A 144,179-nucleotide genomic window follows, 5' to 3' on the forward strand; every position below is an offset into this window, starting at 1 on the left:
TCGGTAGTATGGGCTCTATAATTGTTAAATAAATAAATGAATGAGTAAGGACCTACTAACCAGAGTGAGCCTGTCTACCAATATACAATGACTTTCCTAAAACATCCCTCCCTAACAAATTGTTTAATCTGAGTCTCACAGGACTAAAAGCATCCTCCTGTCCGATTGTACTATGTAAAGTGTAAGAGGGATAGAACAATCTCTTCTTCATTGAGATTACAACAGGGCTGGCTGCAAACTAAACCTGGCCAGAAAACATACTTGGTTTGGCCCACACATTTTAATTAATGTGCTATAATTAGATACTAGAAATTCTCTCATAAAAACTCAGTTTGTCTAAAAAGATTGTAAGATCTGGCAACACCAGGTCTACAATTGGCTGAAGCTGGGACAGCCAATTTATTTAGATGGGTTACGTGTGTAAATCTTTCCTTTTTGTTTATCTCACTTACTAGATTGTGAGGTCCCATAATCCTCCTATCACGTTTATTATTCAGGACTCAACATGTATGTGTGGGATGAATACATAAATTATGAATGGGCCAGGTGCCTAAGGTCAATTTTGAAGATTGCTTAAATAACTGTAGGGGTCAGTCTGCTTTTCTCTTCCTCATGCATCTAGAGTTTGTCCCACTGAAACCTTATCTAAGCTTATGGACTCAGCTCTCATCTCTATCATAAAGCAAAATCTGCAACCCTGGCCTGTCTCCTGGATTCTAATCAGATATCTCTAACTGTGCCTCAACTCAGACTCTTTGTGTCAAAAGCTTAATCTGTCATCTAGCCAACACACACTTTCCAACTGACTGCCCGGTACTTTTTCTAATGCTAACACCATCCTCCCATGCATGCAACACTGAAGCCTCAGCAGTTCTAAATTCCTCTTTACATTCCACACCAGCCACCTTCAGTGAGTTATCAAGACTAGTTTATTCATTCTTCAAAATACTGAATGTCCCTTTTTTACTCTTCTCCTTTCTCCACCCAAGGTCAAGTTTTATCATCTTGATAAATACTAAATTGGTCTCCTTGCCTCAAGGTTCTTATCTTTCAATATAGATTTATTTATAATATTAACAAATATTTATCAAAAGTCCACCATTTATTATCAAATGTTCCATTTTTAGGAGTTAGAGATACAGCAGTAAACAATAGCAACAGAATCCTTACCCTGGTGGAATTTGTAGCAAGTGAGTGAAAACAAGCAAACACACTGAGGTGTAATAACATAATGTCAGATAGTAATACATCATATGAAAAAAAGCACAATAAAAAAATGGGGAATTGATGGATTAGAGAAGTACAACTTTTTTTTTATAATTGCACCTCTTTTAACATTTAAATTCCCATACACTCAAGGGAAATTCATTGCATACAGTTTCCTAGATTAAATTTCCTGAAACATTTCACTATATGCCACTTCTCTATTCAAAAATATCCATCAATTATTCATGTATAAAATAAATAGGATAAAATACAAAGCACTCAGCTCAGGTTGCTTAATCTGGCCCCGAATACTCTTTCTTGCCTTTAGTGTATAAAGACCAAACTCTCACACTGTTGGGTAACTTCCTATCCTTTTTGCTTTTATACTTGATTGATTGATTCCACACCTATCTGAAGCACCCCCCTGCCTTTGAGGAGTCAGTGCACAATCCCCTCTCCTTTGGGGATTCTTCCCTAACCACAATAATCTTCCTTCTGTAGGTCATCTAGTGTGACACAGAATCTACACCTTGTAATTAACTGTTTCCAGGTGGTTCGATTTTATCTTCCCAGTTGAAGGGCACACTGTTGAAAGATGGCTGCCTTGTATTACTTTGCACAAGTCTCAGTACTTTACAGTCTTCTCAGCCTTACAAAATGATTGGCATACACATGTTTGATAAGTGTTGACTGACCAGTTACAAGGAGTCTTTAACAAGTTCATGGAAAGACTCACGTTATCTTTTTTATTCCTTTTTTCCACAAATTTCTTGAAATATCCTTGAATATGAGGTGACCACAGTCATCCTTTCTGGCTGTTTAGTGACAAACTAACATCACTTACCTAAGCCCTTTCTCTTGGTGACATCAGCCTATACATGAGATAAAATCATCACTTGAATTTTCCGCATATGCCTTTTATTTCCATACTGACCACAAGAGGGAGCAGCAGTTCTTTTCCAGTAATCACGACTCCACAGTTTCATTAACTTAAAATTGCTACCCCAGTATTTTGTTCTCCTCCATACTTATTTCCATGATTTTTTTCAATTTTTGTTTATCTCCTGCATGCATTTCCCACAACTAGAGGAAAATTTCCCTTAAACAAAATTTTTATTTTAGTTTTCTTGGTTTTATTTCTCTAACCACAAATAATTTAATTTCTACCCAGATTCTTAATTTCCCATTTTTAAGCAAGTGGATATCTAAAATGGCACCACCACCTTTTGGAAAATTATTTATTGCTGAAAATACTAATTCGAGAGGAAACCAGAAATAATCTTTCAATGAATATCTGACATGCACAGCAGGTAACATATTTTTGTCCTTCAGTATGCCTATAGTAGTAAGTGCAGATAGCGATTCAGTATTTGGCAAATAGAAAACATTCTTAAGAAAAACTAGGAATTTCAATACTGTACACATATATAATTCTAGAGATAGCAGGAATATTAGAAATAGTCTGGACCAACATCTTCCAGTCTACAAAGAAAGACATTAAATTACAGAGAGGTCAAATGACTAGCTGAGTTAGCTCAAGGGCTCAATCTGGTCCAATGCTCTTTCTACGAAACTCTCCTGTGACCTTAACATAAAAAACAGGCCTATAGTCTGAACATGCAGCTAAAATACTGCTTTCACAAGTCTGCCAGTATTATGCTAAGAATTATAAAAATGTTTCCTTGGGTTCTGAATCCTACAAAACACCTACACTTAGACACAGTACAAAGTGTTATACTGCAGTTAAAGTTAATCAAGCAGATCTATCTGTGCCAATTTGGAGGCTCATGTTGAATGAGGAAGGCAAGATAAATAATAATAACAGAAAAAGAAATAATCACAATAATAATACCATATGGTATAATTTCCTTGGTTATATGTGTAAATGCCTGGACAAAGTCCTGTAAAGGTTTACAGGGAAATTGCTAATCATGATGCTCTGGAGAGACAGGGAGAAAGGAACAGGCAGAGCCCCTCTGGAGGGGCTTTCACTTTATGCTATGTCTACTTCCATAACATTTGAGTTTTTTAACAACAAACATTCATAATTTTTGAGTTTACAAATAATTAAAAGGTAAAAATTAAAATTATAAAAGGAAATTCTCCATTAGCCTTACTGTGGGAAGAGAATGTCACTTTCATGAAGCCATTGAACTTTATAACACCAAAGACATCTGTTATTTTCCCAGTAAAAATATAGTCAATGTTCAACCAGCGTAATAATAAAATCTTAAAATTTAGTTCTCTTAGTAGTTTCATATTGAATGATGGCTAACAAAAAATAGACTTGTTTTACAGGACTAATTTAAAAAACTTCTCAAGAGATACTTCCTAGTACATCACTTACATAAAATCTGCTCTTCACCACAGTGAATTTCTTGAAGAGACAATAGATCTAGGCTTTATTATTGCTCATGAAGTTCAAGTTCAGAAGATTTTCCCTTTCCACTAATTCTCAGCACATGAAAATGGCCAGGACTTGGAAAGCTACTGTGGGCAACCCTCTCTAGACTTCCTACTAGTGTCTCCTTATGTACACTAATTCCCCATCAGCTTTGCTTATTAAAATGTAATTATGTTAATTATTTTATTGTATTTCAATTTAACTCCATAAATTTTTCCTTCTAAAATTAGAATACAGCAAAATAATTTTAAAGTCATATACCTGTTCTTTGTCCTCTTTATAATTTGGGTATCTTTTATGAAAGGCACCCCGTGCCTCACAATGTCATAAAGGAAATGATACTTCAGTTTCCACTCCCCAATACAGAACACTATCAGAACAAACACTTTTAGTCTCTTTCTCTACCTGGCAGTGTCTCCCTTGGATGAAGAAATAGCTTACTGTTAAGTTCAGAGTGAATCTGGCATTCACCTATGCTAGGTGTCTCTATTGGTAAGATGATTGGTGTTGAAGATCTTGTTTATGAACAGCCCTGCCTCTTATCTATTTCTTTTTCTCTTGGAGTGGTCTATCCTTATGCAGACTTTCCTCCTCCAGTGCTTCTTTGTGCATTTGGTGCCTAGCTGTAGGAGATGTTTGCCATTCTCTAGTTTCTCTACCTTAGGTCAGAATGACCAAATCCCAGTGAGCAGAGGTACTGCTGGGTACTCAAATACAATATTTTCAAAATAATCCTGATTCTGGACTTCAGTCTTCATTTATCTCTTTGGGTTGGTTCTAAATTGTTTATAACCCATAGGAGAAGATGTGTAACTAGAATTTTTCTTTAAGCTCCAGCACTGTATATCCAAGTGCCTAATGTATATCTTCTCCTTGGCATCTCAAAGTGGCCTTAAAACTGACATATCCCAACTTAACACATAATCTCTTCTCCTGGGTTAAAATAAATGAGCAAAACACTGTTCCTCCTTCAAGCATCCCCTGTCTCAGGGAAAGTCATTGCTTTCTCTCTAATTGTGCAAGTCAGAAGCCAGAGTCTTCCCTGACCTTTCTTCATCTTCATTTCCATATCAGATTTCTCACTAAAAAATATTACTGTATTATTTTGTCTCCTAAACAAACATACCTGAAATCAGCCACTGGTTGGTGTGGATTCCATGGGGCCCAGGCAAGGCAGGAGTCACTGGCCTGACTGTGATGTACAAGAAACTGGACATCCAAGGGCTCAAGAATTTTAAAATCAAAGATCATGAGTTAGAGAAAAAAACTACTGCAAAAGTATGTGAATGACTTGTATACTAACAAATTGGATAATCTAGATAAAATGGATAAATTCTAGAAACACACTACCTATCAAGACTGATTTAAGAAGAAACAGAAAATCTCAACAGACCTGTTTTACTGAATCGGTAATCAAAAATATTCCAACAAAGAACCATATGACTTCACTGGTGAATCCTACCAAACATTTAAAAAATAATTAACACAAGTTCTTCTCAAACTCTTCCAAAACCGAAGAGAAAGAAATACTTCCAAACCCATTCTATGAAGCCAGCATTATCCTGACACTAAAGCCAGACAAAGACACTACAAGAAAACTACAGGCCAATATCCTTGATGAATATTGATACAAAAATTCTCAACAAAATATTAGCAAACTGAATTCAACAACACATTAAAAAGAATCATAGACTATGACCAATTAGAATTTATTCCTGGAATGCAGAGATGTTTCAACACACAAAAACCAATCAATGTAATAGACCACCTTAAAAGATTAGAGGACAAAAATTGCATGATCATCTCAATTGATATAGAAAAGGCATTTGACAAGATTTAACATCCTTTCATGTTGAAAACACTCATGAACTAGGAATATAGGAAATCTACCTCAACAAAATAAAGGTCATATATGAAAAACCCATACCTAACATATACTCACTGATGGAAGACTAAAAGCTTTCTCTCCCAGATCAGAAATAAGACAAGAATGCATGTTTTTCTACTTCTACTTAACATAGTATTGGAAGTCCTAGCCAGAGCAATTAGGTAAAACAGAAAAAAGAAAAAAGGAAGAAAGAAGTAAAATGATCTCTTTTGATAAATGACAATGATCTTCTATGTAGAAAATCCTAAATATTCCATATAAAAAACTGTTAGAACCAATAAATGAATTCAGCTCAGTTGCAGAATACAAAACCAACATGTAAAAATCAGTTGTGTTCCTATATATGCTAACAAGAAACAACCTGAAAAGGAAATTAAGAAAACAATTCCATTTAAAATAGCATCAAAAAGAACAAAATACTTAGGAATAAACCTAACTAACAAATTAAAGACTTTTGCATGCTGAAAACTACAAAATGTAGCTGAAAGAAATTAAGTAAGACACAAATAAGTGGAAAGATAGCCTACATTTAAGGATAGTAAGATTTAATTTTGTTAAGATGTCAATACTTACCAAAATGATCTATAGACTTAATGCAATCTCTATCAAAACTCCAATGGTATTATTTGCAGAAATAGAAAAATTCATTCTGAAATTCATTTGGTATCTCTAGGCACCTAAGCAGGCGAAGTAATTTTGAAAAAGAAGAACAAAGTTAGAGATCTCACACTTCCTTCTTTTAAAACTTATTACAAAACTACAATAATCAGAACAGTGTGGTGTTGGCATAAAGACAGATATATAGACCAGTGGAATAGAATAGAGATCCCAGTAATAAACTCTCACATATATAGTCAAATGATTTCAAACAAGGTTGTCAAGACCTTTCGATGAGGGAAAGGACAGTTTTCAACAAATGGTGCTGGGAAAACTAGGTACTGCATGCAAAAGAATGAAGTTGGACCCTTATTTACCTTATACCATATAAAAAGTTAATTCAAAATGAATCAAAGACCTAAGTGTAAGAGTTAAGGATATAAAATTCTTAGAAGAAAACATAGTGGGAAAACTTTATGAGAATAAATTTAGCAATGATTTCTTGAGTATGACATCAAAAATTCATGGTATAAGAGAAAAAATAGATAACTTGGACTACATCAAACTTGACAACTACTGTGCATCAAGGGCACTATCAACTGAGTGAAAATGTGGCCTACAAAATGGGAGAAAATATTTTCAAATCATACGTTTGATAAGGAGCTAATATCCAAAATATATAATGAACTTCTAAAACTCCACAGCAACAACAACAAAAAACAAACAACCCAGTTACTAAATGGGCAGAACTTGAAGAGACATTTCTTCAAAGAAGAGATAAAAATGGCCAGTGAATGCATGAAAACATATTGTCCATCACTAATCATTAAGGAAATGCATATCAAAACCACAATGAGATATCACCTAAAACATCTTCATCTCTCATTTGAATCTACTGCCTCATTACCTCATAACTGGTCTACCCACATGTTCTCTAGACCCTGTTCAATGAGTTCACCATGTTGTAGCCAGAAGCCTCTTTCCACATCATTTTCTTAAGACAAAACTCAGCATAGCCTATAACGAGGTCAGCAAACTTTTCCCCTAAAGATGGTAAATTAGGATATGTGGGCCATACAGTCTTTCTTGCAAGTGTTCAACACTGCTACTGTAGTGAAAAAGCAGCCACAGGCAATATGTAAACAAACAGGTGGCTTTATTCCAATAAAACTTTGTATGTACACACAAACTATGGGCCAGGTTTAACTCATGTGCCAACCCCTGTCCTATAACATCCTGCATAACATAGTACTACTTACCTCTCCACTCTCTTCTGCAGAATATCCCCATTGCCACAGCCATTCCAATGTCACCTTTTCATGTTTTTGTACACATCATATTTATTCCCACCATAGAATCTTCCCAAATGTCCATCTCTCTCCCTTGGATTCTCTTTGTCTCCTCACCTGTGTAGTGGATTTAATTGTGTCCCTCCAAAGTTCAGTGTGTTGGAGGCTGGATCTCCACTGTGACTGTTAAAAGTATGGGAAGTCCTATATTGATAATTGAAAGGTGGGGCCTTGAAGAGGTAATTACGTTGATGATTTAATTGTGGCCATGAGCATGGTTCTGCGGCCTTTAAAAGGAGAAGGCATGAGGAACGATCACTCTCTCTGCTCTGCCATTTTCTGCCAAGTGATACCCCTGCATTGCTATAAAGCTACCACCCTAGACTGTGGACTTCTCAGCCTCTGAAACTGTAAGCAATAAATTTCATTTTTTTACAAATTACTCAGTTCTAGGTATTTTGTTATAAGCAATAGAAGTGGACTAACACAACCTGATTAGCCCTTACTAGTTCTTTAGGTCTTAGCCCAAAGCTGCTTACTCAGGGAAGTCATCTGTGGCCTCCTCTCTTTAAAATAGTCTTTCGTAGCCTCATGGAAACTTCCGTCAGAGCACCAGTCACAGTGACAATTCTTAACTTTGCAATTATTTGAGTACGTTTGTTCCCTTTACCTGCTACAATTAAAATGTGTGAGCCATGACGGAAGGAGCAGTATGTTTCTTCAGTTTATCATTCATCGCCAGGACCCAGTGCCCAGCACATAGTTGGCACTCAGTAAATTTTTGTTGACTGACTGAATAAATGAATGAAGGCATGGGTGATTATCCCTCCTTCCACCATCATCAGCCTCCAATGTCCCATTGTGACATGTGACTGGTTTCTCAAGTCCTGACTTCACAGATTGTTTCTGATGATGATTCTTTCTCCTTCTTTTCATATCACTCTTCCTTTTTGCAGTTGGTGAAATTTCTGTTACTAACTTACTTTCTCGTCCTTTGCATGTGTCTGTCTTTTCTGGTTCATGCTCTCGCTTTTTGGTCCCCAAATGCTTGTGCCATAGATTTGTCAAATCTCTCCAGACAAAGATCTCCAGGAACACCCTTGTAGTGGAACACATGGCTTTTCTTGACTTACTGCAGAGAGGGAGACCACACACTATGGGAAACCATGGGGCATCTCAGTAGAAAGGTGATTATAAAAAGGGCTTAGAGGATTTGGAATTATGTTTGGTCATTAGGGGGAGAGTTCAAAGAAGCAGGGCTTTTGCTCTGGATGGGCTCGAACTGGAATTGTTAAAAAGGCAGCAGTTCCTCATATCATTTGGTCTTTTGTGTGGTTTGGACAGTGTCCTCATTTTTGTGTGTTAGGACATGATTACAGAAAGTTCTTGTTTTTGCCCTGATCCATCAAAGTCACAGAGTGGCCTTGTCTGGTTTTGTCATTCTCCAAAATTGTTTGTGTTCATTGGGGGAATACCATTGCTAGATGTGAATGGCAGGCCAGCTTCTAGCAGCACCAAGGACTTGCAGTAGTGCCAGGTAGCTCCTGGCTTTCAGAAGCTGCTTTCCTTTTTCTCAGAGTGAGTCTTCCCAGTGAGAGTGGTGCATGTGAAGGGGACCACATGAGGGCTCTCTGTGCCTGTTTCTTTGTCTGAGCAGGCAGATTTTAGCCAGCATGTAATAGAACTTCAAGAGTAAACACTTTTGTTTATCATTTTTGCATTCTTTCTTAGGTTAAAAGTCATATTTAGTTATGAAGTTAGATAAATAACATTCTTTACTTATTAAAGAATGCATGGCATTCCTTGGACTGAGCTCCCTGTTATAATTACAGATAAGAATTTGAAAGTGCAACAGCCCTCAAAAATCTCTCCCGCATACATAATCTTTGGAAAAATCTCTTGAGTAATTTTTATCAAGATTATATGTCTATATGTTGTCAACCGAGAAGATAAACCAATGAATATTGGAAAAAAGCCAATCCACCAGCATCAATTATTAGCCGTAGCTGTCGCCCAAGGGAGTGTTTGACATGTAAAAAGGATTTATGAGAAGAAACTGAGTAGAGATTGCAGCCTGAAGACTGTGATAAGGCAAGATCTGTATCTTATGTGTGGTTTGAGGTTTCGTATTAACATTAGATGGTTCAGTGATACCGGAGTTGCATAAACTTGTACTGGCAAATAGGAGCAGAAAGCACCTGATTCACCCAAATCCATCTGGGATCAGTGAAGCACAAGTTCTGGAGGTTTTCAGAAGACTCTGTTCAGTACAAGTTTCTGGGAGAAGAGTTTGGTTCCTTTCTGAGGCTATGCAAAGGCTGTGATTGCACTACGTCAAGGCTGAGCAGAAACAAAACACCAAGCCATTGATTGGACATATACCTTTTTGGCTGGGGGAGGTGGCATTGAATTTGAAGTAACTTTCAATTTCAAGTACCACACCCTTAGAATGAGTTTTTATTAATTTCACTATTATTTATAACTTAACTAAATACAGCATGCGTGTGATTACCTGGAAGAGAGAACATCAGAAATATGGGTCCTGAGGGAAAAGCACTCAGAAATAAAAGGGACTCTCTAACCTTCAGCACTATTTTTAATCTCCTTACCTGTCCCTAACAAGTTCCTTATCTCATGCCCCCAAATGTTTACCAATTTCTTGAATTCTATAACTTCTTTTTGTTAGCAAACATGCTTACCTTGAATCACCAGGGCTGACTACATAGCTCACCTACCAACAAACAGGTCCTGCAACTAGAAACACTTGACCTCAATTGGTGAGGAATCCCCTCTATCCATGGTTAATGCTTCAACTGTGCAATAAACTCCCCATGTCTTCACCTTCTCAGGGGACACTTTTTATAAATAATTTCTCTCTTTCCCACTCTCTCTCACTCTCTCAATCTCTGTCTGTCTGTCTCTCTCGCATATACACACACCTTCAACATTTCCCCATCTTCATTAGCTCTTTCCTTTCAACACTTAACATGATCAAGTTTCTCCTATTGAAAAAGAAATGCTCCCCAAGATCCATGCTCCTTAACAGCTACTCTCTATTTAGGAAATGAGAAGTAGAGCTATCTCGTCTCCCCACAAATAAATTTCTTGAAAGAGTTACCCAAACTCACTGCTTCTCCTGTCTGAACTCTTATTTATTTGTCAGTCTCCTGGAACTGTTCATGTCTTTCAATCATACCCAGGAAACTGCTTTTTCCCAAATCACTGACCAGTTGAGATCCCATTCCAAGTCTGGATTGCAAATTGCAAAGAAAATTACTCCAAAACTCAGGGGCTCATGAAAACAACAATAATAATTTATTATCTCTCTTGGTGTTTGGTTGTCAGAAAGTTGGTCGGGGTACAATAGGGACAGCTTGTCTCTGTTCCACAGTGTCTGAGGAACCAGCAGGAATACTTGAAGGCTGAGGGTTGGGATTATCTGAAGTCTTGTTTACCCACATGTCTGGAGATTGATGATGGCTGTGAGCTGGGGATCTCAAATGGACACTTATATGTGGCCTCCCCATGTGGTCTGGGCTTCTTCCCAACATAGTGATGGTATTCCAATGGCAAGTGTCCTGAGAAAGAGAACTGGGGGAAGCTTTCATGACCTAGCCTTGGAAGTCACAGAGTGTCACTTCTGCCATACTCTTACTGGTCAACAGTCACAGATCCCCTCCCAAATTCATTTGTACCACTCTGCTTTCCATGTATTTCATGTCTTATACAATAGAGCATTGAAAAACTTGGTGATATCAAATGTTTGGAAATTTCCAGTGTATATTTCTTTCCTCATAGAAGTAGTTTTAGTCTGTTCCTTCTGCTGTTACAAAATACCTTAGACTGGGCAATTTATAAAACAACAAATCGGTTTCTCACACTTCTGGAGGCTGGGAAGTCCAAGCTCAAGGCACTGGCAAATTTGGTGTTTGGTGAGTGTTTGCTCTGCTTCAAAAATGGTGCTTTCTTGCCACATCCTCACATGGTGGAAGGAGCAAACCAGTTCCCTCAACCCCTTTTATAGGGGCATTAATCCCACTCATGAGGGTGGAGTCTTCATGACATAATCACCTCCCAAAGGCCCCACCTCCTATTAATACAACTATCATAGGTTTTCAACATATATACCGTGAAGAAACAAACATTCAGGCCATTACAGAAGTCCTGTATGAGCCTCTTTTTTTCTTTCCTTTTTTTTTTTTGTTTTTTTGTTTAACTTAATTTTATTTTGTCAATATACAATGTGGCTGATTATTTTGTATGAGCCTCTTAAAAAGATTAGAATGGATCTTAACTTGGTGTTATTACCAGTCTGTACCCACCATAAATGCAGTTCCAGACCTATTCATGTTTTCTTTCTAATTAATGTTCCAGAATAACAAGTTATATATATTTACCATTGATGCACAAACAGGTCTTTTCTTTTACTCAATTTCAGAAGAATATACTTCATAGTTCTCAAATCTGAAATCTGTTTATGTTGAAATCATAAATCTGAAATCATTTATGTTGTTCCTCTATACTCTTAATAATGATAGGTCTTTATTATATCCCTCCCCAAGCTGTATTTTTGCCTAAGGTGAATTTACTATTTATATTAATCTATATTCAATATGAAAATATTAAATATTTTGAACATTTTAGTACTTCTTCTCTGGATCTTTCCATTTTCTATAGAAAGAAAATCCCTAGAACTGCTCTGAATAGTCCACTAATTGTATTTATTAGTCATATGGACTTCAGCTGCATGTTTTTCTTTAAAAGCTAATATATGTTGTTTGATACTACTTCCTTAAAAAAATTAGTATAACACCAAAACAATTTTAAAGAAAAGTCTGACATTCAGCATTCCAAATGAATAAGTGGCTCATTAACTAAGAGAGGAAAGGAGGAATGAAAGAGCAAGCAGAATCCCAAGAAAATAGCATGTTAGAATGTAAATCAGTATATCCATATGAAAAACAGTATGGAGGGTCTCAAAAAAAAAAACCTAAAAATAAAATTACCATATGATCCAACAATCCCATGTCTGAGTATATATCCAAAAGAATCAAAATCAGTATGTTGAAGAGACATTTGTATTTTCATGTTCATTGCTGCATTAGTCACAACAGGCAAAATATAAAATCAGCCTAAGTGCCCATCGATGGATTAATGGATACAGGAAAAGTGATATATAGGTTTGTATATATGTATATAATAGAATACTATTCAGCCTGAAAAAAAGAAGGGAATTCTGTCATTTGTGACAATGTGGATACCTGGAGGACATTAGGCAAAGTGATATAATCCAGGCACAGGAAGACAAAAACTGTACAATTTCACTTACACGTGGAATTTGAAAAGGTTGAACTTCTAGAAGTAGAGAGTAGAACAGTGGTTACCAAACGCTGGCAGTGGGAGGGTGGGGGGAGGATTGTGGAGAAGTTGACCAAATGGTACAAAGTTCTAGTTAGGCAGTAGGAATAAGTTTTCAAGATCTATTGCACAGCAGGGTGATTATACTTAACAATAATGAATTGCATATTTCAAAATTGTTAAAAGAATAGATGTTTAATGTCCTCACTACTAAAAATGATAAGTATATGAGGTGATAAATATGTTAATTAAGGGCCAGCTCTTGGCTCACTTGGGAGAGTGCGGTGCTGATAGCACCAAGGCCACAAGTTCGGATCCTATATAGGGATGGCCGGTTAGCTCACTTGGGAGAGCGTGGTGCTGACAACACCAAGTCAAGGGTTAAGAGAAAAAAAAAAGTTAATTACTTTGATATAATTATTCCACAATGTATAATATATCAGAACATTGCATTGTCCCCCATAGATATATACAATCATTTGTCAATCAAAAATAAAAATTTAAATTAAAAAAAAGAGAAGAGACCCAGCTTCCTTGAAGACTTGTAGGATTGCTTGGATATATTTGCTTGCCCATCTCTACCATTAGAGTAAGCACCAAACCCTGCCTGGAGTAGGGAGAAAAGATAACTCCTCTGTGACAGAGTATCCTTATTTTTTTCCCCTCACTGGATCTCTGAAGGGCAGAAGGTGGCAATAAAGTTTGTTTGTACATATACCCCCCCCCCCAAAAAAACACAGCATGTTAAAAAAAAAAACCATAAAAAGAGAACTATACATTAAATCAAATTCAAACTTTTGAGATAGTAAATCTAATGGCCAACTTACAAAATTTACTGTCACTTTGATGTTCGAAATGGATGACAGTGATGAAGAAAAGATATCCAATATAAAAAATCAAATTGGCACATTCAAGCCCAATAACATGGACCACAGTTCTTAGTAATTTTCCGTGGGGGATGAGAGTCTGGATAAATAGAAGATAAATGGAGAGACATAGATCAATGTAAAAGTCTAAGGCAATTTAAACAATTAAAGTGAAGAAAATAAGGGAAAATTCATTCATTTTTAGAATATTGGTAAATAATATATATCCAAACTATCTGTTTTTCTTCCTTTCTTCTCCTCTCCTCCCCAGAGCAATGCACTCCTCTTGGCTCCAAATTTAGCTGAACTGGAGACAGAAAACATCACCACCTATTTTCCTGCATCCTGGAACAGCACTCATGCCTCTTTGGTGAGCTATATTCATTTGTCAAATGGATGAATGAATGTGGAGGATTAGAATGGTTGTGCACATGTTAGAGAAGCAAACAAAAGTGTCTCAATCATTTCGTGTTTCTCTCAAAGGGGACAGAACTTGCTCCATCAGTGCCTAAATCTATGTCTGGAATAGTTGGCAATTCTAGACACTTCCTGTTAGCTGTATCTACAAGGCAAGGAATATTCATGAGCATTTTAATTCATTATTTTCACTTTATTTTACTTCAGAAATCAAAAGAGTCTTTGAATTTAGGAAAAAAAGATAACTTTAACTTGGTGTCTGCATTGATAAATTAGAGAAGGCAAGAAACTACAGTGAAAGAACTCATGGTTGGAAATTAGGAGTTCTAGGTTCTCAGGCACACGTGCTACATAATACTATGTGTAAAAGTCAGCAGGTCATTCTGCTCAATAATATTTTGATGGCTTAAATGATGTAAAGATTTCCAAAGTAAAAATACAAAACAAAACATGAGTTTCTTGGAATAAAGATAAATTATGCTTTTTTTAAAAAAAATTTATTTTATCAATATACAATGTAGTTGATTTTCGTGTCCCTTTACTGATTCCTTCCTCTCCCCCTAATTCCCCCGTCCAACCCATCAACATCAAATCTGTTCACTTATTTTAACAAGTTCAAAGAATTGTGATTGTTGTCTTCTTCCCTGTTCCCCCACCGTTTGTTTGTGTATTTATTTATTTTTAGCTCCCACAAATAAGTACGAACATGGTATTTCTCTTTCTGTGCCTGACTTATTTCACTTAATATAATTTTCTCTAAGTCCATCCATGTTGCTGCAAATGGTAGTACTTCATTCTTTTTTATAGCAGAGTAGTATTCCATTGTGTAGATATGCCACATTTTCCATATCCATTCATCTGACGATGGACATTTGGGCTGGTTCCAAATTATGCTCTTAAATATAGAAAGTCAATTTAATTAACTGAATACCTGACTTAAAATTTAAAATGATTTTTAAAAGTTAGGACATGTTTCCTAGGTATACCAGTTCTTCTAGAGATAGAATCTATGGCAGTATTTAATTATGGATGATTACTTGGCTAGTTAAGGTTTTACTACACATAAAAAGATGCCATAACAACTTAGGGATAAAGTTACATTTCCTTTAAAGAAGAGTAATTGGGGCATGTTTTCTATGTATATCAGCTCTTCCAGAGATAGAACTTATTGCGGTGTTGAATTATGGATAATTACTTTGCTAGTTAAGGTTTTACTAGACATAAAAGATGCCGTAACAACTTAGTGATAAAGTCGAATTTCCTTTAAAGAAGAGTAATTCAAACAGAGCACATATATGACAGATTTATGGACCCCTTGAATGAAGCCAACATTTGAATTCTGTTTTTTCTTGGCAAAACACAAATTTCTACCTCAAAGAGTGTTGATAAAAGCTTATTAAAAAAATAAAAAGAGTTACAAGATTTCCTTAAACATCAAATGTCTCTAACAAAACATTTTGAATGGTAAAGTGTAAATTAGTCAAACAACCTAATATTGAATTTCTCTTTGGAAAATATATACAAGGTCTGAAAAATGAAGAACTGAACTCAACAGTTTAAAAGAAAAAAAAATAGCATTGTAGATTGTTACTGTATTGCATTGTACTGTATTCTATTGTAGTCTAGTGTAGTCTAATCTAGTCTATTCTGTCCCTCTGGAGAGCATTGCTGCTTATGGTCCATCAGGAAATTAGCTTGATTACATCCCCACTAAGAACTCTGTCTTGACCTTGTTGGGCAGCAGCTCAGATGTCACTTTGATCTCTGTCAGTCTGCCCCATGTGTGAATATTTCAAGGAGTCAGAGGCTTGGGCAGAGTTGCTATTCAGAATTTGGGATTCTTCTCTGGCTGTTTTCCTGGTATTCCCGTCTCACTCTGGCAAGCCTGGTTGATCTGGTCTCTTCCTTGCTCCTCTAGGAAGTAAAATGGCATGCTTTCTATTGGTGTGTCAGCTGGCCCTTTCCCCTGCTGCTGCCACCAAGGTGGCATACAACATGGGGATTCCCCCAGGTCGATTGCATCCTCCACTCCCCTCCAGAACCTGCCTGATTTTGTTCATTCTCTAGAGCCCTCTGGTAGTTGTTTTTATATTTTATTGAGAGTTTCGAGCTGTTACATGTAGAAGGTTCAGTTTCTTAAAGTTTATGCCACCTTACTGGAAGCAGAACTCCATTTTTGTCCTGCATGTGGAGGGGGAAGGGGACATGGGGTGAGAGAGTGCTTACACATTTCTCTCAGGGCAGCTTGCGTGAGTAATTCTTTAACATTCCTAGCATCTGCAGTTATATGGCATGTAATCTCCCTTTTCAGCTCCAAAGTCCAAAACTCAGTACTAACTGTGTGTTGACAAAGGCCTCTGGCCTGTTCTTTCATAAAACAGGCTCAGAAAATGCCTGCACTGGGGACAGCAGAGGGTCACAGGGGAAGAATTCAGCTGGCCCAGGTTCATGAACATTTTCTCCCGAAGTAAATAGACTGTCAAATAGGTAGTTTAAGACCCACTAGAGGTTTTGGAATCTTTTTATTCTTTTCATTTTTTTTTTCTTTCCAGATTTCTATAAGCAAATATTTAAAATAAATTAGATAACATGAAATCCCCAAACATAAGTTCTTCAGGATTCACTTTACGTAAATATTTCCTCCACACAAAATTTTTTTTCACATTTAACAAAATTAGTAACATATCCATAATATTATCTAATATCCAATTCATACTCAAATTTCCACAGTTGTCTCAAAAATGGCCTTTACCATTTCATTGCCCAAACCAGGATCCTGGTGAGGGCCATACATAGCTTTTCTTGTAATCTGTACTATTCTCTCTGTGTGGCAATTGTCTGTTGAAGGAACCAGGAGACTTGTCCCGTAAAATACCCATGTTCTGAATTTGCCTGTCACTTTCCTGTGATTCTATTTAACTTCCTGCTCTTACCCCTGTATTTCTTGTGTGTAAGTCTGCGAGGACTGCCATGACAGAAAACAAGAGAGAGTTTATTTTCTCACAGTTCTGGAGGCTGGAAGTCCAAGCTCTAGGTGCCCACAGGGTTGGTTTCCGGTGAGGTCTCGCTCCTCCCAGACAGCCTTGCCCTGTCCTCACGTGGATTTCCTCTGCGCCTGCTCACTCCCTGTGTCTCTTCCTCTTCTTATAAGGACACCAGCCTTATTGGATCAGGGCCCACCTCTTTGACCTTATTTAACCTTAATTATCTCCTTTTGGCCCTGTCTCCAGGGGTTAAAGCTTCAACATATAAATTTGGGGGGAACAAAATTAAGTTCATAATATCTTGTAAACAAAAAGCTAAATCTAAAAGCTTGATGGATCTTAAATTAATCATTTGGGTGCTATAAAATAATATAGGAAATATTATGTGACTTGTGGTATAAAGTTTACACATGCATATGCATATGTATATTATTGAAGGTTCCTGTTTGGTTAGAAATGAGTGTTTAATTTTGTCAAATGCCTTTAGACATGATTATGTAATTGCTCTCCTTATATTTATTGATACTTATCCTAATGTTGAAGCATTCTTGCACTCCAAGAATGAATCTCCTCTGATTGTGGTACATTATTCTTTTAATATTCATTGCAGAATTCTAATTGTATATTTTATTTACAATTTTAGTATCAATATTTATGTATAATATTATCTGTAGTTTCTTTTTAAGTTCAATCATTAATTTTGAAAATCATTGCTATTCTTTTTTCATAAAATAAATTTGGAAAGTTTTATTCCTTTCCTGTATTGGTATTACCTTTGTTTAAAGTTAGGGAAATTTTCCTGTAAGCATTATATTTAGCTGTATCTCATATGTCCTGATATACAAGGTCTTAATTTTCATTGTTTTTAGCAATGCTGCAATTCTGTTTACATTTCTTCCTTGACTCAATAATTATCTAACAGAAATTCTTATTATTTCCCAGTGGAGAGATTTTTGATCCTCTTTAGTTTGTTGATTTATGTTCGGAGAATGCTGTTAACATTGTGTCTACTTTTTTGAATATAATGAGTTCTTTTCTGTGACCTAACAGAATACCAATTTGGGCGAACGTTTTCATAAACACTTCAAAATCATATGTATTTGTTATTACTGAGGCACCCATTTCATCTTCATCAGGAATTGTAGCCTTTAGCATTAGAATGTTTTCCTCTCAATCTCATTAAATGCTTTTTGGACTGAATTACACCTTGTGTGTTATCAACAATATGCCTTTTTGTTATATTTTCCTGCCAATATATTGCCTAGTTCATTTTAAACTTTCTGAATTACTTTTTAAATGATATATCTCAGGTATACAATATGGGTTTTACTTTCTGTTTTGTGAATCACTCTAAATATTTGCCTATAGTAGGTTTTAAAAAGTCCATTTTTATATTGCCACAGTTGATATATTTTGCCTGAGTTCTACTACTTTATATTATGTAGACTGTATACAAATACTCATATACGATCTGTTTCCTTTGCTAATTTTTAGCTGTTCTTATATTTTAGAAGATTTATATTTTCTTCTAGTCTTTAGGTCTCAATTCAACTGTCACTTTCTCAGAAAGAATGTGTTTAAACTCTCTGAGACCTTCTATGCCATGACTCTCAATCTTTCATTTCCTTTAAGTTTCTCCATATTATGATCAGTAACTGAAGTTACTTTATTGGTTATTAATTTAATAATTTATTAGTTCCTCTGCACAAAAACATGAGTTCCTTTATACAAGGATCTCTCTTTCTCAATACGTATCTATCTTTATTTCTCTTTCTCACTCACTCTCACTCTCTTACTTTTTCTTCATGGTATAATTAAAGCCCACAATAGTATACATTGGTTAATAAAAGGTTCTTAATTAATAAATATTATGACTGTTATTTGAAGCTGATTTTTTTTTTCATTTTAACTTATACTCTTCCTAAAAAGGTCTCACTCATTTTAGGCACTCAGTAAGTGTTTGTTATCACTGAATCGAAACTCTGAAGACTATATCCTTACACAAAATGTAAAATACAGATGATAATAATGATAGCTGATACTCATGGAAAATTTACCATATGCCAGCACTGCTCTAAGCCCAACACATTTATTAATTCATTTAATTCTCACAATAATCCTATAATAGGTACCATTTATATCACTTACTATTGCCAGAGCCTGTTCTGAATGCTTTAAATATATTAATTCATTTAATTCTTACAGCAGTAGGTAATGTTATTATTCTTATTTTGTACATGAGAAATTAAAGCACAAAGAGATTTAGTAATTTTTCTAAGGCCATACAACTTGTAAATGGCAAAAGCAGAAATCAGACCCAGTCAGTGGTCCAAGGTCAGTGCTTTTAACCATCACACTGTTCTATTTACTGAGTGCTTGTGATTGATTAAAGCCTCTAATGAGCTACATATTTCATTATAGGGTAATATGATTCTACGCATGATTTCTCCATATGCTTTTCTATCCAAGTCCCAGATTTATACTCTTGGATGAACCACATAAGAACAAAGTCTAGGTTTTAGTGAATCATACTGTACGCATTAGGAAGTACATTTGTAAAAATATACAATTCTCAACAGCTGTAATTTCTTCATTAATAACATTGATCATTTAACAAAGGTCCAATTTTAAATGATTTTTGAGAATCACAGTAATGTTTTGCACTCATTCAATATTGTTCTTTAGCTGTTCTCCTTTAGATAATACTAAACGTTAGTAAAAACAACCATGAATCATTAACATTTTTAAAGCATAATTGCCAGAATAAACTTCCAAACCAGGAATGACTATTTTATCAGAAAAGATAATGATTCCTCTCTAGACATATTATTTTGAAAACTAACATGAATTTCCTTTATATCCTCCAGAGTAGTAATTTCATATTCCAAAAGAAAATAAAATAAGAGATGATTAAGAGCATATTTTATCAAAACAAACCTCGGAATTTTGCTCATATTCTTGAGTACAACTACATTATGAAAACAAAATAATATTTTCCCAAAAAAGGAAACGAGGTTTAAAAACAATAACTACAATTACAAACTGCTGTTGAACCAAGTACGAGCATGCATCACTAAGAGTTATATTTAGTTCTCTTTTTCAGATGCATCCATAATGAGAAAAAAAGGCATTAGCTACCAAAATACATACTTAACTGTGTAAGACTTACTGAACCATCACAAACAGATCTATTAATAAGGTGTTGGAATTGCATATGGAAATGAATCATTACTTCTTTAAATTTAAAAAGATTAGTTTCTTATTCAAATATATATATATATTTGTATTATTATATACAGTATTTTACATACAAATATTTTATATGTAGTTTCTACATAGAAATATATAGTAATCACAGGGTATAAAGTAGGGAGAATGTAAAAAATTGTTGCTAGAGACAAAAAGATAGTCTAAAAATGATAAAAATGCCAAAAACTGGAAGGAAATTAACCATTTATATCCTTGAATGTTAAAACTGCAAAAGGATTTCCTCCTTTTTTTCAAGTGTTTTTAATGTTTTCATATTTTCTAGAATCAACTAGTATTACTTATAAAACATTAAAAAGTGTTACAAAATTATGCTATAAAAATAGGGGAAGTAATTTATTTAAGAAGATTAGCAATTTTCAATAGTAAACACATCTTCTAAAAAACCTGAAAACCATATATATATATATATATATATATATATATATATCCCTTATAATTCCAAGTTTAGTAGTCAGTTTAGCATTAAATAAGTTTCAGCATCTCAGTAACATAAATAATAAATTCATGGTACCTCTGCTGAGACATTCCCATAAAATTCAAAAAATTATATCAGTGTTCTCCAATAGCATACTAAAGAATTACTAGAGTATTGTACCATTTCTATATTTTGACGTAGCAATAACAATTAACAGTAACAGGTTAATAACATTGTCCTAACATATGAAGCAATGCACATACCCATGTTTATAACAGCTAACCCAAATAACATAATTTATCCAGATGCAAAACAATTATAGATGTCCTAACAGGAGAAGAATAATAAAAATTAGAGGGTCCTACCTTCTTAAAGACTAAAACCCAAACCTGTTTTTCCACATTTAATTAAATTCTTTAGGTACATAACAGACCTTTTCTAACGGGTCTAAATCCAATCACAACTTTTCGAGGCAACAATGAACAGATTCTGATCTCTTCATTCAAGGACAGCTAGGAAAGGTATATGCATTCCAAACAATAAAAACAGAGAAATCAATGTGCAGATGTGAATATCATCATCCATGCTAGTCTTCTCGTTCTTGTCAGGTCCTACGTCAGGGAAAAGGACTTTCTTCTGGGTCATTTGTCTCTATGAATCCTCCTTTTTAACCCCATAAGAAATCAAGGCTTAAAGTTCTTTGGCTTTTAAATAAATGTAGGTCTTCATGGGGGGGGCAAGATGTTCAATTAACAACTTTGACTCATTTCTTTAAAAGTCCCAGAAGTTCCAGTTTGTCCAGACTCATTCATAGAGAATGACAAAATCTTATCTTCAACAAATTCAATCTCAAAGCAGTTCTTCAATGGGAAAAACAAAATAACAGCTGGAACCCTCATTTGCACAAGAAGGAAACGAGACATATATGAATTTAAACAGAACATTTCCATGAACAAGAGCACAGGCACACTTTCTCATCCTCTTCTTTCTCGTCAATCTGATAAGAAGATCCAGATGGGACACCTACTTCCCAGTTAGTCGACTCTAGCCATAGGCTTCTCTCGTCTGAATAAAGGGTATGGGCTCCTGGTCTCTGCATATTGAGATGATCCTCTCATTTCATTGCTAGTACCTTCACAGGATGGAACGTGATACATTATAGCACCCTATGTCTGATTTGGGGACCAGCTAGTTGATAGATAAGAGTTTGCATTGCAAAAGAAAGGCAAATAGCCTGAAGATAATTTCATTTCCATTGGGGACTTTTGGGCTCCCTACAAACTCTTCCTGAAATAGCTGATGCTGACTCACTCGCTTGGGGACACATTTATTATAGCCAAATTTCTTATGGCACTTGATTGTGAGATCTTAGATTAGCAATGTTGCTTGGCAACACAACAGCATACCCTAGATTTTTTTTTTTTTATTTTGACTTACCTAAATTGGAATTTCAAACTTTCAAAAAGAGCACATATGGTTTTAAGATTTAGCATTTTATATTTGTGAGGAAAAAGTATATTTGATTTAAATTTATTCTCTTAGCACAAGAAATTCTAAGTTTTTGTACAAAACAATTCCATTTATATCTATGTTAAGTATCCTTGCCATTTCCTTCAGTCTCTATCCCAGCTGTTCTCATCACCACCCACACTCAAAAAATCTCTCCCCATGTGCATTTTTAGTCATAATTACTACTCCAGAAAGGAATGTGTAAAAATCCAAATAACGCCCTCAGCTTAACACCATACAACATGAGACAGAGAGAAAGAGAGAAAGACAGAAGGAAGGAACGAACGAAGGAACGAAGGGAGTTTACATCTAAACTGTCATTCAAAAAATTGCTTTTCTTTATGTGGCAAATATTACTTTTAAAAAAACTTATGTAGAGAGAAAATATCTCTAAGATTCAAACACAATGTAATAAGAGTACGGTGAGCATTTCTCCAAAATTTAGCATACCAGAAGGTGTTTGTAAAGAATTTCCAACAGAGGTATTTATCATAGTATTCTTGTAAAGACAAGTTATGTAAAACTTTTAAAACATTCCAAAATAAGGGAATAATTAATAACATATTAGTATATCCATGTATTAGAATCTTATGTGGACATTAACATTGATGCTGTGGATTATTTAACAACAAGTAAAGACGTTAACAGTATATTAAATTATTAAGTATAAAAACTGTTTACAAAAATTGCATGTAGAATAGGATCTGAATTTGTTTGCAAATATGAAGATGTGTGTTTGTGTTGTATGTTGCAATAAGGGCAGTAGAAGAAAGAGAATTAGAAAATAGTGGAATTATGTGCGATTTCTGTTTTATTCTTTTTTCTAAAGTTTCTACAATAAATACACACTACTTTTTTTTTTTTTTTTTTTTTTGTCTTTTTGTGACCGGTAAGGGGATCGCAACCCTTGACTTGGTGTCGCCCGCACCGGCCATTCCTATATAGGATCCGAACCCATGGCGGGAGCGCCGCTGCGCTCCCAAGTGCTGCACTCTTCCGAGTGCGCCATGGGGCCGGCCCCACACTACTTTTATAGTATGAAAAATAAACCAGTTCAAGGTACTTACATAAATTTTGTGCACTTGAGTAAGTTGATTATCAGTTCCAAACTGTGCTGGTTATGAAGCTGCTACATGTCATCTCCAATCTCATTCTTCTCCTCTTAGTTTTGTGATGCTTTATGGAAATTAAAAAATGTGTAGAGGAGTAGCTGAGACTCTGCAATCTGCATTCGCCCTTTGCAGGATTGTGTCTTTCTAGGTTCTGTCGGTAGGGGGCACTAGATGGAGAATGGGCATCAGAGGGAGGAAGGGAGGAAGGCTCCACCCTATTTGCTTACTATTCCTTCTGCATCTCCCTAGCAGTGGTCCTTCCCCACTCTACCCCCCCCCCCCCCCCCCCCGCAGCAGCAGAAACAAACCCGTAGACAATGGGACGAGACGAGCAGAACCTCCCCTCAGCAGCCTGGATCTCGGCTCTGGGGGCCCCTCGTCCCAGCTTTTGGACTCTGATAACCCACTTCAACACCTTCCTGTTTTCTCTCAGCCTTATCGGTATAGCTGCTTTCTGTGGTTAATTTCTCTGCTCCCTCAATGTCCCTATTTACCTGTCTAGTCAGTTCCCATGCTGAATTCTCTCTGTTATGATAATTAGTATGGTTTCTGATTTCCTGACTGGACTTCAACTGGTACAAGTACTTATCACACAGGCCAGATACTGCATTTTCCAGATATCGTTTTGTTTAATCTTCACAACAATCCCGTCAAGTCAATAATGTGTGTGTGTGTGTGTGTGTGTGTGTATTCCAGTGTATTGGATATATAATGTCCAAAGACAGACAGATAAAAGGGTACTTCAAAAGTTCATGGAAAGATTCGTATTATCTTTTCCTTCTATTTTTCCACAAATTTTTTGAAATACCCTCATATACTCCAGTCTGTTGGGGCTGGGGAAACTGATTTTAAGCTTTTTCTTTTAACTTTCCCATGGTCACAAAGGAAATAAATTATCAAAGTCTGGATTTGAACCCAAATCAGATTGACCCAAAAGCCTGTCGAATGGATAAACAAATGTGGCATATCCATTTATACAATGGGATATTATTCAGCAACAAAAAGAAATGAAGTAGTTCTACATCCTACAACATGAAAGAATCTTGAAATTATTCTAAGAAAAAAGTCAGACACAAAAAGCAACATATTGTATGATTCCATTCATATAAAAGGTACAAAACAGGCAAATCTACAGTCAGAAAATAGATCTGAGTTTGCCATAGGCGTGAGGCGGAAGGCCTGGGGAGGGACTGCTGATGAGTATGGGGTCTCTTTTCGGAGTGATCAAAATCTTCTAATAGTAAATATGGTGATGGTGGTACAACTCTGTGCATATACTAAAAACTACTGAACTGTACACTTTCAAAGGATGGGTTTTACAGAGTGTAAATTTTATTTGAAGAAAAAGTTCTAAAACTAATAATTAAAACCAAATAATGAAACATTGAATAGAGATGAATAATTCCTTATTTTTTACTCTAGAAATAGGGTTATTTTATCTTTATTAATCAACCTAAAATCAATTCAGAGAATGCTGTGCATTTTTGAGTAAACCACTATTTTGTATATGTTTGTATTTCTCCCAAAAGGCTGTCCTACAGAGAGCACTTTAATTTTCTATGATATTGCTATGTTGATCTCTGAGACCTTGCAAAGAAAAGTATTAGAGATTTTGGACTAAAATATGGGGCGGGGGATACATTTCACAGAAGAAGTATGAATGGCTATTAACAACAAAAAAAAGATGCTCAGCTTCAGTAAGAGAATGTAAATGAATGTAACAACAGGATGTCACCCCGCCTCCTCAAACATTAGAGCAGTAACAAGTGAGAAAGGGAACTCTCGTCCGTTACTGGTGAAAGCATAAATAGCTGCTGCCTTTTAGGAAAGCATTCTGGTACTGTATATTAAAATTAATCACCCACATGTCTTTGTATTCAGGAATCCCACTCGTAGTATTCTCTCTCTTAGAAATAAAAGTTCCGTGCATATGGATATAGTCCCAAGGATATATTTGACAATTTTGGAAACAAAGTGAATGTCTACCAAGTGAGGAATAATTTAATATATTGTCCTAATTTTATTCATTATTTCTTAGCCATTAAAAGAAATGAACTATATCTACATATATTTGTCTGGAGATATGTTCATGATATACAGCTATAGGACAGAAGCAAGATGCAGAAAAATATATACGATAGTCCATGTATGTGAAACAAAATTGCAAAATGTGTTTTATACGTATCATGTTTATCTGTATGTATGTGTGTATGAATCTATAAGCATGTAGGAAGGTATAGAAAGACAGGTAGTGAACTTTTGGCTATGTGGTCAGTAAGTAAGGGAGAAGTTGGAGAGGGGATGTGGAGTACAGGAAGAGGAGATTTCAGTTCACAAAAATAACTGTATTTGTTAAATACATGTTCAAGCATGTATGTTATTTTATTTATGTTATTTTGTATATGAATGTGCATGATTACATAAAGATGCATAAATGAATTTAATCAAAATGCTACAAATGGCTATATAAGCATCACAGGATTTCAGATGATTTTTTAAATCCTTTTATGTAATTTGATGTACTTTTTGAAGTTTTGCAAAGATAATGCATTGCTTATATAATTATATAATCAGTGGGGGATATAAATAATAATATATGCAATATTTTGTTATTGTTACATTCTAAAGCCATTGAACTTGGGCTACCTGTGTTATTTTTTAGTTTTTGAAATTATGATACTTTGGAGAATGGCTGGGATTGAAGATGAACTTTACTAAACCAGAAATAAAAGTTTCAAGTTAATGAATAGTATAAATCCCACATGGGGAAAGGATGTGTTTAACTCAATATCAAACAATGGATTTCAAAATCTCTAAGCCCCACCAAGTCAAGGGTGTGATGTGGTGAAAATGGAAAATCACTACAATCTTTATGTAGTTCTCGCTCTAACATTAATGTTTTATGTGGTCTTAGCACCTTCTCTTTTCTGGGCCTGGGGTTTCTGACCTATAAATTTGCTTGGACTTGATTAGATGGTTCTTCAACCTGATGGTCAACAGACTTCCCTAGCGTGAGACCCATACCAAACAAAATGAATCAGAATTTCTGGAGCTGAAGCTTAGAATTCTATATTTTTCAAAACCGTTCATGCCTGGAAGGTTTGGGAACCACACAAAACCCCATGTTGTATCTGGCTATAATTTTTTTTAAATCACTGCTGCCTCTTTTACTGCTGCTACCTTGCCCTTTAGTATGAAGGACAAATTATTGCATTCATTTGCAGTGATGGTCACATAAACAAAAAACTGATAAAATGTGATGAAATGACCACAATAAAGGCATATAAAAACTTTCACCTCATGTGTATCTTCCCATTTTTTCAATTCCTCTTAAGATAATCAAGTACAATGATATATTTAAGTGTTTTGATATGTTTGTAGTCAACAAATAAAATGTATTTTAATGTTACTACCTATACTGTTTTTCATTTTAAGAAAAGGTGGTTTCTAAAAGTGACATAAGTTAAATAATTGCCTGTTTATTTCTAAATACTATTTTAAAGTGGAGACTAACATGCAGAATTATATGTATGTATTATATTTAATAAAATAATTAAAGAATTATATATCTAGTAACGTATTATATCTAATAATATGTTATATTTAATAGTGTAGTTATAAATGCCTAATTGCATTTTTTTTCTGTTGGAAAAGCTTTCTAAAAAAATGCTCTGTGGAATTTTCTGTTCTCTCCTTACTATTCTTTTATTTTTCCCTTTTCTTAGAATTACAGTGTCAAAGAAATTTTAAAAAAAATAATAATAACAACAATAACAAAAAAGGAAAGAAAAGAAAGTCAGAAACACAACCTTAATAGAATGCATATTTAACCAAGTCTGGGAGATCAAGCCAGAGAGCACTTGGTAAATACTCTTTGGAGACAGTAATGCTCAAAGGTTGTGTTTGCTGTTGTGCTTGACGTTTGCTTTGCGTGTGATCTAAGACACCAGATGACCAGTAATCTCACTTGCCCTTTCTTTTTCTACTCTCTGTGGGCTCTGTGTACACCTCCTTCCCCCTGCAACCTTGCCTGCTCCCGGCTGGCCATCGCCCAGCTCACCTTTTCTAAAGCTGTCCGGGATGGTTAGGATTCAGCAGGTCACACCTAGGCCTGTCAGGACCTGGCGCCTCCTGTGCCCAGCATTAGTCCATCGCTTCATTTCACATCCAAAGAGCCCAACGACAAGTCTGCCTTGTTAGACACAGATCTCAGTGAGCCCAAGGCAGCCAGCAGCTTCCCGTTTGATTTTCTGTCATATCTTCTTATGTTTTGGCAGTCTGAGATATCCACAGTTCTTCTAAATCTCAGCAGAGGCCAGGCCAAGGAGGGTGAATTGCTAGCATAGATGACTTCACTCAAGTGCTTTTAGATTTAGTCTGTGCAAGGTCAGCATTTACAAATTGCATATGGTTGGGTCCAAATTCATGATAAATATTTTAAGTTTTAGTTTAGTTTAATTTAAATTCCCAATCATTTCCTAAAGCTATGCAAGCTAAGGGAAACTGTACGTGACACGTAAGTTTAAAAGGTTTAATTTAACTTACCACACATTACCAGTTCTGATCTTTACAAAAACCCTGCAAGATAGGTGGGTAAATATAATTATCTCATTCCATTGAATTCCATTCCTTTATTATCCATTCATTCACTGAAGAAAAAAAAAAAGTATTTTGAGAATCTCCTCTGTATCTAGCACTGCTCTTGTTGTGTAGCTACAAAGACTCATAGCATATTTTTGTTTATTCTCCAGCCCTATGGGAGAAGAATAGAGTTAGGCAGATACTACACAAAGTAAATGCAATGACAGAGAGAAGCAAAGAGCATAGAAGAGTGTACCAAATAAGGTGGGACAAGAGGGTACATATAAGGCTGGTTGCTTAGAGGAGGTGATGCTTGAGTTGAAACCTCCGGAAGAAACAAGACTTTGCCAGAAAAACAAAAAGCAAAAGACCCTGATGTATTTTAGTTTACCCCTGTTTAGTTCTAACATAAACCCTATGAAATTCTCATGTACATTAATGCCTCTTTTCAGATGTTTCTATCCAGGTTTAATGCAGTTATAGGCACTAGGGAGTCAATTACCAAATAACTGGCAGAAATGGAACAAAAACCTCTTCTGACTCATGTTTAGTGCAGTTTTCATGAATCGATATTATTTAAGAAGAGCCAATTCCATTTTGAAGAAAGCATTGATGGTGGAGAAGAAATGAATCACAAATGGAGATAACTTCAAACTAATTACCTCCAAGAATAAATGTAGAAGTTTTGTCTGTGATATACCAATTTTCTAAATCTTCAATACAAAGTAAATGGGCAAGATTTTCCATTTATATCTTAAATTAGGTTTATTGTGTGGTGAATGTTTTGTAACTTTAGTGAAGCACAAGCTACCACTCCAATTTTGCTAAATAAGAGTAGTGCTCAATTTATAGTTAAATTCCATATTGAAGAACTTTTCCCCCCACCAGGAATCATTAGAGAATATAAAAGCATGGTCTTGACCAGCTAGGCAGAATGTTTTAAAACTGTTTTGTTGAATAATTAGAGGAAGTGAAACAGGTAAAGGAAGATAAATGCATTTTTCTTATAGGCTTTCCTGGAAAAACAGTTGGTGGAAATTTAGAGAAGATCATTAAGAAAAATTACTCAATAAAAAGCCAGGAGGCTAAGAATTCCAGCTTTACCAACATTTGCTGGGTGGCTCTGGACACTTCACTTTACCAGGATGGGCCCTTCTGTCTTCATTTGAATAAAGCAGGTAATAGTCTCTATTGTATTCCAATTTACAAGGTTTCAGTGGATAAATGTAATGATATATGGGAAATCATTTATATCATGAAATTCTATGCATAATAAGGTAGTAAAAAGAAGAATTTTGTATTTATTCTTATAAGTTAAATATCTTGTATGTATTAATAAAGAAGAATGTCTTATTAGCAGATATTTGAGGGAAAGACATCTCAGTAGAGATTCTTTATCAAGTCTTCCTCGAGTCTTCTCATGGGTAGATTATATCAACTCTGGTTATGTTGCTTTCAATTTATTTTAAATACTTGAGCATGAGTGGATAAATTAGCTATACTTTACATGCTAGAGTGGCTATTAGCATTTGAAATATTCTAATCAGAAATCTAGGGTGGTTAAAGCATTCAAAAGACCCTAATCAGTATTACATAACTTAAAGGTAGTTATTCTAAGTTCAATGACTTCTAACATCAGTATCTCCACCTGCAATAGAACAGAGGAGATGTGTGAAATACTTTTTCCCATTATAAAGATGGTATGAGAAACTTATGAGCCAGCACCCTAACATCTTTCAGTGCTGTACCCCAGTCCAAGGAATCCTGTTTTTGCCCATGGCCCCTAGGCATATGTGAAGAAAATAGAGTAGTTTAGTCAGGCCCCCTCACCTCAGGTTTGGTTGGGGGTGGTGCAGCACATTCTTTGTAAACAAGTTGTGTGTGGGTGGAGTTAGTGCACATGTGAGGCAATGTATCTTTTTAGTTTGTTGATACTGTGTGTTCTTGAGTTTGTGGAGCAGTAACCCTGAACTGCTGGACAGCTGGCAGAGCTTGTGTCTAAAAACAGCATGTTTACTTTGCTGGCGGCTGCTCAGTTTTTCTTTGGACTTTGCTGGTAGCAGTTGCATTTCTCTTTGGACTGACTAGCTCTTAGGCATGTGTGTGCTGAATAAAGCTTACTGTTCTTTCAACCAAGGCTCCAAGGGCCTTTTTCCTGTTACCTAGCTCGTAGACCTTCGTGTGAAGGGTTTCTGACCCAGTCTGGACAATGGGCATGAGGGGTCTGTGAGCTCCAGACCCAGCCCTAGCTCTACAGAATAATAGACAACCTCCCTAATTATGACTAGATGATTAGCTCATCCTTCCTCAAGACTATTGCTGTATGAGGTACTAGTAAGTGCCTAAAGGATAGAGAGCTGAAATTTCAACTAGTTTAAAGAACAGATTGTTTGAATGTTTTTGTACCCAGTTGGTAATAAATCTGTGTGTGATGGATTGTATTGGAAACTTGCTTTCATGTAACATATGCTCGTTGTGTTGGAGAGTCCACAGCTACCTTAATTTGGGGAAAGAAGGAGAGAAGGGTGGCAATTCAACTAAAAGAACCTAATAATTGTGAATGGACAAATTGCCTTAACTCCCTTTATGAAAATTCTCTTTTTAGTATTATTTGAAATGTCAATCCAAATTTTCCTTGTGAATATACCAAACAACTACTTATAAACTGCAGATTTTGAGGAGATTCTTAGCATGTCACAAAATGAGTTCCTATTTGAAAGATTTCAAAGAATATATGTTTTGAAAGCATTGCTTCCTTTAAGGAACTAATAGTATTCCACTTTTTTTTAATGATGAGAGTTACGTAGCATACTTTTTCTCCCTTTATACTTCGGCTTTCAGAAAATTCTGAGTTAAGTTTGATGTTCAATTACATATCTGGGCTGATCCAAACAAAATGAAAACAGCTTTCATTCTAGTTCCTTTTCAAATGTGGTTTTATTTTATTTTTTTAATTTGAGCCAAATTTCTCTATATTTATTACTATAATGAGTTTCTATTTTATTCTGAGCTAGCTTAAATCATTTATGTAAGCACAAGGATTAGAATAAAAACATAAATTTACAAATAAGCATATCATGTAACAATGGATTTCAAACAGCAAAACTGCTGTAGAAGAATTTTGCAACACTAAAGAAAAATACCTTTTTTTCTACAAGCCTATTTTTAATAGAAAATAATTCAGAATTCAGAAATGCTAATGAACATTAGAAGCAACAGTATAAAAGTTGAGAGCTCATTGTAAAAGTAACAACTTTTAATGAGTCATGAATTACATGAAAATAAAAACAAAAAGTGTACACATTTTTAATAAGAAATTTTATTAGTGCACATTTATGATTAATAAATGGTTTTCTCAAACAATACAATTAGAATAAAAGTTCTTATTACACATCTTTTACATAGTGTCTTTAATAATGTGTGGTAGTACTCAGTTTTTTCTAAATTTTCTATACTTTAAAGTGAAACTTACTGAGCACAGATTTTTAAATCAATAAATTATTTTCCTATTTCTGCTACACCTACCTTCACATCTCCAAGCTAATGATAAATGCAGAATCAAGTGCAAAAAAGGTTTAATGCCATTATGAAATGTGGGCTGCTCTTCTTTATGTGCTCAATTTCTTCCTGTACAAGTCAGGAACATTCATTCAAATGGACTAAAGCCATTAACCATCTAGCGTTGCTTTCAACATCTATGAAGCAGTGGCCCAATTTGTCTTTTTAACATGTATTTTCTTTGTTCCCAACATCTTTGAGGTTTAAAATAAGGATTAATTTCTTAATCTTTATGTTGTAGTACTCATCATCTCTTCCATTAGTCTAATTTGAGTTAATTAAAATCTGTAGTTAGTTCTCAACCTGTGTCATAGTGGAACAATTGAAAAGAGAGGCACAGACACAATTATGCCATTTTATTGTCTGGAGGAGACAGAAAGCCAGTGGGGCTTCCCTGATTAGGTTAACATCTACCTGACTTCAAAATGTTGCAGTGATATGAATAGCAATGGGAGCCATTGGAATTCCAAATTCCATTCTACATTCCCTTACTCCCCCAACCCTTGCAATCAAATTAATTTCAAAGGTGATGGAAGTTGGGAAAGGTTCTACATGTCAAAATGACAATGTCCATTACATGATTTACAGAATGAGTAGCATGTGTGATAGTTGTGGGTGAATTCATGGTTTTACTTTTAAAATAATTCCCTTCTTGTCATGTTTTCTTAAAATCCCTCTTCAGATCAACATAGATAAAGTGTGTGCTTGAATAATCTCTTCTGATGTCTACTATGGTTTTATAAACAGGAGAATGAAAGAAATATAAAAGCTCTGTGGATCCATTACATCCAAATCCTTGACGATCTGGTAATGGTTTGATACCTCTACAGGAAACTTCTTTTGAGTATAGATTTGGAACTTTTACTATAAAGGTAAGACATTGCATTCTTCAAAATCTATGTGGTTTAGGCCTGGTCTAAATTTCAATGCACAGATATACTATTTATAAAAACAGCAAAAGAGGGATAATATTTGATATAATTAAATATAAATAAACATATTATATACTGTATTTAAATGAATGATAAGCCTCTAATTTAATAGTTAAAAGCTAGTAACTGTTAAGAATATAATCAATATGAATGAGTCATTAATATTTGGCAAATAGAGGTTTTTATAAACATGTAGTTACCAACAATACTCATTGCATATGAAGAAAGATTGTAAAACTTACTCCTTAAGAAAATTCTAATAGAAAATCACTAGGAGCCATTAGAACATGAATAAATGTAAAACAAATGAAAAACAGATTTTAAGGTACCAAGATCAGGTGGTAGGAAACAAAATAAATGTCAGCTACTTAAGAAATCTACATTGAATAAGAAACTACTAATACTCTTCCAAAAGGGATATTAAGGAATTATCTTAAAAATATTCTCCTCAGAGCCCTCTAGAATCATAAGAGCACTAGCTAAGTTGTTTTGCATTATCTTTAAATGAAATATATAGCATGAAATCATTGTTTATCATTAACCAAAAATAGATTTTAATTGACTATAATGCAAAGTTGCTTCTCAAAGGTAGCAGTTATTTTCAGGAACATTTTCAAGGAGAACTTTTCTCATAGGCTTACTTAGATAAGTTATACAAAAATAATTATTACAGTAAGTAAATTAGGTTTGGAGAGACATTATATTACCTTTTTTGGCCCTTTTAAAACATGTAAATTAAATAATAAAACAGGATTACATTTTTTTTTTTATCAGAAACCAAAATCCAAGGAGGCATATGGTTAGGTCTGTGTTCTTAGTCTATAAATGTTATATTCATTTTAGCTGCAATGTTTATTTCCATAGGACTGCATTATGAGCTATAAGAATTCTAATTTTATTTGCAAGGGAAAATGTGATAATTCTGTGTTCTATACCAATCTAGAGAGGAAATTCAATTCCAGTTTTCTGTCTATAAAACACCTGTTTTACTTATCTCCTAGTATTACCATAACACTGATAAAATATATGTGAAAGTTGGGAAAATAATAAAACTCTTGGCAAATGTAAGATAATACCAGAATTCTCACTGCATATCACTTAGAAAGATTAACATGCTTTATCTGGATGATTTGGGCAGGGAACAATATTCCAAGAATGTTTTTTTATTTGCATGTTGTAATACTGCATGTTGATGGAAAGATGCAGAGTTAGCTAGCTTATATACTATTTTTGTGTCAGTTTGGGGAAAAATCCCCTTTCTCCAAACAAACAAAGGCCTTGCCAAGACCAGGTCTTGTTGAGTGTAGTATAAGCTGGGTCTCTTAGTCAGGAGCCCTTGTGCAGTGAATAACCTTTACAACTGTACATTGTGGCCTGGCAAAGGTGCTTGAATATTATAAACTCAAGTTTTCACTAGGAAATATGGGCTGTGAACACTTTACTAACAACTGAAATGGCCTCACAAATAAGGGGAAACTTGTGTCTTGTGCAGTTAGATTAGTTGTGGCTATTCAAAACCCCAATTTTTGGTTGGTTTTAATGGATATGCTCAAAAATGCATAAAATGATAAGTGGCCACAGATTTCATAAACTGCAAAGACTGGTGAATTCTCATTGCTGTTTACAATGTGTATCAAGATTATCTAATTGAAATATAGTGCAAGCCAAGTATGTAATTTTAAATTTTCTAGAAGCCATTTAAAAAAATTTAAAGGTAAATTTTAAAAATTTTAATAATGTATTTGTGCATTACTTAATTTGTCTATTGATCAGCAATGAACAACCCCAAAATCTTTGTAGTTTACAGTAGTAGTAAGTCTGTTTTTAATGTTCTTACAAATTTATTTATTTATTTATTTATTTATTTATATCTTTTTTTCTTTTTTTTATTTTACTTTAACTTCTCAATATACTTTGTAGTTGATTTTCTTGTCCCTTTACCAGTTCCTCTTTCCCCCTTCCCTCTCTCCCCTCCCCCACCCCACTACATCATTTCTGTTCACTTGTTAACAAGTTGTGTCATAAAATGACTTTGATATCTATAATGGTCACATTCATAATTTTCTGTCTAAAATGAGAAAAACTCAACTGTTAACTTCGGGGAAAAAAATCTCCTATAAATCTTCTAAGTTGATTCTATTTTCCATGTTTTTATTTTCAAAAAAAGAAGAGGGAAAAATTCAGTTCATTGCTTTGTTAAGAAGAGTGGCTTTTTGATGTAGAGGAAAGATTTGGAAATGACAAGTTTGATGCTTTATTTTTTTTTTTTTAAGTTGAAACTCGGAAAATGAAATTATGAGCACTTCACACTCCACTACTTACTTTCTTAGTCCCTGGAACAAAGGAGTCGCAAAGATATACAGAGCATTAAAAAAAATAAATCAATGTTTATTGCAAGTTGTACTGAACTATTTTTTCTACTTTTATATCCTTGCCCATGTTCTGAAGAAGATTCACCCTTTAGAGATAAGCTTTATTATTTTGATGGGGAAAAAACCTTGGAGATTTGTTCTATTATATTATTTTATGCTACCTTAGTCACTATTAAATAAAAAGCAAAACTGAATATAGTAACTTTCTCCCTTTCGAGAAAATTCAAAATATCGATGTGCTTCTTGACTGAACTTAAAATTTGCATTAATTCTCTATGTAAAAACATATGTTAACTGTGTGCACCTAATAAATATTTCAGAAATTAAATATTTTTATTATTCATGATTTTATTCATTGAAATGATCTATACCTTATTTTTTAAAAAAATATATTGAAGTAACTTCCTTGTGTTTGGGACTTTGATGAGATTTTAAAAATCAAATATTTTATGACAGAAAATCATGTAAAATTATTTTTCTTCAAAATGATAATGTTTTAAAACTATGTACTGAAAAACTCAGACTACAAGCCTTCATTGTTTAGATGTTTTATATGAATTTCCCTACCCAAGACCAGCCAGTGAGAAAATGTCTCAAGTACCAGGGGCCAATTAATCATTAAAATTGCAAGTCTTCCTTTACAGACTCTTTTCAGTTTGCAAAATCTGTTCAGCTATCCAGACAACTTTGTGTCTACACTTGACTCGGTGTGAACTGGAATGACTTTTACGGGTAAATGACACAAACTGGTTCTAGGTTCACAAACTGTTCTCTCTTCCATTGAAAATTACACAGAGAGCTCATGCAATTTCCTTCAGAGAAAGCAGATGTCTTGTTGTGTTCCTGCTCATGATGTCCTCTGAATAGGGAGGCATTGTAATATTTATTTCAGCAATGTAATTCATGCCACTATAAATATGCTGAACTGTCTGGTAATTCCATGAGGAGGCAGTGAATTGCAGTGACAAAGGACTGTTCTGTGCGGAAAATGATGTGCAAATAAGAAAAGCATGCAGCCTCATCTCTTGAAAAGAAAATAGCTTTTATAAGACAAATCCCTTTGCAGGAAGTCTGTTACTACACCTGACAATTTTTATACCAGCATTTTATTGTGTGTAATGCTGCTTGTAATACATCAAATAAGCATAGAAAAACATCCTTTTCATATGTTTTTACTTAATAGCAATAGTTACAGTGGGATTTGTGCTCTAGAATATAAAATGGGAGCTCCACCTTGATATTCCTTACGAGTTTATGAATTAACTAAATCTTTTTCATATTTTGTTGCTCCTATTGGAAAATGTTTTTCATAAACGTATAATTCCATATTTAGCCATTTAAATATGAGTATTTATACATATCACAAAGAACATGCCTACTCATGTTTAAATTTAAACATGTTCTTGTTAAAGCATAATAGTTCTTCATACTTTTTATTTTAAAAATGCAACCAACTTTGTCATTCTTCTCTTAACACAAAGCTGAGAAGAGTTGTCATTTGGATGTTAGAAAAGACCTTCGTATTTCTACCAGAAGGATAACTGTAGGTCAGCTTTGCCCCTTTACATTTATGTATAATTTGGGATTTTTGAGCTGCGGGAAATAGAATGGGCAAGGTCAGAGATGAGGAGCTAGAGGATGCGCTTGAAATTTTCTGGCACTGTCTTCACACTTCCCTAGACCACTCTAGATTTTTTTTCTTTTTTCCTTGGTTACAATTCATTTCCCATCTCTTTTTTGCTGAAAACATTGGGAGGTGGATCCACATGGGTGCTTCTTCCTCCATGCTCTCCTGCCTCCATTCCCATAAAAGCCCGCAGCCCCACATGGCTGTCCACAGACCATCACATTCTGCCACACAGCACTCCATCCAACGCCCTGTGCTTCCCTCTTAAGTAAAGAGGAGCAGACTGGGAGATGCATGAGAGGTCCTCAAAACATTCATGGAAAGACATGTATTATCTTTTAATTCTACTTTTCTACGAGCTTTTTGAAGTACACACACACACACACACACATTATCCCAGTTCTCACAGCATGTCCCAGAACAGAAGCATTAGCAATATCTGGGAATTTATTAGGAAATCCAGATTCCTGGGCTCCACCGCAACCTGGGAATGGGAAGCCGCAATTTGTATTTTACCAAGTCCTCCAGGTGATTCTGAGTTTGAGAAGCACTGGCATAGTGAAAGGCAATGCAGAATTGCCCGAAGTCACCCTGAGTAGAACCAGCCTAGAACACAAGTCCCCCAACTCTCAGCTCAGATCCAGTCACCGAAGTCCTTACATTTGTGTGAACCTTAGGTTGCTCTTGAGCCTGTACTTAAGGCCTATGTAGGTAATACTTGAAACCCAACTTCTTCAGGACTTTATTTAAATTGAAGAAATTAATGACAGCATGGATATTCAGATTTTAATAATGCAAAAAGTAAATGTGAATGTAATGTGTAATGTTTTAAAATCGTATTGGAGATAATGGCCCTCCAATTACACCCAGTAATTTTAATTTCTACTAACAGGCTCTACGAACAGGAACATCTGAATGTTTAAAAGTGCTCAACAAAATCTTTGTGAAGTCAGCTTCAGTGCTGCTGTTTGGGAAGTAAAGAGTCTCTCTAGTAGGACATTGATGGCTAAACCATACTGATGAGCTCAAATACCATTCTACTTTTCTACAACTTGTTATCAGGAAATGCATCTAAAGCACACCAGTGAAATGGTTTCCAGTGCTCTTGGCCCTTTCACACATAATAATGCATCAATACTCTGTTTTTTATTAGCCTATAAATTTGTGTGCACCTAAGTGAACTATGGGCACCATCATAATTGTTCTATTTTGTGCAACCAAGATTAACTCTGTTTCTGTCTACTCACAGAATAGCTTCTTTCTTAATTTACTTCCAGTAATTTCTATGTATTTTCATTTAATAAATTTTTAAAGTGTTAAAATGGTGGCCTGTCTTATCCTTAGAAATACTTAGAGATCCAACAAGTTTCATCATTTTGAGAAAAAACAATCTAACCATCTTTTTTCTCCAAGTCATTATTTTGCAAATGATCACAGTATGATAGTTTGGCATCACTATAAAGTTTTCAAAGGAGGCTGGCACTGGAACCATTTTATTGCAGTAGATAAGTTTTAAATATCCTGTATATAAATGGATTTCTAAAGTCACAAGTTTTTGAAAGAAGACAGCTAATCAAAAATACTTATACTTAACTGGCTTGATTTCCCTATACCTCAGGTGTCCCTTCCCCCCTATGCACTGTCTCTCGGGAGATTTGGCATTAAGTACAGTGGAATTACCATCCCTTGAGGGTTTGCCCTGCCAGACATAATCCAGGTAAAACATGTTTGTATGATGCAGCCAAGTATATGACTTAGTGTACTCATGATGGGATTCCTTTTGGTTTGTAAATTGATAGGCACAGCCCAAGGGATTATGTAAACAATCAAGGGAATGAAATGCAATGCAGAGGGTGGAACTTGATCCCAGGCTGCCAGCAAGAGACAGCATGTACCTGGCACCATGTTGGACTGAAGCTAGGTGCCTAAAAATGGAAGCACAGTTACTTTTTATAGTCATGCTCCTCACGGGGACTTACTCTCCTCGTCACACTTCCAATGCTACTGCCAGAGAGTTCTAAATCATTTCATATTTTGTTGCCCACAGCTCTCTTGGAACAAACTTTAGGCTTCTAAATCATGGTGGTTACCCATTTAGCGTGCTCTATTTTCATAACAGATTTTTTAAATATCTGTTATGAAACTGGTCCCTAAAAGGAATGTTTTCTTGCATCACCACCTAGGACCATGATACATATTATTCCTATACTTAGTGATTATTTATTGAATTCACCTGCTTTAAGCCATGTGCTGTATGTGTTTCTAGGGATACAATGCTAGCAAGACACAGTCCCATAATAGCTGAGTGGATGTGACAGATTCATAGAGACTATAGCGTGTTAAGTTTCATGGTTGGAAGTCCTGAAGGAAGTACGTTGACCGCGGTCTTAAGGGGTCTGGGAAGTTTTCCTAGAAAAAATGTCCTAACAAGGCTGAGACCTGAAATACTAATTAGCCAAATGAAGAGCGAGAGGGAAGACAGGCAAGAGAAAAAAAAAAAAATAGAAATAAAGAAATAAAGGAAAATAAAGAAATGAAGAGCTTTAAGTTAGAGAAAATAGTATGTTCTAATGCACAAAAGCAAAACAGGGCATTCTGTTCAGGGAAATAAAGTAGCATAATGAAGTTCAACATTTACGGGCAGGGAAGCAGAGAGATGAGGCCGGGAGGTAAGCAAGGTGCAGGACATGAAGCAAATTTAACAGGTCATGCTAACGGGCTTGGATTTTATCATCCAGAGAGCAACGGGGAGCCACTGAACAGACTTTAGCATTAGCAGTGAGGTGGCAACTAGATTTGTGTTTTAGAAGCATTTGCCTAACTCTCTGGAGAAAGAATTAGACAGGCCAAGATTGGCAGAATACTTAGTGATCTGTTCCAGCATTTCCTTACCCTTACAAATAATTCTAAAGCACAGTGCTTGTAGATGCTCAATAAATATCTAATGAAGTATTATTTAAAATAATTAATGTGAATATAAAGAAACAATAGAATTCTAGCAAATGTCTGTGCATATCTTTAGCTTTTTCTTAAAGCTAAAGAGCTTTCCTTAGGAATCTCAGTCTTATCAAGAATATCCTCTCACCAAGCATTCAGGTGGGATGGGGGAGGGAGTCTTTTAAAGAATAACTTTTATCTTATCTATGAACTTCAGCATCGAACTAACTTAACCCCAATCATTACACAATGACTAAGCACTTTGGACATGGCCTTTCTCAGTGTTATACAGGAGAAAGTTTTCACCCCTAAGCAATTGTTCCTTGTTATCATATGTTTCTACATTCATGGAATCAGTCCTCCTCCCTACCTTTCTCGAAATGCAGTCACTAATGTATTGCCTAATTGCAAAAATATTTATCAACAGATTTATTACCCACATATCCAATATGTAAAAATCAAGAGTCCATCTGAATCTTGACTTTGAAAGAAGATGCTGCAGGGAAAGCTGAAAGCTGCTTAACCCCAATTGCTTTTAACAATACAAGCTCATGATTAACAACTTTATCTGCAACCCCCTGTGGGAATGGGGATGAAAACATTTGTTGCATGAAAACAAATTTAATTTTTAAGGTAGAAAACCCCATGTTAGTGTTTAATTTGCTCTCTCTAGATATATGATTTGAGTTAGATTATCATCATCCATGGCAAATAAGTATCTTAATAAGCAGCTCAAAAGTATAAAGTACACATGGAATCATGCATTGCAAAGCTTGGAAGCAGGCCCATCTATTCCAAAGCATTTTTTCCCAATTGGGAACACAGAGAACTTGAGAGTTCAAGTAGCTCCCCATGTCCAGATCCACACTGCTGACTTTTGGAGGGTTGGAACTGAGACCCTGACTCCCGACTGCAATCAGGACTCTCCATTCCATCTCTCATCTTAATTTTCTGTGAGGGCTTTCTGAAAGGGAGCTATTAATATGTTGTTTAAAAAAAAAATCACTTGCAAGGAATATCTTTACATTTTGATCACCAATTGCAGTCACTGATCTCTATGCAAGACAGTTCAGTTTATGATCTCCCTCTTTGCTTTCTACTGCCAGTGGTTAGCTTAAATTTCATAAACATGTGAATTTTGTATATAATTTTGTGTTCCCCAGTAGGTACATAAACTCAGATTAACTCTTTTTTTGGAAAAGCTTTGGGATTAAAGTAATCATTGACTAGTTTTCACAAATGCATTATTGTTTGATTAGTTGGTAACTCCTGTGATATATTAACCTAAGTTGTCTATTAAGCCATTTTCTAGCTCACAGATGATATCTAAATTAGAGATGACTTATTTCTTTCACTCAAAGCCTTTTTTTTTTTTTTTTTTTTTTTAATGAACTGACTTGGTTCAGTATAGCCTCAGGAAATATAGTTTATGTTTCATAGTCTCCTAAAATATAGACCAAATGTAGATCTTCTAATATGACAGAGGAACCTGGGGAAAGATATGTAAAGCAGAACCTCTACACCGTTACTGTGAAGTGAGTAGGGGTAAAGAATTGGAAAGGGCTTGTGATTCTGAACCTGGGACTATTCCTAAGAAATGATGGTATTGATGAGAATTCTCTTTTTTGAGTGCCCTCACTTATAAGACTGGTGGATCCAACGGATCATTATCCAACCATTACCATGAAGGTCAGATTTGAAAAGATACCTGGGCCCAGTGCCCTGCTGAAAACAGAGCCCTGGCATTCCTTCTTAGGAGTTTGTGTTTTTTTGAGTGGGCCATGCTGCTTCTCTTTCAAAAATCTACTCTTAGGATGCCTATACCCATGACAGTTATTCATCAGGGATGATTATTTTCAGCAAGTTTCATTATTTCCAGCAAATACTTATTGAGTTAATGTGTGAGAATTCTCTTTATTGAGTGTTCTCACTCATGTATGATGTGATACAATATTTATCATGTCATATTTACTATAGACTATACATATAATGTCATATATCATATGTCATATTATCATATAAGCATAATTTTTAAAATTTCATGAAATAATACTGACCCTTACTACATACAATACACACTATGTTATATTCTACTGCATTTTGCTTTTTAAAATGCTAGTCTCAGCTCACAAAATTGGTATCATTATACTTTAGTTTCATAGTTATCTGACTGATCATTTTATTTGTCAGTTGAAAAATACTGCTTTAAGCCATATTAAAAATTATTTTTTTAAGTATTTTAAAAATTATAAGCCTTGTTAAGGATTTTGAACTTTATGCTACAATAACAAAGTTGTTGAAGAGTTTTAAGCAAAGGAATGGATCCTTTGAGTATTTTAAAGACGATTCTGCCTGCACCATGGAGCATGGTGTGGAGGAGATGGGGACATCCTAGGTGTCAACCACCAGTTCAAGAGCCTGGAGCCTCACTGAATAGCAGAGAGGGATCCACCTCCTCTTATGATGGCTTGGCCTGCCGATCCTGGAGGCAACAAGAGGGTGAGGGTTTGTGGTGATTTCCACTTTGGCAGAGGTTGGACCTAGGAAATAAGGAAGTGAAGCACAGGGTTTGTGAAGTCAGTCCAGTGTTTTGGGGCTGGAGTTTAGAAACTTCAAAATAAAGCACTTTGTTGCATGTTAGCATGTCATCTAAATGACTCAGGCATTTTAGTCACTCACTTACTCATTTACTCAGGATGTATAAAGTAGCTACTGTGTGTCAAGACTGTTAAGTGTCAGGAATTTAGAGAAATAAGGGTAATTTCTGGCCCGAAGGACATCAACACATCTTTCCCTGAAAGAAAACACATCATGTTTTCTGTATTTATTTCTCTTTTGTTGTTCTTGTGTAAAAGTCTCTGAAAATCTAGCCTGGTTTAGTTGTACTGAGAGGAACTTCTAGTGTCAAAAACAAAACAAAACAAAAGAACCCTCTTTCCTACCACCAGCACCATGGGAAAGGGGAAACTTGAGAGAATAAATCTAGAGTCACTTGGTTCCAAATGGACTTCTCTGTGGAGACCCTGCTTCCAGTGATAAATCTTTTGAGGTTCTGGATTTTGTTTTAGAGAGTTGGCATCCCCTTAATCCTTCATTATAATCTCTTTATATGCCTTTTCAAAACATGTTAGGTTAACTATTAAGAAAATCAGTTGTTTATCATGAAAAACCCAAAGATGAATGAAAGAACTCTCCATTATTCATAAGCACATCTCCCTTAATGAATTTAAGCTATCAGCAAGTAATGCTGGCAACAGCTGAAACGGGTTTACAAAATACTAAGGGACATAAGATAAAGATCTGAGCAGTAACACAGAACAGAAGTAGGGTTATTCAAAGCACAATTTCCCCCAAACCCCAGCATGCACAATAACTCCCTCTGTGAGTAGCAGGCTTCGGTAGAAGATCAAAGAACTTAACACTTGAGACTATATCAAGAAATCTAGTCGTTAAAGAGCCAAAAATGTAGATCAGAATCGTCTTTCAGATTAACTCAGGATATGCAGCAGAAGAAAATGGGCAAAATATCTTTCCAGCGAAGTGAAGAAAAAGAAAATAAAGCAGTAATCTATAGTTTAAAGTGGACCCTTGAAATGTGAGGCATTAAAATATTGTATCTATTTGATATCTGTAGACTGTCTCATCACTCCCCCCACTCACCAAATTGCCAATTATTTTTTCCACATTTCCCCAAATTACAAAACCACTGTAGAAAATTTAAAGTGCTAAATGAAAAACAAGGAATTTTTGAAAACTGTTAAATGATCCTAGTAAATTGTTATGTCAGGGGGTCTGAGTTCAATGGCAAACCATTAATGGGTTTCCACTTGGCCCAGATAATTGTTATTCCATATTTTTGTAAGTAGTTTGTAATATCTAATGAATATTTCTTTACTACTCCTTTAATTTGCAAAACGAAACAGTAAAACCAGATGATTTCTAAGGCACTTCCCAGCCTTGAGACCCTACGTGCTAAAATCTCTGAGAAAAAGATTTTGTCAGTAGAAAACACACCTGAACTGTGACATTTCTGATAGATGGATGGAACCACTATATGGGTCTCATGGAGCTCTGAACACTACTACCATCTTGATGGATAATTTAATATGTTAAATGAAAGCCACAAATGGGCATGTGACTTCATATAGCATTTGTTGACAAAGACCATGTCTTTAATCTGGGGAAAATGCAGTTTTCCCTGGATTTAATCTATAAAATTAGGGTTTGGCCTTTAATTTCTTGCACAGTGAGTCAGCATAATCTGGTGCTCATGAAGGATATAAACTAATTTCCACACTTGCTATTACATAACCCATAAAAGTAAACTCTAAAGCTTTTTTTCTTTCCCCATGGCATTCTCATAACCCTGCACTTCATTGCAACCCAAAAGACTCTTATGTATGGTCTTTTGCAATAGGGCATACACCTTGTGTACACACCTGAAGTCTTGTTTATCTTTGGTTACTGTAGTGGTACCCACAAGAGCATTTTTGTGGTAAGCGTTGCTGTTTACACCAAAACTCTAATTCAAACTTGACTTACAGACACACCAGAATCTAGCAAACACAAGTGAATTCCATGTGACTACATTGTTTTGTATGTGAACAGAGCCTCCTAGAATTCTGTGACTTCTGTGCCCTAGTCTTAGTGAAAATAATAACCTCCTTGGTATGGACTTGAGGGATCAGTGGGGACCTCACTCTAAGAAAGACACCACATAGTAAAACGTTTCTGGATGTGCTTAATCATAATAGTTCAAGTCTTGCTAAAATGGTTGTCTTCTGTTCTCTAATAACCATTTTGCAGATATTCATGAGAGGGAAACATCATGAAGGAGATTAGAATGTTATTTCAGACATATTATTTCATGAACATATAATACCATAGTTTATCTAAAATATGTGAGTCCTGAAGCAACTGTCCGCATGTAAGTAGGTAGAAATATAGAGTACTGGATGGGAGCCAGGGGATCCAAGTCCCAGAAGGAAACACTTCAAATGTACTGCATTATTTAGACCTTTAATCTCGCAGATTGTTATATAACGTTTCACTCCACTATTTGGAAATACTTCCAAACCACAGAATGTCTTCAGCCTTGCAAACAAATTACGGTGCCAACATGTTCCTGCCACTTATCGAGCCACATTATTAGATAAGTTCCCTCAGCACAAATTATTTTTTAGTAAACTAGATTCATTTGGTCGGAAACATCATACTTTCAATAACCTTTTAACACAATAATCTGGGATCTTATTTCATGCATGCATTCAGTCAATCAACATTGTTCAGGCATTAGCTAGGGGCTAGAGTACAGGGTGTAGCTGAGACAGTAAAGACAATTAAGAAATGATTCTTGTCCTCAAGTTGTTCAAAGTCCAGGATAGAAAACAGATTCATTATCACAATTATAGAACAATATGATTAAAATTGTAGGAAGATTGCCAGGCCAGTGCTGAAGAAAGCAGAGCTGAAGGTGGAGAGAGACAGAATCCTGATGGCATGATTTGAACCCCTGTATCCATCTGTGTTGAAAGTCAGCTCTCTTTTTATTACAGTTTTTTGATCCAGTAAATTCTCTCTGTTGAATTTAGTTTTGTTAACAGTTTGAATTGAGTTTCTGTATTTGTAGTTGAAATGTTCTCACTAATACAGAGTAAAAGTCAGATAAGGATGGAAACAGAGAGAGAGAGAGAGCTGCACTAAGAGGAATTAATTGAGATGAATGATGATGATGGAACTAAAGAAAAGAGGATATATCCAAAATGTATGAATCTTAAATGAGCAACCTCAGTGACTTATTACAAGGGTCTTCAAAAAGTCAGTGGAAAGATTTGTATTATCTTTTCTTTTCTCCTTTTCTTTCATGCAAGGTAAAGCTCGCTCTCTCGCTCTCTCGCTCTCTCTTTTTGGCGACTAGCTGGTGCAGGGCTGGAGTCCTAGACCTTGGTGTTGTCAGCACCACACTCTGACCAGCTAAGCAGCCAGCCCTATATTATCTTTTCATTCTATTTTTCCTCAAGCCCTTTGAAGGATCCTCGTAGACGTGCGAGGAAGGCTGAGAGAGAATTGAGAGCCACTGACGTCCTCTATAAATCCCTTCCCATTAGAACAGGCAGACGAGTGAATGGGGCACCTTTGTAACTCAAATGAGCCCATGGAGGAGTGGGTGTCCTTTCCTTCTCCTCAGGGTTCAGTCCAAGGAAAGGTGTACGGTTTGTGCACCCTGGTGAGCAGCCTGTGTGAAGAGGAGGAGGCCGGGCGCACACCTGGTTGCAGGTACTCGAGGAGTTGGGCTTCAAGCATGGTGTGACGAGCTGGGGCAGCACCGATGTCCCTTCGTGTCAAAGCCGAGACACCGAGTGCCCGCGACAGGACGTGCCCGCCGCTGCTGGGAGTGGGATGGAAACGTAAGCCCTCATCTTTGAAGCCAGGCTTTGTGGGTAACTCCAAGCACAGCAGTAATTCAATCTCCAGATCCCAGAGGTATAGGTGACAGTGGTTTCAGAGAGATGATGCCACCTCTGTGCCAAAATGCAGCTTGAAAAAACTCGACTGTCTCTATTCGAAAGCTCAAGATTAATCCTGGGGGATTTGCTCCTTATGATGGAATGAAAAAACAGGCCAGGCAGGGGCTTAAAATAGATGTTAGTTCTTAAAAAAAAAAAAAAAAAGAAAGAAAAATTACGTATCATCTAATGTAAATCTGTAACCTGTAAAGAGCTTGTTCAAATATGCATGTAAACACTTCAATATGAAGGGAATAAGCAGGAAGCCCACTTGTGAAGAGACGTGCACAATAGACAGATTCAAGAAAACCTACCTAGCCTCACAATTTGTAAAACCCACTATTAAATTAAATTAAAACTAAGCTAACATATTATTTCACTACTAACAACTTGGAGGCAGAAAACTAAAACATTAAAGTGAAATCACCATTTGGGAAAGACGTATGGCAGTATTTAATTTATAATATTTAAAACCATATAATATCCTTACCCTTACCCAATATTCCTATTCCTGGGATTATATTCTAAGGATATTATTCAGCAGAAGAAAAAGCCAGATGAACAAAATGTTCACAATGGCATTCTTTATAATATCAAATATATTGGGAAAAGTTTAGCTGGCCAATAATAGGCAAATGGGTACCAAATATGCTGTGAAAATGTGTGTAGTCATAAATATCATAGTTATGAAACTGGAAATATGGGAAGTAGTTATGGCAACTTTTGAAATAAAGAGCCAATATACAAAATTGTATACTGTGTGAACTAAACATATACATTTGGGCAAAGACTAAGTTGAATTAAATAAAGAAAATGGATACAAAGTAATGCATGCATTGAAAGTTAATTTATGACTGAGAAATAAAAGAGAGACAGAAAAGGAACTCTTCAATAAGTAGTGCTAGGACAACAAAAAGGCAAAATCAATTCCAAGTAAATAAAAAACTTAAATATGAATGATAAAAATGTCAAATTTTTAGAAGACAACCTTGGAGTAAGTTTTTCTGGCCTCGTTTAAAAATGCATAAAAAGCATTTACCAAAAAGAAAGGTGATATAATTGTCTCATAAAAATAAAGAACTTCTATTCATCAAAAGACACCCTAAGAAGAGTAGAAATTTAAGCCAAGAATTGGGAGAAGATATTTGTAACACATAAAACTGACAAAGAATTAGTATGCAAACTGCAGAAAGGATTGGAAAATGGGCAAAAGTCATGAAAATATACTTTACAGATGAAGAACTATAAATAGCCATTAAAGAACTGAAAATATTCTTGAACGTATTAGTAACAAAGCAATTTTAAATTAAAACCCCACTGAGACAAGTTTCATACCAGGGTTGCTATATGTAGCTGCATGGGTTGTATATTGCTCAACTCCAGGGAACAGCATTCATATGCATCTAATAGGAGCTGTGCAGGGCATTGCCCTGCTTTACAAACACCAAACTGGCAGAAACTCAAAAGTCTGCAATATCAAGTATCAGCAACGATATGAAACAATGAGAATCTCAGTCGTTGCTTAATGAAGTGTAAATTGATTCAACCACTTTGGAGAACAGTTTGTCATTATCTACTATGACTAAATAACAGGTTTAGGAGAGGAATGGAAAGAGTGTTGACAAGTGATGAATACAGAAATGACCAGTGTTGAGCGCCCAGTGATATTCAAAATAAAAACGCAAAATGGAGCCAATCAGCATAATTTTTTCCAGATGTACTTAGCAGTTGGCAACAAAAATGAAGAAAGCAGATTAATACTGGAAAAACAACAACAACAACAAAAAAAAACTGTCAGAATGATGGCTGGGGTTAAAATTCAAGGGGCTAGAAAATTGAGGGTGCAGGTAGAAGTCAAATTGAAATAATCATTCATGGTATCCATGTTAGTACATAGACTAAGATACGGTTCAGTAAACTACAACCTATGGACCAAATCCAGCCCAGTACCTGCTCTTTTAAATAAAGTTTTAGTAGAACACAGCCACATTCATTTATCTGCATATCATCTGTGGCTGCCTTTGCTCTAAACAGTGCATTTGAGCAACTGTGATAGAGATCACATAACCTACAGAGTCTATAATATTTACTATCTCATCCTTATAGAAAGTTTTCTGTTCCCTAGATTAAGAGATTATGGAAAGCAAAAAAATCAAAAGTCTTGGTGAAATTTTAAAAACACATTTAATGAAACAATAAAAAAAATCTTGGATTACTATCATGAAGAGGAATTAAAGAATTCATGTTTGCTAAATTGAAGAAAAACTGGAAGATAACACGGTCCAGAGTGTGATGATGCCAAACCGATGTCAAGATGTGACTAAATATAGCAAACATTTTGATATCTAGTAAGCAGAGCAGAAAAGCCGGAATAGAAGACCAAATATTTTCTATAAATTGCCAAATGTCCATCATGTGGACATAGATATAATTGACTCAATTAAAAAGATTTTAAAAACAAATAAATAAATGATGAGAGGTTGAGTTTTGCTACTAGAGTCTCTGATCATTCTGTTGCCTTGTATGATTCCTGTAGTTATGACAATAGTCTCCAACAGGGTGTCCACTTGCAGACCTGGCATATTTGTCAGGATAAAACTAAAGTACCATAAATGATGCCTGAAAATCCAGTGGCTTAATGATAAGAAACAGCTCATGTCGTTCTCCTGTAAAGGTCCCTGAAAGTTCACTCCAGGTTTACAGGGATGCCGTACTCTTTGAGATCGTTCATAGACCAGATTCCTCCTGCATCACTGTCCTGCCATCCCTTAGACACTGTCACTGCTTGTATGGTTAGACTGAATTCTCACCTCATCTAGCTTCCTGCTGGGGGGAAAGGGAAAGCAAACATGGAGGAGAGACACTCAGTGTCTGAAGTCCTGAACAAAAGTGGCACACTGAACTTCTGGAAACATGTTGAGCAGTCATGCACTGGCCTCAATATTATTGCAGTGGAAGATGAGAGTAATAGATTTGGGTGGAAAAGTAGCAGTCTCTCCCTCACACGAAGTAATAGTTTTCTATCTAGCAGAAGAAAGTCAGACCAATCCACACTAAATAGAGATGTAAAGAATATGATTCCAAATGTGGAGATGATAAAGTCATGTATTCATTATATTGTAATGGATTAGTGGTATTTATTTGGAAGAAAAGCACATAAAAATTCTTCAGGGTTTTCTACTTTTAAACTGAATTAGGAGAGATATGCAGAGATTTCCCCTCCCTTTCACTAAAGAATGAGAGGAGGAAAGATAATGTTTTTCTAGTCACTGAAACCTCTATATACAGGGGTACTTTAGAAAGTTTCTAGAAAAATAGAATTGAAAGATAATACAAGTCTCTCTATGAACTTTTTGAAGGACTCTTACATTTAGTTATTTTAGTTATTCAGAATATGATAACGAAGTTGGCAGAATGACAATATGGTCACAGAATAAATTAACCTTAATCTAAAAGGAAAAAAAAAAAAAAAAAAAACTAGCAGTGCAAAACTGCCACACAAAAGAATACTGGCAAGGTGATATGGTCATGGTCTCCTTGCCACACAAGGCAAATAAACAGTTTCATGGGAAGTACCCTCACATACTAACCAAAAAGAAACACCAAGTCTCTTATTTTGTTAAGCAGGTTAACCACAGTTTTGCGAATGGAAAACTATGGTGCTAGCAACTTTCTAAAAATTCTTCAGGCCAGGTGTGCTGGTTGGGGATCCGGATTCTTAGCTATAATGTGAGTAATTCTATCTGTGCTAACTCAGGTTGAAACATTGCTCCGGAAACCTGAAAGCAATAAAGCACTACCTATTCATTAAATACATACTGAGTGGCTTATATCCAAATCTAGGTACTTCTCTTTAATATCAGTCAATAATTTTCAAAATTTAAAAATAATTATGGAAGATTCTATTATTTGCATGTCTCCTCTCTCTGTACCACATCTGGTGCAAAGCTGAGTGAGACAGGCTATTCCTTCTATTCACAGGCAGCTGGAAGGATGAGCAAGGGTATGTGTGTGTGTGCCAGACTAAGAGATTTATCGAGATAAGATTAATAAATTTCTACAGAGGGTGGGGGACCAAAGGAGGTAAGGACTAAATTGAATTGGAATGGTGGAAAGGCTCAGGAATGCAGTAGGACCCTGAGGATATTGCTGACCTCACCAAACCTTAGTATTCTCATCTGTACAATGGGAAATATAGTAGTAATTTCCACTACTAAACAGAATCTTATTCATAGTAATTAGAAATAACCATCAGTTGTCATTGTTGCTACTTTTGTTTTAGTTAACATAATTCTTTGAAAGTTTGACTTTAAATGATGAACAAGATTCCAACAATTGAAAATGTTGCAGAGTTGAGTGCCAGGCAGATGGGACAGGATCATCAGCTGTTGGGTACTGAATTGGCATGAATCTAGAATGCAACAGGATTTAATACGGATTTACTAAGTGAAATGCCTTTCCTAAGCCTGATGCCTAAAAAGGACTCTAGGGCACCAAGTTTTTCCTGACCTCGGTTGCATATTTAGAAAGAATGATTTAATTTACCCAATCTTATGAATTTCCTGTATCATGCTTTGAAGGGAGAACTCCACCAGTCTCTTTCTACATATGAAAGAATTTGTTCATGCACATATCAAGGACAGCCCAGATATGGAGGCGCATCAAAAACATTTCTATAGGGTCAGTCCTCAGATTGACTCAAATGGTAATTGAAATAAGGATAGTTATATAAAGTCAATTTCAATTCCCCGGAAGAGGAATACTTAAGTCAAGTGATGAGGAATGAATGATTCACAATTCTATGAAGCAGAGTAGAATCTATGTACATGGGTGCTTCTTAAAATCCAAAGAAACTGTTTTTGGCATTGGTTGGGTGCTTCTTAGAATTTTGAAGTTTGGCAGGATTAAATTGGAAACCTACTTCACATTAAAAAAAAAAAATCTTACAGAAAGTCAACTTGTTAATGCTAACTGAACTTTCCAAAGCCCTTCTGGGATTCTGAACTGTTGAAGTCCATTTTCTTGGAGAAACAGATGGATCGCCTCCAGATAATTTTAGGAGATTACATATATGTGTTTATGGAATTTATGACACATCTGTATAAGAAATCAGTTTGCATGCAGGAATATGAGGGAAATAAATGTGCCATTGCTGTTCAGGCTAGGAGAGTTATATCCTAGGAGAACTATCTCCCAATGGTTTAGAGGGAGGCTTTGAAATCCAGGTCCAGGACAAACCATGATACTATCACCTGACAGAAACTATTTCCTATGTTCACACACCATTTGTTTTTAAAATGCTTAAACTCTGCATTCTAAATTGCTGTTGCATGCTTTAAAGCTAAAGCAGTCTGACTTCAGAGAGAAATGAATTTCTGATTCTCAGGATGTTGTTCAGACCTTTTCCGAAACTAATTGGGACTTCTTATGAAAGATTTTGGATTAATACTTACCTTTGTTTTAGTCTTTGAAGGAGGGGGAATGTGAGAGAAATCATCTTTCATCCTTCAGAAAATGATCAGAACTAACAAAAAAAATACACAAAAGTTACCCTTTTAGAATATTCTTGAAGTGCTATCCAATACATGCTAATCATTATTTATGTTGTCACAATATCTGAGAATTGCAACTGAAACAATAGGACATGGGATACAAAATATTTTAAATGGTGTGAAATTCATATTTCCCCAGGGCATACATTCCTAGTTCAGATTGAAAGTCACAAAAACTGTGTTTCTCAGGCTTTTAATATCCACAGTGTTGCAAGGTCTCTATCTCCCATCAAAGTGTCATCCATTATTTGGGGTAGGCCTTGGGTTGTTACAGGAGGTGATGAGTGAGCTTCTTTCCGCTTCCCCTTTATATTTTAAAAATAACTTTTTGAGGTGAGATTCATGTAACATAAAATTGGCCATTTTAAAGCGAATGGTTCAGTGGCATTTAGTATGTTCACATTATGGTACGGCCACCACACTTACCTAGTTCTAAAACTAAAAGCAGTTTCTCTCCACACCCTTCTCCCCAGGCCCTGGCCAATCTGCATTATGTCTCCTCAGCTTCCTCTTTCTGGATCCATTCTTTTTAGTGAGGGTTCTTACCAGGGCTTTTGCTGTCCATAAAGTCATCTGACAGCACCTTGCTGCTGCCACTTACAACCTAAGAAAGCTTATATCAAAGCCAAAGTCACAATCTCTCTCTTGGTGGTTACTAAACTGCCAATATCCCTCTGCTGCCTGGCTCCCATCTTATCTCCCCAACCATTCTATCTCCTGGGCATTGCTGTGGCCCCTACATCTTTGTGGCCATGGGTGACATAAAGATTCTTCAAAAATGCCAGTGATAATGTATTTTCTGGGTTTATTCATGCCCCTACAACATTGTGGGGAGAATATGTCTCTCCTTTCCCTTTTGCATTTCTCTTTATCATGCGGGTAACAAGGATAAATAGAGTACCCCTGAGATTTCTCTGTGTATGTGGGAGAATGATTTTTCTTTAACTAAGTACTTTTTCGTTAATTAATTTCAGTCCTTACTGTTATGATTAGAGACCATCTTTGGGAGAGGGGGCCCTGAGTCAGAAGCAAATCTTAATAACAAATGGCTCATCGTGATCAGATTCAACCCAAAGCATTATTATAAACACAAATATATTTGTCTGTTGCTATCTTCACTTAGAGTGTTATTCCCAAGAAGATCTTAACTCCTCCTTTAAAAATATTCATGATAAGCCATGTGTAATTATTCCTCCAGACACATCCAAAAATGTCTGACTACACTGCATTTTAACTCAAGTTTCGGCTCAACCTGGAACTCTAATTACAAGTATAAAACTTCATATTAGAGCAGTAACAAACTGAGATGATTTTTTTTAACTTCTAACATTAAATTAACCCAGAGTATATATAAAAGAGAAAAGCTGAAGGGGAACAGACCCAAATCAGAAAAGATATTTCAACCTACATGCATCTATGCATGTAAGTAATAATTAAGCAAAACAAAAACAAAACCAAAAAAAAACCCCCCAAAACTGTAATGTAATAAAGTAAGAACATCTTTTGATATTGATTGCTGTTCATAAGAAAAAACTTCACAAAAATACCTACAAACTGAAAAGGAACAAACAGTAAAATCTAGCAGTAGTATGAACTAATCAGGTTTATTTTTTAAAAAATAACTGTGTTCTTTCTTTTCTGATTGAAAAAATAACTTCCATTTTGCTGTTTAGCAAATGGGAATTTTACATAATGTAAAAATTCTCCCTCTAACACACCACTAAAAATGCAAGATAAAAATACAATAAATAGTTATCAAATGCATAGTTGGTCCAATAAGAAAGGAAGAGAAATCTCCAGAAGTCAAAAGAACAAAGAAGAAACTAAAAATTGGGAGGTAAACAAACCATTCCTGCCCTTGAGAATTTTCTGCCTTGATAGCAAAAGGGTTTAATAGCCAAGTAAGTAGAACAGTCAAGGTTATGTGAAGAGGAGGCAGGAACTGAGATGCAACATCTTTGAACAGCTTATACTCACTAAAGAATTTAGTAGAAAAATATGTTCTCTGAATGACTGGATTGAAAGGCAACACGGCCATAGCTCCTTAGCCTGGGCTGTGGGTGGAAAAAAAAAAATTCTTCTTTCTTTGAGATTTCATAAAAAAAGGCTAATAATCATTGTCAGTGTTCTAGTACTTAGCCTTGAAACTTCAGCTCCTCCCAAATACCAGTGAAAGGAATGTCAGAAATATAAGAATAGAATATTTCTTCTTCCTCCACAGTAATAGAGAAACAGATATAATTATAACATAATATAATATAATAATATAAAATAATAATTGTATTATAATATAATGTTCTGATAAAGTGGTAAATTGAGGACATTTACAGAATCATCTCAATGATTCCCCTTTCCCACAGTGAGATTTCTATAAAAGTGTCTAATCCTGCTCCATTCCCTAACACATTCTTCAAAGTGTTATTTCAACAAGTGAGCCTTTTAAGACATTCAGGTATTGAAGATTGTTGCTGTGTTTTGTGAAACGCATTGTCCTCCCAATGAAGTTGTAGTGTGTTGCCCATGTAATACTATTTAAACTGATAAATTACTTTGAGATTTCATTGTTAGTCCAGAAGAAGTTTAGATTTTTCATTCTATCATTTATGCATAAAGATATATAATACATCCCATAATTCTGTTGAATTCTTTAAAAGATGATTTCAGACTATTTGTCTTATTTAAATCAACAGAGGACAGTACCAAAAAGAACATATTTGTTTTAAAGATCAAAGAAAGCTCTAAAAAAAAAAAAAAAAAAGTCATTGAAATTAAAAACTCAATAGATGATCTAAATAGCAGATTAAAAAGAGCTGAATAGAGAATAAGTAAACTAGAGTATAGATTTGAAGATATTATCTAATATGCAGTACAGGGAGATCGAGATATTGGAATTTTTAAATAGATGTAAGAATACAGTGGTTAGAGTGAGAATGTCCAATATATGTCTAATAGAAATAAAGGCCAGATATCTCTAAAACTGAAAGCCATGAAACCCAGAATTAAATATCAAAATGAATTCCCCCCAAAATAAAAATAAAATGTACATTTAGACATATCATGATAAAAATGAGAATACCATGAAAAAGGCAGAGAGAAGAGGACACTTATAAATGACTGGCAGAAAAAAAAAAATAACATAGAATTATTATTTAACCTAAATTTTTAGTCAAGAAAATTTAAGAAAAAAAATTTTTTTCAATTTCTGATTCTGGTAATAGTGGAACAAATAATTTTGACTGACACATCTTTCAAAGAACAACTAGAATAGCTGGACAAAATATTTATATAAACAAATCTTTTAAAGACATAGAATTGCTAACCAGATAGTGAAGCAGTATCTGGCCAGATTCTAGGGCAAGATGAAAGTTCTGGAAAGGAATCCAGTGTTTGGGCAACATTTACCCTAGGGGCATTTTCTGATTGTGCAAGGTGCACCTGAACATCTGAAAGGCTGTTCCACACATTTGACAACCCCGTAGTACTTAGCGCAGAATGTGCAGAGAAGGGGGTGTGGTACATAGTTTTGATGAAAACCTCTTATTTTGATACCAGAATTTTAGGGCCTGTAGTTGTTTTGGAAGAGCTGAAGACACCAAGAGCCTAGCATTAGCAAATATATATATACTCTTTGGAAAAAGACAACATTGTCATAGTCTCTGATTATTTCTACAAACAAGTCTTTTAACACAATGCCTAAGACATAATGTCTAGCAGAGTCAGAAAAAAAAAGAAATCATGAACAAAATTCTGAAGAAACAACAGACAACATGAAGAGAAATGGAGAGGCTTAGCATATTGGAATTATTAGACACAGACTTTAAAATACCTATGTTTAGATGACAAAATTGAAAATTTAAAAATATACCTGGAAACTAAAAAATAATTACAAGGAAAGTATTCTTGAACTAAAAATGATGTATATCAAAAGTTCACTGGACAAATTGTTTAATAGAAATGTACACAATTAAAGGAAAAATTAATAAATTGGTTAAGGTAGAAGAAAATTTCCATAATGAAGCATAGATAAAATTATACAAAGTAGAGAGAAGAGGATGAATGACTAAAGAGTATATTGACATGATCTAATAAAACATACCTGGAGTCCCTGAAGGAGAGAAGAGAAAGAATAAAACAGAAGTCATATCTGAGAACTTTCCTAAATGGCATAAAAACTCAGATTCGACAAGCCCTATGAACTTGAAGCAGGATTTTAAAAAAAAATCTAATCATAAAAACATGTCAGTAAAGCCGAACAGAAAACACACACACACACACACACAGAGAGAGAGAGAGAGAGAGAGAGAGAGAGAGAGAGAGAAAACTTTAGCAGCAGCAAATTTCCTTTAGAAACCATAGACTGACAGTTGATGGCACAGCAGAAGAAAAGGAAACTAGATTGCACTGGGATGGTATATTTAAAGTGCTAAAATAACTGCCAACCTAGAATTCCTTGTCTAGGCAAATATACTACAAGAATAAAGATAAAATAAAGACATCATTAGACAAAAAAAAATTGAATGTAGTTCATTATAAGCAAACTCTTACTAAGAGATATAAAGAAAAAAAATCACCAAAGAGTATTTTTCAAGTGGAAGTAAACTTATCTCAGGTATATGTTTGGAGATGCAGGAATAAAGAACAACAGAAAAGAAAAATAAGTCAATATATCTAGACAAATATGTCGGAATACATGCATACAACAATCTAATAATAATGTCTGATTTTATTTAAAATACGTGTTTAAGATCTATTTGAACTTTTGGGCCATGCATATGTATAAAAAAATACTTAAAAGAAAATAAAAGAACAGATTTCTGCTTCCAGCCAAGATGGAACAAAAAAGATAGACTGAATCTGCCTACCAGCCTGCTGTAACAACTAAGTTGACACAAACTCCACAAAAAAATTGAAGATAAAGGGATATTTTGAACTAATTCTGTTAAGCCAGTATTATCCTGATAATAAAACTGGACAAAGACATAAGAAAAGAAAACTGCAGACTAAAATCCTTCTGAAACAGAAATACAAAAATTATAAACAAAATTTTAGCAACCAAACCTAAAAAGTATATAAAAATGGTACTATTTTATGACCAAGTGGGATTTATCCCAGGAATGGAAGGTTGGCTTAACTTTTGAAAATCAATCAATGCAGTTTGCCATATGATTATCTTAATAAATGAAGAAAAAACATTTGGCAAATTTCAGCACCTATTCCTGATTAAAATAAGAAAAATAAAAACTCTCAGCAAACTAAGAACAGGAACATTTTCTACCTGATCATGGGAATTCCAGAAAAATCTATAGTGAACATTATAATAGTCAAAGGATGAATTTTATAATAGTGGAAGCTTTTACTTATGATCAGAAACAAGATAGGGATGTTTTCCTCTCACCACTCCTATTCAACATTTTACTGCAGGTTCTAAACAATGTGATCTGACAAGAAAAAGAAATTAAAAGGTCCTGTGGTTGTAAAGGAGAAGTGAAATAGTCTTTATCAGCAGATGACATGATTATTCACATAGAAAATCTGAAGAAATCTACCAAAAAAAAAAAAAGCTAGAATTAATAAGTATGGTTGGCGAGATTTCAGTATTCAAGATCAATATACAAAAACTGATTGCATTTTATGTACTAGCAACAAAATAGAAAATTAAAAAGGCAATTCACAATAGCGTTAAAAACTATGAAATATTTAGGGATAGATCTGACAAAAAATCAGGTACAAGATCTGTACAGTGAAAACTATAAAACATTATGAAGAACTACCATATGATCCAGCAATCTCACTTCTGGGTATATATCTAAAGAAAATGAAATCAGTATATTAATGAGGTTATCTGCATCCCATGTTTATTGTAGCATTATTCACAATAGCCAAGATATGGAAACAACCTAAGTGTTCATTGGAAGATGAATGGATAAAAGAAAATATACACAATGAAGAAACACTATTTAGCCTTTAAAAAGAAGGAATTTCTGCCATTTGTGACAATGTTGATGAATCTGGAAGACATTATGCTAAATGAAATAAGTCAGGTGGAAAGACAAATACTGCATGACCCCCCCTTATATGTCTAACTCATAAAAGCAGAGAGTAGAATGTTTGTTGTCAGAGTCTGGGAAGTGAGGGAAATGAGGATACATTGGTCAAAGGGTACCAAGATTCAGTTATATGGGATCAATAAGTTCTGGAGATCTAATATACAGCACGGTGACTATAGTTAAAAATACTGTATTGTGTACTTAAAATTTGCTAAGAGAGTTAATTTTAAGTATTCTCCTAACAAGAAAAAAGAAAAAGAGAGAGAGAGAGTAGATCTGGAGTGGAAAACACAATATCCAGTAATATTAAAATGCACTCAAACATTCCAATAAATATCCAACAACAATGACATATATGTTGGGAGGGATGTAAATGGAATTTAAAATGTAAGGTATTTGGATTAGCCAAGGAAAAAAGTACTCATTAATTTTAGACTTTGATAAATAAAAGAAATACATGTAATTTCTAGAATAACCATTAGAATAATGGTAAGTACAATATATAATTCCCCAGCTAATAGAACAAAGAATTAAAATCATAGCTATGTGAGATGATGAATAGCTTAATTAGTTTGATTGTGGTAATAATTTCAAAATGTATAGGTATATCAAAACATAAAGTTGTGCACTTTAAATATATACAATTTTTATTTGTCAAGTACACCTCAAAAAGTCTGAAAAAAAAAAGACCAAAATCGAGTATAACCCTTATACTAAATATAAAAAGTAAAAAATAATTACTGAGAAAAATTAAAGAAAAAGTAAATGGTCTGTATATATACATGCATACTTACATAGGCCATGTTCATATATCCACACATACATATTCTAAATTTGTAAGCACATTAAAAACAACCTTACCATTGTAAGCTACAAAGATTTTGGGGTTGTTCATTGCTGATCAATAGAGAAATTAAGTAATGCAGAACAAAATAACACACGAGTCAAGGAACAAATAACAGTGTAAATTAAAAGGTATTTTGAATTGAATGAAAAAAATACTATATTCAAACTTGTGGATGCTGATAACAACATGCTTAGAGGGTAATTTAGAACTTTACATGAATAGAAGAAAGGCAAAAAATCAAATAATCTAAGTATCAAAAAGTTAGAGAAGGAATAGCAAAATGACCTAAAAAAAAAAATGAAGGAAATAATAAGAACAGAAATTAATGAAAACAATCAAACGTATAGTAGAGAGAATCAACATAGCCAAAAGTTCTTTGAAAAATTAACAAAATTAACAATCTCCTAATAAGACTGGTCAAAAATGTAAACCTCTAACAGACTCTCAGAGAAGAAAATTAAACCCAGTAGAAAGGACTGAGCTAAAAGGATGAATAATAAGCAAAGAAATTTTCTAATAAATAAAGTAAAATAGCAATTGACTGAATAAAATAATAATGACATAGTTATGACTAATTTGGGGGTTATAAATCAAGGTGGAAAAAAAATTTATAAAAGATAACTATATTATGTAGAGCAGGGCCAGAAAATTGATGATAATGGGTTCAAAACTCCTTGAATTCTTTATAAGAAAGAGAGATGGTGATTAAATTTACACGTTTATACGTGTATTAAGATTTTTAGGTTAATGAGTAAAAATAGAAAGTATTTCTTCCAAACAAGAACAGAGGTGAAAAAGGAGGAATAAAAAAATTATAAGCAATACAATAAAAGATAGGCAAGGTGAAGAAAAATATAGGGTGGAAACTGCTAGTGACCTCTGCAGTAGTCATTCCTCCCACTCTCCTTAATAATATAACTGCTGATTTTTAACTATGAGCCTGGCTGCCAGAAAAAGTTCACTATCTTTATTTTTCTTTACAGCTAGGTATAGACATGTGACTCTGGTCAATAAGCTCTAAGCTTCAGGGAAACTTCTTCAAAATGTAGGTGGACCTTAGAACTTTGTCACTTTTCTTCCCCATTCTGCATTCTGCATCCTGGAAATTGAACGTAATGATTGGACTTCTAGCAGACTTCTTTTATCAGGAGGCCAAGAGTCATAGTTGATGGATACTAGAATGATGAACTGGAAGGAACCTCTGTCTTTCCCCTTTGCCACCATGGCTGCCCTGGATGACCTACTTACAATCCTTGTGATATGGGTTGAATTGTGTCCCTTGAATTTCAGAACTTAACCACCACTGTGACAGTGAAACTTAACCTCCCCCTGTGACAGTGTTAAGAGGGTGGGAAATCCTGTCATGGTAATTGAAGGGTGGGGCCTTGAAAAGGTGATTAGATTATGAGGACCATGACCTAGTGAATGGATTCATCCATTGATGGTTTAATTGTGGTCATGGGCGTGGTTCTGATGGCTTTGAAAGGAGAGCAAGTAAGGAGGTTAGTCTCTGTCTTGCCCAGCCATTCTCACCTTGTGACAACCCTATGTTGCTGCAGAGTCACCACTGACAAGAACAAGGCCCATCACCAGATACTTTCTCTGGACTTTGGACTTCCCAGCCTCTGAAATTGTAAGCAATAAATATTGTTTCTTACAAATTACCCAGTTTCTGGTATTCTGTTATAATCAATAGAAATGGACTAATATTCCTTGTTTGTGTGAGAGAAAAATCTATTTCCATCCTGAGTATTTATTTGGGGTTTTCCTTTATGGGCAGCCATACATAATCCTAACTGATCTTAGGACAAACAGAAAGCACAAAGTACATCAGTAATCACAATAGATATAAATAGATATAAAGAACTAAACACTCATACATATTTAATACATATTAAACATAAATTAAACATTAAACATAAATACATATTAAAGGGAGAAATTCTTAGATTGGATTATATAGCTATATGCTCTTTAAAACCCAGCCCTAAAATGTCAGAACACTGGAATGCTGAAAGTATCAATTGTTTCATTAAATAAAATGAATAGTTTTATGGGAAAAAAGGAAGAAATTGCCAATGCCTAAAATGTGGTTGGTGGTGTCTTATTGTAATAAAAAATAGAAAATTCAAGAAAAAGATTAGGTTTGGGGAAAGATAAGGAGTTCACTTAGGGGTCTTAAAATGTAAACTAAAGGACGAGGTGGGTAATTTAATTGAGTGAAAGAATAAATGATAGAGATTGGTGGGGGGTTGTGTTGTAGTGCAGTGGTTTCTCAAACTTTAGCATGAATCAGAATCCCCTGGAGAACTTGTTATACCACAGGTTTCTGGGCCCCACCAACCCAGAGTTTTTGATTCAGTAGGTCTAAGATGGGGCCTGAGACGCTGTATTTCTGAAAGGTTTCCCCAGGTGATTCCAATGGGCAGACAGGCTAGAACCACTCTTCAGGTCTTCTGAAGTTTAAATAGTTAAAATTTGCATTTGTACGTAAATTTTTCTAATTTGTATAACATTGTGCAGTCCACAAAAAACAAATATGCAGGCTCTCAGGTTTGCAAACCCAGCTACCTGACTAGGTGTGACATTTGGCTTAGGTAACCTACAAGCAGCTGAAATGTAAAGCCAAGGCCTAGAAGCTGAATTTGGATTGTGGTCATAGACCTGGGTGTGTATGTGTAATGTTGAAATATGAGAATGAATTCAAGCAAGCAAATGCAAACCAAAAGTTTGATATTGTCCAAATAAAATAATTATTTTAAAAATTAAAGGCTTTCACAAACATCATTATTTATTGCATTTTACTGTTGCAATATAATAAATATTCATTTACACTGCAACTGAAACTGGAAGATTTTTAAGATGTAAAGCACCTGAGGAGTTTTTCATTTCAAGGTACAGATAGAAAGCTTACCTTTGTTTGCATGTGACTATTTAGATATTAGCAATAAATCTGAATGACATACAGAATGACTGGTGCATGATCAATCACAGAACGTTCTGTCTGCCATCTCTGAACTTGAAATTTCATTGGTTGGTGTGTATTTGTTTCCCACGGCTGCTGTAACAACTGCCATAAACTTCTGTAGCCAAATCCCCTTTGCCTCTTTCAACCTAAATAACAGAGATTCTTCAAAGATATTGAGTTTATTCAGGAGTGGGCAGGGAATTTGCAAATCTGAGATATGCAGACTGTATATGAGCCCACAGGCATATCCAAAGGGGTTGAGGCAAAAGGGAAAAGTACACATAATTTGTTTTGAAACAGAGAACATTGGTTACAGAGGCCTATTTCAGGAGTTCACACCAGTTTATTAGTGGAGACAGTGTATCAAGCAAGTGTTTTCAGGCAGCTGGTTAGCTGTCCTTGTGACTTATGTAGCAAGCTACAGTTTACAAAGTCCTTGGCAAAAGTTTTTGTTTCAGGCATATGTGCATTAGAGCCTTTTAGAGAATCTTTGTAATATTTTTTTACCATAGGCATATGTATGTGAGCCCTCTCTTCTTAACCTCTACGCTTTCTATATTTTTTGTTAGTTTTGACATGAGTGACTCCACTTTCACATCTGCCTCTTATAAAAACACTTGTGATTGCATATAGGACCCACCCTGATAATCCAGCATAATCTCTCATCTCAAGATTCTTAATTTAATCACATCTGCAAACTTTCTTGTCCTATAAAATGACATTCACAGGTCCCAGAGATACCTTTGGGGACCATCATTCACCTTAGGACAATTATATAAACTATATACAGGGAAATCACACCATTTTTGATCACACACTAATATAGAATGCCAGAAATGACACTGAAGTAGAAATTCAGCTATTTAGCTTTCCAAAGCTGAGGCTGTGGTCAAAAGCAAATTGCAGATTTTTGGCCAATACTGAGGAAGAAACCCAATTTCTTGGCATCCCCACATACAGCACATAGGTTTATAACCTGCTTTTAATTAATTAACAATATGTCACAATAGTTTATCAGGACCTTAAGGTTTTTTTCACTTTTTTTTTTTTTTTTTTGCTGAACCATGATTTATCTAACCATTTGATATTTTTCTATTTTATAAATAATATTAAAGATACTTGTTCATAACATTTACAAATATTTGATTGTTTCCTTAAAATAAATTTGTAGAAGTAGAATAACTGAATCAAGGGTTTGAATATCTTTAACATTTTGGTACAATTTTCCAAGTGCTATTGTTACCCTCCAACAAATGCTGTATAGGAAAAGCGTCAGTTCTCTTAAATGTACTGTGATAGGGATGAAAACGTACCCCTTGCTGATAAAATGCTCACTGCTGCTTATTTTGCATTTATTATTATATGTTTCTTGGGAGTAATAAATCACTCATCTGTGTATACTGGGTTGGGCAGTACCCCTTGAGAAACCTCCTTTACTTATAACCATGGTTTAAGTAACTTGCCAGATTAACTTGCACCTTTGAATTTCCTTTGTAAAAATACTCTAGCTGTATGATTTGCTTATGTCAAATTCAAAATCAGTAGAGAAAGAATGTGAGGCATTAGACGTTATGATACTGGTAATTTGGGGGCGGGAGGAAGAAGGGGTTAGTAGTCCAGAGGGTGTATAAAGTAGGCCATGGAGTGCTGATTTTGTTTTATTTTTTGACCTAGGTGATGGTTATTTTTGTTCATTTTATGACTATTTATTGAGACATACACTTATGATTTTTGAAATTTTTAATATATGGTATATTTAACTGTTAAAAAGTTTTAAAAAAAAATTTAAGTGAAACAATAATAGTGCTGATACTCATGTTTATGAGTGCTCAGTTTAAGGCACCATCTACTCTGCTCGCCCATAGTCAAATCCCTTCACTCCAAAACCTGATCATTCACTTGAACCTCTTACAGGCATGCCTCATTTTATTGCATTTTTCTTTGTTGAGTTTCACTTTTTTGTGCTTTGCAAATATTGTGTTTTTACAAATTGAACGTTTGTGGCAACTGTGTCGAGCAAGTCTACTGGTGCCATTTTTCCAACAGCACATGGTCACTTAGTCTCTGTGTCTTTGTGTCCCTGTTTCAAACTTTTTCATTGTTAATATATTTGTTATGGTGATTTGTGATTAGTGATCTTTGATGTTACTATTGTAATCGTTTTAGGGCACCATAAAGCGTGCCCATATGAGATGGGCAAACTTAACAGATGTTGTATGTGTTCCTACTGCTCCACTGACTCCCCTTCCTCATCTCTCCTGGTCGCCTCAGTCCTCCTTATTCCCTAAGATACAACACTATTGAAATTAGGCCAATTAATAACCCTGCAATGGCCTCCAAGTATACAGATGAAAGGTAGAGTTGCACATCTTTCACTTTAAATCAAAAGCTAGAAATGACTAAGCTTAGTGAGTAAGGCATTGCAAAAGCTGAGAGGGGATGAAAGCTGGGCCTCTTGCATCAAACAGCCACCTTGAGAAGGCAATGAAAAAGTTCTTAAAGGAAATTAAAAGCGCTACTCCAGTGAATACACAAATAACAGGAAAGCAAGATAGGCTCATTGCTGACATGGAGAAAGTTCTAGTGGCCTGGATAGAAGATCAAACCAGCCACAACATTCTGTTAAGCCAAAGCCTAATCCAGAGCAAGGCCCTAACTCTCTTCAATTCTTTGAAGGCTGAGAGAGGTGAGGAAGCTGCAGAAGAAAAGCCTGAAGCTAGTGGAGTTTGGTTCATGAGGTTATCAAGCTCTTTTACCTGCCAATAATCCTGCTGATGGGGCCAATTGTCAGGCTAGGGCTGGGTCTGAGGCTGACAGACCCCTCAAGCCCCTTGTCCAGACTGGGTCACAAACCCTTCACATGCCAGCCTGGGTCACCAGATCCCTCACATGCCAGGTTGGGTCACCAGACCCCTCACACACAGGTCTGTGAGCTGGGTAACTGGCCAAAAGGTCCTTGCAGCTGTAGGTTCTAGAGCATGGCTGCACAGGGCCAACACCTGAGGCAGTCACCAGCCAAGTTGCAGCAACACGCATGCACACTAACTCTACCCACACACAACTCGTTTACAAAGAATGTGCCGTACCACTCCCAACTGGACCCAAGTTGACAGGGCCTGACCAAATTATTCTATTTTCTCAACAGAGGTTTAAGGAAGGAAGCTGTCTCCATGATGTAAAGCACAAGATGAAGCAGCAAATGCTGATGCAGAAGCTGCAGCAAGTGTTCCAGAAGATCAAGCTAAGACCATTGATAAAGGTGACTACACTGAACAACAGATTCTCAGTGTAAACAAAACAGACTTTTATTGTAGAAAGACACCATCTAGGACTTTCATAGCTAGAGAGAAGTCAATGCCTGGTTTCCAAGCTCCAAAGGACAGGCTGCCTCTTTTGTTAGGAGCTAATTCAGCTGGCGACTTTAAGTTGCTGAAAATTCTCAATTACCATTCCGAAAATCCTAGGACCCTTAAGAGTGATGCTAAGTCTACTCTGCCTGTGCTCTGTAAGTGAAAGAACAAAGCCTGGACGACAGCACATGTGTTCATAGCATGATTTATTGAATATTTTAAGCCCACTGTTGAGACCACCTACTCAGAAAAAAGATTTCTTTCAAAATATTGCTGCTTATTGACAATGCCCCTGGTCACCCAAGAACTCCGATGGAGATGCACAAGGAGGTTAATGTTGTTTTCCTGCATGCTAACACAACATCCATTCAGCAGCCTGTGGATCAAGGAGCAATTTTGACTTTCAAGTCTTATTATTTAAGAAATACTTTTTGTAAGGCTATTGCTGCCATACATAGTGATTCTGATGGGTCTGGGCAAAGTAAACTGAGAATCTTCTGGAAAGGATTTACCATTCTAGATGCCATTAAGAAAGTTTATGATTCATGAGAGGAGGAAGAAGTTGATTTCAACCCTCATCCATGACCGTGAGGGGATCAAGACTTCAGTGGAGGAAGTAACTGCAGATATGATGGAAATAATAGCCAGAGAAATAGAGTTAGAAATGGAAGCTGAAGATGTGACTGAACTGCTGCAGTCTCATGCGAAAACTTGAGCGAATGAAGAGTTGCTTCTTATGGAGGAGCAAAGAAAGTGGTTTCTTGAGATGGAATCTACTCCTGGTGAAGATGCTATGACCATTTTTGCAATGACAATAAAGTATTTTGAATATGACATAAACTTAGTTGATAAAGCAGTGGCAGAGTCTGAGAGGATGAACTCCAATTTTGAAAAAGTTCTACTATGAGTAAAATGCTATCTAACAGCATCACATGCTACAGAGAAATCTTTAATGAAAGAGTCAGTTGAGGCATCAGACTTCATTGTCCTATTTTAAGGAATTGTCACAGCCCCCCCAAGCATCAGCAACCACCTCACTGATTAGTCAACAGCCATCAACATCCAGGTAAGACCCTCCACAAGTAAAAAGATTACTCACTGAAGGCTCAGATGATCATTAGCATTTCTTAGCATTAAAGTATTTTTCATTAAGGTATGTACATTACTTTTTCAGACATAATGCTTTTGCACACTTAATAGACTACAGTATAGTATAAATGTAACTTTTATATGCACTGGGAAACCAAAAATTTGTGTGACTCACTTTAGTGTGACATTCACTTTATTGAAGTGGTCTGGAACCAAATCCACAATATCTCCAAGGTATGCATGTATTTCAATTACATAATAGAATTAAATTTTATCTAAATTGTTAATTTATTGGGGGGAAAGAGAGCTATTTCTATGAAAACTAAACTGAATATTTTGTGAACACTTAACATCATGAAGTTGCTAAACACATTGTTGGGTAATCTGTGCACAAGACAATTGTAAACAAAAATGGGAAAAATTGCAAAAATCCCGAAGTAGTCTACTTTCAGATTGCCACAGTGATGTCTTTAGTGTCTTTAATTCCTACCTCCACTTTAAAGAAACAAACTGGAAACTGTAGACAGCACACTGTGAACACTGTCTACGCAAGATTATTTCAAATTCCAAGCAGCTGACCCAGTTCCAAGAAATGGCCTTGGTCCATAGGGTTCAGCAAAAACCTATTTAAACTAAAATAATTATCTTGCAGAGGTTTTAATTTATGTTTCTTTTGGTGACCTTACTAATCAGTTAGTGTCCTGATTATATCAGATAAGAGTGGCGTCTACCATATCTCAGTATACAAGACAAAGAGAAAAACAATGATGGGCTATTTGAGGATCAGGAGAAATCAGAGGCAACAAATTTTTGCTAATTGGAGAAGAATAGCAGATGAACAGAAATTAGCCCATAAACACATATGAGATTCTGCCTTCCACTTGCATTTTTAGCACCAACTTGCCAACTAAGCACAGATTTTCTCACCGCATACAAGATCCACATTTTCCAAATTATTTAAACCCAAATAGGTACAAGAGCATTGTGGGATCTGCTAAAACTGTAGTGATCGAAAGCACAGGGATATACCTATTGCTGGGTTAGCAGACAGGCAGACTCACCCAGCCATGCTTAAGGCTATATTGAAGAGCCGGGGAAGACCGTGAGTGGGCAAGGCCAGCTTCACTAAATTGATCTAGGATTTTGAAATCAGAAAGTGTGCAAAGAAGCTGCCTTAGCTCATACAGGCTGCTGTAACAGAAACACTGTAGACTAGCAGGCTGGCTTGTAAACAACAGAAATTTATTTCTCACGGTCCTGGAGGCTGAACAACACCTTCTTGCTCTGCCCCACATGGTGAAAAGGGTGAGGGATCTCTCTGCAGTTTCTTTATTCCATTCATGAGGGCTCCACCTTTGCGACCAAATTACTTCCAAAAGCCCTCCCCGCCATACCATCACCTTGGGGGCTAGTATTTCAACCTATGCGTTTTGAGGGGATACAAACACTCAGTCCATAGCTAAAGCTAATTTTATTTTACCAGACATTAAGTTTTAACAAATTTGATTTTATTTTTATTTCAGTTACTAATGTGGGTGGGTGGTTAGACTCCTTTTATCTTTTCAGTAATTGAAGCTCGAATGGAGTTCTGGAGAGGTTTGCTGTGAAATGAGAGAGAACTTTCAGTAACGGTTGAAGTCATGGACTCTGTGATTCTTGGTATAATAACAGCTTTCACAAAGGGCTAGAAGAAGGCACATTCAGCAGATGAATAAACTATTCTCTTGTATTTCTTATTTCTCTCCCGCTTCCCTGTGTGTGAGTGTGTGTGTGTAACTTAGCTTGTTCCTAAGAAGAAAAAGAAGATTAAACATTCTTTGTCTATTACCCCCAAGTTAAAGTACCAGCCCCTGCCCTGTTGCATAATCTTGGCATGCCATAAAAATACACAGCCCTGGCTCCAGTCTTGAAGTGTGCCTCTGTGGCCTCCATGTTCTCACCAAAGCCATTTTTCCCTCTGTAAGGGAGGGAAGTGGTCTGATAAAGCCTTTTACCCTTGTAAGGATTCCCAGGAATATACTATTCTATAAGATAAGCTCTAGAGGCAGGGTGATGTTACCTCAAAAACATCTATCTCAGGCCCTGTGGTTTCTGGACAAAAAAGAACTTCCCTTCAAGTGAGGTTAAGGTTGGAGAATTACGGATGCGTAAATAATACTTAATAAATATTTGTTGAAATTAAATGGGCAGGTGTGGTAACCTGTCTCCAAAGCTACTCCTTTTGCCTACATTCAGTAATGCTTGGAATAAAGGGACTGTTCTTATGTAATTAACCAATAAAATACAACCAAGGAAGAGGATAGAGGGAGGGAGATGATATGCCCAAAGTGCTGTGAAGCCTGAAGCTTTCACTGCCTAGACATCAAATAAACCAGTGTTTGACTTCACTAACAACTGCGATGCTGGAAGCAGGAGCAAGCTGCAAAGCACAGCTGTTTGGGCATGGCCAGAGCACCACTCTGCAAGTTATGTAACAGCTGTTGTGTAATTGCGCATTTAACTCAAAACACATTTTTGAAAGAGAAAACAATTAGATTTTCCAAAAAAAAAAAAAAAAAAAAAAAAATGAGAGAGAGAAAGAGAAATGTAGAAACAACGCAGAAGTTTCTTTCTGGTCCTCAAACATCAGTCACAGGGGAGTCAAGGACGTAGCAAACAGTATTGCCTTAGAATCTAAGGGGTTAGCCAATGCATCAGATCTGGGCTGCCTTCTGTTTTTGTAACTAAAATTGTATCGGAAAACACCTATACCCATTGATTTACCTATTGCCTAGTAGTCAACTAAGTTACAACAGAAACCATCTGGCCTAGAAACATGGAAATATTTACTATCTCTTCCTCTATAGAAAAAAATTTGGTGCCCCTGCCTTCCATGAGTAAAAGGTTAAGCTTAAGTGCTTATGAGGGTGACTATTGACATAGAGAACCAAAGCAGCTGATTCTTGAACCCATCTGGGTATCCCCTTGTGCAGAAGAGGGCAGAGAGAATAAATAGGAACCAGAGCCCACGTTTTAGAGTCAGGCTGGCCTGAAATGAAATTCTGGTCTTGCACTTATTAGATCTGTGACCAAAAGCAAGCTACACACCTTCTTGATGTCTATAAAATGAGGATACTAAGTGAGGATGAAAAGGGAAACTAAAACTCCCGTACCTGATTTGGAAAAATCAATTCAGTTATTCTTACTTTCCCTGTCTAAATCCCATATTCAGGGGAGCTGGCAATTTTCAGTGGAAAAAAATTGTTGTTAATTCTTAATAATCAGAGTGTCCAAAGTACTCCACATTATTCATACTGTAACTCTTGCTAGACCTTCAATACTTAAAATGGGAATAGTACATTTAAAATTTGTCCTTTTTGAATGTTCCCAGCTTAAAATATCAAGAATTTGAGTTATTTGGGAGTTTTTCTTTATTTTTTTCCTTTTACAACTGCCTATATCAATGACTGATTAAAATAGAAAATGTTCAAAACCAGAAACTTTAAAAGAATTTTCACAGATGATATTGCCATATTGCTAATTGTGGTGGCTGTGTGTGACGGTGTATTCTGAGTTCCCTAAAAGTCCTGCTGACCTTTCTATTCGCATATATAAAATAAAGATCACGTACAACTTCTGAAACCACAGTAGGTCTACTTACCTAGCACTGAAAATACTTGATTGATATGATTTTTTGATTTTTTGATTTTTTAAAGCTGACTTAGGATAGGTTCTAGACAGAGGATCTCTCTTCCCCAAGCAGCACCCTGATTTTCTGGGAGATGGACTGTTTTGCTGACGGCATTGTCCTGAAGTCACCTGGCTAGGGAACTCCCTTCATCAGCTTCTACTGAGAACAAGTGTCCTTTTAGACTTTTTCAATCCTCAATTCTCCGATTCCAAGTCTGTCAGAGAACAGAAAGTTACATAGTAGCATAAAAAGCATGAAAAGTCAAAAAAAAATAATAACTGGCTTTAGTGGCCAGAGCAGCTGTGCTGTATACCCTTATCAGAGGTTTCGGCTTTGTAAATTAATTCATCTGCAAATAGTGCACTGTCTCCAGATGCAACTTCAATGCTGGAGCGCTGGTTTCTAAAGGATTTAAGTTTAAAGTCAAAGGCTTCCTGCCCTAGGTGTTACAAATAAGTAGTGTCGTTTTCTTTTTTGCTCTGAGTTCGTTCATCCAATCATATCCCAGTATGCAAATAAACCTTAGCCCGTGCAGATAAAAAGGAACAAATAAAGCCAAATGCTCTATCAGAACCAAATTTCTGAGCCTGTCACCTGCATTCCAGGAGCCAAACCAGCAATGTCATCCTCAGGCATGCCAGACATACCAGCCCCACTCACCAATTTGAAGATACAATATACTCAGGTTAGTAAAAATTGTATTTGCTGCTTTGACTTGGGTTTTTAAAAACTACATTTATTTAAAGCATTAAAGGTCAATTTAGATAAACTTGTGTAAAGAGTCCTTTGCAAATACAAAAATAACAAGGCTTGCAAAATGCAGGTGTGATCAAATAGTAAATTCTAAGTCATATCAGACAACTTTTCATAAATGTATTTCTTAAAATATTTCCAAGTGAAAGGAACTCTCTTCTGTATAAAAGGTTCTTATACCAGGATCCAGTGGACTTTCCTAAGCAGTTCTGTTAAGCTCAGTATATCAGCATGTATGATAAGAGAAGCAAACACTCACTAGAGAAACTTACTGGAAAGAGCCAAACAAGTGAGAAATGATTTTTAAGAGAAGAAACAGAGCATACCAAAATAACATAATTTTTCAATATGTTTAATAAAAATGAGGATTGAAATGGGAAGACTTAACTCTGATAATTGGATGAAAGTTCCTGTTTCAAAAAAACTTCAAATGGACTTGCATTATTTTGCGTATGTTGCAAAAGAAAGCGTTCTTATCTATTTCTTCAGACACGTTTGTTGCCATTGGAGCAGATGTGTAATTGTTAACTGAAAAATATTTAGAGAAACAAGAGCAGAAGCCAGATCCCGATTTCAAAATCTACAGCTAGGGAGAACTAGGAAATGGATCCTGCTGGAGTCGTTCTGAGAGTGTCTCTGAACTTTGTCTGTTTCACACGTTACATGCCAGTATCCTGTCAGAGCCTAGAACTCCAAAACAAACAAAACAAACAAACGAAACAAAACAAACAAACGAAATAACAGTCTAACCGAAATCACTTCAAGTTAGCTTTATGGTGTGATGCAGAAAGTAAGGTAAGAAATGAACTATTATGACTCAGCCATTTTGCTTCTGAATTAACCAATGAAAACCCAAGAGCATTATATTTAATGATAAAGTAAAAGTTCCCACTATTATATGTTTATTTCCTTACTTGTAACCACGGATAGTTTTGAAATCCTAAGATCTGCGACTTTGTCATTTTCACAAGCCCAGGGAATGAGGAAGTTGCTCAGCTGATTGGTTCTTTTCCTTAGGGGTGTCAGCAGAAATCACATTGTGCCTTTAACATGTTGACCGGCAGCTATGAACTCTATTCAGGTATTATTTTCACAAGGTTTCATAAAAGGGGAAATTTTTTTCCCTTTAATTTTATTTCAAACAAAAACATGAAAAATGTAGTGAGTCGATAGCCCCAAACAATTTACATTTGGCAAAGATATGCCCCAAAGATTCCAGGACTCCAGCCTCCCTCACTTTCTTATTCCAAGTTTTTCATTCATAAGAAATTTCAATTCAAAGTAGGTACATTTAAAAATAATTCATGAAGATCAAAAGTGTTGACATTGCTTAGATTATTTCATTACTATTATTTAAAGGAGTTTAGTTTTTCTATGATGCTACCTGGGAAGATATTTTGGTAGTCTGGATTCCCACTTCTCCCCCACTTTTTAATTTGGCTTTGCAGAAGTTTGCAAAGTCTTCCTTATATATGTATCTCAAGAAAGCTTTAATGTGAAATAATCTTTCTGCTGAATTACGCTTCATTTAGTAGTTATTAATTAACCATGTAAGAAAGCACTAGGTAAATGAGAGAGAACTTAAAATCTAACACACGAGCACAGATCTAGCAATCCCTTAACACAGAGAGAGGTTTTTAGGATTGAAATGCCCTGTTCCCTTCAAAGTCATTGGAGAAGAACATCTTTCTAGGGAAAATGACTGGCCTAAGTGTTAAAAAGAGGGGAAGATTCAAATGCAGGCGTTTGCTCTGCATTTACGAACTTCTCTGAGTGAAAATACCCAATGCAAGTCAGTGAATTTTGATTTCTCACATATTCTATATAAATCTGTTCTGCTTAGATAGCATTTTATTGTTTGACTTACCGGTTAAAACTTTTTCACACTTGGGAGGACAGCAGTTATGTATGTGATTAAATCTAAATGGGTGAGCTTTTTCAAATGCCTTTGCATTTTCTTTTTACTGTGTCCCACTAAAGAATTGTATTGGATTTGCCAGAGGAGTTGGAAAAATGATGGTTATTAACTAAATTTCCTGGTTTCAAACCCAGTAAGCAGGGATTTTATAGTGTCTGAGGAATTACCTTCTGTGATCAGCCCCTAAACCCCTGCATTTTTTTTTTCCTCTTACTACTTTAATGCCCTTCTTTATTAGTGCTAGAAATATGTTGGTAGGTGGGGCAAGGCGGAAGGAAGAGACAAGTAGGGTTAAGTATCAAAAAATTATTACAACTATTATGGAAGAGCTACAAACCCTCAAGCTTGAGACTGCTTTTCATCCAAACAAAAGAATTCATTGATGCATATTTTTGATGACTTATTTTCTAGTACAGCCTGATTATTTTTTTGCGGGTAGATACAGCGGAGATCAGAACTTAAGAAATACTTTCTAAAATGATACAAAAGTTTTTGGAGTTTAAAACCTCAATAACATCATTATAAATCCACATGAACTCGGATCCCATCCCTCTCCTCATCTTTCCCTTTTCCAACTCTAAATGAATCCCACATCTGTTTTATTGAGCCTTTACATGAAGAGCTTCTTTGAAAGGTATATGGTCATTGGGCAGACTACTTTACCTCTCTCTGCTTCGGTTTGCTTGCTTATAAAATGGGGATTATAAAGATACCTATTTCCTAAGGTGGATGAAAGTATTAAATGAATTTAATGCATATAAAGCACTTGAAATAGTGTCTGGCACAAGGGAAGTGATTGATTAATATTAACTGTACTAGTCCTATTTACTTTTCTGAATCCTTTCCAGTTTTTCCAGAATTTTCTCTTTTACCCAATCTTTCCTAGACCTGTTTCCCACAAGTGTTCCTCTCATCTAATTTTCTTCTCCTAGTTTTTCTGTCACTCTGTCTTGCACAGTCATGTCCCATCTGACAAAGATTGCACTGGAGCGAAGTTCCGAGGGTTTATCCAGGATTTCAGGGATCAAGAGTTTTCTCTTACAGGATTTGGTAACTTTGTTTTCCACTCTTTCTTCACAATATGGTTACTAGACCTTTATTAAAGAAAAAAAAAAAAGATGAATAGATAATGCAAGAAGACAGCTTTCTCAGACAGGATTCAACCCCCCCAAATGTTTAACTTAATTATTAAACTTAACATATTAAACAACAGTTTGTTCGTGCTAGGAAAGATCTTCCTCAGCTGATGACTTTTCACGCACACATACACACGCACACAGGAAAGAATTATAGCTAAAATTCATCGAGTTTCCTCTGCCAGCGATTGCTGAAGTTCCTTACAATGATTTCATTCAGTCCTCACAATAACCCTATGAGTAGGTTACAACTCCCGTTTTACAGATGAGGGAACTCAGGACAGCATAGCTAAGTAACTTGCCTAAAGTTACACAGATAGTAAGTGACAAAGCTAGGCTTGGACTGCTGCCGGTCTGAGCCCTCACAAATGACTTGTCAGTGGCCAGTACCACTACGCTGGGGCATCGAGTTGCCAGCACCCTGTTTTGTCCTTTATTCTGACTTTCCTTTGCCTGTTCCTGATAACTGAAGGCTTGCACGAATGCTTCCACTGCTGCTCAGCTGTTCCCAGGCCAACAGGAGGAAGTTTGCCATTGACTCAGAAAAAGTGGAGAACAGTAGGGAAGGTTGGAAGGAAACAGGTTTTCTGCTTTGATTGAAAAGATGGGGCTTGGGCTGGGAGAGGCTGTGAAGCAGAGTACTTTGACACAGGTGTCCAATTTCTATGAGAACTACCTTTCTTCAACTCCTACGGAATACTCTTTGGTTAGAGTAGGAGATTACTTTCTGAGATCTCTGGTTTGTTTACCCTTCTGGGCTAAAGATATATTTTCAATAGAGAAGAGTTATGAATCATCGAATACTATGTGCTAGGCACAATTTGAAGTTTTTTGTGTGTTTTTTTTTTTTTCCTTCACTATTTTCTCTTAAATTCTTACAACAGTCAAATCCAGGCCAAGTGCATTTCCAAATACCATGTTTCTTCACTCCTTTCTCCCATTTTCCTCTTCCATCTATTTAATATCATTGAATGACTGATCTGTGCTAGGTCTTATGATGTAAGAAGGCTGATACGATTCTTGTGTCGTGGAGCTTCTATTCCTGGAAGGTATGTGGGAGAGTGTGGGGCAGAAAAAAAGCAAGTGAGAGAATACTTTAGTCACAGATTATGACAAATGCTAAATTGAAGAAAACTGAAAGCCGAGAGAATAGGAGGGGAAAAGCTTACTTTTGATGAGGTTGTTAGGAGTGGTGCCTTTAAGGAAGGAACTTTGAAGGTAATCCCAGGGGATGCAGAGAATAAGGTGTGGAGTTGGGAGGAACAAAGACCAGAGGTGACAGCACATGCAAAGACCCTGCAGACAATTGCTTGTTATGTTCAAAGAGCTAAAACGGCTGGAGTAAAGTGGGTAGGGGAAAGAACTGCTGAGATACAGGCGGGGCCGGGGTTGACTCAGGGGTTCTATTTGAGGGAAACCACTGATGGGTGCTTAAAACAGGACAGGATTTAGGTTCAAGGCAAAGCTGACTGTTCTGTGGCATTGCTTTCATTTGGGAAATCTTTTTAACTGAAGCGATATTTTGTTTGTTCTGGGCTTGGAAGCAGTTGGACAAATAGCTGCTTGGCTGCAAGGTGCAGTGGTTTAACGAGATAAACCCGGCTTCAGTTTCTAGCATTTGTACTTATTTAAAGATGTGACCTTGGCCAACCTTCTAATCTCCTTGAGCTTTGGTTCTCCTATCTGTTCGCTGGGAATAATAATGACTACCAAGGAAAGTAGCTGTGAAAATTCAGTAAGGTCATTTGTGGAAAGTGCCTGGCATTATTAACTACTTGGTCCCTTTTCTCTTTAACTCCCCTTTCCAAGATGACTCCTAGAATTCCCAAAATGATTCAGCTTCCCAGGAAAGTAGAATTTATACTTGTGTAGCCTGTCACAGTCCAAAACCAATTTCATCTATTTATGTCACTAGAGGCTCATAATTAACCACAGGAAGGAGCTAGAGAGGATGTTACTATGGCCCCATTTTAAAGCTGAGGAACCTGAGCTCAGAGAGTATAACTGACTCACTTAAGGTCACACAGCTCTTGAGACACAAAAAACTGGATTCGGAATCTTTTCATTTCAGATCTGATACTTTTCCATATATCATTTTTCTCCCAAATACTAAAAACAGTAGTACTCAAATCTCACTCAAGCAAACCTAATCAACAAAAATCCTATTCTAAAGTAACACATATCCTAAGAGAAAGTATTATCCCCCGTAATTGTCTCTAACAACTGCTTTCACACCTATTATTGCATTCGTATCATTCATTCCTTACTCTGATTGAGAGAGTAGGTGTGGGCTGAGCTCTGAGATTCTTCATTCCTGATAGTCATCCAAGTTTGGGTGGTGCTACTTAAAATGTAGTCTGTTGACCAGCAACAATCTAAAAGTTTGGGTCAGTCTTATAACTTTACCTGCAGCAAACACCACTGGTTATTTAGGGATCTGGAGTCCTGTTTCTCTCAGAAACTAACTCACACGCTGCCAGGTCAGACCACTTACCTTCGCCTGTAGACAGTGCCAGGGCCCAGCAGGAACCAGACTGTGGCCACAAACCAGAATCTGAACCAACCATCTGTTTTACTCCTAAAGCATAATCATTTACATACAATGCAATATTTTAGCTAATTTCTCAGGACTGCTACGTTGGCAAATTGTTTTCTTTCCTGCTTCAAGAAAAACAAAAATCAACAAAAATCCTAAAGTAAATAACACATATCCTAAGAGGTATTACGCCCATCCATTTCACAAGGACTCTGGGTACTACAGGTGTTCACATGATTATTTTTAACATGGACTTTACCTCTTTAATTTGTCACTAATTACTTGACAGAATGAGAGGGGTGGGTGAGAAACACTTAAAGAATATGATAAACAACTTCTCTGAAGAGCAACCCAGAGTGAAGGTAATGCCTCTGAAATAGTGTGGGTAATCTATAGGATGATATAATTCAGATCAGCATAAAAGAAACCTCATGGTAATACAGACATTCATTTATTGTAATGTTGGAATTGTTAATGGAAATTTTTTTTGCTGGGAATTTGCACAAATATTACAGTTCTCAAAACTTTGCGTGAACTGCTACTTCCCCAAGCCTAGGTCCCATTATCTACTTTTGCTGCACTTGCAGTGTGTTTTTAGAAGTTGAAGGAATACAAATAACAAATAATCGAATTATGCTCTACATTTGGCATTTTCTTTAGAAGGAAGAGGGCTTACATGCAATCAATCATGTTATTGCCTCTTGATACTGTTAAATATTAAATACTTACAGAACTTTCTCATGCTTTTGCATCTTACCTCTTTGATACATACATGTATGATGTACAGAAGTTGTTGGCAAGTATTTTTGTCATCTCGTAGAGATAGTGTAGCTCAGAAAAAAAAAAAAATGCTATGGGATCTTTTCTTTTTCCCTGACTGAATTGAAAAGGCTGAAGTGGTTTTTCAAACAAGAGAAAAAAGAGTATACACCCATGTTACTAAAGTCAGATTATAATATAAAACAGAAATGGAAGGAAAATTTTATTTCTCCTATTTTTGTTTTGGTCATTCTCTCATTTTGTTTTCATTCCTTTGGCTGCAGTTAGATATGTTCCTCCCATCTGTTATTTCCTCCTTAATTTCCTCCTATATTTTTCTGCTTTGAGTCTCAGTGTTTTGCTTTGCTGCCTCAGGGTTTGGAGTGAAAGTAGTTGCCAGAGGATCTAGCTTTGATTCTTTTAAATGTTTAACACCCCACCTGACTTTTGTTCAGTCTCTGTCTTAATATTCATCCCTACCTCTTTCTCTCCTTAGTCCCCACGGTCTTTGGTACTTTTGGATTTCTAAGGCTGAGAAAAGGCTTACACCTTCACAGCATACATCACTCTCTACGCATTTACACCACCACCCATCCCTCTCCATGCTGTGACCCAGGCTCTTAGGTTGGAAATCCACACAGCTGACATAAAATGGGGACGCTCATCACCCTCCCCCTCCTTTGCAATATCTTAAAAGAAATCCTTTGTGCATTGAAAATGTGATCTGTTAAAATCTGTCTGCCACCAAGAAAGTATTGGCTTCTCTTACAGGACCTAGAGCCGCTGGCCCAGTTGCAGCCCTGCAGAGACAATGTGAATTTAGGGCACCCTGAGTATCTGTTGGAGGCAGTCAGGGCTCTCTGCATTAGTCAGTAGGCTTCAAAATCTTATAGCAGCAGATAAGGCTAATAGTTCTTTATTTTGCCCATTAGTCAAATCCAGCTTGATCCAAGCCAGAAATATTTTGAGAAAGTATTTACTCATTTAGTTGTAGCTTTATACCTAAATACATTAGAATTTGGAATTTTAAATACATTAGAATTTAGCTTTATAGCTAAATACATTAAGACATAGTAACTTTTACTCTGGAAAGGCAATATTTTCTTTTAAAGTTATGGCTTCCTCTTGGACACTAAACTGCATCCAGGAAACAGCCACTAGTGTGTGAAAGGTAATATGATATATCTCTTAAAATCTGACATATTTGAAACTTAGAGTAAAAATCAGTTTTTAAGTTGCCTCAACATTCCCATTGATTGTTTGCCTGTATAAAAATAACTTGAAGTCCAAGGGTACGTGTAAGCATCTGTAAATTCCAATCAGTAATGTGAACTTAAAGTTGATGTCTACTATACATATATATTAGAAAGTACCCTGCATTTAAAATTCATAATTAGAGTATAGTTAATATAATAGTTAAATAGGACCCAAGAATATTTTACTTATATCATCCCTTTTCCTCTAAGCTTACTGAAGGCAAATGGTAAATGGAAAACGAGGTTGATGCCATGAAAGATCATTTCAACGGGCCTAAAACAGATTTAATAATTATTACAACAAACTTGCAGTTGCCTAGACTTCTCCATGTAATCATTTTAATGTAGCTACAGGAAGAGTGATTATTCAAAAACATTTGATCACGCAGTTAACTAGGAAGTCGATGCCAAATGTAAAGCTGGGACAAAATTATAACAGAAAAAAAGATAATAAGGTACTTCCTACCAGTAAGTGCTCCAAAGCAAAGGGAAAGAAAAGAATGGTGCAGTACCTGGCCCTTATAGCAAACTTGATCATCACTTCATCTATGCTAAGTTCTGTTTTTAATCTATAGGATCTCTGTTAATGGGAGAATGTACGTAATTCATAATTTGCAGACCCTACTGCTACATCACTCAACTCTAAAGCCTTCTAACCTCATGCTTGAATTATTAAAGTCATCTCTGGGCTAGTCTCCTGGACATTGGTTGCTCTACTCCAGATCAACTTTAGGTACTTTAAAATCATTATTCCTAAAATATGCATTTGATCCTGTCACTCTCTTATTCCATCCAGGATAGAGTTCAAGCTTCTCACTCTGGGGATCAAGATCCATCACAAACTGACTTCATTTTCAGACCTTTAAAAACATTATGACCTTATCTATGAGTTGTTTCCACTGGAACTCTCTGTTTGGGGCCGATCTCTTTGCTGTATTATGAAGATCCCAAGGTTGGTCCCTCCCCTTGCTCATTGTTTTCCCACCAGTCCAGTTCCTTCCTTCAAGGAGTATTCTTCCAGCCTGCTTCCCTTTCTTCTATGAGTCCTGCTATGCAACTTATTGGCTAAAGCAATGCTTTGGCCATTTTATTTTACCACCTTTAATTCTTTACTGGGTGGTCTTGAAGTAAGTACAGTGTCCTCTAGACTATAAGCCCCTTGAGAGCAGGGGCCATAGCTAACTCATCTTGCATTTTCCCACAGTACCTCCCGGAGTATGTCTCAAGTACTTACTCATTATCTGACAAACACTTTTCTGATAAAATAAAAGTGACCGTTCAGGATTATGCAAATGTGAGCACAAGTTCAAACAAAAGTTGGGTTCATGGTGATGTTTATATTAAAGGTTGAAACTAAATAATGCAGAGCAGTTCCTGGTAATTTGGAATCATCTACAGCTGATCACTTCAGTTGCCTGTAGGCTGCCAGATAAACCTGTGTTGTTCCTTTCGGTTAATGCTCATTTACAAGACATTTACTGACTTTAATCTGAAGGCAGAGTTTTACATAAGCTTAGACACAAGATTCTGATAATAAAACTAGAAGGTACATACATGTTGTAATGATTCCATCATCAGAAGAGATTACATGAAGAGAGTAAAATAAACTCTCATGTGTTGAGAGAATATTATTGAGAGCACGAATCCACAAATTATCACAGACCTAAGAATAAGAGAACTCAGGTGAGAGCTGGAAATTTTCACCATAGGCCTAACAAAATGTAATTAGTTCCGCATGCCGTTTTTCTTGTATTATACTGTAGAAGTATAATTTTACTAAAATGATAGTAAAATAATAGTAGTATTATAGTAAAATGTAGGAGTTCTAGGTACGTTCTCTCAGTTTAGAGATATAAAGTCTGAGGAGGCAATACAATCTTTAGGCAGAGGGAAGGCAGAATTAGCAAGTGTGAGTGAATCTGATGCAGGTTGTGAAAGGCTGATTAAAAAAATAGAGGGCAGGTACCATGACGTCTCTAGTTTTTTGTTTGGAATTTCATGGACTGGTATATAGATATTTAACTGTAACACAAAGCAGAGCATAAGTAATTTAATCGAAGTAGACTAAAAAAAGGTTATACTGGAAAAGAGAAGAGGTTACATCCAATTGGGCAACTAGTGAAAGCTTCAGAAGGAGATAACGGGCTAAACCACAGGAGGGAGAGACAGGGAGAGAGAATGTGAATGAGCAAAAACTTTAGAACTTTAGTTTGGGGTGAGAGCAGCATAAAGCTAGAAATGACAATGAGCTGAATTTGGGACAAGTTGATGAAGGTAGTTTCCAGCCATCCCTTGGGAAGAAAAATATTAAGTGGTAATGGCTAAGGATGAAGCAAAGAAAATACTCTTTAAGAGGAATTATGGCATACTGGAAAATGTGTTTCTGATAGCTAGAGTGCTGATTTACACTGAGACATCAAGCAAGTCAACACTTTAATCTGAAGTTATCTTTCTCCCAGTCGAACTAAGATGCTAGTGTTTTTTCTCGAAGGATACTATGATGAATTTTATCATCTTTATCTGTATTCAATGAGAATACAAGGATTTTCCTGATACTTCCATTCTTTCTCCTACCCCCATATATGTCTCTGCACATTTAGTCTCCTCATCTGACCTGCTTTGGACCCCTTCACCCTTTACTTATTCATGCCCACATCTTTTTTCAGTCAGTTCCAGGCTAGCACTACAATTCTTTTGAACTCCTTCAACTATATAGGATGATGCTGTTTTGTTGTATTTTTATGTTATGTTGAATACTTGTTGGTGTGAACAGGCAAACAAGGAGGCTGATCCTCCTCCCATCTTGCAGCAAATCACGAATATAGTATGCTCGTGGGAATACTATGGGTCTTATCCGTGACTAGTTGACTCTTTGTAGGTTCTCTGATTCAATTCTAAGTTTTTATTCAATAACAATTTACTGAGGCTAAAATCACTTGAGGGCTGGGATTGTGTTGGACACTGAGGATAAACCAGAAAACCGGGAAACATAGTCCTTGACCTTACGGAGCTTACAGCTGGAAAGGAAAGGCAGACATTTAAAAATGAGTATTTAAAAGGGACAAATTTCACAATAGTAGTTTTGGAAACTAAGGAAATATTTTTGTCTAAATAATCTTGTAAATACAGAATGAATTAATTATCCAAACATTTAAGGATACATAGTAATATACATTTTATTAATTTGGTAAAATTATAAGCAGTGTTGTAGATGCTGCATAATAGAGTATCTAACTTAGTGAAAATGTTAAGTTAATTTAAAAGACTGCTTTTATGTCAAATATGCACAATATAAGTAACTAATCTAACAATATATGATTTTGATAGACGTTACCAGGAAATTTTTAATAATTAAGTGATTTGAGTTTAGTATAGCAACTGGTTTAAACCTCGTTGGGGGGGCAGTGTTCCAATACATACTTCTTCAGAGTTAAACTATTGCTAACTTACCTTTAAATATCAAGTAAGAAGGGGTGTCTGAATTAAATTACATGTTATGAACTAGCACATATATCACCCTTCTTTTAAAATTACATGTATCAAATACCCGTGATTCAAAATTAAATGAACTAGTTCATTTTGTCGTAAGTTTAAGAGAAAGTTGTAATATGTAACATTGCACACTATACTTATGATTGTTTTCATACTTTAATAATAAATAAGAAAAAAGGGAATAAACAAGAAATAAAGGGATGAAAAGAGAGAAAGGAAATCCTAGCTTTTGTCAGAAACAGAACATAGCTTTATTCATCACAAAAGACGTATTTCTTAATTTGGCTGTGTCAAATATTTTTGTCTACTGAAAGGTGAATAAAATATCAAAGCTGGTTCCTTAATGATATGCAAATTCAAGGAAGCAAAAGTCAAAACTGAGACTTTTTGAATGACATATTGATGCTTCTTAATACTTCTATTCTTTTATAGTACACACAGACCAAAATTCCATGTTTTCTAGACCCCTCTGTTTCTTTGGAGGTATGGCTTTTTCTCTTAGGGATCACTAAAAAGTCTAGTAGCTGATTTCACTTGAGGACAAATAAATTATTAGGTTGTCTTTTAAAAAGGAGAATGAAACCACTATGCTTTTAAAAGGTCAATGAAAAATATTCCTAGCCAACTTTTCCTAAGGAAACTTCTTTTAAAGTGCTCCCCCCAAGCTAGCTTTAAAACAATAAAATAAAAGATCCAAAAATAGTCACTTTTGATACCAAATCACCAGTAGCCCAAAATGAGTATATTCAAAATCTGAAGTGGAAATTTAGAAGCAATGATTTATGAAGATCAAGTCCACCAAAGGCTCTGCTCTTGCCTCAAATTAATGGCTCTTCCAGGTAAAAGCATCATTTTCTAGATTGTTTTCTCCAGTCTGTATTTTCTAGTGTTGAAATGACTGCAAACCTTTGTGAAACTTACAAGCATCACTTTATTTTAGTGCGTGTGTGCATATGTATGTGTAAAATATCTTAAACAGCCAAAGAGTTTTTGAGGGGTAAGGGATATTCTTCATTTAGGCATTGTGTAATGCTTTAGTTTAAGCTTATAAAGTTTCCAAACTTTGCTGTATATTTAAATGACTTTTTACCAATTTTCTCTTCATCCCTACAGATCTTCATAAACAATGAATGGCATAATTCAGTGAGTGGCAAAAAATTTCCTGTCTTTAATCCTGCAACTGAAGAGAAACTCTGCCAAGTAGAAGAAGGAGATAAGGTTAGTTTCTGAACACTAGTTTCATTTTATGCCAGGTCTCTTTGTTCCTTGTCATTATTCTGAGCTCCCAAACCCCACGGCAACTTTAAGAAGACATGACATGAAAATATGGCTTTGGGGGCAGTCTGGGGTATTTACAGTGCCCTGTATATACCAAGTTGTCCTTGGTATATACAGGGCACTCAGTAGTCATGTAATGGTGACGAGCCTGTGCTTCTGAGTGTTGTGATGACTTTTTCACATTATTTTTTCTTTATTTGTTTTTCAGTTGAAATAGTGCCTAAATTTATTATACAAACAAACTGCATAAGAAAGAATTGATCATAAGTTTAAAAGAGACAGAAATGCTTTATTCATATAAAATTGTTCTTTTCAAGTTACAAGAGGAAACTAAAACTAAAATTAATATAGGACTTTTCGAACAATATATTACCAAGATATTTCATTAAAAATCATTGAATTAATATTCATTAATACCTTAAACTATTTTTAAATGATTTAAATTGAATAACAAATTAAAAGTATTGCTACTCTCTAGCTAATAACAGTAACAATGAAAACCAACTTTCATTTGGTGATAATTTTTTAAAATTCTAAATACAGTTTTAATTTATATTTGAATCAGCCTAATGGGGAGCAAACTATTGTTAGCGACTTTTACAAATGATGTTGAAGTGGCAGATTTAAAAGTTTGAGTAATTTACTCGAGGTGACATAGCTAATAAATAGTGAAATCAGCATTCAGATGTTGTCCGTCTGACCCCATGGCCTGAGACTGGGAGGGTTACTACTTTACTTGTAATCACAATAAAAGTAAGATAGGGTAATATTAAATAGCCTGGGGATAAGATAGTAAAAGCCTTCAGAATTTTTATCTGAACACATACCTAAAAAAGTGTATGTGTTTTTAAGTCTAATTTGAAATAAATTTTCTGGTATTTGGTTGTCCAGACTTATCAAGCTTTAAATCTCTGTAATGTAAGATAGAAAGAGATAATAAATTCATTTTTCACATTCAACAAGGAGGAATGAATACCTTTTATCAAAAACTTCTAGAGATCCATTCACCACTGCTTTACCTTAAATGTCCCTCTAGTTGCTTGAGTCACTCTAGCAAGCCTGGGGAGGTGAGAAAAGCAATAAAGGACAAGGTGAGGACAGAGTGAGCTCCTGAAAGCTGCCTGCTCTCTCTCTTCATAGGTATAAATGCCACTGAGAGAGAGACTGCAGATCTGTTTGCAGTTTGCAATTAACAAAAGGAAAAATATTCTTGATGTTTTTGCTGTGGAGCTTTGGACATTGAGCTTTGGCACTGGCTTCCAAGCTGAACATCTTGCTTTGCCACTGGGATTAGTTTCAGCAGTAAAAAAAAAAAAAAAAAAAAAAAAAAAAAAAAATCTATGCCTGGTGTTCCAGCTGAAAAATTGTCAGGCAGTCTGAAGACTTTTCCTGGCATACTTTGTGGGATTTATCTTCTTCTTAAAGGAAGAAAAGAAAACTGATGATCACACCAAAAGCCTTAGAAATGTTTTCCCTCCATTTGCTCTGTTCTTATTGACAATTACTCTTGCTCTTGATCAAGAAGCCTCATTAACATCCAGCAAAGCTTCAAATCAGGTCACAACGCTAATCAAATTGGCTGAACATTTGATCTCTCAAACTAAATTGTTTATAATACAAACTTTTCATAGTAAGCAACTGTTTGCTTAACATCTGGCACTCGTATAGTTATATTTTATTTTGGAATTATCCAGAAATTTTTGTCTCTAAATCATTATGGCTGTTGTCATAATTTTGCCCACAAGCCTATAGTAAACTCTAATGACATTGCTCGGTGAAAGGTACAAATCTAGTAAAGTACATAGTCACAGTAAACCTAATATTCTGGAACTAACTCTTTAGATAATGAGCCAAAAGGTTTTAGGGATTAAATTTATGAGTACAATGGAGCTGACAATGGGCTATATACCGCCTTTCAGTGGCATTATAAAGACAGGAGAAGGGGCAAGAACAAATGGAGGTCACAAAGCAAAGGACAGACGTGGGTGGGAACTGTTTTCTTTTCACTTCAGTGGCTCTTTCAGTCAATTGATATTGACTAATTCCAAAAACTGCTTTTAATACTAAAGCGTGACCTAAAAACTAATTGGTGGGGATAAAAGTAAATGTCCATTAGAGTAAGTGCCTATGACAGGTGTAAAAGTAAAACTGGTCTGATAACTATTTTCTCCATCTCTGAATGAATTTGATATGGAAATGTACTATCTGGGAGTGAATGAAGAGTTCAGTCCCTCCTGGACTGTGCTTAAGAGGCGTTTGATATCTCATCATTTGAATTGTCGTCCGTACATTCAGCTTGTGGGTCCTTTCTTCAAAAAAGGAACACTTCAACACACACACAAACCGGGGGGGGGGGGGGGGGGGGGGGGGAAGAAGATATAACAACCACAACTATTTGAAGTTGATACAACAAGCAAACAGAAAGGACATTGTTGGGGGGGAGGGGGGGAGGGAGAAGGGAGGGAGGTTTTGGTGAAGGGGAGCAATAATCAGCTACAATGTATATCAACAAAATAAAAAAAAATAAAAAAAAAAAAAGGAACACTTCAAATACTACAGTCAAAAGTGTCAGTGATGATGGGAAATCCGAATTAATATACTAAATTGCTTTCTAGTTAATTCAAAAATTCTATCTCTGGAAATGCCAGTCTTAGAAAAAAATCCAAGAAATGCTAGTCCTGAAATTAAAACAAACAAAACCTCTTATGCCTAGTAATTTTGAATAATGTAAACATTTTGTTATATCGTGGAATCTGTTAAAAAATGGTTACATAAATTACAAGTAATTTAATTATAGAAGGCGTATCCTTATATGAAGTCAATGTAACATGATGAGTTTATAAGATAGGTAACTAAATTATTAAATATTATTTAACTGCCTATTGTAGGCCCTTAATAGTAAGAACTATTATAGTTTATAATGCACATAGCAGTAAATATTCATTGCAAGGGAGCTCATTATGAAAGCAGCCTTGCAGAACTATGTGAATAGATTTTGAAGTCAGATGTGGGATCAAATTTTCATTCTACTATCTGCTGGGTTTTGTGAGCCATAGTCTACTCGCTCTAAAACAAGGTCCACGACATTTAACTATAGTAGCAACTGTGGAGCTGTAAAGGACTTAACTTAGTGCCTGGAGCTTAATCGACTCATAGCTAGTAGCTATCATCAAGCTGGATTAGTCTGGTGAGAGTTTAGGTAGGTTGTAATATTTGAGCTAAGTCTTAAAGAATGTGTAGGATTTTGAAAGTAAAGTGGTGTGATGGTAGAACATTCTAAGCAAAGAGAAGTACAGGAGAAAAGGTGAGAGGGACCTGGGTCAGATAGAATAGAAAAGATGAGAACACTAAGTTTGGATAGGTGAGGTGGAAAATCAGGCAGAGGAGTTTGGCCTTGAGACTTTAGAAATAAGGGAATAGTTGGAAACATTTGAAAGGGAAAGTGATAAGATAAAATTATTTAAGGAACATTAGCCTGTTGTAATTGGCAAGACAGTTTGGGGAGGGAAGGGAATGAACTTGGAAAGGCTGTTAACAATATGAAATAATAAATGCCTAAAATAGTACAGGGCAGTGAAAACTAAAAGGAAGGATTAAAATATACGAGGGCTGCTGGGAGTTATTTTAAGGTTGTTTTGATTGCTAGGAATACAACAATTGCCACCATTTAATGAACACTTAATGTCTGTCACATAAAAAAATGTGCTTTAAATGTTATTTAATCCTTAAGACAACCCAGTGATGTAACTTACCCCTATTTTAAAGATAAAAAACAACTTCAGAGAAGTCTTGTCACAACATATTTCACTTTAGAATATTTTTCATAGTTTATAATAATAATTGGGGTGATGATTTCATCATATGTTTCTTCCATTTGATTAAATATTTCAAAAGGGTAATCTCCTAACATCACTATTTTATCATTAGCACATTGCTGATAAGAATGTTGCAGAATGAAGCATTTACCAAATCTTTAGAAAGATGGATGGATGGATGGATGGATGGACGGATGGACGGATGGACGGATAGACGGATGGACGGATAGATGGATGGATGGATGGATGGATGGTTGGATGCCTCAAAGTTTACATAGCTAATAAGGAGAAATCAGAAATCAAGTCTCAGTTGTTTTGTTCCAAACTATATATTGACTACCATTAATGTATTTCTGCTCCTGCAAGATTAAATATAAGATGTGAGAGAAGGAGGAGTGTGATCCAAAGGGCATAACCCCAAGAACATCTTTATTTATAGCAGCATTCTCCAGGGACGTGTTTTCCATATGGCAGAGTTATTTGTCTTGACGCCAGTTTCTTCATCTCCTATTGGGAAGCCAGCATGCCTGTGATAGCCCATATTTGGCTAAGGCCAATGGCAGAACACTGAACAGAAGGATCCAAATGAAAGCTGTGTCATACAGAGCTGTTTAAACACAGACCAGCATATATTTTATAAGCTGTGCTATCCACAGATCATTCTGGCAATCTCAGATTCTTGGTGTTTGCTTTTTTTTTTTTTTTTCCCCTCCAAGCAGTGCTCTCTGAATTTAACTTGGAAAAGGTTAGAATCTATGGCATAAAATATAAGGAAACAATGTGATTAACTGAATGCCCAAAATATACACTGTATATGTATTTCTCACGAAAGGCAAGCAATAAATGCATATATTTTATATATTCTCATCTTTCTCTCAAAAGTTAGAGAATGAAATATACCAGTGTGTGATATATTACAGTGAATCTTTGCTTATGGTCAGTAAATATTATCACTTAATCAGACCAAATTACACTTCTAAAATATCCCTCTTTCCCCAGACCAATTTAGTTTGGTGATAAATACTGTAAAAATAGTTTATTTATTTGTATTTTAGTTTACAGGCTTCTAAGTTTGGAGATTCTTCATTGAATACAGCCTTCAGGGGGATATTAATTTGAGGTCCATGCCTCTCCAAGGGGAAAGTGTCATCCTTGGATGGTATTCAGCTTAATTGTGAGCAATTTAAAACAAAATTAGGGTAATTTCATACATACACACACACACACTCATACACACTCACAAACACATACACACCCGGTGATGCAGTCATGATTTGTGGAACATACATAGTTCCATGCAGTGGTCAGTACTATGTACAAAAGAACATTAGAAAGATCTATGTGTTTAAGGTATTTACAACTGATTTGATTAGGACGGGAAGAAAAAGGACACAAGAATTAGTAATAAAAGAGGCCATGGTTTTTGTAGTAGGTAGATTCTTTCTATAGGAGCTCAGAAGAGTTTGGGATAGGGATCTGTGGGGGAGCAAAGCAGCCAGGGCAATGTTTATAACCAAGGCAGATGAGGAAAGACCAGAGGAGCACACCTGGTTTAGAAAAACACAACAGAGAAGAAAGCATGTGTGAAGGTAACGTGGTGACAGCAAGGAGGCTCGACTGAGTGTGGCATCCCTTTCTTCTGTGACTTCTGATTAGTGGGCCATAGTCAAGAAGAAGAAACTGACTTCTTTGCCTTGTGAGTGATTAAAAGGGATCTCTTTGTACCCAGGTGGGAAATGCAGGGTTGTCACATGCAGACCCTTCTCTATACCAGTTCCTCTACCCCATGCTGTTTCCCTCTGCACAAAAGGAAGAAGCACATGTTTACAATGGTTACTCTTCAGCAGCAAGGAAAAGTTCTTATTCACCCTTCAATAGGCTCTTCATGAGAGTGGACAGGCTGTAGAGTCCCCAGACACCCAAGAAGATATTAGCTATGTTGGATCGTGAGCTTTGCCTGGAACCCTTGTAATCCAGTCACCAAATGTGTCGTGAACAGCAAGAGATCCACAGTCCGGCTCTGTTTAAAACTCAGTTCAGCTACTTGTAGTTGTTGACCTTGGGCAAATCTCCTTTCTCTCTGTGCTTCAGTTTCATCTGTGAAATGGGAAACATACCTGTCCTGTAAAAATATTGAGAATTAAATGATTCATGTGTAAAGTTACTACAACATTGCTTGAAATAGGGTAAGCACTCAAATAATAACATCTATTAAAATATTATTATAGTTATATTCTAGGAACATGTGCTAGGAATGTGAGGTTCATCATGCTAAGATTATTCAGCAGTTATAATTCCAGCATTCTGCAGTCCAGTGTATACAATGTGCTAGACCGTGGGCTAATGGAGACACAATGCCTGGTTATGAAGAGCTTCAGTCTATTTTATAGGGTTGTTGCTGTTGGATTTGCTAACCCGATATACTTAGCTTACTGAATTGAATTCCCTTTGACTCACAGGAGGATGTTGACAAAGCAGTGAAGGCTGCAAGACAAGCTTTTCAAATCGGTTCTCCATGGCGTACTATGGATGCTTCCGAGAGGGGGCGGTTACTATACAAGTTGGCTGATTTAATTGAAAGAGATCGTCTGCTGCTGGCAGTGAGTATTAACCAAACTGAATGGGTAGCAAAAGCTCTCAAAAGCATTAGTTGGTTGAACTGGCAAGTCATTTAGGTTTTAGTGATCACTATATGTTCCCTACAGCAAAATGAAAACGTCATCCCCCAGCCCTTATGTAGGACTGTTAACCATGGAGTTTGTTCTCAAATAGTAATCTGCCCTTCAGTTATGTATAATGTTAATTTCTGCTCCCACAATAGATTCCACAGCCTAACTTTGGCAAACCCTGAGTTAAACCAAATTAAAGAAATTTCTTTCCTTTACTCTAGAACTCTTAGAACCTTTAAAAAGGTCAAGGAGTACAGTGTAAATCTCCTACAATGATGTACTGGGTTTCTCAAACTTACTTGACCACTGAACTCTTTCAGTGGAAAATCTATCAAGTTTGTTAAAGGGTACCCAAAATATTTCTCTAAAATAAATCTTATTTCTCCTTATTCTAGCCCACCAATATATTTAATAAAGAGCTATTTTTTTCCCTTCCTGAAATGTGTCTGTTCACAACGGTCATAATTAAATGATGTTCTTGTTATAGGTGAAAAAGGCAAAAAAAAAAAGAAAAAGAAAAAAAAATCCAATCATTGATGTGTTTATAAAAATTGCATTTTTATGTATACTGGTATGTTTGTTTTGTTTTGGGTTTTTTTGTTTATTTTTTTACAGTTTAGCAGTTAGATGAGTCAACACATAAGATGGGTAGGGGAGATATTTATTTTTGTCTTCTCAGTTGGGCATTATCATGAAGCCAATTTAACACAAACCACTACCTAGATCAGGTTTCAGAATAATTTTTTATTACCTTTAAAATCTTAAAATGGAAGTAACAAAGAGGCCTACATTTTTTTAAAAAAATCAACATCAGCAATTATAGTTAATCAAAGGACCATGTATTACTCTGTCAAAGATTCAGCATAATTCAAAATATACAAAAATATGGAACCAGAAGATGTGTGCTATAAAATTATATGAACAAAATGTTCTGTAGGAAGAAAGCAGAAGATAGTAAAATTTGACTTCCCCCATTTATCTGCCCTGTGGATTACAGAGTGTTGACTGCCTCTGTCAGCATAAGACCCCATGGGGGAAAAAGTGCAAGCATACAAAAATCAGATTTGATTCAGTATTGAGATGGTAGGCAGTATAATACAGAGGCAGGACAGCTTTAACAGTGTATCACCTGTGTGTTTCTGCCAGGTGACCATCCCAGCAGAACATTAGATCCTAAAGAGCACTTTAAAGTTCTGCTTAAGAAAATCAGGTAAAGAGGAAATAGATCATCCTGTCACAGTTAGGGCACTAGACTAGAAAATCTTGAGCTTTGTAGCCTGACCATTCAAAGGCTAATTATTATAATAGTGGCAGAACTGGGAGTTTTATAATTAAATATTGTGCTGAAGAAAATTCATGGATTAAAGAGCCAGGTGTTACTTAAGTGTGTGTGAGTAGTTTGGTTATATCCAGGTGAAATGCAAAAATTGAAAATGATTATTAACGCATTATTAGTAGTCACTAACACTAAATTATCACCCACAGTTGATAATTTAGTGTTAGTGACTACACTAACAGATCACACAACAAATGAAATCTTATTGGAACTCTGAACTAAGGAGACTAGGTACTATCTCACTGGCTGTGTAGATTTCAAATTGTGACCAATTCCCAGAAAGGTGGCTAGCTGGAGGACATTCAGAATTCAATAGGAAGAGGCCTAGGGTTTGGATACCAGAATCTCACTACTCTTTGCATAGGAATCTGGCTGTATGACTTCAAGCAAGTCATTTTAACTCTTTTTGTAGTCTCCTTTTTAAAAAAAGAAGGTTAGACAAGATGACTTAAGATTTCTTCTATTTCCAAAATTCTCTAGTACATGATTATTTAAAATATTTCGGCTATATTTTTAAAAATCTAAAATGTTACAGAATTTTAGATTTGGAGTTTAATCTGTTTTTTCAGACAATGGAGTCAATGAATGGTGGAAAATTATTCTCCAATGCATATCTGATGGATTTAGGAGGATGCATAAAAACATTACGCTACTGTGCAGGCTGGGCTGACAAGATCCATGGCCGCACAATACCAGTTGGTAAGTAGCTTTGGGAAACCACCAGGGCTGGGAGTAGAAGTGAGAAGATTCCTACAGAGCAGAAAAATTTCGAACTCTCCCTTTTGAAGATGTCAACCATATAAAGCTAAATTATTTTCCCCTTGACTTTGAGACAATGCAGTTCTGAAACTGGAAATTCTGTTAAGATTCATCAAATGACTTTTAAAGTTGTTTCAACATAATCATGTAGAAGAGATACCTATGGATATTTTAGAAAATATTCAAGGAAAAACGTGCTTATGGTCACAATTACTGATTTGAGGAAGCCATCTCTGTAAGGGCCCAAACTTTTCAAAACTGGCCTCTGAAATTATTTATTTGGGTTTTATTCCAATAGTGACATTTATATCCTTTCTATAATGTAATTATTTAAGCCTCTTTGCATGTTCCAGTATGAGTCAGTTATGGTCATCTGTGCCTGTTCAAACTCTGTATAGTTACACCAGACTAATTAAACAAACTGATTCACCTTGATTTGTGTCAAATAACTTCAAAGCAAGAAAGGACTATGTTTATAGCCTGAGTTAAGAATTCATGTGTGTGAATGTGTATGTATATGTTATTTTAGTGGGGTATGTACATAGAGGGATAGAAATATGAAAAATATTTCATATTAAATATGAAAAAGCATCAATGTGGGAAACATTATGAATAGAATTTTATTCATATACACATTGACTTTCGGAATACAACACCCTATGTAACTGGTCCTAATGCGCATTGCCAATCTAATTGGAGCATCCAGAAGGTTAAAAGTGATAGCAAGAAAGTTAAAAGAGGAGACTGAGACCATGCTGGTATCAAGAAATGTGGCTATTTTAGTAACTGTCTTCCCTTACCCTTGGAAAAAATGAGAAAAGCTATTTAAAGTACAGATAGATCTTGATAAGGAAGGTTCTTGCTGTGATAGCCAGAAGGCTTTTGTGGGAACAGGAACAGAACTGAACACAAAGGACAACTGTAACTCTTAGAATGACACATTAGAATTCGAGGTACATGAATCAGTCAAATATATATTGAAAAAAAAAAGTCTTTTCCTTCTTTTTTTTTTTCACAGATTAAGAGAATTTGCTTAATTGTTTGATAGCCAAAATAAAAAACAACATTTTAGAATAAGTCAGTAGGAAAGGCTTATTACTCATAGAGACATTTTAAATCATACTTTTTAAATTTTGCTATTTTAAAAATTGTATTACTTAAAAAATTCTTATTTGTAATAATGAATATGCTAATAGTAAATAATAAAATTTTTTAAAAATTAAAAATAAAAATCAAATTCTATTACTGGTAGAATTTTGAGCTTCCAGAAACACATCTGAATATGGTTCTTCTCTTAGCCAGAGACCTCCTACCTCCTTTTTCATCCCTGTTTTAAAAAACTTTGAGAAAAAGGATGATTTAGAAAACAACCCTCCAAGATAATGATAGAAAGAATTATCTTCCAAATCTTTTCCAATTTTGCATCTTTACTTTCACCTAACTCAATTGTATGGTTCCTAACATTGCAAATTACTATTTGAGAGCTATTTTCACTTCATAAATAGTTGGAGTCATGTTCTTTTACTAAAAATTATTGTCTACACCTTCCTCTCACATCATCCCCAAAACATCATTCTGTGAATGTACAAATACATTTGTCTGTGTATAATTGTGTGTGTTTTATTTTCCAGATGGAAACTTTTTTTCTTACGTAAGACCTGAACCTGTTGGTGTGTGTGGCCAAATCATTCCTGTAAGTTGGTCTCCTATATAATTCTCAATTTAAACAACAACAAAAAAGAGTTCTAATTCTATTCGATTTAATGATGAAGCCTTTTGCAACACAAATGGATGCTTATCTATTTGTCAAATGTGTAGCAAATGTAGGACTTGTTGATCCTGGTCTCTCTGTGGTTGAACTTCTTGGATATGAATTAGGTAGTCCAGAAACCTGGCATCTCTCTTGAGTGTTTTTCGATATTACAGTTATCAACAAATCTTAATCTTTTACTCTGTGGGTTGTTTTTAAAAAGTTGCACTTTGGACTTTTTTTAAGAACCATGCTTCACATGTATATGGCAAAGTGCTCATCACTGGCACATCTGCAGCAGGACACTGTTTTTGTGAAACGTAGTATGGCCTATCACTCTCCAGTTCCCTTTATCCCTTTGTTGAGACTTCTCGTCGTGGAGAATAGTAGCAACCAGAGTGTTTAAATCCTGAAAGATATTTTTTTTAATTAAAAAAGAAAAAATAATACTAGAGTATTGCAGACTGTCTAACTGATTTTACTTTCCAACATGCTTAAAAAGGCCAAATAAAAAAATGGTGAAGTGTCCTTAAGTTCTTAGACGAGGAAGTGGTAATAACTTGTCTTTTGCTCCGATGAGATTGAAATGTATCCATATAAACATTTTTAATAAAATTGCTCATTAGCTCAAAAATCCCAATAAAAATCCATAAAAACTACATAACCCTAAACACTAACAGTAATTAATATGTACTGCGTGGCTATTATAAACTAGTCTCTGTGTTAAGTACTCAGCCCACTTTCTTGATTAATCTTCAGGACAACTTTCTGAGTTAGAAAGGGTTATTATCAGCAGTTACAGTTGAAATAATCATACACAGAGAGCAGATAAATTGTCTGAGTTCACATGGCTGGTCAGTGATTGAAATGAGATTTGTACCCAAGCACTCGGCCTCTGGACCCTAGACATATTTGTCTTTAATAAGATATTTGTCCTAGAAATAAATGCTACTAAATAATAATATTGGGTAAAGAATTGCCATTAATGACCTACAGGAAGGGTGGAATAATCACACTTTTTAAGCACTTACAGATAACTTACAATATACTTAATAATAAGCTAACTCATGAAGTGATTTTTTTTTTCTTTCCTGGTAGAAAAAGAACTCAAAATAACAGCATTTGATAAAATTTGGGGTTCTCTCCAGCCCCCTACCCATGTCTGAGTTATTTAGAACTTTTTTCAGCATTTACTACTTGCTTAAGTAGAATTCACCAAATGATTACACAGAATTACTACAATTATTATTTAACATCTACAGGAAGTATATAATGTAGAACTGAGATTAGCAAATGTGCCTTTCAGCAATACAAAGAATCTATTGTTATATATTTCCTTCTAGTGGAATTTCCCGTTGGTTATGTTCATTTGGAAGATAGGGCCTGCCCTCAGCTGTGGAAACACAGTGGTTGTCAAACCAGCAGAGCAAACTCCCCTCACTGCTCTTCATGTGGCATCTTTAATAAAAGAGGTAAGATTCCTGAATCGAAATATGCACAAGAACTGGAGTCCTAATTTACAACAGGAAGATCTCATTTGGTGCTACTATAAAGTACATTATTTACAAATGTCTCCTGTCCTGCAATGAGGATGCATTTAGCACAGCTGCTGGCTGGGATTTCTGGCAGTCAACCCAGAAGAGTCTCTGCACAAATGCACACAAAGGCTCAAAGACTTGGTGTCAAACAGTCACTTGGTGATCACTTTTATGTTTCTTTTGTACAACTCTCACGAACATAAATTCATGTTGAAATTAGTATAGCATTGTTTAGGTTGGTTAATGGACACAAAATTACAGCCTGATAGGAAAAATAAGTTCCATTGGTGTACAAATGAGCTAGGCATCTGTAATTAATAATTTACTGCATGTTGTCAAATGGCTAGAAGAGAGATCAAATGTTCACTTCACAAAGAATGATTAAGTTTTGCAGTGATGAATATGCAACTTACCCTGATTTGATCATCACACATTGTATACATGTTTTGAAGTATAGCTCAGTACTGCATAAATATGTGTAATCAATACATTTAATAAAAAAAAAGAATATGGAACTTTTTAGCTTAAAACAATTAATTCGCAAACAACTAATGCAAATGTTTTCTGTCTAATAAAATTTTATATTTATTTTTAAAAAATTGAAACATTAAATTGGTTTGTAACTACTGCTAACAGCCTAGCAGTTTCTGCAAATTTGTTTAAACTAGTCTATATGAAGGTGGGAGGCCTCTGTGCCGGTATGCTTGTTTGTAATATTGAGCCATATTATTTCTAAACACATCTACCCATGAGTGGCTATATTTATATTCACTTTTCTATTATGATTTCCTTTGCATTTGTCTTTCTGTTCAAAAGTGGCAAAAAAAAAAAAAAAGCACATGAAACTTATCTCCATCAACTATCCAAATTGTGTTAATATTTTTTTTTCTTGCAAACAATTAATTGTCCTTTGTCCTTCGTATCTTTTTTTTTTTTCTTTTTCCCGCAGCTGGTCTGTACAGGGATCTGAACATTTGACCTTGGTGTTATAACACTGTGCTCTAACCAACAGAGCTAAGCTGGCCAGCCCTGTCCTTCATATCTTACTAAAACTTAAAAAACAAGTGTCAGTAACTAGAAACTTAAAATTTAGAAAATCTTTACCCATCTCCAAAAATTCTATATTTCAAATTAAAAACAGGCAAAAGAGATGCCAAAATGAGGCATTTTGATGCAAATGACATGAAATTTTAATATGCCCACTCAGTTGCCACACTGCTTTCTATCTGAATTCAACTGGCATTGAAATTAATTCATGATTAAAGTTTAATCATGAATGGGATGACTATACTTACCTAACATTTTACTGATTAAATAATGCCAACAGGGATTTGAAACTCAGCTGTTACACCCTGAGCACTCAGCAGCTAAAAACTAAAAATGCAAGGTCTCTTTAGCTTCTTATTTTTGCTGATGGGGATAATAAACGCACTGCTTTCCTTCTACCTAAGTAATTTACCAGACGCTTGTATACATACAATCTTTTTGAGTGACTACTGTGAAATTTGAGACAGCCGTCATTGAAGCAATGATCCATAAAGTATGGACTTAACCCGAGGATAAATGGTTCCTTAATAATGCAACCCTTGAAGTAATTTTTATGTGAGCTAAGAAATGAAAATAAAAAGAAGAAGAAAAAAATAAAACCACTTACGTGAATTTTTTTTTCTTGGTAGAGAAACTCATCATATTAGCATAAAGAGGCAGCCTCGATCTCATACTCTCATCTTTTGTGAATTAAATTCTTAGTTCTGTTGTAATTTTTTTTTTCTTTTTACCTTTTAGGCAGGGTTTCCTCCTGGAGTAGTGAATATTGTCCCTGGTTATGGGCCCACTGCAGGGGCAGCCATTTCTTATCACATGGATATAGACAAAGTGGCCTTCACAGGATCGACAGAGGTAATATCATTTACTCAGTCCAGTAGTGAAGAAAGTCTACATCTCCAGCTATCAGAAGCATGTTTTATGTAACTATTCTTGAGCCGACACTTCCTTAAAACAAAAGTTCTTTATAATGATTTGTTCCTTATTCTAGCCTTCAAATATGTTTATAGAACATAAGCAGATGTGGTTTAGATGAAACGAAATACCTATTACAAACTCAGAAGGACTAGAATAAACTTTTAGTGTGTTCGTTACCTTCTCTGAGAAATATGGCCACTGAGAATTTGTCATATGATTAGTAAAGTTTATGATGTGAAGTATAAATTAGGCCACAGTGATTTGTATGAATGAATGTAATTTTATCCTGTAGATGATAAAAATCAAATAGCAGAGCCTCACCCTTAGCTCCTTATTTGGGGCTTTCTCTCTTTCCTGAACATTCTGAAAAGGAGACAGAAACTCAGCTTCCCTTAGTGTTACTGTTCATCTACTCTAAATTTTCTGCCTCTCAGGCCCCAGTGTGGCCAAAAGGTTAAAGAAAAAGGCAAGCATGGACATTATGAGGAAAAAAAGGAGGAAAGAAAGAGAGAGAGCAGCCCGAAAGGTGGACTTTGGAAGAATGGACTCACATTTATTATGATTTTCTGTCCCAAGCAAAAGAAAGTATTAAAATCAAGCAAAAAAATTCTTGAGTCATTCTATTAGATTATGTGACATTGTTAGATGTGTAATGCAAAAATAATGCATGCTTTTTAATGATGTACAGTATAGAGGTGAGCATAACCCTGTCTTATAAAGCTGCTGACACAAGTAAGAAGCAAGGCAGGATGTGATAGGTCACTAAGACTTGTATTAAGTGTTGTAAGGGGGTTCACAGGAAGAAAGAGTGACATCCAAATTGGTGCTAGAACTTCCTCTGGGTTTTGAGGAGTGATTACTTTTTCAGCTCTCTGGAGACAGAGAAGCAAAAGAGGTTTCTAAATAGTGAGGTCAGGGTAATTTGACTATTTTATAATCCTAATTAGTCACTCCAGTAAGAAGACACATTTACATACAGAATTGAAATGATGGAAAAGCAAATTTAATTTTTCTTGATCTTTTTAACACTAGGTAAATAAATATATACTTTTTCTTTGTTTTTTATAGACAGAATAGGAAAAGTTTACATTCTGCAAATCCCTCATTGAGGTAGGGGAAAGTCAACCCTGTGTTCAGGATTTATTGTAGACAAAATAATTGGAAATGTTGAAGGCATGGTAATAAATTTAAAGATGGCAAAGTTACAGGTTGAAATTGTAGCAGAGGAGGTAAAGGAAGGAAGGCACATATTCCTCAATCTACCATTGTAGACCTTCCTCAATGGGGAGCCCATGTACATTTCCAGGTCTTGATCTTACACTTACTTCTCCAGTTCATCTGGACCAGGGGCAACTGTTCCCTGATCCCAACTCCAGCATCACTGCTTATTTATCTTGACTCATCCCTGATCCCCCATAGTATTTTGAGGGCACTTTACCTACTTAAAAAGAAACCTTGAGATTAAAAGACAAGGAAACATCTGAGTTCAAATTCTGACTCAACCACTCCTAGCAGTGTGTTTTCAAAAAGTGAAGTATCCTTGCTAAATTTGAGTTCCATCATATGTAAAATGGCAACAATAATATCTACCTTACTGAGTTGTACAGAATAAAACTGAGTGAGTTAATGAGTAGTAAAACATTTAGCACCCTCCCAAGCACTCAAGCATTGGCGTGATTATTATGAGTATTCTTTTCCCATGTCCATTTTCTCTTTCCTCCCCCCACTCTTTAATTGTCTAACACTATTTAAAAGATGGGAGGGAAGAGCTTCTTCTCTGTACCAGTGTTCTCCGTCTCTGCCACTCTGCCCCATCACTTCCTGATTATTCCATCTATCTTTTCATTTCCCCACGTTCTTGCTCATGCGTGGCCATAACCTGCTCTAATGTAGCTCCTAACACGTGTGCTCTCTGTGCCTTCCTCCTCCTTATCTCTGCAGTCCCAGGAGCATCCTGAATTAAAAACTCCTCATCTGTGTTCCCATTGTTGATGATAAAATTATAAAAGTGCATGCTCATTGCCTCGTTACCTACCTCTCTCCCTTATTGGCTATCTTCAAAGACCATCTTGTTCATGGTTATCTTCAGAGACCAATACAGTAACTACTTCTGGATAAGTACTAAAGAATTAAGTATGAATGACATGTTTTTAGAAGCCACACAGAAAAAAAGTAGTCTTAGTGCCAATCAAATGTTCCCAGAAATCTCTCTGGGTTTTCTTTTAGCCTCAGGTTTGCTATCTGGCTTGTGATAGGGAATTTACCAAATGCCACAAAAGAGGCAAGCAATAGGTTGCATCCCTTGTGGTCACTGTAGTAAAGAGACCCATTCTAACAACACTCTGGCAGGCAGAAATGTTAATGTCCCATCAGATTCATTTAAAACAGAACCCTCCCCACATTATGCAAGACACAGTAAGTTGAACATTCTCATGAGCGTCTGCTACGTCTGCCTCACACAGCAATGCCACAGTATCATGGGACATACTAGTTTACCTACATAGTCTTAACAGTTCTTATCTTTTTGTTTCAGATTCCTTTGAGAAAAAATGATGAACTTTTACTTTTTTCCAAGTAGGGGAATGAAATCATGGGACAAAAAATTGATGTTTCCTTGTTTTGGCTTTAGTTAGACTTTTGGGAAAACTCAAGCAAGTCTTTTATTTGCCATCAACTTGCTTAAGCAAAAGTGTAGCCTTTCTTCCTCACCCATACTTGTAACCAATCTTCGTGCTAGTTCTTTTGACATCTGTAGCTTTCAAAAAATACCTCTGATCTTACTCCCCTCCCCAAGACAAAAGTTAGCTACTTTAATAGAGTTTCTCCAGTAAACTTAAGTTAAAAGAAAGAAAAAGAAAAGAAAAAAGTTGCAGGAGGAATTCTGGAAACTCAAGGGGTGAAAGGCAAAAAATGTTATCTGGAAAACAGAAAATTCTTAATCACCTTAAATGAAAATTTAATTTTCGAAAGTAGTTATAAGAAGTATGTTGTCGAAGGAAAATGGGATATGAGAGAAATTTTGGACAAGGTTTTTTCAATGCAAGCCTAAGTTTTATTCTTATTAATCTACTTTTAAGGGTTTGATTTAGTCCCATTAAATCTTTTAAATAAGATGAAAACATTAGTAGATTAATTAATGCTCTATTCTGTAATGCATAGTATCAGTTCAATAACTATATATAATTTAAACATACACTCAGCAAGCATCTGCTTATCTTTCGTTCAGTTGAGACAGAAACTTTTTATTAAAATCCAACATGAGGAGTAGGAAAAGAAACCCAGAGAATTTTAAAGAAGCATGATAAAATGAATTATCTTGAGAAAGTTGGAAATGTTTATTTTTAACATTTTAAAATGTTTATTTTTAACAAAGAATATTCTAGTGGATTAAGGCTTCAATAAAAATAATAAAGAAGAAATAATTATAAAACAGTCCAAGTTTTAGAGATGGAAAAACAAAACAACTATAGAAAATAATCTTGATAAGAAGTGATCCGCAAAGAAAAAAATTGAAAACAATGTCTTTCTCTGAAAAGGGACAACTAGTATTAAAGAAGAAACCAGAACAGTAGGATTCCAGCTATCTGAAGTAGCAGGGCAGAGCACAGATCCGATTTCCTTCTTCTCACTCCACTGTTCAAAGATGTATGTGATGGGCTGGAGAGTGGGGGCAGAGAGAGAGAGAAAGAGAGAGAGAGAGAAAATGAGAGAGAGAGAGAAAATAGAGAGAGGAGAGAGAAATAGAGAGGAGAGAGAGAGAGAATGAGAGAGAGAGAGAGAGAGAAAGAGTGAATGAGAGAGAGATGTCTGTCAATTAACAGTTAAATGAGTCCACTGGAATAGAAACTACTGATGCCTTGTGGTCACTGTAGTAAGGACACCCATTCTAACAACACTCTGGCAGGCAGAAATTGTAATGTCCCATCCGATTCATTTAAAACAGAACCCTCCCCACATTATGGATATGCAGTGATAGGACATTGTCACTGCTATCAAGGAGGTAACAATCTGAGAAACTTATGCGTTTACAAATAATCTAATTTGAAGCCTACTCTGAAAGAGTCTTCCTGAGGTTCTGTGGGAGGCCGGGAAGGGAAAGGGTCATGTCTACCTAGAGTCATCAGAGAAGGATTCAAGGAGGAGCGGAGATCCAAGCTGCACCCCAAAGAGGGACAGGACTTGGAGGTGCTTCAGGTCGAGGTGAGCATATCATGAAGGGAAGAGAGATGAGATTCAGGAGGTGAGGACTGTGCCAGTTTGGCTAGATAGAGTCCTCTGGATGTCAGTGGAGGTATGAAAAGTGAAACAGATGAGCTGTGGTTGGGTCGTGATATGTCTGATCAACGCATAGAGAGATGAAGTTCTGATTAAAGTAAAAATTAACCTACTTTCTTCTCATACCCATCAAGATGGGCTATCATGTTCTATATCTCTACACTCTTGCTGAAAAGCATTTTTCTGATTTCTCTTATGTCTGGATGTTTGTATGGTGGAAGCTTTTATATCTGAAAGGCACTAAATTGTGAAACATGCCATTTACTGTCTCTCCCAGGTGAAATTTAGCTATGGCACAAACATCATATAATTTTAGATGCTAAATAAGCCTGTCTTCATGAGAGCAGATTAAGCCTCCTCCTTTGTAATGCTCCATTTCAGGTTGGCAAAATGATCAAAGAAGCTGCCGGGAAAAGCAATCTGAAGAGGGTGACCCTGGAGCTGGGGGGAAAGAGCCCGTGCATTGTGTTTGCTGATGCCGACTGTGAGTACAAGCCGCTGTGGGAACCCTCCACCCTTCGTCCTTTTTTGGTGCCTGATAATGCCATACGGAGAACTTGAATTTTACAGAAGGGTTTGCTTCTAACATCAAAGTATAAGGAATGAATCAGAATCTAAAGTTACTCTTGAAAGTATCCTGAAGTTATAACTCCTAGATAATTTTAACACAATTTCTTCCTGCTTTGGAATAGATTGCTACTTCCTCAGCTAAACCCTAGATAATGTAATGTTTTGCATTAAGAGGCCACGAAGTATTTTCTTTTTGTAATTTCATACCTTTATTATTAGCATTGTATTAAGCATAATGAGATATCCCAGATATGTTAGAATGAAACCAGCCACAGAGACACAAGTTTCACATTCACCATCTCCCTTCACTCATTAAAAAAGTGGCCATAAGAAAATTACACCTGCAATTTAAATAATTCCTTTTTTTCCTAGCAATTGTAGTTGAGTTTACATATATTAAATTGACAATTATGATGTGACTCTACTATATAATATTCTAGGTTCATTCTAATTATATTATCAAGTAGAATCCCAAAATTACTTCCTGAATAGGAGTTAATTAGCAGAAAGAGCTGGTCAAACCAGACATTCCTCTAACTCTTTCTCTTATAGCCGCATTATCTGTAAGAGGCTATAAACACAAATAGTTCATAAAATTGGCCTATGTTGTTATTGCGATCTTAATTGAAGTTTTTTTAGAATACGCTACCTTATTAAAAATCCTACAAACATGACAAGATTCCTAATTTTACCAACCTTGTCTGTAAACTGCTTCTACTACAATTTAAGGTGTGATTAATTCACAAAATAAATAAAAATAACAAGCAATTGCTATAACATTGAATTGAATCTTCAGCACTTAAAAAATTAAAATCCATAAAAACTTTATTCTTTTCTTATATAATCTACTAATGAAGTAAACTATTTCTTCCTTTTAAGGCATATTCTTCCATCTAAAACAAATGGATAAGAAGAGTTTATAGGCATATATGAGATAATATGGCATACTTTAGCCAGGTTTTGAAAATATCTTTCCTAGAAGACAGCAAGGTGGACAAGTGATTCTGAGTATTAGTTTTTTGTTGTTGTTGTTTATTAGTTGTTTTGTTTTATTTTGTTTTTTTCAGAAAGATCTCTTTTCCTATTGATCAGGGTGTTTTAAAATGTTTTCAAATTATTTAACACAAAAGACATTTCAGATTTTCTTTGTTACTTAATTAAAACCTGAAGCCTGAAATATTTAGTCATCTAATTGTAAATTGAGATATTTATAAAAATCATTTGTAATGAGATTTGATCTTCTGATCAAATTCACATTCTGGGTAATGTCTATATTAAAGTTGTGATGATAACCACCATTTTTCAGATTCTACTATTTGTTGTTATATTTCCACAATGAATAAAGGATCAGAAAGACAATTTGTCATCTGACTCTTAAAAGGTGCAATGTATTGAACTGAACCCACGTATCACTATACAACTCATGATTTTTCTGTATCACCTTATTGCTTCTGAAATACATATAAAATATATTGTCTTTAGAAAATATTTCCTCTTTAATGTGAATGTCTTCTTTGCAGTGGACATTGCTGTTGAAATTGCACACCACGGGTTATTCTACCACCAGGGCCAATGTTGTATAGCAGCATCCAGGCTTTTTGTGGAAGAATCAATTTATGATGAGTTTGTTCGAAGGAGTGTTGAGCGGGCTAAGAAGTATGTTCTTGGAAACCCTTTAACCCCTGGAGTAAATCAAGGCCCTCAGGTGAGTACTCATTAGATGGAATAGCATTTGCAGGGGACAAGAATAAACTATCTTCTTTAGGCCTAGTTTTTATTAAGATTACTTCCATCTATGCATCTTCCTAGGTAACAAGGCTGTGCCAGTTTGGTGATGAAGAAACAAACAATCTAATTCTCAATGATAATGAAATCATTCTATTTTTGTGTTACCTGGTTGTCATGCCTATAAACAGTTTCAGAGCCATGCTGGGAATTAAAGATGGGAGGAAAATTAACAAATGCTATAAATGTCTTGCTTTCCTCTGAACTCACTTTTTCTTTTTCCTTATAAAAATTAGTTTAGAAAGCTATTTAACTTCTGTGATATTTGTCGCATATTTAGATATGGCCTATCTAATGATGCAGGATGGTGACAACTAGGACAGGCCAGAAATTGGAACCAAACCTACTGGCCGCCCTAACGAAAACTGACCTGGGGAGGATGCCTAAACTATGCTCAAAATGTGGTACCCCAGGGCACGGACTAGGCCAGGGGGCTGGCTCAGAGACACAGCTACAGGAGTCTTCTTAAAGTCCAAAAGCATCTGCATTTCGACTGTCATATCTAATTACACCCAGTGTCAAAGTTCTTTTTTTCTCCTTTTATCCTTTTTATTTCAGTTAGGGCTACAGTTTCCAGGTAAATGTGTTGCATTATTAACAGGCATTTCTTCCAGAGTGAATAAATGACAGTTGTGTGAAAGGTTAATGGGTGTCCGTAGTGCCAATATGCTTTTCTTACATAACTGTAAAACAGGTGCTCAATACAAATATCTATCTTCGAGGTTTCTTTCCTAAAAAGTCATGAGAAGAACATATACCTAGAGTAAATCTGAGCTTCCGTGAACTGTTTTGATTCAATATTTGACTTAATAGCAACATCCTAGAGTTTGGAAACCCTCGTTCACAGGCCCAGCAATGTGTTATCTTTACATAGTGCTAATCTTTTCCTTTTAATGTGATATTTTTCAAATAGATTGACAAGGAACAATATGATAAAATACTTGACCTCATTGAGAGTGGAAAGAAAGAAGGAGCCAAACTGGAATGTGGTGGAGGCTCTTGGGGGAATAAAGGCTACTTTATCCAGCCCACGGTTTTCTCTAATGTTACAGATGAGATGCGCATTGCCAAAGAGGAGGTAAATGGCCTTGTTCTGTTCTGTTCTCTTTGTTGCCCTGTTTGGCCTGCATGTGTGTATGCACAGTGTTCCTTTAAAATTCTCAGTTCTTTGAACATCTTGGTCAGTTACTCTTCACTTATATTGTTGATAAAGGTATAAGTTATTTGTGATCAAAATTAAAAATAGTAAAGAATCATTGGGCCAGGCAAGAATTTCTAAACACAGATCAAAATGCTTAACAATGTTTGGGTGCTTCCTTCACAGTTTTAAGGTAATTGAATTCTGTCATTTGCGAAAACATGGACAAACTTGGAGGACATTATGTTAAGTGAGATTTGCCAAGCACAAAAAGACAAATACCACAGGACCTCACTTATATGTTGAGTCCAAAAAGTCAGACTCATAGAAGCAAGGAGTGGAATGGTGGTTACCAGGGGCTTGGGAGGGTCGGGGGTGAGCATTAGGGACATGTTGGTCAAAGTGTACAGCATTTCAGTTAGATAGGAAGAGTAAGTTCCTTGTATAATATGTGACTGCAGTTAATGACAATGTATTGTATTCTTGGAAATTTCTAAAGGAGTACATTTTAAGTGTTGATGCCACAAAATATTAATACTTATATTCTACCAGCTGGTTCCAAATTTTCCCTATGGCCCTTTTCTATGTGAGAGCCATCCATATATTGGAAAATAGCATTCATCCCTTACATCTCTCCCCACCCTCCATGTGCTCTGGCCTATATTTTTCACCTGTTAGACTTCCTAATTCTGTATTGTAGTTAAATATTTGATGAGCATATATTATGTATAGATAAATATATATATTATATATATTATGTGTAAATAAATATAATACACATATGTGTGTACATGCACATGTATATGCTCACCGAATACTTAACTACAATATCCCAAATTATGTGCAAATTATGTGTATGCGCGCGCGCGCGCGCGTGTGTGTGTGTACAGTTAGATTTGAAAACAGAGAAAATAAATAGGAAAAACAAAAATAAAAGCAAATGCATATGGGTAATCAAACATAGTGTCTTAGTTCAATACTCAGCTGAATTATGACTTTTCACTTATTGGCAAACACTTGTCTAATTAGAGCTGTTGTTCTTGCATATATTGATGAATACCAGATAGAAAGGATCAAGAAAATATTTATGTGTTCCTACAATATATGTAGAACAGCTAGCTTGCTACTTCAAAGTGGGAGCCTGGAGCCATGTGCTGTGTTCAATTAAAATGATGTAAAATATGAACACATTTATTATGCTAGCTGCTATATATCTGATTTCTAGGTTACAGTATCGTAATTAGATTTACAACCTTAGAATTTGCACTCAACCTCCATAGAATGGCAGCCCCCAACCCTCTAACATTTAAATCAGTGGTGAACACCAGAACATCATTTGTCGTTTCTGATTTTTTCTTCCCCTTGTTCACATTTCCCAGAGAATTCTGCTAACACTCAGAGGAGCCCCACTTTTATTTAATTTTAATAAATGTTTTATTGAAATTTAATATAGAGCTTAATTTTTAAGAGAAAATCCAGTTTTTCTTTTACCCGGGGCTGATACAAATACAGAATGGGTTGAGTTTGGGCTGTGTTAACTAGAGAGTCTAGAAAAAGTGAAAAAGTGGTTTAGGCTGAAATAAGCAAATTGTAATTTTGGTTACTTATCCTGTGATTATAGCCATTGCTAATGAACTCATGCTTTGTTTAGTACAGGGTGGCTCAGGATTTAAGCTCTTGCAGTAATGAACTGTTCTATTTAGTATACATAAGTTGCATAAGACTTGGCTACAGAATAGAATCTGAACAAAAATTCATGTTGTTTTACCTAACTTAACTAATTATGAAAAGATCTAAGTACATTAAAATAGTTAATATATTTCAATCAATGGTATGCTGGTATTGAAAACACAATTATTATTGTTGGTCATTGCAATTCACTTATCCAGCAGAGCAAGCAGTGCATTCTCAGGCTTGCTGTTACATGCAGTAACTTGGAAGATGAGAAAAACTAGGGAGAGAATTTAGAATGTTTTCAAATGGAAAAGAAATTCTGAAGGTAATGATTTGATGCAAAATTTCACATTCTTAGAAGCTTAATTCCAACACCTAGAAAATAAATGTTGCCTTACTTCTTTGTACCCTATCTTGTTCCAAAGAGAATTTTACACATGACCATTGCATGTTTTCACCTACCATTTCTGCAGCTGCCTATTTTGATTCTTACATAGAGTTTTTATGTATGAAGCAAAATCTTAATTTAGGATTGTTTATAGAATAAAAAAAAGACTATAACCTGTTCTATCTTTAATTCACTTCTTGTGGTATAGATATTTGGTCCAGTGCAGCAAATCATGAAGTTTAAATCTTTAGATGATGTGATCAAGAGAGCAAACAATACTCACTACGGCTTAGCAGCAGGAATCTTCACCCAAGACATTGATAAAGCCATTACAGTCTCCTCTGCTCTGCAGGCAGGGACAGTGTGGTAAGTCAACCTAAGTAATACAGCCTTTTCATTGTTAACCACAGTAACATGTTACCTTGAACGTTTTCAGATTTGGATTTTTCATTTGGAATTACATGGCCTGCTAGAAAAGCAATTGGTACCCTAAAAAAACAGAAGAAAACAAAACCTGCTTTGTTGAAAGAACTTTAGAAGGGTATTTTAACTCTATCCAGCCTTCTGAAATTGCTTGCCCAAAATATTTTATTGATGTTTTGTTAAATACAACGTAAGTATTGCTAAGTAATTTCTAGGGCCGTGACACTCTGCTGTATACAATGGAGATAAAAGAAAAGTTCTATTTTAATTAAATTTAATTAGATAATAAGACAGGACTTATTTGGAACCCTTGCATATGTTAACATTTAATTCTTATATCAGCTTCTTACTCTGGGATTATTAAAGATGTCTGAAATTCTTAATTTAAAAGAACATATTGAGTTTTGAGGAGCATGTGTCTCACTTTTGCCTAGTTTATGTCTCTGATTTTTATAGTTTATAGAGGATGTAAATGCTAAGGCTGTGCTTCTCAAACTGTTATATCCCCTGCCCAGGGCTGCTTTCTTAGTTTTTTCATCCCATCACACCTCACTTTGTCCCCTCAGTCCTAGTAACAGCCCAAGATTATTTTCCTTCCCAAAACTAAGTCACACTTATTCCAGTTAAAAAAAAAAATTAGACACTGGAAAATATTATCTTTAAGAGACAATCCTTGCTCCACTTGCTTATTCTAGACTCTTTTATCTTAGCCAAAGATAAAATCTAGTTAATATATCTAGTTAATATATACTCGATGCTAGGCACTGCATTGTATACGTTCATTATCTCATTTTACATTATAACTGTTTTGTTATCTCAAATTTCTCAGTAAAAAAACTGAAGCTTAGCAAGGTTAAGTTTATCAATACATAAACACAATGAATAAGTGACAGAGCTGAGAGTCAGACCTATTTCAGACTCTAAAGCAGGGGTTCTCAACCCTGGCTATATGTTAGAATCATCTGGGGAGCTTTAAAAATATATAAAATAGTTTGGGCAGGGAAGGGTGTACATCAACATACCAATTATATCAAGATCTGTGATTGAATCTCGGCATAGACCTTTTCTTTCAAGAGCATTTTTAAAAGTTCCCATGTGATTCTAATGTACAGCCAGTATTGAAGACCACTGCTTAAAAGCCTGGTTCTCTCTGTAATGGACTGTTTTCTTTCAGCGACTCCCAAACAAAATGGAATAAGTTCTTAAATAGTCAGTATGACTAGTAATTAATGTAGGATTTGCCTATGATAAAAGTATTAATAAAATTTAGCAGTCCTATCATATGTATGTACAGTTGTCCCTTGATATCCGAAGAGGACTTGTTCCAGGACCCCCTGCGGATATCAAAATCCGAGGATGCTCAAGCCCCTGGTATAACATGGTGTAGAATTTGAATATAACCTATGTACATCCTCCTAGATACTTTTATTTGTTTAAATAGGGAGAGAGCAGCCTACCCCTGAAAATGCCCTCTTGTTGGGCCAGTATTCCTAGATCCACCATTTTTCAACATAAGCAAGCAATCTGATTTTACTGTGAGATTTATTGATTTTAACTGTTTGCAACTAGTTCAATTTTTTTAATATTTAAATTTTTATCGATGTATAGCATGCATGAAGAAATATGTGCACAACGTTTTCATTTAAAGCTCAATGAATTATTACAAAGCAAATACACTTCTGTAAACAAGAAACAGAACAAGCCTCACTCATGCCTCCAGGAATCACTTTTTCCTCTCTCCAAAAGTAACAAATATCTTTTTTTTAAATTATTTATTTTTTATTTTGGGCTACAAGTCTTAATACATTTAAAAAGACTAATATCATAGAACATATGTTCTCTGACCATACCACCTTCATGGAGCCCAGACAGCCCACCTGAGTGGACTGACAGGAGACCTGGAGCCCTCTGTACCCCAGCCCCCCGAGAGAAAAATTATTTTCTGTACTTTTTAACAAAGACAAGTTTCAGGCTTTTGATTTTTTTTTTTTTTTAATATTAACTTCTCAATATACATGGTAGTTGATTTTCATGACCCTTTACCTGTTCCTCTTCCCCTCTCTGTCTCTAACCCCCCCCCCGCCACATCATATCTGTTCACTTGTCTTAAAAAGTTCAAGGAATTGTTATGATTGTTGTGTCTTCTTCTCCCCCACCCTTTACTTGTCTGTGTGTTTATTTATTTATTTATTTTTAGCTCCCACGAATAAGTGAGAACATGTGGTATTTCTCTTTCTGTGCCTGACTTGTCTCACTTAATATAATTTTCTCTAAGTCCATCCGTGTTGTTGCAAATGGTAGTATTTCATTCTTTTTTATACCAGAGTAGAATTCCATTCTGTAGATATACCACATTTTCTGTGTCCAGTCATCTGATGATGGACATTTGGGCTGGTTCTAATTCTTGGCTGTTGTAAATAGTGCTGCAGTAAACATGAGAGTACAGGTATCCCTTCAGCATGATGATTTCCATTCCTCTGGGTATAATCCCAACAGTAGAATAGCTGGGTCATATGGTAGATCTATCTGTAGTTGTTTGAGGAACCTCCATACCATTTTCCATAAAGGCTGCACCATTTTGCAGTCCCATCAACAGTGGATGAGAGTTCCTTTTTCTCTGCAACCTCGTTCTCAGTCTTTTGGATATTAGCCATCCTAACTGGAGTGAGATGGTATCTTAAAGTGGTTTTCATTTGCATTTCCCAAAAGCTGAGTGATGTTGAGCGTTTTTTCATGTGTCTGTTGGCCATTCATATACCTTCCTTTGAGAAATGCCTATTCAGCTCCTTTGTCCATTTTTTAATTGGGTTGTTTGTTTCTTTCCTGTAAAGTTGTTTGAGTTCCTAGTATATCCTAGATATTAATCCTTTCTCAGATGCATATTTTGCAGATATTTTCTCTCACTCTGTTGGTTTTCTTTTCACTCTGTTGATTGTTTCTTTTGCTGTGCAGAAGCTTTTTAGTTTGATATAATCCCATTTGTTTATTTTACCTTTAGTTGCCTGTGCTTTGGGGGTCCTAATCATGAAGTCTGTACCCACTCCTACTTCCTGGGGTGTTTCCTCTATGTTTTATTTAAGGAGTTTTATTGTTTCAGGGTGTGTATTTAATTCCTTAATCCATTTTGAGTTGATTTTGGTATACGGTGAGAGGTACGGGTCCAGTTTCATTCTCCTACATATGAATATCTGGTTTTCCCAGCACCATTTGTTGAAGAGGCATTTGTTGTCTTCCTCATTGTGTAGACTTGCTGCCTTTATCAAAGATCAGATGGCTGTAGGTGTATGGGTTGATTTCTGGGTTATCTATTCTATTCTATTGATCCGTATGTCTGTTTTTATGCCAGTAACATGCTGTTTTGGTTATTATAGCTTTGTAATATCGCTTAAAGTCAGGTACTGTTAGTCCTGAAGCTTTATTTTTTTGCTCAGGATTGCTTTGGCTGTGCATGGTCTTTTGTTATTCCATATAAATGTCTGGGGAGGTTTTTCCATTTCTGAGAAAAATGTCATTGGAATTTTGATGGGAATTGCATTGAATCTGTCGATCACTTTGGGTAATATGGACATTTTCACAATGTTAATTCTTCCAATCCAAGAGCATGGGATATCTTTTCATCTTCTTGTGTCTTCTTTAATTTCTCTCAACTGTGGTTCATAGTTCTCTTTGTAGAGATTTTTCACATCCTTGGTTAACTTTATTCCTAAGTATTTTATTTTTTTGGTGGCTATTGTAAATGGGCTAGCTTTCTTGATTTCTTTTTCTGCATGTTCACTGTCAGAGTATAGAAATGCTACTGATTTTTGCATGTTGATTTTGTATCCTGCAACTTTGCTGAAATCATTTATCAACTCTAGAAGGTTTTTTGTAGAGACTTTAGGCTGTTCAATTTATAGGATCATGTCATCCACAAACAGGGACAGTTTGACTTCATCCTTTCCAATCTGGATGCCCTTTATTTCCTTCTCTTCTCTGATTGCTCTGGCTAGTACTTCCAACACTATGTTGAATAGAAGTGGTGAGAGTGGGCATCCTTGTCTAGTTTCTGTTCTTCAGATATGATATTAGCATTGGGCTTATCATATATGGCTTTAATTGTGTTGAGATACTTTCCATCTATACCTATCTTGTAGAGAGCCTCTATCATGAAAGAATGTTGAATTTTGTCAAATGCTTTTTTAACATCTGTAGAGATGATCATATGTTTTTTGTCTTTGCTTTTATTGATGGGGTGTATCACATTTATTGGTTTGCATATGTTGAACCAACCTTGCCTCCCTGGGATGAATCCCACTTGATCATGGTGTATAATTTTGTGTATGTGTTGCTGTATTGTGTTAGCTAGTATTTTATTGAGGATTTTTGCATCTACATTCATCAAGGATATTGGCCTCTAGTTTTCTATTTTTGATGCATCTTTGTCTGGTTTTGATATCAGGGTGATGTTTGCCTCATAGAATGAGTTTGGGAGAATGGCCTCAGTTTCAATCTTTTGGGACAATTTGTGGAGAATTGGTATCAGTTCCTCTTTGAAGGTTAGGTAGAACTTTGCATGAACCCACCAGGTCCTGGGCTTTTCTTTGTTGGGAGCCTTCTGATAACAACTTCAATCTCTTTTATTGTTATTGGTCTGTTCAGATTTTCTATATCTTCTTGCCTCAGTATTGGTAGTTTGTATGTGTCCAGAAATTTATCGATTTCCTCCAGATTTTCAAATTTGTTGGCGTATAGTTGTTTATAGTAGTCTCGAATGATTCCTTGTATTTTTGAGGTGTCTGTTGTAATAGCACCTTTTTTCATTTCTACTTTTTTTTGTTTGGGTCTTCTCTCTTATTTTCTTATTTAGCGTTGCTAAAGGTTTGTCGATTTTATTTATCTTTTCAAAAAATCAAATTTTTGTTTCATGGATCTTTTGTATCATTTTGGGGGTTTCTATTTCATTTAGTTCTGCTCTGATCTTAATGATTTCTTTCCATCTGCTAACTTTGGGTTTGGATTGTTCTTGTTTTTCCAGTTCTTTAAGGTGAAGTATTAGGTTGTTCACTTGCCATCTTTCCATTCTTCTGAAGTAAGCATTTAATGTGATAAATTTCCCACTTAGTACTGTATTGCAGTATCCCAAAGGATTTGGTATGATGTGTCATTTTCATTAGTTTCAAGAAATTTTTTGATTTCCTGTTTAATTTCTTCTTGGATCCATATGTCATTAAGTAGAATGTTGTTTAATTTCCATGTGTTTGTATGGTTTCCAGAGTTTTGTTTGTTATTGATTTCTAATTTTAATCCATTGTGATTGGAAAAAATACATGGAATAATTTCAATTTTTTTGAATTTATTGAGAATTGCTTTGTGACTTAACATGTGGTCTATCCTGGAGAATGTTCCATATGCTGATGAGAAGAATGAATACTCTGAGGTTGTTGTATGGAATGTTCTGTAGATATCTGCCAAGTCCAATTGTTCTAAAGTGTTGTTTAGATCTTGTGTTTCTCTATTAATTTTTTGCCTAGATGATCTGTCCCCTGAAAGTGGGGTATTCAGGTCCCCTCCTGTTATGGTGTTAGTGTCTATCTCATTCTTTAGATCTAATAGTGTTTGCTTTATAAATCTGGCTGCTCTGACACTGGGTGCATATATATTTATGATTGTTATGTCTTCTTGATGGATAGATCCTTTCATCATTATATAGTGGCCTTCTTTGTCTCTTTTTATGGTTTTTGCTTTAAAGTCTATTGTATCTGAGATAAGAATAGCTACTCCAGCTCGTTTTTCATTTCTGTTTGCTTGATACATCCTTTTCCATCCTTTCACTCTTAGTTTATGTGAGTCTTTATAGGTGAGGTGGTTCTCTTGAAGGCAGCATATTGTTAGGTCCATCTTTTTAATCCAGTCATCCAATCTGTGTCTTTTGAGTGGGGAATTCAATCCCTTTACATTTAGAGTTATTATTGAAAGGTATTGATTTACTCCTAGCATTTTATTGATTTTTGTTTAGATGTCTTAAGTATCCTTTGTTCCTTTCTTTCTGATTTTCTTTTTGTCTTGTGTATTTGTTGTTTTCTTGGGGTGGTAGATAACATTTTTTTAAAAAATTGTTAGCATTTTTGTTTAACTGGTAGGTTTTGTTCTTTCTTGAGTATTCATGGCACTGATGGTTGTTTTTGAGGTATCTTGTAAGGCTGGTCATGTGGTAGTGAACTCCCATAGTTTTTGTTTGTCTGAGAAATATACTATTTGTCCTTCATTTTAGAAGGATAGCCTTGCTGGGTAAAGTATTCTTGGCTGGCAATTTTTGTCCTTTAGTATTTTGAATATATCATCCCATTCTTTTCTGGATTTTAGGGTTTGTGATGAAAAGTCTGATGTTATTCTGATTAGGGCTCCCTTATAGGTGACTTGCTGCTTCTCTCTTGCAGCCTTTAAGATTCTCTCTTTGTCTTTGAGTTTTGCCAGTTTGACTATTACACGTCTTGGAGAGGAACTTTTGGGATTGAATATGTTTGGGGATCTTTGGGCCTCCTGAATCTGAAGATTGTGACTTTCCCTATACCTAGGAAGTTTTCTGCTATTATTTCATTGAATATGTTTTCAATGGCATTTCCTTTTTCCTCCAATTCTGGAATACCCATGATTTGGATATTTGAGTGCTTAAAGTTTTCTCTTATCTCTCTTAGATATTCTTCAATTTAAAAAATTTTTTTTTCTTTTTTCTTTTTGCCTGTGTTAATTCAAACAGCCTGTCTTCAGGATCAAAAATTCTCTCTTCTGCTTGTTCTAGCCTGCTGGTTAGACTCGCTGTTGTGTTTTTTATTTCATTGAATGAATCTTTTGGCTCCACAAGCTCTGCTACATTCTTTTTCAAGGCATTGATTTCTTTGTACATTTCTTCTTTCAGATCCTATATACTTTTTCTCATTTCATAGTGTCATCTGAGTTTTCTTGTATCTCATTTAGTTTCCTTAGAATTGTTGCTCTAAATTCCTTCTCAGTCATTTCAAAGACTTCCTGTTCTGTAGGATCTAGAGCTTGAGAGTTATTATTTTCTTTTGGTGGTGAAGTACTTTCTTGATTTTTCATATTTCTGGTATCTTTCCTTTGTTGTTTTGTCATTGTGGCAGGAGGTATCACAGTCCACTCATTTCACTCTGATGTCTGGCTTGAATCCTGAAGGGACTGCCAATTCTAGGCAGCAGGAACTAGCCTGGGCTGGGGATCCCGGGCACCTGCCTGTTCTGGCACAGCTGTCTTGGGGCATGTGGGTCCGGTGGCTCTCAGGCCTCTCTGGGAAGCAGGGACTGGCCTGGGCTGGGGCTTCTCATGTCACCTGCTTCTTCCAGCACTGCTGACTTGGGGCATGTGGACCCGGTGTATCTTAGGTCTCTCTGAGCAGTGGGGACTTGCCTGGACTGGAGGTCCCATGGCACCTTCCTCTTCTGGCACAGCTGACTCAGGCCATGTGAGCCTGGTGGCTCTCAGGCCTCTCTAAGCAGTGGGGACTGACCTAGGCTGGAGGTCCCATGGAACCTGTCTTTTCTGGTGAGACTGATTCAGGGCATATGGGCCCAGTGGCTCTTAAATCTCTCTAGGCGGCGGGGACTATCCTGGGATGGAGGTCCCGCAGCAACTGCTTTTTCCGGTGTGGCTGACTCAGGGCATGTTTGCCCCATGGCTCTCGGGCCTCTCTGGGCAGCTGGCAATGGCCTGGAGTGGGGTTCCATGGCACATGGCTCCTGCTTGTTCCACTGCAGATCTTGGGCCTCCTGTTGCTGCTTTGTAATAGTTGCAAATTGGTCTATTTGTGGGAGAGAGCAACATTTGGAACCATCTACTCTGCTGTCTTGACCAGAACTCCCCCAAGGTTTTTGATTTTAGAATAACAGAATATCACATGCCTGCTTGGTAAAAAGTCCTTTATAATATCAGTCCACTGAGTATCTTGGGAAGCACCAGTCAGGAATTTCTACACTATTAAAACAGAAGGGAACATATTCTTATTGCTGTATATCGTAAAGCATAATAATATCCTGGCATTGTTCCAGACCTAATAGCTGTTTGGTCTTGTAAGAACAACTATTGAATTCCAAAGTTATTGGACTTTTACTCATAATTTCAAAGTAGGTATGTGATTTTGCAATTTAAAGAATGATTAAACAAAGCTGAGACAAATTAATTTTAAATTTATTTAAGGAACTATCCCTCTAGGAGGGGAGACATGGATAAGAACTCTGTGGTCCACTAAGAATGTGGAACTCTATGATCTGGGGTACTGTTTTAACTGAAGAAACTTCTAGATGTTATCTCAGGACCAAAGTAATAACCAAACTCTTCCAAGTGTAATATGATTTTTCTGGAAGTCACACTATTGTTCACCTATTATAATAGCATGAATGCAGGGAAAAGTATAAAAAAAGAACATTGTTTTCTCCTTTAAAAAAAATGCTTCCTCTTTTGTGTAATGAAAGTCATGTAGATAATTAGATTTTGCTGTTAACTTTGGCCACCAGGAAAGTAAAAGCTAAATGCATCGTTCACGACCTGCGTAACTGCATTCTAATTTCCCCCTTCTGTTGATCTTCTATTGTGATTTTTTTCATTAATTCTAATATTCATGTCTTTGTAATTATATTTGTTCTTATAACCATCCTGATACACTTTATGAAATATGACAGGGAATAAACAAATTGATAGTTAAATCCAACTCTTACCAAGGCCTCTGTTTAAGCAATTTATTGAACCAATTATTGAAAAAATAAATGAACTGATTGATATGATACATATTGCAATTGCGAAAGAAAATTTATTCTAGCCTGTTAAGTACACAAACCTCAAGAAAATTACAAAGCTTATTTGAATATATGCACTAAGAAACAATCATCCAACAAACTTCAGTCTCTAGAAAACCATGTCCTCCTGTCCACAGTACATTGGCCATTTTATCTTCTATAATTCAAACTACTGCTTCTCAGAGACATGACATACTACCAAAATGCAGAGTTGTACCATTCTATTAGTTTCTAGGTAGTGTATATACATATAAATACATATAATCCATATTATACTTCTACATTCTAATTTTTAGTGCTGCTTTTTATCACAATGATTATGTTATGTCAAAATTAATAGAGTTCTTAAAGATCTCTCTGAATTTCTAAAATTCCCAATTTAGGAGTTATCGCATAGTTTAAGTATTACTTATAATGTTTTTTTTTTTTTTTTTCTTTTCAGGGTGAATTGCTATAGTGTGATATCTGCCCAGAACTCTTTTGGTGGATTCAAAATGTCTGGAAATGGACGAGAATTGTAAGAAAAACTTTCTATTAAGACAAAAACTTATCTTGATGAAAATAGTTTTCACTTCCAAAAAATTAATCCACAGTTGCCACCTTAAATAAAACTTACCTCTGTTCTTTCTTGGAGATTCATACCATCAAATAGCTTATGAAATGTTGATATACCCCATGAGAGCAGAAAGGTGGTGGCAGAAGAGCTTAATATAATGTATTAAGCTCCTACCGCATATGTGACCATACTAAGAACTTTACATTGGTGATTGAAATATTGCTTACTATACATATATGAATGTAATCTATTTGGGAAACATTTCCAGAAAGGAGGAGAAAACTATAAATTGGCAATTATAAGAAGTGTGCAATTGTAAGAACGTTCTAATTATTTGAATATACCTCTTAAGTAAATTAGGTGCCTTATCTCAAAAAATTTCAATATAAGAATAATGATTCTCATCTGTTGAAATATTATTGATGTAGACCTTAAAATTTGAATTACCTGAATGAGTTATTTTTGGTACTAAAATCTAAACCTAAAAAGAAATTTGACTAAGAAAAACATATTTTACAATAGTAAAAGAATTGAGAATATTTATATATAAATGCATTTATGAGTCTTCAGTTGCTTTTGAAACCACAATATATAGATTTTTAAGAATGAGCACATATGTAAGTATGTACAGAAAGTAGTGGCAATATGTTGGGTTAATTTTGTTCAAGAAATTTAAGCATTTTATTTCTTAAAAATTTCTTACATTTATCAATAAATTTAAAAATTTATGAAGAAAAAGATAAATCATATATAAACCTTATAGACGCAAACATCATAAAACTGCCAGTTTTGTAAACAGCAAATAAAAATGAGTCTTTCTCATTTTCTGAAGGTCATGAATGCATTAGATAACCAAGTAATTGTCATTTGTCTTAACAAATCAGCAAAATTACAATAAAACAAATATCTTTGGAGAGCAGATGAAATGGAATGATAAAATTATCCATCTGCTTTCTCACTGTGAATTCATTAAATACTTGCTTTGTACAAGGTGTCTTCAAAAAGTTCATAAAAAGACTCATATTATCTTTTAATTCCATTTTTTGGGAACTTTTTGAAGTACCCTTGGATTAGGTCCCAGGAGCCCCAGAGATATGACACTATATTCCATCGTCTAACATAACTTTAGTGGCAGGACGAATATGTAAAATGACATATACACTCTGTGAAATAAGGAGTAATAGACAGGGAGTCCATACCTCATGGAGCAGAGAAGCAGTTAAAGTGCAGAGCAAAGTACTGAAGGACAGAAAATCTGGGTACCATCAGAGTATACCATGTAGTACAGCATCCTTCTAACCCTCACTATTTTAATTTGTCAGACAAGGTCAAGGATTGTACTTGGGATGGGGGGAGAAGGAACTAGTTGGTCTTTGAGATCCTTTCCATGATTAAGATTAGAACTATAGTTCTAACCCTAGTGAGAATTCAGTGGATAAAACCTTAATGGCAGTTGATAGAGTAAGAGAAGACCTCATAGAAGAATGGGACTTCGCTTCGGGCGTGAAGCAAGTGTGTACATCAGGAAGTAGAGAGGAGGCATTCTTGAATGAAACGTTGCATGTGGCCTGTTGAGGGGCTAGTGAACTTGGTTGATGGTGTGTTTTTATGTAGGTAGGAAACATGATTTCAAACTGGCTTAGAGAAACACCATGGATGCCTTTAGAATATTGAGGAGGTAGAGAGTGTCAAAAATTCAACCCATGAAAAGTCGATGGCATAGCAGAGAAGACTTGATTGGACTCTGTCCAACTTGCATTTAAATACTATCCTGCCACTTGCTAGCCATGCAGACTGATTCAGGTTGTCTAGCTTCTGAACCTCTATTTCTTCATATTTAAAATGGAGATGTTGACATTCCTTTTAAGAAGGCTGTCAGTCAAATGTCATGCTGAATGTTCAGTCCCTACCCTTATATATAACTCTCACACAATGGGGACTCAACAAACGTTTCTTCCTTCCCTAGACTATTCCCTTTATAATGTCCATTACTGGAGAATCCCTTATCAGAACTAATTGCTTTGTACAAAAAACTATAACAAAAGTTAAGTTACTTTGAAGGGCAATTTGTTCATTGCTGGCCCAGTGATTTCACACATTTCCCTGGGAACACTGAAAATAAAATAACCAAAAAAATGAAATAACTAAAGGAGACCAAACACGTCAATTTTGTTGAATGCAATTTGGTCAGAATTTAAGGTTGAGATATAAGGAAATCAAATAAGAGGAGGACTGAAAACAGTAATCGACCATCAGTAGTTTCTTAAAAATCTGGAATGGGGATACAGATAATTTTCTTCTTTAAAATACAAAGGAAAAAGCTTTGCTGTATTTTTTGTTACTTCAAAAATTCCAGTTGAGAGTGCTACTGTTCAAGTCCTCCTTAAACCAAAGTTGGTGAATTTAATAAACAAGTCCTTCGCTGCAAGCTATTTAAAGTGAATTACTGAAGCAATAACTTCAAATGACCCCCAAGAATTAAATTATAGTTTGTCCTCAAAAGTAGAAAGGCAAAATTGATCAGCTGGGAACAGAGTCCTCAAAGAGCCAAAAATAGTGCTAGGCAGACCCCAATGTGTCTGGTAATACAGAGTGCCCAGACCTTGATTTTGCATCTGTGGTCATGGTGTTGGCACTGGAATGGGTGAAATGGAGAAATTCTTCCTTTTATGTAATTGCACTCATTTTCACTTAGGTTAGCATAGGTCACTTGAGATTTTGCAGGTATGCTGTTTTAACCTTAATTGGCTCTCAGCACTTCACAAGATAGTTTTTTCTCCCGTCCTTTTCAGAAAAGGGGAGCAAAAAAGTATTGTAAACTACATAGCTTATAGAGAGAACTCAAATGTGTATTTTTTGTTTCATGATATTTGCCAAGTCAGTTCAGCAAACACTTCCTCTGTGCCTACTTATTTAATGCCAGTCTCCATTCTGGATACATAGAGAAAAACAGATGTGACTTGTTACTATTACCTTTGTCCTTATAGCATGGACTCTGGATGAGAAGCATGGGTATAACCTGGAAGTCTATTAGAACAGCCTCAGGCCTCACTCCAGACCTACAGGATCAGAATCAATATCTTAATGAGGTCCCAAGTGATGTGTACATTGAAGATTTTAGAAGCACAGAACTAGTAACTCACAGACTTAGTAAGATAAAGAGAAATGTAAACAGATGTTTCTGTGCTTTATCATAAATGTAATATATCCATAGGAATCCTAAGGAGCAGAACCTATTTCATCCTGAGTATGACAATAATCATGCTTATTACTCTCTTAATAAGTTTCAACTGACCATTAAACCTAAAATACAGTGAAAAGCCTATTGGTAAAAATCATGGGTTAATTTCTCTAACTCTGTGAGATAAAATACTTATTAAAATATTATCTTTGAATGGGTTTCAGACAACTGAGGCTAAACCCTTTAATTACTTTGAAGAACATGCTCTTTGAAGCTGTTAAAAGGTGTTTTCAGAAGCTTAATTGCCCAAGAAAATAATCAGTGTAAGAGGATTAGGTTACCCAGGAGAAAAAGATGTCTTCTATATACCTGTCTGCCTCACAAGAAGAGAGGGGTAGAAAAGGATCAAGATCTCATTTCTCTGTAAGCCTACATGTGCCTGGGTGTTATGATTTTAAGAATAATCTTATATACATGTAATTTGATCCTCTCATCAAAGCAATACAAAGAACAGGGAGGGAGGGGGGAGAGAGAGGACGGAGCGAAGTTTCGGTAATGTGCATCACAGTCAGTTTCAGTTTCCAAAACCGGTAGGAAGTCCCCATAAACCTCACAACAAGATACCAGGGTCCAAATTAATTGACTTGGACTAATTCCTGATCATTTGAGTTGGACTTAAGAATTACATAAGCAAATGGCAGGGGATAGAAGAGGCTGCATAAAGGGGGAAAACCAACAACTGCAAAAAAGCACAAAAGCCTAAATTTAAGCCGGTTTTCTCTCTTCCCCTCTTAAAAAGAAAACAAACAAACAATCAAAAAAGAAATGAAATTATAGGTTAGGTTTTTGTCTTACCAAGAATCAAAAGATATCTTCAAAACTACATCTGCAAAATATTTTGTTTCAAGTCATATTAGGGCACCTTAGAATGAAAACAGGAGCATGATCATTTTTACCCTGCACCGCTTCTATGCCCATTGCACATGTAAATACAAACCCTACTTTAGTTCACAGTTTTACTGTACCACTCTGGAGTGATTATGTATTAGTACTTCTCACCTTGTACTATATCTGTCTTATTTATATGAATCTAGACTAGAAGGCATAAAATTCTTGTTGGGTTGAATTGTCTTTAGAGTAGTGAGAACTTTTACAGTCAAGTAGAATAATGTCGAAAATGGACAATTTCTGAAAATACATGATTATTTAAAATGAAAAAAAAACTTTAACTTTTAAAAAAGGAAATTGATGTAAGACCAGACATCTTACGGTTGACTAGCTACTATATGAAATGCTTTGTACACAGAAAGTATTTTTTATTGTCTCTAGCCAGATAAGCAAGAACAGACTTGTACCAAATCATGGACTCTGGTACATTTGCACTGCTGTGCTAAATGGTGTTTGTGGGTATTTTTTTCCCTCTCCAGGGGAGAATATGGTTTCCATGAATACACAGAGCTCAAGACAGTCACAATGAAAATCTCTCAGAAGAACTCATAAGGAAACTACAAGAGTAGAGAGAAGACTTCAATAATTAAGCATTTCCTACAGTCACTAATATAAGTGGGTTTTAAATACAAAATTGTTCTTTTCTTGTGTTTTTTAAACATAGGCTAATCACAGTAGTATTAATACTACCCATAGAAAACTTGACATGTAGCTTATTGTGAAAGAATCATTTGCCTTCTCATATATGCCCCCAATTCCCATCCTAAATAAAAAGAATGGATTTGGATGCAAGATCTCCCTAGCTCTGTCACAGTCATGTGCTTTTCTTTGTGGCTACTTGTCCAGGATAATCATTTTATAGAAAAGGACCAGTTGTCATTTAGCTTCTTTCCCTTAATGACCCCTTGAAGTACTTAACATACACTTCAACTGCAGAGTAGGTTGCTCTGTTTCTAATAGTTATAAAGTCCTTGATGTGTCTTGAAATGTTTCCTAGAATGTCATGTCTGCTTGCCAAATGAAGTAATCTTAAAATACTTAACTGTAATCTGAATATAAAGCTTAATAAAAACAACCTTGCATGATTCTTGTTAAGTTTGTATTTTTTTTAAGTAGAAGTTTTGATTATGCTGGTTTACTCTGCCTGTCACTCAAAAACAGTGTTAAATTGAGCATAAAGGTGTATTTAAAAATAAAAGAAGGTCTAACCCACCAATTCTCCAGTGGATAAAGAAATATTTCATTTTCAGAGGAATTCTTGAAATCAACAGCACACATTTGAGATAGATGACATCAGCTGTTCAGTAAGCATGCATTGAGTTCCTACAAAGTTTTGGGCATTATGTAAGATACGACAGAAAACATGTAAATAGTGTATGGACCATTATGTCAAGGGGCTTTAATTTAGTGGAGAACAAAGACACAATCCCTATCCTCCCCCCAAAAAAGGAGGGGGTGTAAAATAGAAATGAGAGTCCTAAAAACCGTAAGATTGCAGTAATATGCCAAAGGGGTAGGGGTGAAGTCTAAGAGGACTGGGAATAGCCTCATGAAGGAGATGTGACCGGATATGAACCGTAATGATGAGCAGATTTGCAGAGAATAAAGGGAAAGAGGTTCTCAACATAATCTCTCAGGAGATGTTCCATTGAAAAAAACTTTGGAGAAATTCTATACAGTCCTCTCTTGGAGTTTCAAATTGCACATTAGCAGCATATTCTAGGTTCTGAAAAGTCCTGCAATCTGTGTAGTTTTGTTGCAATATTTTTTTTTCTTACAAACTTATTTTAGCAGAAACCTGGCCAACACCACCCCCCACCCCACACTTGTTTAATACGAATTAAAGTTAGGAACTCCATGTTGGAAGATGCTGTTCTATGGAAAGAGGTAGCCCTGAGTGTTCTAAGAAGAGATCTGAGGATCGAAGGGGAGCAGCTGGAAAAACTTCGCCTATGTAAAACTAACTGCACCACGCTTATGGATTTATGCCCTCATAACAAAGAGCTTCTGTTTATACTCTCATCTGTCACACTGCTCCCATGTAGAAAGTAACTTGGGCTCAAGTAAAATCAAGTGAATTTTTGTATATTACTGTACATATTCTAAAATGTTCTTAGTTCAGCAATTTATGATTTAAGACTAGTGATCCTTAGGATAACATTTACTTTCAGATTCAGATTTTATTTAAATAAGTTTATCATTTTACATTAACAGATACTTCAGTGACACCTGATATTAGGACATTATAATAGTTGCCACAGTCAAGCATAACAGTGTAAGAATGAATACAATTCATTAGCTTCTTAGTCCTGAAATAATTTTAACTCCAATTGCAAGAGTTTCTCAAACTTGTGTGGGTATATAAGATTTGCAATTTGGATTACCTTATCAGATTTGAGACATAATTACCATTTTGGAAACTGGAGGGACCTAAGTCTCAGGGAAAACTGAAAGGTCTTTGGACACTGAGAAGAGAAATATCCAAATACAGAGGAGGGTTGTGTTTTCCTAAAACCAGACAATGTCTATATTTTTAAAAACGTATGTAAAACCATGTGTAAATAAATTAATAGGTAGACAAGTTAATATTATAATGGCATCCCACCAGAACATTTTTTTAATGTATAAAAAGAGCGCTGAACACAGAACAAGACAAAAACCAGAAGCAAGTTTAAATATTTGAAAATTAAATCTTCGTTGTATAAATAAGACATTACAGGATTAAACAGAAAATATCTGTTTTATATTGGCTCATCCTGAGCCACTAGACATTATTTGTATTCCATTATTTGTATTAAAGCCATACGGGCAATAATTCTTAAAACCTTGAAAAGTTAAAGGGAATCCCTTTAGCCTATGTGCTACAGAAAATACAGTAAGGTATTTTATCATGAAGAATGCAGTTTTGTGGCTGTAAAAATGATCTCAAGGTCTTCAGCATCCGCAAGGCAGAAAGTATTTTCATCCAGGAATATTGAACTAAGCGACAGAAATTGGAATTCACTCTTTGGGCAGAGAAAATATCAGGTCTCATACGGATTCTCAAATGTCTAGTGTAGTGTTTTTCCTTCTTTGTCCTCTCTCCTTTTTTTTTTTTTTTTTTCTTTTTCTTTATTCAGGATGTATGCTTCTGGCTTTATTTTTATTTTGAAATAGCCAAGGAGAAATAGAGGAAAAAATTAAAATGTTTTTCTTACAAGTAAATTCTTGTGACCAACTCAAAAAGAGCCAACTCGAGATAGAGAATTGTCATTTCTTTACTTAATTTGGGGGGAAGTGATGAACTCAATAGACGTTTTTCCCTGAACAATGCATATAAATTTCTCTTGGACCCTTAGAAATGCAATTATATATGTGTACCATCAAATAAACACGTATGTTCTGGTGGCTTTCTCAGTGTACTAAATAACCAGGTTACATTTTCACATGAAACACAAGTTCCTCATTAGTGTTTCATCTTAATGCTGGGATTTTTCTTTTTTTTTTTTTTTTTATGTTCTCTGCAGATTTATGTTCTACGGAGATTATGCTCTATGGAGATTCTTTGAGCCTTCTCATTTGGAGGGTGAAAGAATACATAGGAAAGAGAATTACAGATGATAGCTAAATTCTCTGAATACCAAAATTTAGTGACTGCCAGGAGGGCTTGAAAGCTTTTCTGTGGTAGAACACTAGGACTGTGGCATTCTTAAAGACATCCTGATTCGATGCACTAATGAGGGAGAGACAGCTCGATTGTCACTCCAATGTTCTGTGGCAGAGTAGAGATGGCATCGTTCTGAAGACAAGACCACATTTCTCTATGGGGAGTTGACACGGCTCTAGATCAGATCGTGTCTCTTAACTGTACCTTAGGTTCTGCATGGTGGGTTTATCTCAGAAAAAAAATAGTAACATCTGGGCCAATTCCCAAAAGTCAAGAAAGTAAGTCAACTCTATCACCTGATAAAATAGCTATGCCAAAGGTATAACAAATGCTTTTGAACATTTACTTTAGTGCCATGTGCTGAAAAGTTTCACAAGGATTTAGTTTTTTAAAAACTGTACATCTCTGAGTTTTATAGAAATGTTCATAGGAGGCTAACATGGTACTGGCCTTACATGATTTTAACAGAGTTTTAGGATTCTTTTTTGTTTCGATTTTGCCAAGTCACTTATGTAAAGATGTATCAGGCCTAGAAAAATATACTAAATACAAAAACACAAAAGTGACTTGGGCTGGCAACTGATTTTTTTTAACATTTTATTTAAATGTAATTTCATACTTATAGAGGAGCTGCTATCACAGTGCTGATAACTCCCATATATCCTTTATTCACTTTTTTTATGTTTTTCTTCATTACTTTGTCACTCTCATTTTCTATATGCATACATTTTTTCTTGAGACAAATTTGAGCATAATTTTTAGACATCATGTCCTTTTGCCCCCAAATACTTCAACGTGATTTTCTAAAACTAACATAATTCTTTCACAAAACCACAGGACAACGATCTAATTCAGGAAATTTAACATTGACAAAATACTAGTAACTAATAGGTGATTATTTACAATTTTCTCTAAGTGTCCTACTGATGTCATAAATGGCATTTTCCTTCATGATCCAAAAATTAATTCAGGCTCATGTATTGCATTTAAATATCCTCACTTCCTTTGGTCTTACCATTCCTTAATAATGGGGATGCAAGTTGTAAATACCCCTAATATTCAGTCCAGTTAGCATTGCCTTGGCCTGGGAGGGAAATGTAGGGGACACACCAAACTCAGAGAGTAATTGAGTTAACAAGAATCAGCCGAAAGGGGGTTGATGGTTTTAAAAATAATTACTTCATTTCAATTTTTGTTTATTAATTACCAGACAAGAATATTTATTACATAGGGTGAAAAAAATGTGCCTTCTCCCATGGACAACTGTGAGGAAAAGTTACATGTTCCCTTAAGAATATTAGTGTCTGTTCTTTGTAGATACTATTACAATATTGCCCTTTATCATCTACTTTCCTAAATTACTTTCTTGAGTATTTTTTCATAACAGGTTGATTTCATCCTGGTGACATCTGGGGAGACACCTTAATATCAGTTAGTTACAAATCTCCACCACATAGAAACATGTTAAATGGCTTTCCTATCAAAGTACAATTAAGGCCAGAAAGATCTTGACCTTTGGAGTCGAATAGATGCTAAATACTGATTCCACCACTCAGGAGTGGTGTGATCTTAGGTCAATTATTAAACCTTTCTATGTAATGAGAATTCAGCAGATAATGGTAGCTATTCATATTTGGGAAGCAATAAAATGTTTTACATAATGACATGGGCCGTTGGAGCCCAGCAATCTGTTTTCAAATCCCAGTTCTGCACTCACTGGCCTTGGGATTTAGAAAAAATTAGCCATCCTTTCTAAATTTCAATTTTTTTCTTTATCTGTGAAAAAGAATTAATAATCATACCTATCTAAGTGGGTTATTTTATTAAATGAATTAATGTTTGTAAAATGCTTAGCAGGTTCCTAGTATGTAACACGTGCTCAATATGTGTTGCTGATCTACTTAATGAATAATTTTTTTAACAGAATTAATAAAGTTTCTCACAGACCAAAGTCTTCCTCTTGACCTTGATTTTGTAACTTCTTCCTACACGCTCTTTCTCTGTCTTCCTTTGTCATAACTATTTGGCTAATTTAAGTTAGGACCCCATAATTCTGTTGACTTGCTCGTCTTCTCCATCTTTAAAAAAAAAAATCCCTTCATGTAAAAATTAAAATTCCCCATCAAAGAAAGAACAGGATGGAGAAGAATAGTGCCAAAAGCCTGGCTTAGAGTTTAGGTTAGAAATTTAAATACATCTAACACCAAAGTAAGTTCATTCTAATTAAATGAACTCAACTGCCTTTCACCCCTGAGTTACCAGTCATCACAATTAATCTTTAAGCTAATAGTCAGGGACAGCAGGACTAAGCAAGCAACAAACAGAAGAGGCTGGTTTCAAATGCAGCACAGGACTTCACAATGACGTTGGTCACCCGATGATTGATTTGGAGACACAGCCCACATGAATTGAATGGGAAGGATTAGTGGACTGAAAGCACATGGCTTAGCATTTGTGCCTGGTGCTCAGTCATCCCACATTCATGTAACCACAAAATGTCAGAGCTAGAAAAGAACCTCATGTACTTCTAGCCCAATAACTTCATTTCACAGAGGCATAGACAAATCAAGTGACACTTGAAAGACCACTAAATCATCATGGCAGAGCTTGGTTCATACCCTTTATCTTCTAACTCCTAGTTCTATGTTACTGCTTTTGTTCCATATGACGTTGCAGACATCTAACTATTTGATTAAACGCAGGTATGTGACATCCATTGCTGCATTTTATTTGTATGCATTTTACTTGTTGGAACTTATTCTTTTTATCTAAAAAAGAGAGAAGCTCTAAATGATAGCTTTTGCAAGACGTCAAATGCAAATTAGTTTCAATCATTTGCAAAGCACAGAGTCTTAATAATTCAGTTACAAAAATAAAAATCCATTATGCTTATTTATTTATCAGTCCTTGAAGAGTCAATATACTGTGAAAAAGATACTGAGGACTGCAAAAGAAATAAGTATTAAATCCTGGTTCTATGCAAACACAGTTTTAGGTGCCATACAGAGGTTATTCGCTTTATATAAAAATGAAAGGGCCTACCCTCACAATGCTTAAATCTAATGGAGGAGATGAGAAATCAAAATCACACAATATCATAAAAATAAAAGACAGAATGCATAGAGTATTATAAGCATGCTAGCAACAGAAATCTGCAATTGTTTGGAGGGAGGAAAATGGCTTGTCCCTGGAGTGACTTTCATAGAGTAGGCACCATTTGACCTAACCTCTGGCATCCAGTAGGACCTGAACATGTGCGGATAAAGCAGGAAGGATGGGCTGGGCTGGAAATGAGAAGTAAAAAGCAGGATAGACCAAGGTTTCTGTGGCAAAGATCCTGTTTTGTTGGAAGATAGGGCTAGACAGGCAGTTTGGGGAAAGATCGTGAAAATTTTGAATTTCAAGTCAAGCTATAAAAACTTAATTAATCAGACAGGAACCTTAAAACGAGTGGTAAATTCATTGAAGTTAATTTTTTTTATTATATTTCTACTTTTAAATAATTGTAGATTCACACACAGTTGTTAGTAATAATAGAAATAGATCCCATGTACCCTTTACCCAGTTTCCCCCAATAGTAACATTTCACAAAACTCTAGTACAGTATCACAACCAGAACATCCATGTCATTACAGCCAAGATACAGAACATTTCCATCATCACATGGGTCCCTCTCGGTGCTCTGTTATTGCCACATCCACATCCCCCCCCACACACACACACACTCCTTCCTTAAGCCCTGGCAATCAGTACCCCATTTCTAGAATTTTGTCATTTCAAAAATCATGCAGTATGTGACCTTTCAGAATTGGCCTTTTTTTTTTTTTTCCCCACAGCATAACTCTCTAGAGATTCATCCAAGCTGTTGCATGTATCAAATCATCATAAAGAACCACCCATGACTGCATTTTAGCATTTGCAATGGAAATTGTCTTGACAGGTCCTAAGACAGATATCTTTAGAGAGAGGTCTATTTTTATTTTCTTTAATAACTTCTGATAGAGTTGAAATGTCTTATTGTGCCCCAACCCACTAAGGGTGGGCTAACAGAAGGAGAATCTGCTGGAAGAAACATGAAATGTTCTACATTTCTAATTCTGGAAAAGTAACTGAATCTCCCCTGTAGTTTTGAGTTAGATTTGAGAAAACAGAAGAGACAGGTCTTCCAGCGTCCATAAATGAAACAAAGCCTTGAAGGGTGCAGTGGGGGGGGGGGGGCATGTGAGAGAGAGAGTTTTGTGTTCTCAGATAAGCACAAATGGGTCAGGAGATTTTCAGCTGTCTGTTCATGAGTTGCCTCTCAGAAAGCCTGAGGCAGAAAACGTGGTTTCTCCCTCGGGACCTTTTGATGTTCTGGTCCTCCCCCTGCCCAACAGACTGGTCCCATCCAGCTTCCCTCTCTTCCAGAAGTTAGGTTGTCCTCACATGATCATGGCTCTGTCCCCACTCCCCCAACTGCTGAATTAGCCCAAGACCATCCAAGCACTCAGTAGCACCCCAGGACCCGCCCTGCAGAGGGACAGGTGCAGCCATCACGGAGCCATGCAGAACAGCAGTACCCTCGCTGCACACTAGCTCATGCCAGACACTATTCCAAGTGCACTCAAGGCATCATCTCAGTTCCTCCTCTCAACAGCCACGCGAATCCAGTTATACTTTCCCCATTTTGAAGCTGAAACAACTGAGGCTCATAAAATTTAACTAATTTCTGACAAAAATGACACAGCAATAAGTAGCAGCCAGGAAGCCTAACTGCATAATCTCCTTCACTCTTAACAAATAAACCATAATAACTGGGCATCAGATGCAGTCAAACAATTGCAAACTATGGAATATTACCAGTAAAGCTTAATTTTTTTCTTTTGCATTAATGGTTTTTTAAAAATTTATCTTAATTTATATTTTTAATTGAAACAATTGACTCTATGTATTTGTGGGGTAGAGTTGACTATCATTATTTGTGTACAATATGTGATGATCAAATCAATATTATCATCATGTTCATCATTACAAATGGTAATTATTCTTTGTGTTCCTTACCCAATTACTCCCTAACCCCCTTATCCCTCCCCTTTTCTTACCTCTAGTAACTATAGGTCTGTTCTCTCCTTCTGAAAGTTCAACGTTTTACTGTGGTCTTTCTTTCTTTCTTTCTTTCTTTCTTTCTTTCTTTCTTTCTTTCTTTCTTTCTTTCTTTCTTTCTTTCTTTCTTTCTTTCTTTCTTTCTTTCTTTCTTTTTCTTTCTTCCTCTCTCTTTCTGTCTTTCATGAACTACTAGTGTTTCATGAAAAGTCATTGAAGTTTTCCAGATTCAAAACACATTTAATTTTTCTCTTCTTTGTAATATTTGATCCCAACATCTCAGTTAAATCTGTTATATTTTTACTGACCTCTGCTGGCAAAAAAATCCCTAAGCTGGTGGTCTTGGTGGAAGGTAAACCCTAAAAACACAGCTGTTGGAGAAGTCCTTTCATATCTCTTTAGTGCCCATTTTCTCAAAGGGACACACAAGGGAAGCCGTCATCTCTTTCTGTATTAGTCTGTTTCTGTTGCTTATAACAGATCCCTAAAACTGGGTAATTTATAAAGGAATAAAATTTATTTCTTACAGTTTGGAGGCTGAGAAGTCTGAGGTCCAGGGAACACATCTGGTGAGGGCCTTCTTCTGCATGGGAACTCTCTGCATGGTGCCATGGTGACCAGGGTGTCACATGGTGAGAAAGGGCTGAGCTGTAGAGCTTAACTCCTCACTTGCTCTCCTTGTAAAGCTATCAGAGCCACACCTATTACTCCATGAATGAATCAATCCATTTTCAAGGGCACAGTCTTCACCATCTAATCACCTCTTAAAGGCCCCACCTTTCAAATATCACAATTGGATTTATCAATCTCTCAACACTGTTACAATGGGGGTCAAAGTCTAATACATGAACTTTAGGGGGACACATTTGTCCCATAACACTGTCATACATCGGCCCTAACTCCAAAATGTATTCAAACCTTCCACTGCCCAGTGAAGGTCAAAATAGTGGTCTCCACAGCACTAAGGCTGAAGGTCTTATTAGGCCAAGTAAAGTGATTTTGGTGCCTCTATAGCATTTTAAGGCTTCTAAGCTACCCTTAGCTAACCTTCAAAAGTAAAAAAAATTTATTAGGGCTCATCTCCTCCAATAACCAAGGAAGTACCTATTTTTAGGCAAATGAAGTCTTGAGGAAAAGAGTAGAGAAGGAAGTCCTTAGATTTAAGAATTTTCTCATAGTTGAATTACAAGAAAGGAAAAATCAGGGTAGGGTTTGAGGTAACAAAGAATGGAGACACAGGGAGATTGTAGGCAGAGATACTGAGGAGGGGGAAAGAACTGTATTTTATTATAGTGGTAACACTAGTGCTGACTTCAGTCGGTGACAGCCTCAACCCAAAGCCTTCCTCACACCCCCTTTTCTCTGCCCTTCTTGTTTGTCAGCTCTCCTACCTGTCTCATGGCACCTTCGTTTAACCTCTCACCTAGGACTGATCGCTCTTAGCTGTAACCCTCTGCTTGCATGCCTACCTCATGCACTAGACAGAGAATTGGCAAGCTGACACTTGAGGCTATGCTTTTATTCCCTAGCACTATTCAGAGTCTAGCACTTACTAGGAGTTCAAATAAAAATGTATAGAATAAATTTATATTCTGACACCCTGCTTTTTTGCAGGACCTTTGACTACACTTCCAAAACAATATTTTATATGTAAAGTATATGTTAGATTTGCCTGGACTCTGGCTTTTTGCTCTTCCCAACCTTCCACCTCTGGTGATAATGGAAAGGTATGGACACCAGGGATCAGAGAGTGGAAGCAGATCCACTGGGTGTCTCGGTCTCATTTTACTCATCATTGTACAGGCTGCAGGTGGATAAGCATAATCTAAGCAGATCAGAAGTACAGTTGGTTCTCCATATCTGCAGTTTCCACATCCAAGGATTCAACCAACCAAGGATCAAAAGTATTTGGAAGGAAAACAATAAAAAATAACACAACAATAAAAAATATATAAATTTTTTTTTTTTTTTTTTTTGTCTTTTTTCATGACCGGCACTCAGCCAGTGAGTGCACCGGCCATTCCTATACAGGATCCGAACCCGCGGCAGGAGCGTCACCGCGCTCCCAGCACCGCACTCTCTCCAGTGCGCCACCGGGCTCGGCCCAAAAATATATAAATTTTAAAAAACAATACAACATAAGAACTACGTACACAGCATTTACATTGTATTAGGTGTTATAAATAATCTAGAGATGATTTAAAGCATACGAGAGGATTGTATAGGTTATAAGCAAATATTAAGCCATTTTATAATCAGGGATTTGAGCATCCACGGTTTTTGGTATCCATGGGGGGGGGTCCTGGAACCAATCCCCCCCATATCCAGAGAGACTTAACACAGGCAGACACATTGATCACTAAAGGAAATACTATATAGATGTTACATGAAAGAGCTAACTTGAGCATCACACAGACAAGCTTCACAAAGCCAGTTCCTACTCTGAGAGGAATAATTGCACTACTCTGTGTGAAATAGTTCTGTTACCAAACTCAGGTCCAGCTGCCCGCCCCTTTGAGAAAGAAAGAAAAAAGGACTCAGAAGTCAAATGGTTGGTATTAGAAAAGCAGATGTATTCAGCTGAAGGAGTGGTAGCCTATTTCATCTCAAAGATTTAGGTTTATTGAGGCGCTTTTAAGGGAGGGGTTGAGGGAATGGAATGTGGGAGGTAAAAAACAGGAGAGAAGGAGACGTGAGTTACGAGAGGTCCAGGTCTACGGGTCAGGTACAAGTTCTCGCCAAGGCCTCAGCTGGTTTCTCAGCTGCAAGATTTTGATTTGGTCTGGAGTAGAGTCAACTCCTCTGCAAAGTCTTTTATATAGTTTTGCTTCGCAGAGCTCCGGTTGACTTGGCTGGTGCCCAAGGTCAGCTTCCAGTCATTTGGCCTTGATCATTTCTCAAAACTCTGCAAGTCTCAAAGAAAGAACTGTGCGTTTTGCAAAGTTCTGATTAGCTTCTCAACCTTGTTTTCCTATTTAGCAAGCAAGATAAGAATGTCAGAGGATGGGAAGAAAGAGTGGAGACAAAAAATACCGTCCTTTTTAAAATCTACCCCCATCCCTTCAGCCCAGGCAGTTTTAGGTCCCAACATGGCTTCAGTCCTGTTCACTCCAACAATTCTAGATTTCACTTTTTTCATCTCATCAGTGAAATGAAAATACAATAATGAAACCTTCAGACGGTTGTGAGAATTAATGAATGTACATATTCAATCTATGCAAGTAACTAACTTAGCATACAACTCTCTCGGCCCATAGCCCGTGATTCACAGAAGTCAGCTGCTCAGTCATTTATTTTAGCTAACATTATTGCTGCATTCTGTATGGCACTTTTATACACATTATTGTATTTGATTCTTATAATAGCTCGTGAGTTGAGCTGGGAAGGTCTTGTTATCCCACTGGATATATGAAAAATCTTAGCTTCTAAGAGATTTACCAACTTGCCCAAGTTCACACAGGAAAGGAGTTGGTGGTACAAAGATTATGCTGAAATCTTCTGAGTTTATTACTCCAGGCTGCTAGACAATATGCTTGTATCTTTCACTGTACTTTGAAACTTAAAGTGTCCTGAAAAAGCAGCTAGGCGAAGAATAGTAGTTCAGTGTTAGGGAAGGCAAAGAAGGAAGGCTGCAGGAAAGAAAGAAGAAAGGCGATGCCTATGGGCAGAGGAAAGGTGACATTTCTCCATCGTATTGCCTGTAGATTTCAAAGAAGGGCTACATGGAGAAGAGATGCAGGTGAGGGATTCTGCGCTCACGGCTCCTGAAATAAAGAGCACAGAATGTCACACCCAAAGGGATGCTCTCTTTTCATATGCTCTGTTTTTGTTCAAAGGTCCATGGTTTGACCTCCTAATGCTTATTGTTATCTTACCATTTTTAATACTAAGCAGAGCATGAAGCAGAGTGGGTAGAAACAGCACAAGAAAGGAAGGACTAGGTCAGAGAGTGCAGCTTGTACATTACTCAGGATGCTCCTTGCTTGGGACCTGAGAATCTGAACCCAAATCCTTTTATATTTAATGAGTGAACAAAGGCTTCCAAAGAAGGTCTGAATGGTGATGTGGGTGGGACACCACTGCAGAAATTTCCAGATCTTTCACCCAAATAAATATTGGAAGTAAAATAATCATTACTTAAAGGCCAACAAGCCATCCCAAAACAAGAGTTATAGCATTAAGCATTCTGAAAGGTAAAAACTCTGAACCTTGGAAATCTGGGGACCTTTACATATAACTGAAACAGAGGACTGTCATATCCTGCCCCCAGCAGAAAGGTCTGAGGACAGAGAAAAATGTTTAGCTACAACCTGCCCTTGGAATAATTGCATGCTCCAAACAACATCAAACAAAACGACAGTGCCGACTTTACGGGCACGAAGTGCTATTAGGTTGTCAAGAATCCTGTGATCTCAAACTGCAAGAACAGGCAGAAAATGACTAGGCAGAGGGTATGAAGAGATTGTAGATGTTCTTTTCATGGCTGTGTTATCACTTCTTTTTCTCCAATCATTTTGAGTCACATTCTGAAGTGGAAAAAAAAAGCTAGGTATGATTTTCCCATAAGGCAGATGGTACAATCTAAAGAAAAAGATTGGTTTTGCTGGGCTTATGAAAATCCCATCTGATTGTCCCCTGATCTATAAGCTTTTTTAGAAGCAAAGAAATGTAAGCAGCTATGACATGATTATACCCAGCAGGTGAAAGGGAAACACTGAAATTACATTTCTATAAATCATGTACATTTCAATGAACTTTCCAAGGCTTTTGGTTGTGACAGATTATTTGCCATAGATTTAAGTGAAAGTCAGAGTAGAACGACGGCAAAGTCAAACTCCTCTTCTTCCAAAGTCTGTCTGTGCCTGCCACAGGGTGATGAATGGGAAGGGATCTAGTATACATTTTAGTCCAGACTTATTGTTATGTAGATATTGAGGTTCCAAGAGGTTAAGTGGGATGGCTGCTACCACACAGCTTATTAGTGGCAGTGTCATGACTAGAATCCAGGATTGCTGATTTGTAGACTGAGCCTTTTCCCGTATCATGCCACCTGTCACTTTTCCAAACATGAAATACTTGCAGCTTCAGGTTGGAAGTGACTTGAGAGTTTCTGGTACTGCTGGTAGTTGTTTTGTTCTGTCAGCTTAGCATGTGTTTGGAGGACCAGCTTTTCTCCACTCTCACTCCATAGGATTTGGGAAAGTTAGAACCCTCCTTTAACTTCAGGGAGGGGCATGACGTCATCCAGGCCTGGCCAATCAGAGCTCTTACCTCCCTGGGCTTGACAATTGGTGCAGGGTCAGGCCTAGGACCCCAGCTACCCAGTCAGAACACCAGCCAAGACTATTGCTGGAGCTATAGAGAATGATTACTAACACATCTGGCATAACAAATAAATGAGACTGGAGGGATCTGATAGTATACAGTTTTATTTTTGTCTCCTGCTATCCCTTGAAAATATATTTAGTGGGAGAAGTTCCTCTGACCCTGCATGAAAACTCCCATAGATCTACAAATTTCTTTTTGCTCCCAGCGAATAAAAAGTTCTATACACCTTTAAGATATAATTCAATGTTTAGAATGTCAAATCCCATTGATTAGTCAAATGCCCACCCTTCTTCAAAGGGACAAGCAATCATCCTCCCCTAACTGGTGTTTGTGGCAGACAAAAACTTACGGACTGAGAAAGAACGAGAGCTGGTCTTTTACTCTTATTTCCCTCTTTTCCTGATGTCCATCTTTACTTCCTTCTTCCCCAAATGACTATGCAGATTTCTCACCCTTTAGAATCAAATTTGGTGTGGAGGTGGGGTCAGGTGAAAGAGGAGGAAGAGGACAGAGTGGCAGGAAAATTGCCCCTCGGCTGGGACTGTGGTGGTCTGACCTTGTGTACTCTGACTTCGTCTTGTGGGCATTTTCATTTTCATTGAATTCTTTGAAGACCTCCAGTGTTGGGTCTCTCATACCATCCATGCCCTCAACCAGGTGAATATTTATTTCTTAAGCCTGGAAACATTTTCCTACCACAGCCAGAAAACAGCTGCAATTCAATCTTACTACTTGACAGGACCTCAATAGCTACCCTGACAGCTCTGTCCCATGTATTTCCCATGCATAGTCTGGGGTTTAATTGAGTCCCCCCATAATTCATATGTTGAAGAACTAACCCCCCTGTACCTCAGAATATGAGTGTATCTAAAGATAAGGCCTTTAAAGAGGTAACTAAGATAAAAGGTCACAACTGGTGTCCTTATCAGGAGAGGAGATTAGGATACAGATAAATGTGCACACTGAGCTATGACCTTAAGAGGACACAAGAATGCAGCATCTTTAAGCCAAGGAAAGAGGTCTCCAAAGAAATCAAACCTGCCAGTACCTTGATCATTGATTTCTAGCCTCCAGCACTTTGAGGAAATACGTTTCTGTTGGGTGTGCATTCTGAGGAGCTGTGTCATGGCAGCCCTGGCCATCTAGTATGCAGTGCAAGGGAACCACACGTGTGTCACTGTTACTGTCAGACTTGGAAAGTGCAAGCCTCACACAGCAGCAGTTTTCCTTCACTCTACTTCTGGGGCAGCTGGTCAACTTTTCTCTTGTCCTCTTGATTTCTCAGGAACAAGTCAGATACTAGTCAACTGGCAGGGAAACTGATCGCAGATGGCACGCATCAAGCCTTCAGAGTGATTTCTTTAAACCTCCCCACCCACTCCTTCTCGAGAATAGTTTTCTCCCAAGAAATACTCTTAATTCCTCCTTAATGTCACCCAAGCTGAACTTTTTAACAAAACTGAGAGATTGTGAGCATTGTATGATTTGTTTTTAGTTAACTTTTGTCAATCCACATATGGTTTACCACCTTCTTTGTAATGCAATCAATACTGAACCCCAGGAATTCAGCTGAAACTTGTATTTACCAATCATACCTGAATTGTTTCTACCTTTGTACATTTCAGGTAAGTTAGGTAACTTCAGAACCAGTGTTCTCATTGCTTGTGTCCTCGTTTCTAACATTTTAATTGAAATAAAACACACTTCTTGGTAAGGAGCTTCTTTACAAGTGTTTTATTATTAATTGGCTTAGACCCCTCATTCTGTACCAAAACTGGCAGTAGCAGTCACACGAGCTGGGGAGCTGGGTGTGCAGAGGGCCAGGCAGACATACTCCCTAGGGCTCAGGCATACTTGTGGGTGCACAGGTCTGTTTCTCTATTTTTGTGTATTTCTTAAAAATTTTTATTGAAACATTGTCCATATTTACAGGGTATACAGTTATATTTCAATCCATGTATACAATGTGTGATGATCTATTCAGGGCAATTAGCATATTCATCATTGCAAAACTTAATCATTTCTTTGTGATGTGCACATTTGCTCTCCTCTCTTCGGGTCATTTTGTAACATGCAGTAAATCACTGTTAATTATAGATTCCTGTGTCGACTGTACACCAATAGGACTTATTCTTCCTGTTTAGATGTAATGTTGTGTCCATTAACCAGCCTTTTCCCTCTCTCCTCTCTCCCTCTCCCCTTTCCCCTCTCTTCCCGCCTCCAGTAGGGCAGATTGGATTAAGGAGAGTTGAATGGAGACTGAGGGAGTCTGAAAAAGGGCAAGTGCCCACAGCCAAAAGCCTTCGAGCTTTGACCACTGCAGACTTCCCATATGACTGAGTTATTTGAATCCATGGTGCTTCACAATAATCTAATCCATCTCAGTTTCCTGACAATACCTTCCCTGCAATGTCTTTCATTTCTGAACTCTTATTAAGTGCTTCTTCTATGCCAGGAACTAGGCAAAACATTTTAATTTTGCATGAATTATCTCATTTACTTTTACCATAACCTTCTGAGGTACATATTAATTTCATTCCTGCTTTACAGGTTTAGTGGTATTCTGTAAAGTCACAATCTGTGGGCAGACCCTGGACTTAAATGCAGGCCACTGTCTTAAGGATGACACGATACTTCCCTTCTTTTTGCACCCCCTCTTCTCCTGTGGGCTTTGTCTCTGTTTTCCTACCCTCCCTGAATTAGTCAAAGTAGGCTATACTATGTGGCAATAACAGATAAACCTCCAAATATCAGTGGCTTTGTAGAATGAGGGTTTATTACTCTCTCACATGAAGTCTTTTGTAGGCACTATGGCCTTCCTGCATCTTATAGCTCTGCTATCTGCAACACGTGGCCTCCAATGCAGACATTTCACGGGGACAGAGAGATGGAAGGTGTACATTAGCTTTTAACTGCTTCACCCCAGAAGAAATACATTACACATACAATCTGACTTACAGAACCTTAAGAAATTTTATCAACATTACAGCCCTTGCCACCATCACAGGAACATGCATTATATTTCAAAGCCAGCTCAAAGAAGCACATTTATATAAATATTATGTAAGCTCAGCCATGTTTTCTGTATATTTTTTAATCCTACAATCGCTATAGCAGCCCACATCCAACAACATATAGATAGAATCATTACCAAAAATGTTAGAAGAGGAAAGCTTTTGTTGATTCTAATTTGGGGTTCATTGGGTGTTCATTTCTTCTTTTTGTGAGTACTTGGTTTCTTGTGGTATATAATATCTACATTTAACCTAAGAGTCAATTGTAAACTACTGACACTTAGATACCAAATACAACACCTAAATCTGGAAATAACCACCCCAATGTTTAGCAGCTACGCTTCAGAATAACAAGATTCTATAAATCCTCCAAAGCAATGTGAGGAAAAGTTAAACATCTGTAATTATCTAACTGGACAGTAATCACAAGAAGACACTATGAAAAGCCCAAAGAAATATAGAAGCTATTAAAACATCCTATCCTTCAGTAAGAAAATACTGGATGTTACAAAATTGCCTTACCAAAATGTAAGTGAAAGAGGAAGAAATTCTACTGCTCTGAAAATTGTCTCCCCATATTAACCATGACAATTATTTGGGATGTATATCCTCCTGCCTTTTCTTCTTCTTTTCAGCTATAGTGAATGACAGCCATATTTGTTGAGCAATAGGCACGACACTAGGCAGTATGTGAGTGTAGGTGTGTGTGAGTAGGTATACATTCTATACAATTTCTAATCACCTTGGTAACATCACAAGGGAGAGAAGAATCTCCATTATATAGTGAAGGAAACTGAAGCTCAAGAAGGATAAGTTCAAGGTCACAAGCCTCATAAGCTGGCATTCAAACTCTGGTTGGTATAACTTCAAAGGGAATCCCCTTCACCAGGCTTCAAAAGCAGTGCACGAGGCCACACCTCTTAAAGCATTGCAGGTAGACACATCTGACGGTCCTCTATCTGGACCAACCAATGGGCGGTAGATATAAGCAAAGAGAAAGGGGGGACAGGAGTCTGAGAATCCCCTCTCCTTTCATCAGAGCCCTGAAAAAGAACCAGCTAGATTACTAAGTCTGACACAATGTACTCCCTCTGCCCTTGCATGCTTTCTCTCCACCAATGAGCTCATTCATTTATTCTTTCATGGGTTTGTTTATTTGTTCATTTATTAACTCAACTCTTTGCCTCTCATTGTTTGCCCTACTCCTGAATGTTCTTCTCTTTATACCTCCTTAGTCAAACCTCCACACCCAGAGGGACTATATTCAAAAGTATATTCCTGCCCAGCCCTCTGAGTAATGAAGACTCAAGGCCCACACCACCACACCCAGCTCCCCAGTTGCTGTGGTCGTTACTAGTATTATGATGGGACAATGGCACAAAACAAAGTGGCAATAAAACACATGGGGAAAAAACTCTTCTCATTAAGAGATTGGTTTTAACTTTGCAGATGGGGAAGTTAGCTTGACTGCCTGAGGGTTCTAAAGTCAGGCAGTCCTGAGATCAAATCCTGGTTCTACCAGTTCTGATTGTGGGACCCCAGTCAAGTTGTTTAAGTCTAAGGTTGTCACTTGTATAGTGGGGAGAAAGATGGTCCCAACTCACAGTTTGGGAGGGTTTAACAAGATTATGTCAAACACTTGGAACATGAGGCAGGGCACATGCCAGTCACCGTTCTAGGTGCTGGGGACACAGCAAAGAAGAAAACCAAGAAATTCCATGCTCTTACTGAGCATAGTGATGCTAGAGGAGAGGGTCTGGGGAGGCCAGATGGCCGGCCTCAACCCACCCTGTCCTCATACCAGGTTCTTGACTTCTCCATGGGAAAGAATTCAAGAGCAGAGTCAGAGTAAAAAGTGAGAACTAGTTTAATGTAGCAAATAGGAGATACAGGTTTCACAGAGAGAGTGCAGCCTAGTTCCAGGGATTGAGAAAGGCCTGCACCAAGTTTAATACATAAGTAAGAAATATCCTCTTAAAGTCTAGTACAGAGTGCAGGCTGGCTCAAGAGAGTGAGCATCCACTGCTGGAAGTAAGTTTGATACAAAAAGAAAGCACGCACATCTTAGCTGGCAAAGTGCAGATTGGACCTAGGAAAGTGAGCAACAACCCCACCTTCTGCTGGAATTCCACTTTTATAATTTTACTATCTAATACATACTCTTGCTATTTAATGAATATTCAACTAAGGGGGTGGTTCCCAGTTATGCAACATAGTCTTGCACATGCTCAGTTGGTCTCCTTTTAGGGCATGTTTATTGGTCAAATTCTATCAGGTGTACCAAACATATTCAAGAATATTCTGTGCTCTTTAGCACCCCCTGTGGAAGGTCATTCAAAAGATAGACTCCACTTTACTGAGCATGCTCTGCTATTAGGGTTATATAACCCCTTTCTACTGAGCATGCCCAGCCACTGGATTTGCATAAGTCTGCCCCTGAGTTCTCAATTTCTCCTTGTCAGTGCCTAAAATAGGTCCAACAAGGAACAGTAACTATCTTCTAGGGGAGGGCCTCAAGGAGGGGCCTGAGGCCTTGGGGAGTGGTTTGAAACTGAGAGGTGTGTCCTCAAACCCAAACCCATGGAGACTAAGCATTTCCTGTCTCAATAGGATTTAATGACAAAGGATAGAGATAATAAAGGAATTAACATATGTTCAATATATTGGCTGATGATAAGTGCCCAGGAGAAACAGAAAGCAGAATAATGTCTAAGAGTAGCTATGGAATGACTGGGTTACTCTTGAGGGGATGCAGAAGAGGAAACTTAACTTTTCTTTTTATCCATCTTAGGGTCATTAGCTGAGGCCCCTGTATCAACAGACTGATTAGCAAGAGAAAAGCATACAAATTTATTTGTTGGACATGAAATGGGAGCTTTCAGTAGGAAATGACCTGAAGAAACAGTTAAACCTGAGTATTTTTATAGTAGGCTTGATGAAGAATGGAGAGTTATAGAAAAAGATGAAGGGGAAAATAAGAGTATGAGTTAAGGGTAAGAAACTGGAGGGAAAAGCAAGCGCCATTTGTTCAGATTCCTCTTGGTGTTTTTTTGTCTAGGAAATAAGCATGTTTCTTTTCTCCAGGTATAAGAAGAGCACCTTCCTTATGAGGGTCTCATGACCTGCTTCAGAGGGGGACAGGGGAAAGTCAAAGAGACCTAAGCTGCACCTGCTGTTTCTCAAATTCCTTCAACTGAAAATATTCAAAATGCCAAGGTGCCATATTTGAGGATAGCATGCCCTGAGCCCCATCAAGACATGGAGCAAGAAACACAGAATGATTGCCAGTGCCCCTGCTCCCCGTGTTGTTTCACGTTTACTTGGGACGTTAGGTCTCACCATGTATCCTCCAAAACTGACAGTCTCATTGTAAACTAGAGGAGAGAAATCCATAATCTCTACCATAAAATCAAGTTTATATCAATTCTTCCTTGCTCTCTTTTTTGCTATATAAAGAATTACCAAAATCCTTGAATATATCTGGCTGGGAGTTTTTTATTTTATGAATTTCTCACAGTTTCGTCCTGCTGAACCCACTGCTGGCAATAGGGGAGTTTTTGCAAGGGAGTGCCTCAAACCACCCCAGGATGGGGAAGATGGGATTCCAAAGACAGACACACTAAATGCCAGGGAGACCAGTCCATTTATTGGGGTAACTTACATATAGAAAGCTGTGGTGTGTTAGCAATGGATAGCAAGAGAAAAAAAGTTCTACATAAGTATGAACACAATGAGGGTGTCAGGGTTTGGAATTTATAAAAGGGTTTTAGAAATTCGGCTCAGGGCCAGGGCCGGTTTCTTTCGGTGTTTTGGGTAACAACCTAGATATCTTTTTCAGTGCCTGAGAACACTCAAGGCCTCTGTTTGGGTTCAAGCCTGCAGGGAAAAACCTGCAGCTGGCTGGGTCACAGAGGGGTGAAGACACTCTATGATTTTTGCTCAGGACACAGAAAAAAAGTGGGGCTTCTTGGGAACCCTACACTGACCACAATCACTCTTTCATTCAAACTTGTTCATTTGCAGAACCCAGGTTACTTTCATGATGGAAGGGGCTTGAGGACTTGAAGGTTTCATTTCCATATGCTTTAATTTCCTTAGAAGTCAGAAGCTACATGTAACAGCAAACCTGAGCTAGGATGTTCACAGGACCATCTCTTCATGCTGCTGGAGAGAGTGGCTTTCCCGTGTTTGTCATCACTGGGTCAATATAGCCAACTTCACTGGCTGCCCTAAAGGGACCCCCTCTTGCTGGTAAGGCCCCAGGAGACCTTAAAACATCAATGTCCAGGGTAAAAAGAGGTATGTGGCACCAGATCCCTCAGGTTTCTTTTGTTCCTTCAACCCCGATTGGTGGTTACTCATGACTCTTCCTATAAAAAGAAAATGCCCCATAATCTCTTCTCTCACTTCCTCCTTCTCTCGGGGTTACCCTGTCAGGTGTGTTCAGCCTTGAAGGCTCCTTTGGAGAGTCCTGAGTCCCCAGGGACCACTGATGCTCCCCCGCAGCATTTGCCTGGCTCCCGTTCCTGCCTGGGTGCCGTGAGGTGTCCAGCGCCCCATGCAAGCGCATGCCTGTGCTCGCCGCGCTCTCTCCTGGTGGCTCTAATCACCCGGGCCACCTACCCGCTTAACTTGGGCTCCACTCTCAGACTGAGACATCTCAGCCTGTGTAGAACCAATCTTTCTCTTTTTACGTGATGATTCTTTCAGCTCAGTTTTGATGCACTGGCTCCTAAGAGATTATCATTTTCGGACTCAACTGGACAGAGGTTTACACATTTAAAGTAACAACCCCCTTTCAGTTTGGGTTGGGTTTGTACAAACTGCCCCCACTTGGCCCTCTGGATGGAGCAGGCAGGGCAGAGGTGTCTGTGAGGTCAAGCAAGCAGAGGAGAGCCTCCTCTCCCTCCTTCCAGCTCCATCCAGAACAACTCCCTTATCTGTTTAAATGCTGTGCTCCAACAACAGGTTTTTAGGTGTAAAAGCATGATAGAGAGGATTGAGTACTTCTGGCCTGGACTGACTCCCCCATTAAATAGGCCTGCAAGTGTCAGAATGGTTTGACTCCGGGCTTTACAGAATTCTTTGCCTCCCAACCCTGCATCTCAAATTGGAGCCCATGAATTTGGCTTCACCCCCTCTTTCTTCATTCAGCAGATGATCATTGAGTACACACTCTGTGTAGGTGACTCTAAACATGACAGGACACCTCCAAACCTTCTCTAAACAAGATAGAGTAACGTAGATCTGCCCTCTTTTGTGTAAGTGTCTTAACTCTGGTTTCTAGGAATCAGATTTAGACCCCTAAAGTCCCCCAGAAAGTATCTCCCAGGAGGTTTCATGGCTCTCATGTCTGCCCGGGCATCCTAAAGATCCTTGAAGCGTGCTTCACTTGTAGATTCTGAAAAATCCTCAGGGTCACTGGAAGCAACTTGGTATAACATTGTTTAGTACACATAGCCTTAAGCAGGTGTTCCTTGTATCCACCAATAGATTATGATGTTTTTAAATTCCCCATTTCTCTCACAGAAGAATAGACCCCATGGAAGAGACTGTAAGTTCAGTCTCATACCCACCAAAATAAGGAAGAAAAAAAAAAGCAAGAGAGAGAACAGAGCTGCAGTTTAACAACTTAACACAGATTAGAAGGCACTGAGAAATACCTCGCCTTCTCCTGATTTTTGATCATTCTCTCAACACAGGTAAATGTCAGTGATGTCAAGGAGCCCTCAATGTACCACTAGGAGTCTCTTCCAGTGTCAGATAACTAGCATTAAATCAGTGATTCCCCACTGAGAGTGATTTTTTCTCCTCTTTGGGGCAACAATTGACAATGTCTGGAAACATTTTTGGTTGCCACAACTAGATTTACATCCGGTGAGTCAAGGCCAAGAATGTTTCAAAACATTCTCAAATGCACAGGACAGTCTGCAATAACAAAGTAATATCTGACTCAGAATTTCAATAGTGCCGCCCTTGAGAAGCTTGCTTTAAAGGGAAGAAATTGGGAAAGATGGTTTTAATGCCCATGTGCTATCCTTATAAAAGATTTCATTAGATTCCTCGCTAGAAACTTCTTCATGCTGTTGCCCTTCCCAGAAACTGCAAATTCTCTTTTCATTCAAATCTTATCCTTCCTTCAAGATCCAATCTAAGTGAAAGTCAGATATCAGCTGAAGTTGCTGTCTCCTTTGATATTTAAAAAAAATATTGTCACGAGCCTCAGTTTTTCTTTCTGAGATGAAATAAGAAAATCCTGGTCAGTTTCAGCTACTGGTTCCACCTCTATTAAACTCTTGATCTCACTTCATCTCACCATATCTTTGCTATTTTCCTCTCTCTGTTCTGCACCAACTCACATATGGAGTGTGAAGGTATGGGGGTGAGGGTAGGGAGGGTGTCTGTCTTTGTTTCCAAACAAAGCGATCACACAGGCATGTACAAAAGGTATCACTAAATTTGTGGGTAATAGTAATGATCAAAATTGAATACCAATCATTCCTGTAGTTAAGAATCCTACAAAAATGGCCTTAACAACATACAGAAATATTTATATAAAAAACAATTGTTGCTCAAACATGCACCAAAGTCATGGTTACCTCTTGGAGGTTGGGGTGGGGGAGTGGTTATAGAAGACTTCCAATTTCTACTAGTGACTATATGGACCTTAAATTATTATGTGCTTTGGTAATTAGAGGGAACTTAAATGTAAACGATGTACTGTTCCTTGGTCACCGCATCAGCAAGAATGTCTCACTTGCTGTTTCTTTGCACAAGCACCATCTTGTTGTGATTGCTGCTCCCTGATATTCCCCAAGATTCTCACCTTACCAAGTTCCTTTATTTATTTGGCCCTTTTTCCTTTTACTTTATCTACCCAAACACAATCCCTCAAACAGTATTTACAGAGCAGTTCAGCTCCCACTCTTCTGTTGACACTGGACCTACCTTAGCATATCCTGTTTTAGAATATCATTAGTGTGCTCATTTGAACAAAGAACAGCTTATACCTATCAGTACAGAATTTACAAGGCCTTTAAAATTTCTCTCTTCTATGTCTCTCTCTCTCTCTCTTTCTTA

The 144,179-nt window shown here is 36.3% G+C and overlaps 1 protein-coding gene across 1 annotated transcript; it reads left to right on the plus strand.

The window, feature by feature from the left end:
• Positions 1 to 69,893: 69,893 nt before the first annotated feature.
• On the plus strand, positions 69,894 to 121,114 carry ALDH1A1 (aldehyde dehydrogenase 1 family member A1). The gene is made up of 13 exons (XM_063080436.1): positions 69,894 to 70,036; positions 82,315 to 82,419; positions 88,754 to 88,894; positions 90,869 to 90,998; positions 92,690 to 92,751; positions 94,152 to 94,280; positions 96,132 to 96,245; positions 100,965 to 101,067; positions 102,674 to 102,858; positions 103,852 to 104,016; positions 106,347 to 106,504; positions 115,787 to 115,861; positions 120,509 to 121,114. Exons 1-13 carry the CDS (start codon positions 69,911 to 69,913, stop codon positions 120,579 to 120,581), a joined length of 1,566 nt encoding a protein of 521 aa, XP_062936506.1. The 5' UTR covers positions 69,894 to 69,910; the 3' UTR covers positions 120,582 to 121,114.
• The last annotated feature ends 23,065 nt before the right edge of the window (positions 121,115 to 144,179 follow it).

This window comes from Cynocephalus volans, chromosome 16, assembly GCF_027409185.1.
Source record: "Cynocephalus volans isolate mCynVol1 chromosome 16, mCynVol1.pri, whole genome shotgun sequence".
In the NCBI taxonomy this organism is placed as follows: domain Eukaryota; kingdom Metazoa; phylum Chordata; class Mammalia; order Dermoptera; family Cynocephalidae; genus Cynocephalus; species Cynocephalus volans.

What these genes read in the sequence shown, in the direction of transcription:
- ALDH1A1 (XM_063080436.1), top strand. Translation starts at nt 69,911, where the DNA reads ATGCTCTATCAGAACCAAATTTCTGAGCCTGTCACCTGCATTCCAGGA. An exon ending in TGGCATCTTTAATAAAAGAG is followed by an intron (nt 94,281 to 96,131) that starts GTAAGATTCCTG and finishes TTTACCTTTTAG; the next exon opens with GCAGGGTTTCCTCCTGGAGT. An exon ending in CCTTCACAGGATCGACAGAG is followed by an intron (nt 96,246 to 100,964) that starts GTAATATCATTT and finishes GCTCCATTTCAG; the next exon opens with GTTGGCAAAATGATCAAAGA.